Consider the following 144179-nt stretch of genomic DNA (forward strand, 5'->3'; position numbering starts at 1 on the left):
GAATAACAAATCATAAGCTAGCAACGCGGGGCTCACGAGTTCGCCTAATATGGTTCACCGGATGTCGAAGCACGGCTCTTGTTCAATGGATTTATGTCGACTGGTTTTGGTGCAAATTAACCGCACGTTTAAACGTAGGCGTGACTTAACAAATTTGTTACTTCACTATTATAAAGAAATTGATTCAAATTCTATCGTATTTTTAAACAATAACAACCTGTTACTGTCTCAATATTTTCATTTTCTGAAGTTTTACTAAATATTATAATGCATGCAATGGATAAATACCAGCGGGAGGCTGCCGGCTAGATTATGGGTACCACAACGGCGCCTATTTCTGCCGTGAAGCAGTAATGTGTAAGCATTATTATGTTTTGGTCTGAAGGGCGTCGTAGCTAGTGAAATTACTGGGCCAATGAGACTTAACACCTTGTCTCTAGGTGACGTGCGCAATTGTAGTGCTGCTCAGAAATTTTGGGTATTTCAAGAATCCTGAGCGGCATTGCATTGCAATGGGCATCAATTATCATCAGCTGAACGTCCTATTCGACTCGTCCCTTATTGTCATATAAAAATAACGAATTCCAATAGATTTATTTCTAAATAATAATTTTACATCAATACTATGGTAGTCAGCAAGTAGCAATTTAAATATATTTGAAATCCTAACATTTGTACGCAGTACAACTGTAATTATATCGAATTGCGACAGAGTACTCTGTCCAATTGCACTATTAAACGTATCATTAAACTCTCGATAAAGCCTCGTTGATAATTAATTACAAAAAACATCATTTCTGTGGCGATCTAGTTTCGATGTCGCAAGCAAGTGGGCGGCGTTGGAAGGCGCTCTCGCAGCGTAGGAGCGGCCAGCCTGTTACTCAGATGTTCACAAACCGACCGCACCAGTCATGTCATTTCGCAATCTCTCTACACATTTTAGAATATTGACGTTTCTAGGATATACATCATGAATGTATGCTATCAGAGTCGAAGTAGAGCAATATGTAAAAGTTGTTATGCACATATCAAATAGGTCCACGTTAATTGGTATAACGATGTTGCTCAGCTAAGCTTGATTTATGCATGTATTTTATTGCAGGGCACGACTGTAACAGCCCAATACCATGCTTTCCACCTCGATAGCTAAATAAAACATGAGCTCAATTCAGACTTGGCAATTGTTCAATTGTATTTTGAAATGAAATATTATTTAAGGTTTTATTTTGACGAATGGAGTTAATTTTTCTAATATAGAACGATCTAAGAATATCTTACACACAAATTCAATAATATCTTAATTGAAATCCAACCGGGTTAATTAGTAAATGGTTCACAACTTCCATACTCTCGATATCTGATAACCGTCAACAAACCCATCTGCGACATACATTTATTGAGATATTTATCAACTGGGGAAAAAACATTCAAGGTATCTTATGACCATTCCCAATATTCAGTCTATCTCCGGTTGTGGCCTACTTGAGATAAAAATCGTAACTATCATTGACTTTTCTGTCTCAATAAACTTATCAACGGTAGCTCACCTTATCCGTACACGCTGTTTGTCAATGGGAGGAGGTATAGCTTACCAGCGATAGAGGTTTGTATGTAAATTGCAACTCACGCGTCCCAATATAAGGCGATCAGAATCACTTATCTGGTACGTTGGGACAGCTTCAGATTATTGACAGCTAATTACTGACAGTAGAAGGTGGTAATTTATCTCTATCTGTATATAGTATATTGGGAACGGCCTTTAACCGTCATGGTAATATAATTATATAATAGAAATGATTTCGCGGAGACTTATACTCGGGTTACTGAAAGTCCAGGTACTCAACATAGCGAGCCAACTATATCCAGTTACATCATTTCCTTGGAATATTGCATCGCTCTATCACCAAATTATTTAAAACTCAGAGGTGGCTTAAGCTTTGTGAATGATAAAAAAACTCTAATTTATTTGAAAACCTAAAAACACTCTTCCTATTTCATATTTACGTTTTCACTTCTTTTGGCAGATTATAATTTGTAACTTAAATTCATGAACGATGCAGGACTCGAACCCCCGACTTCTCGGGTCCCGTCCGAGCGCTCTTACCAACTGAGCCAACCGTTCGACAAACTGAGACTTGAACAAGATATACTAAGATTTACGAACCATGCGTCACTCGAACGGTTGACTCTGTTGGTAGACTAATTTGTATAATTGGAAATTTCCGGAAAAACGTTCCAAGCCACAATAATGTCCAAATTGAGTTAAGAACGCAAAACTGGTCACGTGATTCATATTAACAGACTGACAAAAAATGGCAGCGCTACTGTCACTCTTTAAATGATATCCTGACTTAGTAACCATCCACATGTATGGAATACACTAATATTTATAAAACTTTAAACATGAATTCCTTAAAATGTGAAGTTTGTGCCTTGGAACGTTTTTCGGGAACTGCCTCCAATTAATCCCAGAAGTGAGGAATATCACTTTAAAAATAATAAATTGTTCTTTTGTCAGTGATGGTGTTCTGTTTGTTGCAGGTCGTTGGCGCGCGAGCCCAATGAGCGCGTGCGCTGCGGCCGCCATGCGCGAAAAGCACGCGGCGCCGCGCCGCCTCGCCTCCCCGCCATCCTCCCCTTACGAGACCCACGCCAGCCCCCTGGGCTCCCCGCGAGCTGACGAGCCGCTAGACCTCCGAGTCACCCACAAACGCCCGCAGAGAATAGAAGATGAAAACTGCAATCTGATCACGCCCTCACCGCCTCCACATCCGACCCACCCTGCTCATCCAGCGCATCCAGCACTTCTACAGTTCTGCAGGAGATTGCCGCTGGCACTACCCGCCTCGTTCGGGCGATACCCATTCTTACCCGCAGCAGCTGCGACTTTGCTTGCACCGGGGTCTCCCAGACCTCCACCTGTGCCTCCAAATCCTGGACTGAACAGGGCTCGCGATCGTTACACGTGCTCCTATTGTGGCAAAGCATTTCCACGAAGTGCGAACTTGACACGACATTTAAGGACCCATACAGGCGAGCAGCCATACCGGTGCAAATATTGTGAGCGATCGTTTTCAATATCGTCGAACTTACAACGGCATGTGAGGAATATTCATAATAAGGAGAGACCATTTCGATGCCGTCACTGTGACCGTTGTTTTGGACAGCAGACGAACTTGGACAGGCATTTGAAGAAACACGAAAGTGAAAATGGAGATGATACTCGTAGGAGGTCTCCGGAAGAGACATACTTTGAAGAGATTAGGTCATTTATGGGCCGAGTGGCACCAGCTCGGAGAACTGCTGCGGCAGCTGGTGCCAGTGCTGCAGATCATACTTGATAGTGACATGTTCAGCAACATAATTGCTAAGAAATCTCGATGGTGAGCTACTATCATTAGAGTATACATAAGACTATCTTTAAAACGTTGTGAACGATTAGACTAAGAACCATTTAAATCTCTGTTTCATAACTTATGAAGAAATGTGGTTTATTAGCGTAATTTAACCTAGCAGCATTTATTGTTTGCACAAATATACATAATTATTAAGGTAGTTATGTAATTCAATTTAATTTGACTAATTCTAATATTTGTTCATTGAGAAAAAAAAATCGATCCAATTTCTTTCATCTTGCTGAGCCTTATATTTGCAAACAAGAATCATAGTAATACTAATTAATGTTAATAATTGCTTCTGGATCAGTAACTAACTGATTATTTGCAGAATTTTGACATTGATCTAAATTCATTTCTAATAAATCAGATCAAATCAAATCAAAATCACCTTATGTAAGTCTCGAAAATGAACCTTATGAATGTAAAAAATATATTTTTCTCTCTAGAGAGACTTCACTAATACATTATACACTAATTGTATGTATTCTAACCTTTTCATGTAGCCTAATTTTAGGTACTATAGATCTGACTTCTTTTCAGTGTGTACATCTCCGATTGAACCGTTTAATATCAATGAACATTACAACTACTGACAATCAAATATGAATTCTTGTTGGAAAACACCAGCTATAATATTAAACTTAAACATCTGCTAACGTTATTTATAAATTATACTCAACAAGTTTGTAGAAGAAAAAGTATCTTAAATTTATTATCTACCAGCTATTAAAAGCTAATCTAGAAATGATACCTACTGATGTATTTTAGTGTAAATATCTTTACATTTAAGAAAATACTGCAAATAACGTATACGAAGTTTTATTATATAGATAGACATTAAAGGTTATGTCTTCCTTGATTTAAGAGTTGTTCCAAGTGTTCGATAAGTTAGACGTAGTTATAAATAGCTCATAAAATGTGTGAATGTAATGTAGTAATGTAATATTTTTGTAAATTTTGCTTTGTATGATGTTTTTATATTAGAAATTTAGTCTGAGAGAAAACGCCGGTTACCATAAACATTAGTTGTTGTTAATTGAAGATATTATAAATATTTTTTATTGAGTGTTAGAAAAGTATAATCTGATTGAAGTTTATCTGATGTTAGGTAAATTATTATTTTTGTTTAGACGTAACTGCAAGTAATATTAGGCCTGTTATGTTTCAACATATTATGAAATACCATGTTAATAAAAATTTTAATTGACTATAAAAAGATGTTTCGCTTAATCAACTTTAAAATTAAGTTGAATAAACTGTGATTTAAGTTAATTACTTGCTGAAATTGGCATATTGAAATGAAAATTGAAAACATGTCTTAGACGAAGTCTCTCAAAGAACTAATTTAATCGTTCCTTTAAGTATAGATAGATCTCTATTAAATGTTACGAGTGTGAAAAATTCTATTTTGTAAATGTCTGTAGGACTATTTATGTGGTATTAGTGGTACTATACTAGTAATAAACCACTCCAATATTAAAGAACACAACAAGCTCTAAGTGACCACTTTAAAATTTTTAACAACAATGAAAGTGTATTCATAAAATTGTAATTATTTCTAATTTTGTTAAGAATTTAAATTACTATTCTATGCTTCTATTGCGTGCTCTTTACATATTACTTTTTAATTTAAAATTCTCGATTCTTCATTTTCTTCAGTTCTTAGTGAGTTTATATTTTAATCACTTTTATTAATATCGTTAGTTCATGGTTGGAAAACATATATGCTTGTTGTGTGTCATGCTTTAAGTTTGATGTTGCGAACAGTGGTTGAAAATAAATCTATTAAATTAATAAAACATGTTCCTATGTTTTAGACTCATAAAAATTCACGCATATTTTTTAAATTATCTCTTCTAAATGGTTTACTATTTTCACGATAAAAGATATTCCTCTCTTCCTTTTAATTTATACCAAAATTTATGGATGATGTGGGATTCGAACGAGGGTCTCCCGGGCCACGTCCAAGCGTTCTTTCTAAATTTGGTACAAAATAAATCTGTTTATTTTATCCCAGATATCACTTACAAATAACAAACTGTTGGACTTTTTTTTTAACTGAGACAATGTGACGAGACAAGATGTTGACCTGATAGTGAGTGATACGCCCTGCCCATTAATGCAATCAAGATTCTATAAAAACCCAAAAACTAAACGTAACAGCTGGGATTACACTCGTCACTTTGAGTCATAAGATGTCAAATCTCAAAACCCCAATAGTTTCACTAGCTACGACACCCTAACACAATAATGCTTTGACATTATTTACAGAAAAAGATACCGCTCATCATACTACGTACTCATGTAGCTTTTGTCATTCTGTGCAAAGAAGCCTACTTCTAAAAGTGTTTGAAATTCCCAAATCTAAAATAAAAATCCAACCTATCTGTAATTATTATTTATTTTTCTCCACTGTACGTTGCATCCACTTTGAATACGAAGTACCTTTTTTAATCATATTTCCATTAGATAATATTATGATATATACAATGTTACCTTGTATCGGTTAAATGTGCTTGCCATCTATATGTCTGTTTAACAAATTTAATGGATTTAAATCTATTTGTACAACCTATGACTTTGTTTCTGTATAATATTTCTTTAGGCATATCGGTCTATAAAAGGATATTAAAATACAATAGAATAAAAATAAAAATATATACTTATTTTCTTTTACAATTTTGTTTATAAACATAAAACTTTATAATCAGCAATTTCTATTTTGATATTTGAAATTGATAGAACGCGTTACTCGCAACAAAAAATCTCATTAGTGTGAAAGTGACAGCTTTATCGGCAATACTGTTCCCTCTGTTCTGTTTACCTATATTCATCCACGTGTATATGTAAAAATTTAAAGTTATAATATTATATCGCTTCAATGAAATGAAATTTTTTCTGCAGCGCAAATGTATAGTATAGAAAGACATAGAGTTTTTGACGATTTAAATTCATTAAATTTTTATTTCCAATGTCAAAATATTACTTAGATATAAGACTATGCTTGCAAAAACTAGAAAATAGAAGTATACTGGGACCAAATTTAATTTCGAAGTTCTATGAGATGCTACTTAAATTATCAATAGGTTATTAAGTAATAGAGATTATAATTTCATTTTGTACTTTTGATAATAATATAAGTCGATCGAAGGTCACCAATTACCTTATCAAAATGAATTAAATAATATAAATCTTATATGAGAGTTTTTACTGCCCATCCCTTACTTTTTACAATAATCAGTTTTTATTTCTATCAGTCATCATATAATTTAACAAAGTGAACGTTTACACGTTCACGGAGAAGAAGTTTAGAAAGTTACAATGAGTAACAATTTTATTTGTCAGAAAATAGCAGATGACCAGACCAAACTTCAGTACTATACGATTTAAAGGGTCATTTTTATATGCTATTGATATGAAACGCGCTTCTTGGAGATACTCATTTAGTATTATCCTAGAGACACCACGCAAGGAAAATCATTCCACCATTTTGTTCCAGTTGCACGCGGCAGAAAATCTGTGTTGTGTCGTGCGAAGGTGGAATTCGCTGGCAGAAATGAGATCCAACTCTTTGGATTATTTTCCGTGAAAATAAGTACGACATACAATAGAGCGAAGTCTCTACGTAATACTAAGAGATTGACCATTCACAGAGCACTAGGTTCCCCACGATTTGAGCAGCTTGCGTTGCAGGCGGTCAAATAGCTAGCTGATACTGAGATGAGTTGACTAGAGATGAAGGAAAACTCCATAATGTTGAAGGAAGGGCCGGCTTGAACCAATTAACTCAAGGGTTAGTGTAACTAAGCCTTGAGTTAATTGGTATCTTCTAACTGCTTTTGCTGCATTCTTGTCCCCGTCAGTATCACTTTGCATCATTTGACTCTTTGGCACTGCTTAGAGATGTGGATTCTCTCGGCATCTTCGATCGCATATATTATCATGATGAGAAAGAAATTTATAAAATGGCGCAGCCACTGTGAGGAATCATCTTCTAATTTTCCTAATCAATACGAGGTACAACTGAAAATCGTTCAAACTTACTTTTGTAGCATTCTCCCACCTCAAATGCCGGCAACGTAACTCTCTGAACCATTGGTGTTTCCGATGTACACTAGGTGGTTTTTACGCTTCTTCAGGTAAATCAATTGTCCGTTTGATGATTGAGAAAAAACTGAATAGAAGGATTAACTCACACCAGTCGACGTAGAACCTGTTTTAGGGGTCGGCATTGCTCTTAAAATTCTTCTGATGCATGAGTGTGTTGCTGGGCTGTATAGGATAATGAATTTATTTATGCTTATTTTTTTTTGGTCTCGGTGTGGTAAGTGTTTTTCAATCTGGTAGTGCGTTTTTGTGTGAAGAAATTATCAACACTAAAAATATGGAACTTATACGGTATTACGGTCGCTTTATATTGGAACTCAGCCTCTTTCTTTTCGGTTACACAGGGGTGAGTCCAAAAAATTTTCTTGTTTGAGTCAGTTTATTAATATTGAACTTTCTTGATTGTAGGCAATGACCTTCTATACATACGTCATTATTTGTGGGTAATCTATAGCATTCTATCATTTATAAAATTATAATTATAAATAAGATTAATTATTAATGTTTTTTTGCCATTGTCATCGGAGTTTTAACCTCTAGCGCAAGTCAGTATAACGACTTTACCATATAGGCCGTCAAAATTCCATCTTAAATATCAAGATGGAAATGTAAATCTTGATATAAAAGAGTGGTAATGAGTTTCTTGCTACTTCTTCTCATTAGCTCAACCCTTTACGAAGTAGCGTTATATTAAATAAGATAAAAGTTGAGATTCACAAGTGTCATTTCCGTGACCTGTTTGAACAAAGTGATTTTGATTTGATTTGATTTGTTGACGGGCACGTCTATCGTAGTATCATATTACACTGCGCTTTCGGTCATTCTCTGAGGCGTTACGACTCAGATCATATTGATACTGTAAGGACAAGTAATATTGATTAACAGCACTATCTGCTCAATGCAGCAGATATCTTTTAACAGAATATATTCAAAAACTAAGGCGAAAACGTACAATCTTCACATACTTTTTTGAATAGTTGTTGATTCCGCAGTAAGAGATCCCCTCCAATTAAGCATATAAATATCAATGTTTTTTCTTAAGCTCAATACATTATTTAATGCCCAAGTATGTGCATATTCCAGACATTGCTATTGTTATTGAGATAAAGATCTCTGGTTGACAAACAAACACACATCGACTAACGGCCGTTCCCAATATTCAGTCTACGTATCGTTGACTTTTCTGTCCCAATAAAATTATCGACGGTGACTCACCTTATCCGTACACGCTCTCTGTCAATGAGACGACGTATAGCCTACCAGCGCTAGATGTTTGTATGGAATTGAGTTTCTTGCTACTTCTTCTCATTAGCTCAACCCTTTACGAAGTAGCAGTATATTCAATAAGAAAAATATTTTTATTTTTTTGACATTCATAAGTGTCATTTCCGTGACCTACGTGAATAAACTGATTTTGATTTGATTTCAAATTTCAATTCACACGTCCCAATATAAGGCGATAAGAACGACTTATCGGGTATATTATTCGGTACAGCTAATTACTGACAGTAGAAGCTAGTAATTTATCTCTATCTGTAGATAGTAGATTGGGAACGGTCGTTAATGAGTAGAGTTGACCCTATGCAGTAAAGTACTTAACCTTAAACAATCAGAATGAGGAACACAGGAAACTGTCCACGCCGACAGTAAATCGCTTAATACTAATTTCATCATAGCATAAACAGTATTAAATTTTAATTAAAAGCTGTCGCCATTTTGAAATCGAAGTTCATGCCGGGGGCCAGGTTCGTGCAGCCATACCGCCCTACCATCACCAGTTCAGCAATGCTATTATGTTTTATAGCTATTAATTTGCCAACGATACCGCCCAGGTATCTACTTGATATTAGCTACTATATCTGCTTTGATTATAAATTTACAAGCTGCATTCACGCCCTTTAAATTTAAATTCTAATGGTATGAAATGAATGCTATTCAGTTAATATCTGCACTTTGGTTTAACTTTCAACAATTGATATGCAAACTCATGAATTAGTAACATAATATTTTTATTGTTTTAGAACGCTTATTTTCTTGGTCGCCTGATGAAAAGTACATACGCAAAGGAGAGTCAATTTGGCAAAATCAAAATATTTAAATAAAACACTTGTTAAAGGATTAAAACGCGTGTAATTTCATTGTGTTTTTAACATTACTTTTTGCGTAAAAGTTGCATTTTTATTATTATTTTTAGTAATTACCACCTCCATGGTAAATGGCGATAAACTTATTAATGATAACTATGACAAAGACTACCTCGACTACTGCCAGCCCCCTGAAAACGTGCTCTGAAAAGGTTAGCTAAAGTAATAATAAAAATTTCACTTGTACCCAAAAACTAATGTAAAACCACAGTTATAATTACACGCATTTTAATCCATTAAAAAGTGTTCAATTAAATGTGTAACACTCGCGTTATTCAAAGAAAATACTTAATAAATTGATTGATTTCCGTGGGGTTACCAATCGACTAAGACGAAACTTCAAGCGGGTCTAGATTTAGTATTGTTCTATAACGTGCAGATCTCGTCACATATGGAATATTGCTCTTATCTCGGGTTTGGTGCACCTCAGTAGTCAGTACCAGCTAGCAGTATGGGCTCCTGTGATCACCTAATATCAAGTGATACAAACTATTGTTAGTCCCCCATTCTAAAAAAAGGTACATTATACGTCCTTCCTTCTCCTTGAAACCAAATGAGGCACACGAGATATTCGGTTTTTATGTCTCGGTTACAATCAGGTACAGTTAGTTATCAGGCCATTTTAAGGTGCGTGATAACTATAAAACGTATTACATGGCTGTAGTTGCATAGCTACACCGTTAGGTGTAGCTATGCATATATGATTGGATTTCAATTATAGCTTATGTTACATAAGCTATAATTGAAATCCAATCAATTCAGTCCAGCCGCTTCGGAGGTATACCGCATTTCAACTAATGCGACTAAAGCACGTATATAGGATAGCGTAAGTTATATTAATTTAAATTTTTATAAATATCTTACGAGGACCTTGCCACATCTGTGAAACCCGCAGACAAATAAACGAAAATTCTAAAATCTATAATTATAGTATGAGGTACCGTACCATTTTATTGCTGTAGTCTATTTAATCTTTAGATTTTTATTTTGTACTTCATTCAAATCCACAACACATTTTTTTTATGAAAATAAGCGACAAGACGAGCAGGACGTTCAGCTGATGGTAATTGATACACCCTGCCCATTACAATGCAGTGCCGCTCAGAATTCTTGAAAAACTCCAAAAATTCTGAATGTCACTACCACTGCGCTCATCACCTTGTAACATAAGATGTTAAGTCTCATTTGCCCAGAAATTTCACTAGCTACTAGTAGCTAGTAATGCTTACACATAACTGCTTCACAGCGGAAATAGGCGCCGTTGTAGTACCCATAATCTAGCTGGCATCCTGTGCAAAGGAGCCTCCTACTTGTACATAACTTATAGTCAGGGAATATAATACATAGGGATTTTACACCACAGAGGCAAAACATATTTCTTACATTACTTGATATAGATATAGCAAAGAAATGATATTGTATTATGTTAACTTCTGTGTATGTGTCTATATTTATTTAAAAAATATGCACTTACAAAATTTTTGCTATTTAGACTGTTTGAATTATCTAAGCCGTGTATGTCTTTTTGTCCATAATTATTTCAACAGCTTTCAGACAGACCCTGTATAATATTGTGGAAAATGTCTCCTGATATTTTATTCTTTAATATTATATTGAATTGTTCATGTTATTACAATTGATAAATGTATTGATTGGGATAATTAATGTAATAAACACATTACTTTAATGTTAAAAGTAAAATAGCGTAATAAAAATGGTTAGTTTATTGTGAATACCTGCGGACTGTATCACATTCAGGGCAATTCATTGAAACTGTTTAAATTCCATTATATATATTCACGATAGGCGAAGAAAGTTTGGTCCAAGTTAGAAGAAATGACTTTTTGTACTTTCATCTATTATTTAATAACTTTAGTAATATGTTAAAGTTTATATGCGCACGTGTGAAATCTACATGTAAGTAATATGGTAAATATTGCAAAAAATCTAAATTATCAGCGAAGTTAGGAAGAAAGTTGTATAAGAAATATAAGTTAAATTCCTGTTCCTATCTGTATTTACTTAAGAAATCAAGGCAAAAGCCCTTTTTTCGTCTCGTTTTTACTAAATCACTTTCTGATATATAAAATCTGTACTCTCTTGTATTTTACTCACTGTTTCTCCTTCGTTCGTTAGATTTCTTTCGCCTTCATTGTTAGATGTGTAACTTAGCTTTTAGGTCCCCAAATCATATTAATTCGATAATACTGTAGACAAATAACAGCATGCTGACTCATCAAAGTGGTTTTTGAGAGGAAAGAAGTTTCAGAAAATCGCTGAGTTGTGGAACATAAAACAATAATGTAGCGCGAGTGACATTTCGCATTTTTATGATTAGTAATAGGTAAATACCATAATCTAGGGAGATTATTACTGATTTTCGAAAGCTCGAATTCAATTACGAGTGATAGAGATTAATTATTGGCACAAAAAACCAATTTTCATTAGTATATAACTACTTATATTATTTTAGGGAGTGTTTAAAATAAATATGTAGTTATTTTGTTAAAATTATCATCAAAATAGATAATATCACAGTTTAACTCGACTACTCAAATTTTAACTGATTTTTTTTCGTTTTCTTTTTTTTTTCATTTATTGTTCTAAATATAAAAAAAAAAACAAACTACCACACAATTTACGCCATCCTCATGAACCTTCAGTGTTTATGACAGGGATAGGTCATTTATTCTAAACTTAAAATTAAGATATTTCAAAATTATTATTCTAAAATATCAAATTAAAGCAGAAAAAATAAAAAAGGATATAGTGAAGTGTTCTGCTTGATATCAACCTACAGTTAAATAAAATTTATTAACATGTTTGGTGTAAATTATAATTAAAATCGCTTGTAGCTTATAAGTTGGAGCTCGTGTTAGTTGTATAGCAGGGCGGGTGGGGCAGATTACACAACGATGACACGGCCGCTTGTTAGGCCGCGCGTGCCACGGTTGCGTTGTGTTATTTATTGCTTATTGAAAAACAACTATGACTCTTGCATCGTTATTACACTTTTGTGGTCGAACCCTTATTTTATCCGTAGCTATTTTAGAGTTCCATTACTAAATACATAAAACATTTTATTTAGATGATCTTATTTTTTGAATTGAATCTTATAAAATCCTAGAGGCTTTGCTTTCATTATCCAGACCAGATATCCAAAGGTTCACGCAATAAGTATAAGACCGAACTATGAGGAGAGGAGTGTAGGAAACTTATTAGGACCAAGGGTTATTCCAGCAGAAGCTCCTTGTACCCTTCTAAAAGAACTGAGCGAGAGATCTGCAGTATTTTTTATGAGAAAAAGTCACGAGCATGATGTTCAAATGATGGTAAGTGATACGCCCTGCCTAATGCAGTGCTGCTCAAGAATCTCGATTGCTACCCTGAAATTCTGAGAGACATCGAAATTTTGCTCGTCACTTCGATACACAAGCTGTCTTATTAATAAAAGCACTGTTAAGTTACTCCAAGTTTAAAATTACTTCTCACTGTCATGTAATTCTGAAGTAAGATAGCGACAAAAAGTTTTTAATTTGGAATAACTTTACTTCGCGTTTATTTATAGCACAGTATATGTTAAATCTTATAAGCCCAATAATTTCACTTTCGGCGCCCTTTAAACCGAAACACAATATGATGCCTACGACATTACTGCATTATAGCAGAAAAAAGCACCGCTGTGGTTGGATCCTGTGCATGAAGTCAATACAGATGTCTCATGGATGGATGATGATGGTTCATGGGTAGGGATTCAACAACGCACATTCCATATGATGGTGATTAATAAACATCCGTTAACATTAACAGAGTTACACTACAGTTTGCTGACGAGCTTGCAAGAATTGGTGCTAAATGCAATAAATTTCACCCTGAACCCTTCTGTGGTGTCCCTAGGAGTCTTGTTAAGTCAACCCTTGATAAATCATGTTCACAAGATTGCATCAATTCTGGAGCAATCGTCCTGGCTTAAATCATCATCATCGATCGGTTCTGTGCTGCCCTCATCCAACCTATTCCGGCGATCTTGACCCGATAGTCTATCCATCTTGTGGGGCGCCGATCAACACTGCGTCTTCCTGTACGTGGTCGCCACTCAAGGACTTGACTGCCAAGAGGCACTTGGGTTAAGTAGGGAAGTTACGCATTCTAACCAAGATACTAACTGCAGATTAAAACAATCACCTCTCAATCTTAGATCTAACACATTGCAGTGTGTGTAAATTCTGAAGAAGTGCAGATGAAACCCCGAACTCACATCCGCTCTGAAAGTGGTCTTTTAATATGTAATCATTTTGGGAAGTCTAATGCTTCAACCACTTGAGATATGTCAGCTGACAGCTCACTGTAAAATATAAAATAAGGTTAATGAAAAAAATCAATATCAGTTAGGTATAGTTGACAGTGGCTATTATTATAGATCACATTGGTCGCAGTGAAACAGGGCTGCGCTGACCTGTACTAAAGCCGCTTTACAAACCATAACCATATACATGAACACCCCTTTCATATAATAATTAACTAGCTAATACCCGCGACTTTAGTCCTTATAAAAACGTTGTTCCTTATGACTTTAATAACTTTTAAATAAACGAAGATATCGCAATATTGTTTCAGGTAAGGGCCAAGTATCTAAGGAATAAAACTAAGAAGACTTAATCTAAATATATTATCTTGTAGTTATTCCATGACGCGCGTACAACTGCGACGCGCATTTCAGGCCGACTTACAGTAATGTTTACACATTACTGCTTCACAGCAGAAATAGATGCCGTTATGCCATTACACCAGAGTATCATATACTCTGGTATAATCTTGCCGGCATCCTGTGCAAAGGAGCCTCCCACTGGTTTTCAATCATTCAAACATTTAAAAGTTTATGTGTGCCGCTATTGACGATAATTTACAGTGTAATGTAAGGGTTACCTGGTGTTAAGTGATCACCGCTGCCAAAATTCTCTTGCAACACCAGAGGAGTCACAGAAGCGTTGCTGGCCTTTAAAGACGGTGTACGCGCTTTCTTGAAGGTACCCATGTCGTATCGTCCCGGAAACACCGCACAAGCTCATTCCACATCTTTGTAGTACGTGGAAGAAAGCTTCTTGATAACCGCACTGTGGAGAACCGCCACACATCCAGATGGTTGGGATAGGATAACTTGTGGCGTGTCATGCGAAGGTTGAATTCGGCAGCAGGAATCAGGTGAAACAGCTCTTCGGAACACTCGCCGTGATAAATGCGGTTGAAGACACACAATGAGGCGACGTCTCTACGTAACGCCAAGTGATCCAGCCGTTGAAAGAGCACTGGGTCCCCGACAATTCGAGCTGCTTTGCGTTTCATGCGGTCAAATGGATCGAGCTGATACTGGGGTGTGCCAGACCAGAGATGACAGCAATACTCTATGTGTGGCCGGACCTGCGCTTTGTAGAGCGCTAGAATCTTGAAGTATTGCCCTGCTCTATTAATGACGCCCAGCTTCAGGACAAGGTTCAATTTACCCCATTCCGCGACCTTCTCAAGAGAGGAGTCGATAGAAGACACAAGTTTCTCCCGGCACTGGTCGACGATTTCCCGAGAGACCTGCATGGCCCGTGTATACGGCCGTATATATATATAATATACATATATACTATATATATGTATATATATAATATACATATATACTAATACTAAACTTTCTCTAAAAAATATAAAAAAATTAACAAAGCAATCTGTTTATGTGATTTGTTTTGTTTATTAAAAAAAATATATACAAGTAATTTCATTACTATTTTATACATTACTAGCTGACCCAGCAGACGTCGTACTGCCTCAATCGATAAAAAAAGACCTAAACTTTTGTCTAAAATAAACTTAAAACAAACAAAAGCAATCCTTTTTTATTAAAACAAATTAAAAAAAATGCTGGGTATGAATAAAATTTTTATTATTACTCTCGATTTTTCCTGAAATACCGGCTATTTGTAAGGTTTCAATTTGATATTGACAGACACACCCAGTTATGATACAGTCTGTTAATAAATTTAAAGCTTTCTGATAAACTATATTTTTTGTTTTATTTTGTGGTGTATTGTGTATAAAACTTAAGATTTATCAATCTACATAAAATTAATCTGATAGATAGTTAACAACTATAGTTAATCTACCAACTATAGTTGCCTAAAATTAAGTTTATATTTTACCTGAGAAAGTGAGAAAGATATAAAAATTCTAATTAGTTATTCATTTTAAACTATTATCTTAATTCGATTTCTGAACGACGGGGGACACTTCATAGGAAAAACGAAATTGTTGTTGTTTATTTAATTCCGACCATTTTCATATTTATTCACCTTTTAAACCTTCCCTGGACTTCCACAAATAATTCAAGACCAAAATTAGCCAAATCCAGGTGTTCTCGAGTTTTAGCGAGACTAACGAACAGCAATTCATTTTATATATATCACAATCGAACGGATCAACTAGTAATTACTTATCAATAATTAAAAGTTTACAAAAACATTTAATATAATACAACTCTCATGTACTACATTTTGATTTAAATAAAAATGAATTAAATATGGGCGGAACGCTGCGATTGATTTCGACTCGCACTTAGCCCGTACTTAAATAATAATAATAACGCAAAGGCGGCATACTTTACGCAAACGATTTTAGAAATTTCAGACATTTTTTCTCCTACGCATGTAACATTGCGTTTGTGAAAGTACGTCTTATATACAAATATAATAATGACTTGTCGCACGGCTTTCGGTCGCTTGGCAATTATAATTGACTTGTTCTGTTGCCATCTTGTTTCGATTTTATTTATGTTCAATACCTAATATGTTTTATGATAAAATGAATCTAGAAATAGTTGTAAACTTGCAGTGCGCGTTGGAGCTTTAGCTATCAATAATATTATATATTAACTAGCTGACTCGACAGACGTTGTTCTGTACATAATAAATAAAATACTGTTTTTATGTATTTGTCAGCAATTTTTCATAAGATCAAGAATTATTTCGTAACATATGCTCCTTGTTGTAATTATGAAATGGTTTCTCAGCAGACCTGTCAAACCGTGCGTCGATAAATTCTCTCACAGAAAATATGTCCATACAAAAGAAATATTGGAAATAAAAATAATTATGGGTCCCAAATCGAAATAAAAACTATCCGATAACTATGCGATAGGATTTGAGAGATATCTCAAGTTGGACTAAACTGTACTCCATGCAGTAATCCCCATTAAAATCCATTCATTAGTTTAGGAGTCCATCGCGGACAAACAACGTGTCACGTAATTTATAAATATTAAGATGAGTTTTTCAGACAATCTTATTATACCTAGATTGTTCTAAGTCAAAGTCAAATAAACTTAATTCAATTAGGTTATAAGCCCTTTTGAATCGTCACTATAAATATTCCTTTTATATTACTGAATCTACCATATGTTCGTTAAAAGTAGAGCTCATGAGAAGAACATACAAGAAACTCAAAGACCACTCTTTTCAATCAATAAAGTATTTTGCAATGGCTGTGATATACAAAACAAATAAGTTTGTAAGATGCTGTATCCAAAATTTTATCAGTTGTGTTCAAAGTTAAAGTGTTTTAAATATCAAATATTTCATAAAAAGTAATAAAGAAAAAACTGTATAAATATAAATTATTGGGTGCATCAATATTTAGAACTAGATTTCATTGTTTGTGTTAGGTTGCTTCGTGAACATGTTAGTAATGTTCACGAAAAACTCAATGTGAGGGGTGTAAATTGCAGACCCGAGACGAATTCGAGGGCCTCAATACACTTTGCAATTTGAAGTCTTTTTATAAGCGTTTTTAAACAAGATTAAGGCTGTCACATACTTTTTATGTAAACTGTTGCCAGCCAGTATCGTATTTAGTCAAAATATTCATTAAACAGGTGAAAAACACTTAATGGATTATTAATACAACTATTCCGCCCACGTATAAATAGTATAAATAATTTTTATAGCTTTTAAGTGAGCTTGTACATATGATAAGTCGATTCAATTTTTTTTTTTGTGAACATAAATAATAGTTATTGTTTTCGACTTTGGGATTGGGCACAAACAATATGTTATGTTTTTAAAGTGATAACCCTCACTTCTAGGATCAATACACAAATAAAATTTGAAAAACAAAATTTTATGAACGATACGGGATTCCAACCCACGACCTCCGGCGTTCCGTGCCGGTGCTCTAACCAACTGAGCTAACCGTCAAGTTAGCTGGACCACCGGTCAAATACAATTCTTACTACTTGGATGTAGTAATTATCCTAAGCGTGGTTCAGAAGGAAATATCTATTTACTTAAAATAGAAATTACCTTGTCATTGAATGAAATAATTTTAAACAATTTGTTATGTCTTTAAAGTGATAGCCCTTACTTCTGGGATTAAATCCGATCGGCGATTAAACCGATGGATCAGATCCTGTAGATGAAGCCACACCCTGAGAGTTGAAAGAAACATACAAGTTTTATAAACAATACGTCACTCGAACGGTTGGCTCAGTTGGAACGAGCGCTCGCACGAAACGCGCTAGATCGCGGGTTCGAGTCCCGTATCGTTCATAAAATGTTGTTTTCAAATGTTATTTGTGTATTAAATGATTTTCACAAAAAGAGCGAATAGTATGGAACGACGCACGCATCGTCTCAAATAGAGGCGACGATCGCGCCCCACCGGCGCGGTGCATCAAAGGCTGACGTCTTTTTTTGATTGCTTGTAGCATGAAAGTAAAAGTGATGGCTTCGTCAATTAAAAGAAAGAAAAAAAGAGAATCAATCCGTATTAGACAAAGAGCATAGGGCCTATGGAGGTGCTGCGCGGCACATCGATGCCTTGTCCCTAAAGCTGCAGCCCCTATAGGGCTTCAACTAAATGAAGCAAAGCCTCTATATTAACTTGTGCGTAGAAAAACAATATTAAAAATGAAAATTAGTTATACAAAAACAATCGACAGATATACCTGAGGAGTTCTGAGAAGAGCCTGCACTGCTGGAGGCATCCGCTAATCCCCTAGGAACTGCCTGATCAAGACGCTTAAAGTTTGGTGAAGGAATGCTGGTGTCCAGTGATTGATTGATTCAGGGCTAACCGAGGGTCACAGTTGGCATTAGATGCCAAATAATAGCTTTTTTTATTTTGACATTAAGGGACGAGACGAACAGGACGTTCAGCTCGTGGTAATTGATACGCCCTGCCCATTACAATGCAGTGCCGCTCAGGATTCTTGAGAAACCCAAAAATTCTGAGTGCCGCTCAGAATTTTTGGATTTCTCAAGAATCAATAATTGCGCTCGTCACCTTGAGACATAAGATGTTAATTTTCTTTTTGCCCAGTAATTACACTAGCTACGATGCCGTTCCAATCGAAACACAATAATGCTTACACATTACTGCTTCATGGCAGAAATATGCGCCGTTGATACCATTGCGCCATGACATTAGATCAGCCAATCAGATATTAGTGCGTCTGTTATCTATAGGTTTATCTCCCTACTTCCTACAGGAATTTATCTGCATTATCGTTTACTATAACAAAATATTACAAGACAAATAAAATTTGAAAACAAAATTTTATGAACGATGCGGGGCTCGAATCCACGACCTCTGGCGTTCCGTGCCAGTGCTCTGCCAACTGAGCTAACCGTTCGAGTGACGTATCGTCATAAAAATCTTGTATGCTTTGTTCAACTCTCAGGTTGTGGCTTCATCTACAGCATCTACATTACAGTTGATAACCTGCTCAACCCCAATTAGGAAATTGACTTGAGATGTCGCTCTTGTAAATCTAAACAATTTGTTATGATTTTTAAAGTGATAACCTGAGGGTTTTTTAATTTGTGTATTAATCCTAGAAGTGAGCTTCTAGGATTAATACACAAATTAAATTTAAAAACAAAATTTTATGAACGATGCGAGGCTCGAACCCACGACCTCTGGCGTTCCGTGCCAGTGCTCTCCCAACTGAGCTAACCGTTAGAGTGAAGTATCGTCATAAAATCTATGTATGTTTTCCCATCGTTAAGCCCCGGATCGTTCATAAAATTTTGTTTTAAAATTTTATTTGTGTATTTATCCTAGGGTTTATCACTTAAAAAACATAACAAATTGTTTAAAATATTACAACATAATAGACATTACAGTGCAAACCAGGTGCACAGTAGACTGTATTTACCAAAGCTCATCTAAGTATTGAAAATGTGAAAGTAATTTATTTGCTGCTGGTGTCCTCAAAATGATTGAATCTAGAACATAATAAGCGTGTAAGCGATCCATCATTTTGGTCGGCCCGCCGCCTAATTATTCGTGAGCAAGGTCGCTGTGGAGAAACACATAAATATACAGTACTTGTCTTATTTGAATACCTGTTGCCACTTATGTTAAGATTGGCTCTTGAGAATAATATTACGGTGTTTTTTATAATATAATACAGGTATATTAAGGCGTAAGTGCGTTACGACTTTCGTCACCATGAGATTTAGTCATGATTGATATATCAGCCTTTATGGTACCGGTGTATCGTCAACCTTATAACGTTGCTGAAGATAGAAATACCTTATGTAATACACTTAATGAGAAAGTGAATTCGTATAGATGTAAGGAAATGAGGGAACATCCATTTGTAACGTAATTTTTTTTTTTTTTTGGTTTAGCCATTGAATGTAATGGTGAAAATGATACTGGTTTGTGATTTTTAATATATAACTTAAGCTGTCAAAAAGACTTCAAATAGTTCTGCATTCTATTTGTGAATAAATATTTATTTTCAATTTAGGAGTACAAATTTGGAAACCGCGATTTGCTATATTGTATTAAGTTCTTTCGCGAAGTTGTCACGGGACAGTGGAACTGACATTAATCTGTGAACATAGCAGCGGTAGGCCGCTAGTTTATGTTGTACGGGGTGGCAAGATGAGGCGGGAATAGTCCTGTGCCAGATTTTGGCGAGACAACACGTCCTGAGGATGCCTCGTGTAGAGGCCAAACACGTGTCGAATTGTTAAAAACAAATATTGGCGGAATTAACACTAAAGAAAACTTAAATTAATAGTACAAATTTGCTAAAATTTTATTATTTTGTAGTTACTTGGGAGCCCTGTGCCCACAAATTGGACCCTCGTAGGCATCGCTGACAATCTTCCCTTGATGAACAATTTACTATTCTTCAACTCTTTACCATTGATCACTTGTCCCAATTTTAGAATATCAAATCAATTTAACCCTTTTTGTTTCGAAGTTGTTGCTAAGTACCTACATATTGAAATGGTAAATAGAGTAAATAAAAGTGATTCTCGTAGACTAATAAAAACAAACACTTGACTCAAAAAAAATTTTAACCTAAAAACAATCGACTTCAAGAAAATCTATTTCAAAACATTAAATAAATATGGACTATAATTGTACCTAGAATTAAATTAATTAGATTGTATTAAAAGTACCAAATTATTTGTTTTACTTTTAAGTGCATTATATTATATTTGTCGTTTTGGAATAGTTTTTTTATGTCAGTTGTTTTTTGTTAATATTTTTAATTTTTTAATTGTTAGTGGATGTGTAGTACACTAATTAATAATTTGTCTACTTAATTTTGAATGTACGTACGTGCATTGCAATTTTATTACAGACAGGAATTCTGCCACAGATTGCACCCTTTCTGTAAGTCGTTTAGGAGTTCCATTGATCATCATATTCGACTACGACAATTACTTGACCATACTGACGTTTCGGTAGGTGACCCAAATATCCGCATTAGATTAAAAAGATTCGGCCGAGTATTGTTAATTTGCTCATAAGAATTGAAGAGTTTTACTACTTTGTCATGGACCCTATAACCAAAACCCACCAAAACTCTCACCAAACCGTTGAAGAAGTTTCCAATTAGAAAAGAATCATCGAAATCGGTTGACGCGATGTGGACTTATCCGTCCATTTATCGCACACATACTTATAGTAAATTTAAGACTTTTGTGATTTTCTTATGGATGGTATTGTCAGATCTGGAAATTGGACCACACAGAAAGCACCAGCTATCAAATAAAAAAATAATTATCAAAATCTGTTCACCCAGTCGTAAGTTCTGAGGTAAGAAACGTTAAAAAAATATCAACGAATTGAGAACCTCCTTCCTTTTTGAAATTGGTTAAAAATTTAAGTAAGTAATAGAAAGCGAATTTGGTCATAAGAAACCAACCGCTGGACAGTAAGTTCGCAAGCAAAAGCAAAGCGCTAATAATGTATAAATGTAATTTTAACCAATTGGAACTTTATATCTTCTATACATATAAATAAATTTGGAGTGTCTGTTTGTAATATTGAAATAGCCGTTTTTACTACATGTATATGAATATATAAATACATACACCAAAATAAGTCTGTCTTTCTGTTTGTTCCGGCTAATCTCTGAAATTGGCCTGACCGATTTTGACGGGACTTTTATTGGCAGATCGCTGATGTAATAAGGAGTAACTAAGGCTACGTTTATCTGAGAAAAATTATTTTATTTTAGAAAAATAAAGTAATATTGCAATGTCCATGATACGGTCTAACTCTAAAAATAATTTATATGGCAAAACAACGTTTGCCGGGTCAGCTAGTTAGTTATAATAACAATATGTTTTTCAAGATAACATTGAATTTCCATTGTACCGTTATGTGTGTTTGTTTGTAACCGACTCATTTGGGCGCGATTTTGACCCACTTAAAACGGCCAGATTTCGTTCAAACTTGGTAGATTTATCGACGACCGATGATAATACATTAATTTGATAAAATTATTCAATTTTTCAATTTACAAAATAAGATTTTTGTTAACTTGTATAATTTTCATCTATCATCTATAAGGCAGGAATTGATGTTAATTTTAAATTTGCTTTCTATTTTGTAGTTCAGTTTTCTATAAAAGCGTTTTTTTTAGTTTTTTTAAATACTTCTTATATCATTTTATAAGTCTATGCTGTTTCAAAAATTCCTATTGATCACAGATCATAGATCTAAATACCGTCCCAAAATAAACCAACAAAAATATGTATGTACACTTTGACAGCCATAATCCGATCAATCAGCAATCGAATTAGTCACGAACAAATCAATATCAAATGATTTAACAATATCATTTGATCGGAAATATGTGAACGTTAAATTAATTGTTAATTTACTCTTCTCATTACGGACTACTCGATTATCGATATGTCGATATCTAGTGATGTACAAGAACGTGATGATTGCGTATTTAGATATAATTTATAACTCAATTTGGTGAATGCAAGTGCCCGTATATGTAGCTGATAGGTGATCTGGTTTATGTTTCAACCCACAACATATCGCTCAATTAATATATTAATTAATTCGTGTGATTCAATGAGAAATTTCCAATCAATCATTCGTTCTTAGACGCAATCGAGACAACTTTCTGTTTGACTTTCGTCTTCATTCGAGTATATATATTAGTGTCTTTAAATACTTATTACTAATTTGCTACTAATTCTCACGTCTGTACTGTTATAATCATTGAAATCTAAGAAGGTAGGTGACATGGATCAGCGGGAGGCTCCTTTGCAGAGGATGCCGGCTAGATTATGGGTACCATAACGGCGCCTATTTCTGCCGTGAAGCAGTAATGGGTAAATATTACTGTGTATAGGTCTGAAGGGCGCCGTAGCTAGTGAAATTCCTGGGCAAATGAGACTTAACATCTTAAGGTGACGAGCGGAAGGTGACATACCCGTGTCAATGTTTAAAAAATTATAATTGTCTCAACTTGACTGTTCTATCACAACTGTGCTTATAACGGCAAAACTAAATGAAATTAAAAAACAAACATATCGTAATGTATCATACTTGTTATTATTTATCAAACATAAGTTTATTTATTTTAAACTACAATAAAGTATTTCAATTCTTCTGTAAACGAAACAATTTTTTGAAATACACTTTTGTCAAGATATGCATGGATGGCCATACATACACGCAATGTTACAGCGGGGTTCCCACCTACAGCCAGTTGCTCACTAGGAAGAGAAATAATACCACTCCTACACTCATAGAATAAGTATTTATCATCATCATAATTTCAGCCATAAGACGTCCACTGCTGGACGAAGACCTGCCCCAAAGATCTCCATGACAATCGGTCCTGCGCTGCCCTTATCCAACGTATTCCGGTGATCTGTGCCAGTGGGAGGCACTTTTGCACAGGAAGCCGCCTAGATTATGGGTAGGTACAACAACGGCGCCTTTTTCTATCGTAAAGCAGTAATGTATAAACATTACTGTGATTCGGTCTGATGGGCGCCGTAGCCAGTGAAATTACTGGGCAAATGAGACTTAACAACTTATGTGACAAGGTGACGAGCGCAGCGTTTTTGGGGTCTTCAAGAATCCTGAATGGCATTGTATTGTAATGAGCAGCGCGTATCAATTACCATGAGCTGAACGTCCTGCTCGTCTCGTCCCTTATTGTCGTGAAGAAAAGATCTTGACCCGATTGTCGGTCTATCTTGTGGGAGGCCTACCAACACTGCGTTTTCCGGTACGTGGTCGCCATTCGAGGACTTCACTGCCCCAACGGCCATCTGTCCGTCGAGCTATGTCCCTGCCCACTGCTACTTCAGTTTCGCAAACATCTGGGCTATGTCATTAGCTTTGGTTCTCCTACGGATCTCCTCATTTCGATCTCGTGGTCGCGTCAATAAATATTCCGGTTACAGAGTTAAATCACTTCCTTTATACAGGATGTCCCAAAGTTATGGGACATGAAGGCAAAGTACCTTAAATATCGAAGATAGGCTATTTTAGTGAAAGGAGACATAATGTTATTTTTAAAAGTTAGTAATTCTGCATTCAAAGATTTTCTAAAAATTACTTGCCTCGTCTGGGAATCTAACCGACTTAAATGTAAAAAAAACACCCCTACTCTTATGATGCCATTCGAAAGAATGGCCAAAAACTAATAACTCTTCTTAAGTATCATAGTATTTTAAAAGAAAGTAGTCAATTAAGTGGGTATTTTTTTGTAAATTAATTAATTAAATGCTAAAAATGTGATCCCTCTTGTCTTACGCAAAACGCCAATCTTTTAATGAATCCGCTGCCTGTTGATTTTCTTATCATTTTATGGTGAATACTCGATATGATATGACACAATTCTGTTTGTAACTCGCCCACGTTCTCGTATCGCTTTTTGTATAGCGTATCCCCAAAAGAAAAAATCTAATGGTGTAAAGTCCGGGGATCTGGCCGGCCATCTAATCGGTCCATTCGTACCAATCCAAGTAGGAAAACATTCATTTTAAGTTGTTCCTTTCTATTAAAATACTATGTTACTTAAGAAGAGTTATTAGTTTTCGGCCATTCTTTAGCATCATAAAAGTAGGGGTGTTTTTTTTTACATTTAAGTCGGTTCGATTCCCAGACGAGGCAAGTAATTTTTAGAAAATCTTTGAATGCAGAAGTACTAACTTTTAAAAATAACATAAAGTCTTTTTTCAGTAAAATAGCCTATCTTCGATATTTAAGGTACTTTCCCTTCATGTGCCATAACTTTGGGACATCCTGTATAACTTGTACCTACGCAAACATTAAATTATATTCGAACAAACCCAATAATCCGTGAATTTGCAGAGATTTCTCCGCAAACCAGAAAAGTCGCCGTGTAAAAAAACGATTTAGAATTTTCTCATTTAAAAAAGATGCTACGTTTCAATAAACTGTTTATTTAAGTATCTTTTATTCGGAGATTACAATCAAAAACAAACACCGAGTAATATTTAATCTAAACATTAACATTTATACAAACAAAATATGCTGTATCCAGTACAGCACTCTTATAATTCGATACAATTCGCACAGATTGGTATACTTCCTCGATGATCGTTAAGTGTCATTTAAAAACAGTTACCACAAATCGAGATTCTTACGATGTAAGTGGTTCGATGCATCGGTAATGAGAAGGGTTCGATAATTGCATGACAAGAGAAATGATGACCGCCAGCAATGTATAAACGTAATGCGATACTTTATAGTTTACACTTTGTACTCAGATGTTGGCTTGCTATGGATCTTGAGCGGTGTGTGAAACATACGGGATTTTAAACGGAGTAAATAACATCTTTCTCCTGTTATGATGAACTATTGGAGGTAGAATATAGAAGCTTCAGTCCTACTTACATTTAAAGTCTTAGATAATTTCTACGTCTAGATAGAGCCTCAGCAACGCATGCGTTGAAATATTTGAGTCATTGATATTATTTTAAATAATCGTAAATTCCAAGCTGGTGTACAGAACCCCAAGCAAGTAATCTAGATGGCGTGACAGGTCGAGTCGTCGCCCGTCAGCCGTCGTATTATAAATTCAGACGCAATGGCTTTATTCCGCCCAGTTCTTGCATATAGTTACCAAGAATAAATATTGTAAATATGTAAATACTTGAAAAGTCAGAAAAACAAGAAGAAAACTTAGAGAAGAAATACTTACATATTGTTAGCATATATTTGTTATTTTATTATGTTATTTTTACAATATAAAGATAAGAATTCCTGATTCCACATATGGATGCAAGGTTTTCTAGGCGTTCTGATCCTTCCTTGTGTTATCATATCGGAGATGGTGATAGGCTTATTTATTTCTGCATTTTTTTTTCGATTTTGTCTTTTGTATACATTTTTCGTTATACTCTTAGAGCCACAGCGAAAAATCATACCTATAGCCGACCTACCTTTGACGACCTGTATAGCCGAGTGGTTAGCGATCCTATCTACTAAGCTAGAGGTCCCGGATTCGAATCCCGGTAGGTGCAAGCATTTATATGATGAATATGTATGTTTGTTTCGAGTCATGGATGTTTAAATGTATTAATGTATGTTTATATGAATTTATGTATGTTTAAGTAAGTATATTGTATTAAATATATCATTGTCTTGTAACCCATAACACAGGCTATATATGCTTAGCTTGGGGCAAGATAATTTGTGTAAAAAGTGTGTCAATATTATTATTATTATAGCCATATTAATTTTATAATCAATGGGTACAAAGCAGAATCAACCAGATTTAAATCAACGGCCACATCTGGTCGAGTTTTTCGTAATAACGATCATACCTCGATTTGCTCGCATACTTTTGGTGCTTCGAATTAATTTCAACTGCCACTGATAAAAATGGAATAAGATTTTGTGTCAAGAATGAATGCCAATACTCAGCAGCAAATAACAAAAATGCTAATAAGCTAAGATGTTTAACGTAGCGACGTGAAGTTAATAAGGAGTATTATTTTCACGGTTAACACAAATTTGTTATGTTTTTAAAGTGATAACCCTCAGTTCTAGGATTAATACACAAATAAAATTTGAAAAACAAAATTTTATGAACGATGCTACTGAAAGTTGAACAAAGCATTATTTTATGACGATACGGCACTCGAACGGTTAGCTTAGATGGTTAGAGCACTGACACGGAACGCCAGAGGTCGTGGGTTCGGGTCCCGTATCCTTCAAAAAATTTTGTTTTTCAAATTTTATTTTTGAAATTAATTTGGAATTTGACACACAGTCTGTCTGCAATAGCAAAGAAAGTTTTCATAACGGCAAAGATATAAAAGCTTCATTCTACTTTTAAGCTTTTAAATACTACTTTAATGATAAGGTACCTACTTAGTATATATTACTAGCTGACTCGACAGACGTTGTTCTGAACATAATAAATAAAATACTGTTTTTTTATGAATTGTCAATAATATTTCATAACATCAAGAATTATTTTATAAAATATGCTCCCTGTTGTTATAATGAAATTGTTTTACGGCAGAACTGTCAAACCGTGCGTCAATAAATTTTCTCATATAAAATTTGTCTATACAAAACAAATATTGAAAATAAAAATAATTATGGGTCCCAAATCGAAATAAAACTATCCTATCTCTCAAGTTGGACTAAACTGCACTCGATGTAGTAATCCCCATTAAAATCCGTTCATTAGTTTAGGAGTCCATCGCGGACAAACAACGTGACACGTAATTTATATATATTAAGATAATTATGAAGGTAATGATATCGTTTGATTTGATTCACGAGTTATTCCGAATTTTATAAGTGATATGAAATGTTACCTAAATATATTCTCATAATATGTATTTAGACCAGAAACCAAAAAAAATTACAGTAGGATTAAACCCATGATGTCAGCTTTTTTCAAAAAGTTTGGGGGCTTTTTGTTCGTTGAAATATCTACTTTCTAATGGTGTAAAAAAATATCATTTACATTTGTAAATGTTCGGAAAATTTAAGTCCAACAAAAGGCATTTCATAAAGAATTCACACCTGTTATTAAGTAGCAGCAAAGATATGGATTAGAAAATCAATAAAATTGAAAAAAAATGTTAATTTAACACTGAATCATTATCCTTTTTACATTTATAAATAGATTTGATTAATCGCAATCCATATTTTTGCTGCTACGAAACAACAGGTATGAATTCTTTATGAAATGCCTTTTGCTGGACTTAAATTTTCCGAACATTTACAATTGTAATTTATATTTTTTTTACACCATCAGAAAGTAGATATTTCAACGAACAAAAAGCCCCCAAACTTTTTGAAAAAAACTGACATTTTGACGTCAGAATTTTCGATTGAAAATTAGGGTGCTTTTTGATATTAAGGAAAAATAAGGCGAAAAAATAAATATTTTAAATCAAATAAATTACAGTGTATTTCGGCCATAATAAGGTAAGTTTTCACCAAATTTCGTAGATAAAAATTATTTTTTTTTGAAAAAGATATAAATAAAAAACCAAGAACTTAGTTTTTTGAAATTTTTCAACTAAATTTTGAGGTTATGTGAAAAAAGTGTAATTACAAAAGTTGTAGATCTCTTTATTACCTACAAAATTGCCAATTAACTTTTTGCCATAGGACTTGTAGTTTTGCCGGAAATCGAGATAAACCGTTTTTTACCCTAAAACCCCTTTTCCACTTCCCCACCTCAGATCGCCCGTAATTTATTTTTCCCTAAATTTTTGTTATATTCTCGTCTTTTTCCAATGGGTTTCATCCTACTATTATTTTGTTTCACTTTTTATCATTTACAAAGGCTTCGGCACTGGTCTAATTAGCCATCTAGCTATCTAGCTAACAAAAATGGTCAACTAACAAAAGTCCAAAAAAATATTTTACTAGTTCATAATCCATTCTTGGGCCATTTTTAAGACACTTCAATTATTTAGTGACAGATCTGCTTCGGACTATACAGTTTAACAGGTAACGGTAGCGATCGTTTTACAGGAAGATGCAACGAGTTTCAAGGTGCAAAGAGTCTCTTGCAACACTTCTTCTATCTCAGAGCGCCATTTGTTTCCGGAGCGGTAGAAGTATCTAGTATATTAGAAATGAGATCAAAAAGAATTCTAAAGGAATCAATTTTGAGAAAATAAATGCCTTTTTTGCCAACTTATGCCAAACTTCGACTTTCCAGTGTCACTAAGAATGAATATCAAAATGATTTATATTTCTATAGATTGTGGAGATATTTTAACGTTTGCGTTATTTTGATGAACCGCTGTTGTACAGGATGGCATCAAAAAGCGAGTTAGATCTCTTAATCCTAATATCGAATCTGAAATCTGAAGAACATAATAAGTAAAATACTTAAAAAGAAATTTAAAGAATACAAGAGAAAGCTGTTACCATTTCCATACAACGAACATATATGCTTCTGTTTAAAATGTAAATTTAAAATAAAAGAGTAACGCAGATTCCATAATAATGAGGTCCCACTAAAACACGAATGCTTTACATACCGCCTGATACCATAAGATTAATTAGTGAGATGTTTGCAATACGCGCAACTGAAACATGTCGACCCACACTTGTTTTAACATAAAAAGCCTTTCGGAAAGGCTTCTTTAAAAGAGTTCGTGCTTATTTTGAAATCGACCAGTTAATTTACAATCATTTTTCTCTGCAAATACTAAAATTTTGCTGTTATATAGATTATCTATACTAATATTATAAAGAGGAAAGATATGATTGTTTGTTTGTTTGTTGGTTTGCATTGAATAGGCTCTGCAGCTACTGAACTGATTTGAATAATTCTTTCACTGTTGGGAAGCTACATTATCCCCGGGTGTTATAGGCTATATTTAATTTTCAAAAAATTAGGGATCTCTACATAAAGTCCAGTAATGTAACCCAAGGTGTAAAAATACGTACGCCAACAAATGTAATAATAATATTGACACACTTTTACACAAATAATCTTGCCGTAAACTAGGCATAGCCTGTACTATAGTTACAAGACAACGATATATTTAATACAATATACTTACTTAAACATACATAAATACATATAAACATCTATGACTCGGGAACAAACATCTATATTCATCATATATACGATTTCACCTACTGGGATTCGAGCCCGGGACCTCTAGTAATCAGGGTCACTAACCGTTGGGCTATATGAGTCATCAATTAGTTAGTATTAAATTTTACATGTAACGACTATAATGTTGCCTTTTTCAGTATTATTTATATATATGATTTATTTTATTTAGCTCTTAATTATTATGTTTGTTTTCAAGATAATTTAAAAAAAAATAGTTTTACAAATCTAGTGGACTGAATAACTTTTAGTTAAATATATAAAGCAATCAAGATTTCTTTTAAATATAACCATGAATCTGATATTGTATTGGGTTGATTTACAATTTCTAAATTTATATCCCTTTTTTACCATTTATAGCTCAAAACAAAAAAATAGACATATAAATGTTATAAATAAATAAATATAAATTTTCCATTATATTAATGTACATTGTCTGGGAATTAATTTATTATATTAGGTATTAAGTTACTTAACACTCTTGTAACATAGATATTTTTGCTCTCTAACGATTATCTTTCCTAAAATGAGCTATCTAACTATGGCCCAGTAATACTTGCGTCAGTGTCAGCCATTAAGGCATTAGCGAAAACAAAAGAAAATCTATATAAACGCAAATTCAAAATGTTTACAAATAGATATTTTGCCTATGATTGGTTTATTCGGACGTCAAACGTTTCCCGCGTTTATTTGCAAAGCTGCTTGACATTTAGAAACTTCAGAATTATCATTGTATTGACAGTCCTGTCAGCAATATAGTGTAGAGGGGGTTGATAATTTAAACGCACTTAAAATTGAAATATATTTATTTTTAAATTTCCACTAATTATGATTATTATTATAATAACTGACTCAATACAATTTGGGCAGCGTTACTCCTTAGAATTCACAATAAGTAATGTTCACTGGAAAAAAAATCAAATTCCAAATTTCTATATTTGGTACTAAAATATATGTACAAAATTACTTATAATCTAAAAACTAATACGGATTGTGGGGGGAAAATCCAGGAAACTGGGAAAACCTGGCTATTTGCTATCTTGTTCACTCGAACTTAGCGCTCTGGTGTATATAGGACACGACCGTCCACCGTGACAATGCTACCAACTGTTAGTTGGCACTACTGTAGTGTCAACTAACTTACACGTATCAAGTTAACCAAAGATCTGAATATAATATGCTATTATAGTTATTTCTAGTTACAGTTGTGATTATTTAAAATAACATTACTAACAGAGTAAGTAGTTAAATAAATGCAATTATTAATTGGGACATCTTATGGTAGTTCATGACGTTGGTAACGCTTGTTAACACATCAAGCTCACACTAGTCATAATTTTGCATATTCTTAGTTCAAATATATTTCTAAGACTGAAAGAATTCCGAAGAGCTGTTTCACCTGATTCGCACTACACGCCACAAGTTAGGATATCATACCCACCATCTGGATATGTGGCGGTACTCCACAGTGTGTTTTTCAAGGAGCTTTCTCCCTCGTACTACAAAGCTATGGAATGAGCTTCCTTGTGTGGTTTTTCCCGGACGATACGACATGGGTACCTTCAAAAAAAGCGCGTACACCTTCCTTAAAGGCTGGGAACGCTCCAGTGATTGGTCTGGTTTTGCAAGAGAATGTGGGCGGCGGTGATCACTTAACACCAGGTGACCCGTACGCTCGTTTGTCCTCATTTTCCATAAAAAAAGACTATAAGAATGCATTGGGCAAGTGAGTCCGTCTCAGCTAGTAAATATATAAAACGATACCAATCAACATAGCGTCGTCTCGGTAGCACGTACAAAAAGTCACGTATATCTAAATCGGTCGAGTTGTCCGTTTTCACTCTCGATACAATGCCGCTATGTCGGCTCTCAGCTCTCTACAATCCAGTTGATACAGTTTTTCATCTAGCGGCTATCTGCGTGACACCGCGGACCGCATCACGCCGACATTGATTTCACTGTCTGCGGTTGGCTTCTACGTTTCAACTAACTAGTCATTTTAATTGCTAGCGTTCCATCGGTTTCCTTTTTAAGTTTTCCGTTGTTTGCCATTCGGCTATGGAACCCTTATGGATTCGTCATGTCTGTCTGTCTGTCCGTCCGTATGTAACAGCCACTTTTCTCCGAAACTGTAAGAACTGTACTGTTGAAACTTGTATGTATTCTGTGAACCGCATTAAGATTTTCACACAAATATAGAATTTTGGGGGTTTCCCGAAATTAGAACTGAAACTAATTTTTTTTTATCAAACCTATACGTGTAGAGTATCTATGAATAGGTCTTTAAAAGTGATATTGAGGTTTCTACTATATTTTTTTTTCTAAACTGAATAGTTGAAGCGAGAGACTCTTTCAAAATGGTAAAATGTTCTGTTCCGTGTGTGCACACACCCTTGTGGAGTTACAGCCTATCTTGTATTTAGCTGATAGTTCCTGTAAGTTATCCATTTGTTATAATTTTTTTTAATTCAATAAGGGACGAGACGAGCAGCTATTCAGCTAATGGTAATTGACACGACCTGCCCAATACAATGCTGTGCCGCTCAGGGTTCTTGAAAATCCCAAAAAAATTTCTGAGCGGCACTACAATTGCGCTCGTCCTTAAGACATAATATGTTAAGACTCGTTTGCCCAGTAATTTCACTAGCTACGTCGCCCTTCAGATCGAAAAAAAAAATACTTACGTATTACTGCTTCACGGCAGAAATAGGCGCCGTTGTGGTACCCATAATCTAGCCGGCATCCTGTGCAAAGGAGCCTCCCACTAAGTAATAATTATTTAAATGGTTGTTAAATAAATATTATATATAAATTTTACCAGTGGGAGGTTCCTTTGCACAGGATGCCGGCTAGATTATGGGTACCACAACGGCGCCTATTTCTGCCGTGAAGCAGTAATGTGTAAGCATTACTGTGTTTCGGTCTGGAGGACGCCGTAGCTAGTGAAATTACTGGGCAAATGAGACTGAACATCTTATGTCTCAAGGTGACGAGCGCAATTGTAGTGCCGCTCAGAATTTTTGAGTTTTTCAAGAATCCTGAGCGGCACTGCTTTGTAATGGGCAGGGCGTATGAATTAGCATCAGAAAAAAAATTACGAGGGAAGCAATGGCTATGGCGCTACATGTAGTAGTAAAAAACTATCCTGTCGATGGTTTTTTTTTCATGAGAATGTTGCTTTCCTATTGTTGATGTTGTTAAGTCATCAAAATTCACTCCAGACCCTGGTAAAGTATTTGCAATTTTTTATATTTAATTACCCACACAGTGATCAATGCTTCTACTATACTAATAACTCTTTTAATGTTTTTTTTCTTATTGACATTAATTTTATGGAAGTTGGTTACAGTTTCCGTCTTATATCTTTATAAATATATATTTCTTCTGTGCGTGTGTTTGTCACTGACCTCTGATTTTAATGAAATTTTCTGTGTGTCTTCTGGTGGATTTGAAAATAGTTTAAATTCACAACTGAACTACCTTCTAAATGGCTTGACCGATTTTGATGGTTTTTTTTTGTGCCAAGATTCTCAATTCAGTGTATATATAATTCTTCTGCCATGTGTATGTTAGTGAACTCAACCTCAACGGCTGGACAGATTTTGATGGATTTTTTGTGTGTTCCAGTGAATACGAGAATGGCTTTGATGTATATATTATATTTCTGCCAATAATACTGGCAGCATTTCCGGAGAATGTACAAAGTACTATCTTCGCGCCTCAACAAGGCTACTGGAAACCTAAGCGCTGGCAGCTATTTCGGTCAACGGATCAGCCTTGCTATCCAACGCGGAAATGCTGCCAGTATTCTTGGTACGCTTCCACGTAATGATAGTTTTAATTTTAGATTATTATAATATTGTAAATATAGTTATAAGATTTGTATTGTTTGAATGTGTATTTTAGTGAACTCAAACTAAATGGTCAATATATGTAGTTACAGCTTATTCAAAAAAGTTTAAAATTTTCGAATTAACGAAGTGTGTACTGTCCGGTCTGTCAGGTTTGATATATTTTCGTTGTTTGTTGCGACTGTCAGCGTTAATACTAAATTCCTTATCATCTACAAGCAGGGGCGTGCATTACTTTTCTAGCAAGGTAGGCACTTTAGATACAAGCGCCTCAGTTTATAATAAAATATTTAGTAGTAGTAAAATAAATAGTTTATTTAAGTCTCATTTGCCAAGTAATTTCACTAGCTAGGGTGCCCGTCAGACCGAAACACAGTAATGTTTACACATTACTAAATTATAATCTAGCTGGCTTTCTGTGCTAAGGAGCCTCCCACTGGTGAACGGAATGCACACCCCTGTCTACAACCCACATTTTTAAACTTTTAGCCAGTAAAGTCTACACAGACAAAATTATAGGCAGAAGCTAGTCTAAAACACAATTATTTTGAAATAATTTCTTTGTTTTTGAAGTAGTAACCCTCACTCTTGGGATTAATTACATAAATAAAATTTAAAAACAAAATTTTATGAATGAAACGGGACTCGAACCCGCGACCTCTCTTCCAAATGAGCCAACCTTTCGAGTGAAGTATCGTTGATAAAGTCTTAAAAAGTTAAAAACAAAGTTGAATAGTTTGTTTTCAGATTTTTTTTGTACAGTTATTTTTTAGTTTACTCTGAAAATGATGCATAATTTGGTATCGATTCGGGATGAGTGCACAAAATACAAGAAGTTAAAACTTGTTTAAGCGAAAAAAGTAAAACGAGATCAGTTTCGAACGGTCGCCGGCCGAACCTTCAATTAACTCCATTCGAAAGGAGTAAAGGTTACAATCTGTCTCACCATATATGCAGAAATCTTTATAATCACGATACATGATATAATTAATGTTATGCAGTTGTTGCTTTCAAATAATAATAAAGATATTATAAACATGCGGTTCTAGAGGCTTGTATAGTAGAAATAAGTGGTAGAAACTGGGTGGAAGAAAGAAAACTATAATCAAATGCAATGCCAACCTAGCGAAACTCTCTAAAAAATAAAAAGTAGTTAGAAAAAAACTAAAAAAACACGTTTTAAAAACAATAGAAAACAAACACGTGGCATCTTTTGTGGCGAGATTTTGGCGAGACAACACGTCCTGAGGATGCCCCGTGTAGACGCGAAACACGTGTGGAATTGTTTAAAAACAAATATTGTCGGAATTAACACTAAAGAAAACTTAAATCATTTGTATTATTATGGATTTCCGCAAGTAACGCCTACTACAATCAATTTTCTTAAGAAACATAAAATTTACATCAATTCTTGCCTTATAGACGAAATATGAACATTATATAAATTAACAAAAATATTTTTTTTTCAAATTGTAAAATAGAATAATTTTATCAAAATAATGTATTGTCATCGGTCCTCGATAAATCTACGAAGTTTGAACAAAATCTGGCCGTTTTAAGTGGGTCGTAATCGCGCCCAAATGAGTCGGTTACAAACAAACATACATACAGGTGAAGCTAATAAAAAGCAATTCACTCGATTGTATGAAAACCTGCAGTCATTGATAGATTGACAGGTGACAGCTATAATCTTGTAAAAAACGGAGATAGCCTACTACATCCACTAAGTTGATTAAGAAACCAACCGTTCGCTTTCAAACTTAGCCGAATTATACTTCGTTTCCAATCGCCATACTGTAATTACTATTATTTCAAACTAATGTCAAAGCACTGCACGTTTCATACTAAACTTAATTTTAATTTTTACTTACGCAGTCTCGCCTCTTATTACGTAGTATTTACATACTCTTTGTACAATGCACTGGAGGAGGCCTTCACCCAAGTGGGTTCAAAGTAATTATTAAATTAAAGTTAAAAATTAAATTCAACAAAACCATTATACAAAATAAATACACAAAAAAATTAACAAAAAAATGGCTTAAGTAATTAGTCAACGTGCATAAGCAATTTTTTGTTTTTTTATCAAAAAGGAAGACAAAACAGCGTAGTAATCACCTGATGTTAAGTAATCACCGCCGCTCACATTCTTTTGCAAAACCAGAGGAATTACATTAGCGTTGCGGGTCTATAGTTGACTAGACTTGAATTTGACGCTATAACAATAAATAATAAAAAACTATGACGGCAATTAAAAAAAAAAAAACTTTAAAGAAATTTATTGACAATCACGTTCACTGTAATATTTAAATTTTATATTCACTTTCCACACGGGTAAAGTGTGCAACCATATTACATAATATATTAAATCCACAAGTAATTGGTAAATTTAATATCAAGTCACATAAAACTTAATCTTTAACTGGAAAGAGTTGAGGCATTTTCTCACGCTGAAATATTTCTAGTAACAAATCGATACATTCCTTATATGTAAGACGGTATGATGCGAATTTATTGGGATCTCCTATGACTCTTAATTTGATAAAATGTTATTAGGTACCTAATAATTTGTTGTGTAACAATTCTTCATGTATAGCCGTTCAATCAGATGATATTTTTTCTATGTATAATTGCTTGAATATCTTTCTATATATTTAACGGAATCTTCAAAGATGTCTGTCGCGTACGTATGCTAATACCACTAGTCTACAAAGCCTTTTTTCCTATGACTCTCGACCGCTGAAGACTTATCAACTATTACGCAGTCTGCTTACAGCGCATAGTGCGATACTTTGGCCATGTTGCACGCAGAGGAGCAGATAACCTTGAAACTAATTAAGGGTAATTTCTCAACGGAGGTTATATCGAAGAGGGCTATTCGCTCTATTTATAACCTAGGTCTTAAAGAATCACTAAGAAAAAAATTTAAGAAATAAACATTTTCACTGTTGCGTGTCAATACATTCTTGATAATTTTCTATATGTTCATAAGCACATTGAGGAATTTGCTAGAAACTGTGAAAATCGTAATGTTAACACGAGAAACAAACATAAACTTGTTATGCCTACTAAGTCGAGTTAATAAGTCTTTTATTGGGCGATGTATATTCTTATATCTTATATCAAGTCCTCTCTCGAGAAGGTCGCGGAATGGGGTAAGTTGAACCTTGTCCAATTTAACTCCCAGAAGACCCAAGTTTGCGCGTTTACCACTAAAAAAACCCCATTTGCCGTATCACCGCTCTTCGAGAACACTTCCCTTAAAGGCTCGCCTAGTATCGGAATACTGGGTCTCGAAATCTCGAGCGATTGCCAATTCCGTAGCCACCTGGAGGGCAAAGCCAAATTGGCAACGAAGAAACTGGGCGTCATAAATAGAGCACGGCAATACTTCAAGCCGGCCCACATTCTAGCGCTCTACAAAGCGCAGGTCCGGCCTCACATGGAGTATTGCTGTCATCTCTGGTCTGGCGCACCCCAGTATCAGCTCGATCCATTTGACCGCATGCAACGCAGAACAGCTCGAATTGTCGGGGACCTAGCGCTCTGTGAACGGCTGGATCACTTGGCGTTGCGTAGAGACGTCGCTTCATTGTGTGTCTTCTACCGCATTTATTACGGGGAGTGTTCCGAAGAGCTGTTCAAACTGATTCCTGCCGCCGAACTTCACCTTCGCACGACACGCCACAAGTTACGATATCATCCTCACACAGTGCGGTTTTCAAGGAGCTTTCTTCCTCGTACTACGAAGCTGTGGAATGAGCTTCCTTGTGCGGTGTTTCCGGGACGATATGACATGGGTACCTTCAATAAAAGCGCGTACACCTTCCTTAAAGGCCGGCAACGCCCTTGTGATTGCTCTGGTGTTGCAAGAGAGTGTGGGCGGCGGTGATCACTTAACACCAGGTGACCCGTACGCTCGTTTGTCCTCCTATGACGTAAAAAAAAATACAATATGATCCCAGAAAATGTATAAAACAAATGTGTTACGAAATTTAAAAGAATTGTTAAAAACATTTGTGTGGAAAAGGTTACTATAGCATAAAAGATTTTCTAAATGATACCACAGACTGGGAATGAAGCGAACACTCTCAGATTCTCTAATTATAAATGTTTATTGTACGATATTACATTGTAATCCATATTATTCTTGCACCCGTTCTTCTCAGATCTGGGGCAGTCTGTTTTGAATGGATGGTAGTTTTGGACGTTTAAAAGTGATTTTGAATCCTATTTTGAATAAAAATATTTGAATTTTAATTGAAAAACAACAAATTGTATAAATAAGTCTTAGTAACAATGTTGATATCTGATTGAATCTTGTGATTAAGTAATACCTTAAATGTTTTATATACTTCTGTTGCGAATGCTGTTCCAGTTATATAATTAATTCAATAATTCTATGATGCATTTATCAGACTTATCTAATGATCCAACGGGGCAAAAAGTTTAAAACACGCCTGTTGATATCAGGATTGTTGTTGTATGAATAATTCATGGATCACTTGAGGCAACACGCCCGTCTATCCGCACACTTACACTAAATCACGTATCATTGAATTAGATAAATCACGAGAAAAATTGTTGCATTAAACACAGTTTGTTCTAATTAATTTTATGTTCGTTTGCTATAAATTTGTTAATTTGTACAACTAATCCCAGAAGTGAGTGAGTTTGAATCAATTTAAAACTGTCTGCTAGTGGGAAGCTCCTTTGTTTTGGGTACCACAACGGCGCCTATTTCTGGCGTAAAGTAATGTTTATATATTACTGCTTCATATTAAAGGGCACCGTGGCTAGTGAAATTACTGGGCAAATAAGACTTAACATCTTTTGTCTCTAGGAGACGAGCGCAATTTTATTAGTGTTTCTCAGAATTGTTGGGTGTTTCAATAACCTTGAGCTTCACTGCATTGTAATGGGCAGGGCGAATCTATTAAGATCAGCTGAACGTACTGCTCGTCTCAACCCTTATTTTCATAAAATAAATAAAAAAAAAATTCAAAGAGCGAGATCTCTGGTGAATTTCCTAATATGTAATTATTTTGGTTGAGCAGGTTAACAACTGTAAAGTAAATCCTGTAAATGAAGCCACAACCTGAGGGTTGAACAAGATATACGAACCGTCACCGAACCGCACACCTTCGTTAAAGGCCGGTAGCGCTCCTGCGATTCCTCTGGTGTTACAGGAGAATGTGGGTGGCGGTGATCACTGAACACCAGGCGACCCGCTCGTTTATCCTCCTTTTACATAAAAAATAACCAAAATGGGGGTTCCAGAACGTTCACCATGTTTACAAAAATGTTTCTTTAACGTAAGTATTTTTTAATGTACATCGTGTTTTATTGTATACTAGCTGATACCCGCGACTTCATCCGCGTACACGAATGACGAAGCACGTAGTACTTATTAAAAAAACTTACAAACTTAAGATTTTACGTTCATAAAAATTTTGTTTTCAAATTTTATTTGAGCTAAAATTAAGTTTATATTTTACCTGCTGAGAAAGTTGGAAGGATATAAAAATTCTAATTAGTTATTCATTTTAAACTATTCTTTCAATTTGGTTTCTGAACTGCGGGGGACACATGAAAAGAAAAACAAAATTGTTATTTTTATTTAATTCCGAGAATTTTCATATTTATTCACATTTTAAACCTTCTCTGGACTTCCACAGATAATTCAAGACCAAAATTAGCCAAATCGGTCCAGCCGTTCTCGAGTTTTAGCAGAACTAACGAACAGCAATTCATTTTTATATATATAGACTAGCATGGAAATAGTAAGACTAAACTCATATACATATATGTATCCAACCATCACAATAAATAATTTAAGGCAGAAAACATGCTTAAAACCTCTACCTTACTTACCAATATATCTATTCACTAAGAAATAAACTGGCCAATAAAAATAGCCACGGAGTTTCAAAGGTAAAAGAAGAAGGTATGTCGAAACGTTAAATTTTTAGGTTGTAACCTTTTTCTGCGATTTGAAACTTTAAAAAATTATCTTAGCACACGCTGAAATATAAACGGACCCACAACTTGTATGAGCACTCAGTCTCAGTACCCTAGATGTAAATTCTACCTCGTAAAGTATATAATAAAAATATATATATATAATTTACCCTTTGACATCCAGATAAGAATCCAGTACCAAATGATGGAGCTGATGGTCGAAAATGAAACCGGCAGTTGTGACAACAGCGAAGTTCGACGCTGATATTTACACTTACGTAGAAAACCAGTGGGAGGCTCCTTTACACAGGAAGCCGGCTAGATTATATACCACAACGGCAATAATGTGTAAGCATCATTGCGTTTCGGTCTGAAGGGCGCCGTAGCTAGTGAAATTACTGGGCAATGCGACACTTATGCCTCAAGATGACGAGCGCAATTGTAGTGCCACTCAGAATTTTTGGGTTTTTCAAGAATCCTGAGCGGCACTGCATTATAATGGGTAAGGCGTACCAATTACCGTCAGCTGAACATCATGCTCGTCTTGTCCCTAATTTTCATTAAAAAAAATAACTACACCTGATTCGAGAGAGGGGTAGGCAAAGATAACAGACCTCCATTTGCAATGCTTCTAATGTATACTCATTCTTCTGCAAGTGGAAGAAACTTTCATACAAGCTCTCTTATTCTTAATACTTTTGACCTTTTTTATGGAATAGGAGGAGAAACGAGTGTACGGGTCATCTGATCTTAAGTGATCACCGCCGCCTACAATCTCTTGCAACACCAGAGGTATCACAAGAGCGTTGTCGGCCCTTAAGGAAGGTGTACGCGCTTTTTTTTAAGGTACCCATGTCGTATCGTCCCGGAAACACCGCACAAGGAAGTTCATTCCACAGCTTTGTAGTACGTGGAAGAAAGCTCATTGAAAACCGCACTGTGGAGGACCGCCACACATCCAGATGGTGGGGATGATATCCTAACTTGTGGCGAGTCGTGCGAAGGTGGATTTCTTTTTTTATGAGAAAAAGTTACAGTTAAGCAAAAAGTTTACCTGATAGTCAGTGATACGCCTATAGCAATGCAGTGCCGCTCGGGATTCATGACTGAACGCAAATTCTGAGTGGTATCGCATTTGGGCTTGTGACTTTGAGTCATACGATAATTTTACAGCTACGGCGCCCTTCAAATCAAAACATTTTTTTTTTTTATGGAATAGGAGGACAAACGAGCGTACGGGTCACCTGGTGTTAAATGATCACCACCGCCCACATTCTCACAAGGAAGGTTAAGGTTAAGGTTTAGGTTAACTAAGGTTCACAATCACCCTAAAAAATTATCTGAAGCAAAACTCTGCCTAATATAGTTTTCGTTCAGTTGTGTTTCGAACGCGCTTTAAATACAACGCCACGCAATAACAACGTGGTAAGTGCAAGACTGTCCAAAAACAGCATATCTAAACTTAAAAAGGGTGAAGTGCTATATTTCAGATAAGTGTCCCCTTATTTTAAAGAAATTTTTGACGTTTTTAATCAATTTCTAAATAATTATTATTGAATATAATTATATTCAAATGCTATAACAAAATGTTCTTGCCTTGTGTTCGCGTCCATCTCTTTCGCACCATAAGCAAACTCTAAATCAAATTCTAATGCGCTTAAACAAAAGAATTTGAGCATTACTGCCACGATATAAGGTGTTGATTTGAATGAATGTTTTAATGCTATCTGTATAAGTTGATGTACGACGACGCTCGAACATTTTTTGTCGACCTTTTAATAGGAGATTGTGAGTCTAATTATTAATAGTACGTTAATTCGTTATCTATCTTTTCTTGGAGATTACTACTCATAAAGTTTATACTTCACTTCCAAACAGTCCTTTAATTCGTATTGCCTTAAATGTCAACATGATTTTACATTCGAACAACAGTAATTAAATAAATCAATCAAATAGTTTATTGTGAGTTTTTAGTTCAATTATAAAACGCCAATAAAAGCTTGTCAGAACACATAATGAAAATGTTATCTGATGATGTTGTCAACATAAACTTGTCGCTCTAAGACATCGGTTAACTTTCCTACAACAAAAACCATGAAAGCATTTTATTATGGCGATGAAAGTGGAAAATATCTTAGTTATTATTATTGTGAAAATTATTTATTGTAACATTCACTAGTAGAGACATAGAAGGAGAGACAGATACTGTAAATAAGAAAACGATCCGTTGTAAATACAGAAGCGAAATTTACGTTTAAATATGGATGAATAGTTCAGCTCTAAATTGTGTTAAGCTAATTTTGACGTGGTGGTTTACAGAAAATTGTCCAGATGATTAAAGATTTGTAAAAAAAATAATGAACAAGATTGAAAGGTTTTGTTTCCCTTAAAGAACCTACGTTGAAAAAAGGTAAAATCTGAGCCTACACCTGTATCTTACTTTCCTTTTTTCGGAGCTTACTTCTGCAGTAGGTAGGTACTTATGTGTTTCGATTTGAAGAGTGACGTACTCGCAATTACAACTGTTTCACTCTACAATTATATTTTTAAAGAATCCTGTGGAGTACTTTGAAAAGGAAAGTATTTGAAATTTCATTCAAAACAACTACCACTACACTACCTTCAAAAATAACGCACAGCTCCGCAAAAGACAGCAATACCTTTGAGACTAGCTGGCGGAATAACTTGCATGTTCTACTATTCCATGGAATTTTAACCTGATACCTGCCGCCGAATTCCACCTTCGCACGACACGCCACAAGTTATCATCCCCACCGTCTGGATGTGCGGCGGTCCTCCACAGTGCGGTTTTCAAGGAGCTTTCTTCCTCGTACTACTAAGCTGTGGAATGAGCTTCCTTCTGCGGTGTTTCCGAGACGATACGACATGGCTACCTTCAAAAAAAGCGCGTACACCTTCCTTAAAGGCCGGCAACGCTCTTGTGATTCCTCTGGTGTTGCAAGAGAATGTGGGCGGCGGTGATCACTTAACACCAGGTGACCCGTACGCTCGTTTGTCCTCCTATTCCATAAAAAAAAATATAAGATTATAACTAAAGACTTTTAGATTTTGAGTTATTTCTTAAGATGGGACATTTTGTAATTATTGTATGTTTTTTATGGCCCAGTTGTTATCTTATATACATATTCTTTGTTGAAAAATCGATCGTCCTTATTTATTGAATAAAATCAAATATAGCGTACTTAAATGCGAAATTGTTGGCATCAGTACAAATTCAAATATTTTTATTCAAAATAAGATGTGACATCACTTATTGAAAGTCTTAAACTACCACCCATTCCAAAACAAATGCCTCAGACCTGAGAAGAACGGGCGCAACAAACTCAATGGGCTTTATTTTCCATCAAAACATAATGTTTACAAAGTAATATTGTACAATTAATCTTATTATTTAATAGCCTGAGGGCGGTCGCTCCACTCCCAATCTGTGGTATCATTAAGAAAGTCATTTATGTTATAGTAACCTTTACCACTCAAACGTTTTTAAACAATTCTTTTGAATAACGTAATACTTTTGCTTTGAACATTTTCTGGGATATTGTTGTAAAAGCATATACATCGCCCCACAAAAGACTTACTACCTCGAATTAGCCGAGTAGTAGGCAGTATAAGTTTATCTGTTCCTGGTGTTAACATTATGGTTATGACAGTTTCTAGCAAATTCACTTATGTGCCTATGAACACTATCAAGAAGAGACATTATCAAGAATAAATATATTGAGAATTTTGCTCTCAATGATTCAAATTTCATCTTTCACACGCCAATCGTAACTTCATAAGAAATAATCGGGAAATTTATCTCATAATTATGGATTACAAACTACACTTTTGTGAAAACTTTACTTGCTTATTAGAAATATCTAAATTAATGTAAAAACTATGTAAAGTTAATAGGTGTTCGTTTTACAAATAAAAAAAATGTGTGAGTTTGCTTATTTATGCACGCAAGAAGTTATACTTCTTCGGCCTAACGAAGCAAAAATCATTAAAATGATTTATTCCTCGTGCTATTCTACGTTTTCAGAAAGAACAATTTTGTAAAAATCTTGCAAAGATGGTTTTCACATTTAATTATTAAATAATACATACGGTTTAAACCTGTCCTAATAATGAACGAAGAAACCAAAAAAAAAAATAACGAATGACGCAAATGTCAGAAAATTTTAGGAACCAACTTCACCCCGTTTATTTTTGTTTTACAATGATGCTCGCGAATCCTAAAATTTCACTCTTATAATTTTTTCATAAGGCGTATTAAAGAAGTATTACTTCAATAAAAAAAAAGTATAATATGGAAGGTTCAACTGAACACGCTCTAGGTCACGCAAGAACTTATTGCCTTTCCTTAATTGTTATCATCCACGACAATCGATGGTAATTGTTAACATAAATCTTGGACATTTTTGGTAACGGTTACTTAGTTACACGCAACTTACTTAAGTCTGTGGTGTAACATCGTGAATTCGAAGTTGGATAATTCTTAAAACGGTTTTAAGTCACGAAAGCTTTTGTGTTAAATTGCTTTATATCCGTGATAAAAAGTGGCTTCTTGTTAGCGAAATTGTTTTGTTATATTCTATTTTATTCTACAGTAGGCCTTTATTGGAAGTAGAATACTCTTAAAATATATTCAAGTTCATATTATCATGATGAAATCTGATAAGCTTCTTCTCTTTATGTCGATTTAACAGTTGGAGGCTCCTTTGCACAGGATTCCGGCTAGATTATGGGTACCACAACGACGCCTTTTCTGCCGTAAAGCAGTAATGTGTAAGCATTATTGTGTTTCGGTCTGAAGGGCGCCGTTGCTAGTTTAATTACTGGGCAATGCGACTTAACATCTTATGTCTTAAGATGACGAGCGCAATTGTAGTGCCGCTCAGAGTTTTTAGGTTTTTCTAGAATCCTGAGGGGCACTGAATGCGCGTAATGTTCAGGGCGTATCAATTACCATCAGCTAAACGTCCTGCTCGTCTCGTCTCTTACTGTCATAATAAAAGCACTTGGCGAAGGGAGAGTTATTTAATGTAGCTAACCCTAGATATTGTTGCACATCACTTTTATCATACAAATGACTTGTGATCGGATCTCAACCATTATGATGAACTTACAAGTACACACTTACAAACTATTTACATAAAAAGTAAACCCAATTAGAGACATAAAAGTAAAGTTATCTATATACATAGGTACCTTCAAAAACAGTGCGTTCACCTTACTTAAAAGCCGGCAATCCTGTGATTCCTCTGGTGTTGCAAAAGAATGTCGGCGGCGGTGATCACTTACCACCAGGCGACCCGTACGCTTATCCTCCTTTTACATAAAAAAGATAAATATAAAAGCAGACAAACTTAGTACCACAAAAAAGATCGGTGAAGATATCAAGAAGAGTGATAGATTTAATCATAAAATTTCGGTGAAGAATATATATACCTACTATTTATATCACGTTTAAATTGAAAAATTATGCTTTTTAAAAATCTATGTCAGGGGTGCTCAAGCTTGAACTGATCAAGGTGATCTACCTCAAAATTGTTAGACTACGATCGATCGGCTCTGAGAGGCTTCAAGTATGTGTGATGAAGGATTGTCGTCTAGGTAGAGTGTCACGATGACAAAGATATTAGTTTTGCGCACAATATGCATTTTTTTGTCAAGGTAAGTGTAGGTCTGCTCTTTAATTTCAATGAAAAAACTCATAATTTTTATTCAAAATTGCGAGTTTAATGGTTGTTACAAAACAAACGCGTTCTAAAGTTCTAAGCTTAACTAAAGAGTGACTTTGGATGTTGAAGCGTATGCCATGAGCATACTTTTCATAAGATGGTACGTAATACCGATTTTAGTTTATCATACCGGATTTTTTTCTCGAGATCGACTCAAAAAGCACTCGCGATCGACCTGTCGATCCCGATCGACCGTTTGAGCACCCTTGATCTATGATGACATTTCTACAATATATTTTGTTAAACGTTATTGTTGTTTGTTGTGACGTAACCATTATGCTGATCGTTGCTTCGTGCTGTCCAAACAGTTTTGCGGGACTATGTTAACTTTTAAGATTCTTTCTGCAAATGATTAATAGTATAAATAAATAAAATAAAATAATACTGTTCGCGATGAACAAAAGAAAGATTAATATCTTCTTTAAGACTTATATTTCGTCTGTCTTAACAGGATTAGTAATAATTAAGTTTCTTGTGTAGTTCAGGTGTCGTGTGTAAGTAGTTGAAGTAGAATGGAGTGAATGAATGAAGGTTGTATTTGACAGTTAGATGAAGGATGAAGTATGATTGACAGAGTAGGTAAACGAAGTAACATTTGAGTTATTTGGTGGGTTTAGGTGTATGGCTCGATATAATAATAAAATTTAATTTATAGCAGTCGACGTTAGGAAATATGGCGTCGACATCCTCCCGGCCGTTGAAAGCTCGAATTAACGACGCAAAAAAAGATGTTGTGACTTATCACCGGTAAGTTTATTTTATTGAATAATAATACATAACTGCTACTCCACTGATGTCACTTTTCAAATCGGGTTCTAAATTCAAAATACGCAGCTAAACCTGAAAAAGTGTTTACATTGCTGCGTACTGACTAATAATATTTTAAACAACTGGAGTAAACGCAGAAATGTATAGACATAGCAGTCGAAAATTATTATGGTGTCATATTTTGTCATTTGTGTATAGAATGTCATTGCACACAAAGAATATCATCAAAGAGCCATGCGTTCCTTTGTTTATCAGATGTATAAAATATAATGTGGTCTTGTCAGTAGGTCGGGAGTGCGCAGGCGCGTCACTATCATTTCACGCACGACGCCCGCTCGTGACTGGTGCCGAGCGATGCTGTACGCTCGGTACGCACATATTTATGCATTCAAACAAGCATCAATCATTCTAATGAGCTACAGCCAGGCAGATAGGGTCTACGTTGCGGACGCGAGGCCATCGCGTGAGGAACCGCACTAGTGTTGTACTGTATGTATCGATAGTTTTATGTTATGTTTTTGAACACTTTCATAGAAGTCTTTTGTAACTGTTCCGCATTTCTTTTATTTTAAATAATGAACGGCTCACAGAAAGATATCGGCCACGCCCCTATACATCATAATACGCCGCTGATCTTGTTTTTATTCAAGTTTGGAGAACTGTGGATTTACATATGTTCAATCCATTGCATTTGTGGACAGTGGTTGGTTGCTCAATCGAAATTTATAAATAAAACATGCTCACGTGGAAAAGTTCCCGGTGGTTATCTGGTCAGGAACCCGTTGCTTGAAGTTGATTGTACTCTTAAATGTATTTTATTAAATTAATAATAATAAGAACATTCTTGAACCAACTCCGGACTCTATTTTTTATAATTATATTTGTAATATTGTTTTTTTATAAGTATGTTATATATATAAATGTATAAAATAAGGTGAAATTATAATAAAGAGAATAATATTAATAAATCATTTATTTTCAGGCATTACCCATAGATATACAAACAATCTTAACTTAAATTAAATTACATAACATTGTTGAGTTTAACTAAATTACAGATAAAATTACAGTTAAAAATTTAATATATGTCATAATCACAATTAAAAGAAAATACTTAATTAATTTAATTTAATTCAGAAAAAAAAAATACATAATAATTGTTAGAAAAATGTCCTAAATTATGTTAGTATAATTATAACAGGCACATGAAACCACATAAATGCCTTTATAATTGGCGCATCATGCGAATTGCAATTGCTTGCAGATTGATTAATGCTATCAAACTAAAATAAACAGGACACTATCTTTAAGAAAAAAATGAATGATAATGATGTGGTATTGGTGTGATTGCAGTGAACTGCAATTCGGCGGCAGAAATCTTGAACAATGCACCCGTACTAGTTTTGTTTAACATATGAGAAAGCTTTGTTATCTATTCGATTACCTTATGTTTTAATTCACTTCGTCTCGATTTCCCTTAATATGTTGTTGGCATTAATTCATCGGTCAAGATGTAGGCTAATGTCTATAATCGGAATAGAGCAACCGACGCAAGACGTCTCTACGCAACGCAAAGTGATCCAGCCGTTCACATATTTATTTGAAAATGAATATTAATAAAATATCGATATCGATAATTGTAAAATAGAAACAGAGCGTCTCTTTAGCCACTACGGCGATATCAAACTAACAAGTTTACCAATGCTGGAAAGAAAGCTAACCGAAGCGTCCGACGCTATTCACAAATTGGCACGAGCAAGGCACGCGTTCTCTTTATATTCTAGAATGACATAAATATATATATAGATCTGTTCAAATATAACTCTTGTCGTACGTGCTTTGGATGTATTTTCAAATGTAAAATAAAATCACTTAAGCCTTTCAAAGGTAACATGTATGTATAGACATTGAATGGTCTAGTAGATAATTGAGAGCCATTAGTAGAAACAAAAGAATGGATTGGATCTATCGGTCCTGTAAATGAATGAATCATTCTGGAAAAACATTTCGATGAATGTTTTTTATAATTTTATAACGAGCAGCTGTCCGCGAACTGGATCTGATATTGATAGCAATTTCGAAGATTTAAAGTCTCTAGTATACTAGAAAAATAAAATATTCCCTTTAAGATGAACTTTCCAAAGGTGAACTGTGAGTATCCCGGCAAAATCTGTCCTATTTTATTAAAAAGTAAAGTATATTACAGGTAAGTACAGTAATTTTTTTTTAATTGTCTGGTGTAAATTCATATGATTGTAGTAATCTGTTGCTTTCGAATCATACGCAGACACTTATTTTTTATTACATGTATAGTTATAATTATGTTGATAGTTTTTTACTAATTCCAATATACAATCTTACAATTCTTATGACTCGCTGCGAAAGTTATGTATTTAGTACAAGTATTTGAGTACAAATAAAAAAAATATATATGAAACAAGATGAAATAATGACAAAACAAATTAAATCGATCATATAATAAAAAAGTTGTAAGGATTTTAATATTTCTGATTAGACAGAGATAGCGATAATAAAATGTGACGTCACGCCCTAGTTTTACCATAGTAGTTAGTAGTAGCCATACAAATTTATGTTTTGCGAGATAGGGACGGAAGAACTTTAATCCAAAAGTTTTAATGCTTGTAACTTTATGCAAATGATTTGAGTTTTCTTTAGTGTTAATTCCGCCAATATTTGTCTTTAAACAATTTTACACGTGTTTCGCCTCTACACGAGGCATTCTCAGGACGTGTTGTCTCGCCAAAATCTGGCACGAGACTGAATCAAATCAAAAGTGCCGGAAGCCGCTCTTTTATACCCTCTTCCCATGAAATGACGCGCTGTGATTGGTCGACTGTTGTGACGTATTACCCCCGGAAGAGATACGTAACAAAGGTGATGGGACTAAATTTGTTTGTTCATTCAACAATTTAAACATGTTATTTTTGTGTTTTATTATTTCTAATTGCTCTAACACATTTAAGCGAAATCCTTTTTCACATATAACTTTGTATTTCATTGTATGATTTTAATTTTATTTTCAATGTACATCATCATTTTTATCTTAGTTTACCGGTGAGAGACTTCCTTGCACAGGATACCGGCTAGATTATAGATACCACAGCGGCGCCTTTTTCTGCTGTGAAGCAGTAATGTGTCAAGCATTATTCCGGTCCAAAGGACGCCGTAGCATAAACTGTAGTGAAATTACTGGGCAAATGAGACATAACATCTTATGTCTCAAAGTGACGAGCGCAATTGTAGTGCAGCTCAGAATTTCTGGTATTTTCAAGAATCCTGAGCGGCACTGCATTGTAATGGGCAGGGCGTGTTAATTACCATCAGCTGAACTTCCTGCTCGTCTCGTGCCTTATTGTCATAAAAAAAAAGTATATAGTAAAATAATAAAGACAACCAGACAGGAAAAATTTTAAACGGGAAGGCTATACATACATTTCTGTAGGAAGTTGTCAATTATTTATACCAATTTGATGTGAAAAGAGTCAAAATTGTGGATATGTTCACATCAAAACTTACCGCTAATACTTTTGTAGTTTCAATTGAATCGGCTTCTATCATCTTTTTCAATTAATTACCAAGCTGAGTTATTTCTACACCGGACTCATATTTACAAATTACTCTCATTTTTAAAAAAGCTGAATGCAAAATCAATAAAATTTTAAATACAAAATTTTATGGATGGATCGGGACTCGAACCCATGACCTCCGGCGTTCCGTGCCGGTGCTCTAACCAACTGAGGTAACCGTTCGGGTAACGTATCGCTATAAAATCTTGTTTGCTTTGTTCAACTCTCAGGTTGTGGCTTCATCTACAGGATCTACTTTACAGTTGATAATCTGCTCTGAGAGTTGAATAAAGCATACAAGATTTCATACCGATACGTCACTCGATCGGTTAACTCAGTTGGTTAGAGCACCGGCACGGAACGCTGGAGGTCGTGGGTTCGAGTCCCGATCCATCCATAAAATTTTGTTTTTAAAATTTTATATGTGTATTGATCCTAGAAGTGAGGGTTATCACATTACAAACATAACAAATTGAAAAACAATGTAAATATCAAAAATCTAGAATATTCTAGTCATGAGAAAAAAGTTTCACTAACCACCACCAAATTACCAAATTTCTTGCCTCCCACAGCCACTTTGTGGAATCAACTACCAGCAGCTGTTACCTGTTGTTGTGGATGTCCATGGGCGGTTGCCTCACCTCTCCCCATCCCGTGAGCCTCTTGCCCGTTTGCCCCCTCTCATATAAAAAAAAAGTTTCACTAGGAACTCTAGCATTATGTAGGTTTTATTTTAGTTAAAAGTACGCTAAAACGGAAATTTCACACTTAAGCCCCTATTATAATCGACATTAGCACTAAAAACCGCTTCTGTATAATTAGAAACGAGAGACCCTCTCACCTATCTATTACACGTCTTAGATTCGAGAGTCCGTCAACATTCAATTAGGTGTAATCATGCCATCAGCTGGTGCACGGATCACGGCCAAGCCCCATAATGCCGCGGGCGAACTGCGCAAGTGTCTGCCGACCGTACGTTGCGTCGGACTCATTTTTCTACTGCAATTACTGTACAGACAACATATTAAATTGCTTATGTACTGACAACATATATTCATTCATGGATGATAAGATAAAGGCTCACTTTGTGTGAAATAAAGGGCCAACGGGTCCTTTGATGGCAAGATGTTACTGAAACAATTAACAAGTTCGTGTTTTTTTTTGGCATATATCAATACAATGGACAGTTCAAAAGTAGTTTTAAAATACAAACTATGTGATTACGTCAAGAACAAACACGCTTTTTTGTCGATGTGGTTTTATGTTAAATCTTTTTTTATGCGTGTTGAGTGATTTTTCGTAGATGATCAACTTTTGGGTTTGCAGTACCAATCGCGTAACCTGGGTTGCGTCACACATAAAAAATAATATCAATCTCTCATAGGCGGTTCTAAAGTAGAAATTTGTGTAAAATGTTTTTGTTTATTAATTCCTCTGATGTTGCAAAGACCAAGACCAACAGTCCACTCATACGCTCGTATCTGCTTTTATTCCAAAAAAATTATTAAACGATGCGATTTCATGCTACGACTTGATCAAAACAGGAACGGCACTGTCGGGTCCTAACTAAGGATGTTGAAATAATAGAAGCTAGTTTAGCTCTTCATTGAAACCAAACACCTAGTTTGTACGAGTAATGGTTGATTAGGACGATACTTAAGTTATTAAAATACACCTGACCCCTTTTTCGGATTACGGACGACATTCCAGTCGCCGACGGCGCCATTTTAGCGCTGTATGCCGACGACACGGCGTTCATTACCACCTCGCTGAATGCCCCGCATGCAGCGCTGAAGATGCAGCGAGCACTGGACGCACTTCCCACCTGGTTGAAGGACTGGAGACTAAAGGTCAACGTGGCGAAGACTCAGGCGATTTCCATCGGGCGGGCGCGCCTATTGCCGCCCCCGGTATCACTCATGGGCGAGACCGTCGAATGATCCCCGAAGGCCAAATACCTCGGCGTGACCATCGACAGGACCCCCTCGATGCGGCCCCATGTAAAGAACGTGGTCGCCCAGACGCGCACCGCACGGAATCTTCTCCGCTCGGTGCTGGCGTCCCACCTGCCTCTCCGTACGAAGTTGTGCGTATACAAGGCGTACGTTCGCACGCGACTCACCTACGCTGCCCCCGCCTGGTTTGCGCTGACAAGCGAGACGGGTCGCAAGTCGCTGCGAGCGCAGCAGTCGCTGGCGCTCCGCACCATCTCCGGAGCACCACGCTTCGTACGGAATCAGGTCATCTCCAGAGACCTGCGCATGGAGAGCCTGGACGACTTCGTTCGTCGCCTGAGCACCTCTGTGTTCACGCGCGCCGATGGAGCGCGATCCCAGCGTTTGCGTGGCATCGCCCCATACCATCGACGACCGCCGGACATAAGAGGACTACCACGTGACCTAGTCTCCTAGGACAAGACTGCTTCCTCGCCGCTGGCTGATGAGCACTCACCGGTACACTACCGGCGGGCTCGACCTCGCTGAGCGGCGGGCGCAAGCCAACCCTGGACCTACCACCCTGCCGCAGTCCGCAGATCGCTCGCGACACTACGCTCGATCGCACTGCAGCAGGATACCACCGGACATGACACCACGGACCAACCGGTCCCACCCAGTGCCCCGCCTGTAGTTGCAGGCGGCGTGTAAACTACTGAAAGGGGCCATCGCCCCGAACAGTTATCCCGAGGCCCGTAAGGACCCCTATTAAGTGTTGTAATTCCTTAGTTGGTGGGATATTTTGGGGATCAGCCTGTAATAAAACTTAAAACTGTCACAAATTAAAACATACAGACAATCTTACAGTTTCTGCTGACACGGGAATGCTTTGCTATATAAATTAAGTACCTCGTGCCCATTCAATTGTCATAATTTGTAATGAAATGTCATTGACTGAATTGATTTTATTGCGAATATACATATTTATATATTTACTAGCTGACCCAGCAAACGTTGTATTGCCGATATTAAAATCGCGATACAAAAGTAACTGTTGATCGTAGATGGGTGAAAATTTGAAGTTGTATGTATTTTTTAATGCTGACTCATAATCAAACAAATTTAAAAAAAAATGTCAAAAAAATAAAAAAATAAATTTGGCGTGGACCACCCTTAACATTTAGGGGAATGAAAAATAGATGTTGTCCGATTCTCAAACCTACCTGCACTCAAAATTTCATGAGAATCGGTCAAGCCGTTTCGAAGGAGTTTAACTACAAACACCGCGACTTATATTTCTTAGTAAAAAAAAAAACAGGTTTCGTATACCTTTCCGATTGCCTAGTCAGGAACATACAATATATTAAAACCTTCTCCGAAACCGCTGCTTCTTATGGCAAAGTATTATTCCGATCGGTTCAGTAGTTTTCGCAGTAGTTTCGCTGGGTCTCTATTTATAGTACAGAGTATAGATATAGGAAGTAGTAGACAAATATTTTCACAAATGATATTCAAAGGTATTGGTAAATATGCCATTAAAGCGTCAAGCCTTCAAAAGGTTTTCAATAATCAATTTGAATGTTCAATATAAGTTTATTGTAGTTGTACAATTTCTTATTGTGTACTATCCGATCTTATTGTACCAAGTAATTTATTCAAAAGGGGCGTGTCCTAACAATTGTCGTTTGTTAATGTTTTCAAGTGTCAACATCGTTGCTTTGAAGTATAACAATTTGAATGCCTATTACTCAATGTTTGGGGTGGAATTGGAATGTTCAACGTGACTTTAAACAAAATTTGCCTTTTATAATAGCTGACCCGGCAGACTTCATACTACCTCAACAAAAGGAATCCTTTTTTTTAGGTGTTATTACCCGTGTTAGTTACCTTAGAAATTTAGAAAGATAAAAATTCTAATTAGTTCATTTTAAACTATTATCTTTATTTGATTTCTGAACGACAGGGAACACTTCCGAGGAAAATCAAAATTGTTGTTTTAATTTAAATCCGAGAATTTTCATGTTTATCCAAACCTTTTAAACCTTCCCTGGACTTCTACAAATAATTCAAGACCAAAATTAGCCAAATCGGTCCAATCGTTCTCGAGTTTTAGCGAGACTAACGAACAGCAATTCATTTTTATATAAATAGATAAGTTGTTACACGGGATTCGAACACGGGACCTCTAGCTTACCGGACATGGTCACTAACCACTGGGCTATATGTAGCCAAAAGATAGATTAAAAGAATGATAAGGATAGTCTGACTACAGTCAGTGCGGAAAAAGAACCTTTGTAATAGTCAAAATACATTATCGGTTTTAGAAAATTTATTGAATTAGGCGTTACTTTGCGGAAATCCATAATTATACAAATGATTTAAGTTTTCTTTAGTGTTAATGCAGCCAATATTTACTTTTAAAACAATTCGACACGTGTTTCGCCTCTACACGAGGCATCCTCAGGACGTGTTGTCTCGCCAAAATCTGGCTCGAGACTGGCAGTCTCGTAGAAAGAAAACTTAAATCATTTGTATAATTATCGGTTTTTATACAGCCGCACCATCGGACGCGGTCTGGTAGCGGACCATTCTCGATAGTAAGTCGCATTGTCCAATTGGATCAATTGGCGTGAGGCGCCACCGGACCGTACGGTCCAATGGACCATGTGTTTAGTTTATAAGATTTGAGGGCGCAGTTTTGTTTATTTATTTTTCCATCAAAATTAGGGGCGAGACGAGCAGGCCCTACAGCTGATGGTACTTGATACGCCTTGCCCATTACAATGCAGTGCCGCTCAGGATTCTTGAAATACCCCAAAAATTCTGAGCGGCACTACAACTGCGCTCGTCACCTTGACACATAAAATGTTAAGTCTCATTACCGTATTTGTTATCTAAGCAGTTTATTGTTATACGCTTTATACTAGCTTCACCTGTATGTTTGTAACCGACTTCTTTGGGCGCGATTTCGACCCACTTTAAACGGCTAGATTTCGTTCAAACTTTGTAGATTTATCGAGGACCGATGACATTACACTAATTTGACTAAAAAATGAGAAAAAAAATAATAGTTTAAAAAAAATAAAAAGCACGCTTTATATAAAATTCAACTAAAAAATAGAAAATAAATTTAAATTTAAAATAGTGTAAAAAAAATACATATTATTGTAAATAAAAGCGTGGGGTGAAGAAGAATTATTATTTTAGTAATATCTTAAAAAGCACCCCACGCTGTTTTTACAATAAAATATATTTTTTTACACTATTTTCAATTTAAATTTATTTTCTATTTTTAGTTGAATTTTATATAAAGCGTGCTTTTTAGTTTTTTTTGACTATAATTTATTTTTAAGTGATACCCCTCACTTCTGGGAAAGATACAAATTAAATTTTTACCATAATTCTTGGTCGTTGCAGGACTCGAACCCGTGCCGGTTCTGAGTTCCGAGCGCTCTTACCAACTGAGCTAACCTTGTGAGTGACGCATCAACCGAAATTTCTTTTTTGACGCGTCACTCGGTCTTTTTCTGTATTTGTCGCGGTCTTGGGATATCGGCCGGACGCTCGGACTACGCGAGAGGCGCTGTTTCGAGTCCCGCATCTTTCATGTTTTTTGGTACAAATTTAATTCCTATTAGTTATGTTGACAACATTATATTGCGACTGTAACATCTTGATACTTCAAACATAATGATAGTTCCATTTCATGCCACAACTCTATCCTCACAGACTCTACATTCCGGATATTCGAGGAACGAAATCAAACGAACACAATTATTTTATTGAGAATTGCTGACCGCCATATTTGAAATTTTCATATTTCAATAAATATGGTATTTAATGTACAGCCAAATTAGTCTAGTGATGTATAAAGTAAAGAATTGCTGCCACTGAATGTGATGTCATGAATATTTATTTTATTTTTAGTGCAATTTTAACTAATTATACTATTTTCTCAAACACTAAGTTAGACTTTTTAAATTAATTCATATCTTAGCATTATAAACGATGAAAAAGTTATAGAAACAAAAATTTTATTTTACAAATTGTAGAGTGAGAGAAAAATAATAACCTGACTGTCTGAGTATCAATAAATGTCAACAATGAAAATATCAATTCAGATAACTTTATACATTTTGGCAAAAGAAAGATGGAAAATTAAGAAGAAGTGGAAAATCTGCACGCAAAATGGACCCACTAAATGGTTTAATTGAGATAATGGGAGCCCTTTCCAATCTATGAAAAAGTGATGCAACAAAAATACTTAAACGCTATGGCCTCATAGACCAAAAAGATAACAAATTAATGTAAATAATTAAAAAAAACACACACAATAGTTATTTAAAGAGCCAGGATGGCCTGCAGGCCCTTCACCAGGATTCATCTTCTTCCAATTATGTGGGTAGGTGAACACGGAAACAATAAAATAATGTCTTTGGATCACAACCGGCGTATTTTAATTAATTTCAAAGAAATCACAACGTAATAAGGCAATTAGAGATGACTACTACAGCAAATCAACTAAATTAAATCGTAATACAGCGCGATTGCGAAGATTTCGAGCGATTCATCACAAGTGTGTTGCGCGGGCGCCGACTTGTTCCAAAGTGAAGTCAAGATGTCCGCCCGCATTGCCATCGACAATGACGCTTCGCTAGGTTGACATTCACAGTTGTGTCAACCTGACGTTTGACGTAAACGCCGTCATATTTAAAACAGAAGATGCCTCAATACACAAACATTAACAAAGGCTACTACTACGTTAACAATTATAAACATAATATATGCAAGGATAACTTTAGATTTGAACAACAGGAAGCAGAGATACCGATGACAGAATCAACCAGCCACGATAAGTAGTAGCAATTTCCGAGCATGACCCTCTCAATTTCTTATTATAAATAATATATTCTAAACATATAATATAAGAATATATCTGATAGCGGAACGGCAAAAGTGTGCTTAAAGACAATGTAAGCACACTTTTCTCCTTAGTCGTGTGTCAATTGTCACTGTCGGAATCGAGTTCTAAATTCAACAAACGAAACCTGAACAGAATAAATGTTTTACATTGCTGCTTATCAACAAAGAATATTTTAAACAACTGGAGTAAATGTAGCAATGTATAGATATAGCAATAGTAATTTGTGGCATGTTCCATATTTCAGCTTATTTTTGTACGACGTGATTTGTCTATATGTATAGAACGTCATTGCATATAGCACTTAATGGGTATTGGTAATATGTAACCACTGACCTGTATAAATACCGCTGGACAGGCTGTTCCATATGTTAGACAGCAATTTTTTTGTGCCTATTTGAAGCGCGACTCGCGACCGTCCAGAGAACAAATTTTGACGTATAATACCAATGGCTGTGAGAGAAGCGTATGGTAACCCTGAAGTATTATTGCATTTTGAATTAATTTCGGTCGTTTTTCGTGTTATTTATACTTCAGGAATCAACGAAATATAGTACACATTTTTTTTTGCAAATAGTTTTCTTATCGATGTTTGGTTAGCTGGGGTTGTCATCACTAGTTTTAGTACCGCATACTCTCGCTATATGGCCAACAGCGCCAAAATGGCGAATATCAAACAGGCACAAAGGCACTTTGACAGCCACCAGTCCAGTGGTTTATATTAGAGACTAGAGGTCAGTGTATGTAACTGACAGACATGCTAACGTTAATGTTAAAACAACAACGTTATAACCGTTAAAAATAAGCCTGCTGGGATGATATGTTAAAGTAATATTTTCTCTCTATTTTCTTAAGTTTTTTCTAAATGTAATTATTGTATCGTACAATCACCATTACAATGTACATTTATAATGGAATGATCATCACACCACGGATCCCATTATCAACCTAGAACGGTAGTTTTGTCCCATCAACTGCTGATTTATAGTACACGTAAAAGCTCTCAGAGCCCCTGGGATGCTTATAATAGGCGATAAATTTTATTGTACGATTAAGAAGCGCCTCTGTTTAGCTCTGCAAACATCATATAATACTTTTATGAGGCTGTTCATGCAAAATTATCGGCAATTACATAGAAACCGTTATCATTTTGTGTTGTGTGGTGACTTGAAAAGTTGATGATTATATTAATAATAATTATATACAAAATTTATTGAAGTAGGCGTTACTTTGCGAAAATCCAAAATTATCCAAATGTTTTAAATTTACTTAAGTGTTAATTCAGTAAATATTTGTCTTTAAACAATTCGACACGTGTTTCGCCTCTACACGAGGCATCCTCGGGACATGTTGACCCGCCAAACTCTGGCACGAGACATCGCTTGTTCGGCTATACCTGCCGATTTAAGAAAATTTATTGAAGTAGGCGTTACTTTGCGGAAATCCAAAATTCAGACTTCTCTAAGATGTCACGTGCCAGAGTTTGGCGGGTCAACATGTCCCGAGGATGCCTCGTGTAGAGGCGAAACACGTGTCGAATTGTTTAAAGACAAATATTTACTGAATTAACACTTAAGTAAATTTAAAACATTTGGATAATTTTGGATTTTCGCAAAGTAACGCCTACTTCAATAAATTTTGTATATAATTATTATTAATATAATCATCAACTTTTCAAGTCACCACACAACACAAAATGATAACGGTTTCTATGTAATTGCCGATAATTTTGCATGAACAGCCTCATAAAAGTATTATATGATGTTTGCAGAGCTAAACAGAGGCGCTTCTTAATCGTACAATAAAATTTATCGCCTATTATAAGCATCCCAGGGGCTCTGAGAGCTTTTACGTGTACTATAAATCAGCAGTTGATGGGACAAAACTACCGTTCTAGGTTGATAATGGGATCCGTGGTGTGATGATCATTCCATTATAAATGTACATTGTAATGGTGATTGTACGATACAATAATTACATTTAGAAAAAACTTAAGAAAATAGAGAGAAAATATTACTTTAACATATCATCCCAGCAGGCTTATTTTTAACGGTTATAACGTTGTTGTTTTAACATTAACGTTAGCATGTCTGTCAGTTACATACACTGACCTCTAGTCTCTAATATAAACCACTGGACTGGTGGCTGTCAAAGTGCCTTTGTGCCTGTTTGATATTCGCCATTTTGGCGCTGTTGGCCATATAGCGAGAGTATGCGGTACTAAAACTAGTGATGACAACCCCAGCTAACCAAACATCGATAAGAAAACTATTTGCAAAAAAAAATGTGTACTATATTTCGTTGATTCCTGAAGTATAAATAACACGAAAAACGACCGAAATTAATTCAAAATGCAATAATACTTCAGGGTTACCATACGCTTCTCTCACAGCCATTGGTATTATACGTCAAAATTTGTTCTCTGGACGGTCGCGAGTCGCGCTTCAAATAGGCACAAAAAAATTGCTGTCTAACATATGGAACAGCCTGTCCAGCGGTATTTATACAGGTCAGTGGTTACATATTACCAATACCCATTAAGTGCTATATGCAATGACGTTCTATACATATAGACAAATCACGTCGTACAAAAATAAGCTGAAATATGGAACATGCCACAAATTACTATTGCTATATCTATACATTGCTACATTTACTCCAGTTGTTTAAAATATTCTTTGTTGATAAGCAGCAATGTAAAACATTTATTCTGTTCAGGTTTCGTTTGTTGAATTTAGAACTCGATTCCGACAGTGACAATTGACACACGACTAAGGAGAAAAGTGTGCTTACATTGTCTTTAAGCACACTTTTGCCGTTCCGCTATCAGATATATTCTTATATTATATGTTTAGAATATATTATTTATAATAAGAAATTGAGAGGGTCATGCTCGGAAATTGCTACTACTTATCGTGGCTGGTTGATTCTGTCATCGGTATCTCTGCTTCCTGTTGTTCAAATCTAAAGTTATCCTTGCATATATTATGTTTATAATTGTTAACGTAGTAGTAGCCTTTGTTAATGTTTGTGTATTGAGGCATCTTCTGTTTTAAATATGACGGCGTTTACGTCAAACGTCAGGTTGACACAACTGTGAATGTCAACCTAGCGAAGCGTCATTGTCGATGGCAATGCGGGCGGACATCTTGACTTCACTTTGGAACAAGTCGGCGCCCGCGCAACACACTTGTGATGAATCGCTCGAAATCTTCGCAATCGCGCTGTATTACGATTTAATTTAGTTGATTTGCTGTAGTAGTCATCTCTAATTGCCTTATTACGTTGTGATTTCTTTGAAATTAATTAAAATACGCCGGTTGTGATCCAAAGACATTATTTTATTGTTTCCGTGTTCACCTACCCACATAATTGGAAGAAGATGAATCCTGGTGAAGGGCCTGCAGGCCATCCTGGCTCTTTAAATAACTATTGTGTGTGTTTTTTTTAATTATTTACATTAATTTGTTATCTTTTTGGTCTATGAGGCCATAGCGTTTAAGTATTTTTGTTGCATCACTTTTTCATAGATTGGAAAGGGCTCCCATTATCTCAATTAAACCATTTAGTGGGTCCATTTTGCGTGCAGATTTTCCACTTCTTCTTAATTTTCCATCTTTCTTTTGCCAAAATGTATAAAGTTATCTGAATTGATATTTTCATTGTTGACATTTATTGATACTCAGACAGTCAGGTTATTATTTTTCTCTCACTCTACAATTTGTAAAATAAAATTTTTGTTTCTATAACTTTTTCATCGTTTATAATGCTAAGATATGAATTAATTTAAAAAGTCTAACTTAGTGTTTGAGAAAATAGTATAATTAGTTAAAATTGCACTAAAAATAAAATAAATATTCATGACATCACATTCAGTGGCAGCAATTCTTTACTTTATACATCACTAGACTAATTTGGCTGTACATTAAATACCATATTTATTGAAATATGAAAATTTCAAATATGGCGGTCAGCAATTCTCAATAAAATAATTTCGGCTATACCTGCCGATTTAAGAAAATTTATTGAAGTAGGCGTTACTTTGCGGAAATCCAAAATTCAGACTTCTCTAAGATGTCACGTGCCAGAGTTTGGCGAGTGTGTTTCCGTGGGTTTTTGGAGAGGAAAACCAAATAACTGAAATAAATAATAATCACTTTATTCATGTAGGTCAAGGGACTCTTATGAATGTCAAAAAAAATATTTTTTCTTATTGAATCTATGGCTACTTCCTAAAGAGTTGAGCTAATGAGAAGAAGTGGCAACAAACTCATTGCCAATCTTTTATGTCAAGATTTACATTCTCATCGTTATACAAATATTTACAATTACAATATAATAGTAAAGTGTTCACTTAGGTTCACTAAGGCTTACTCTTGTGTAGAATTACAGCGACCTTTCTAAAAGAAAATATGTTGCGGCTAATTTGAAAATGCCTGAAAGCCTAATTCGGATGTATCAATCCTTTTTACAGTCCATACAGACATTCATCAATGTACAAAATGTATATAAATAATCCAAATGTACAATCTCGTATATATATACTTATGTATTTATATTCTTCGTGCCTCAGAATAGTCTCGAACGATTTGGATGATTTATGATGAACGGTTTTTGAAGAGGAAAGACTTAATAACCTAAATAATTATCACTACTGAACACATTTCTATGGATTAGAGTATCAAACAATGTCAAAAAAAAATATTCCACAATTGTGACAAATTATGAAAAACTCACAAAAAATAATGAAATAATCACATTTCTGAATGTTCTTCATAAATGACCGTCCCCTTTTCCGATCCCCAAGTTACTTATGCCCCCACCTACATCGCCATTGAATTATTTATTTATTTTATTTTATTTCATTGAAGTTGTTTTGGCGCGTTAGGGAAAATTTATCAGTGTGAGCGTTTCGACGCGCGCGCATACCGTCACGCAAATTCGACACCTCGACGTTAGCTGGTCAACTAGACTGTTTGTATCATACTTCACCTACCAAGCCTCTTTTAACTTATATGTCTAATAGAAAAACACACAAACTTTATTTAACTATGCGCTATAATAATATTTTCATTGGATATATGTAATATTAAATATCTTAATTACTAAATTGTTCATTCGACATTAATAATATACCACGAGGAATAATTTTTTAAGGGATTTTCAAAGGCAAGAAAGAAATACAATACATTTCAGTACTGATACCGATAATTAAATCAAATCAAATCAAAATCAGTTTATTCACGTTGGTCACGGAAATGACACTTATGAATGTCAAAAAATTTTTTTTATTATTGAATCTACCGCTACTTCGTAAAGTGTCGAGCTTATGAGAAGAAGTAGTAAGAAACTCATTGCCACTCTTTTATATCAATATTTACATTTACATCGATTTACAAATCATTTCAATTACAATATAAAATGTAAAATGATGCAACAAACATACTCAAACGTCAAATAGTCAATGCCTTACACGAGTAAGTCAAAAAAGTAAATGTAAATTAATACAAAAGTTATTGAGTACAGTCGCTGCATCATCCACATACACCATAAATAAATAAAGGTATTCTGTGAGCATTTTATAAGCGATTATAAATAAATAAATATGTATATATCCATACATATATATGGATATGTAGAATGAGTATCTTGTCCTTAAATTAAGGCAGGATTTATGAAAAATAACAGCTAATTAACGATTTTTTATTATTCTGCATTGCCTGTTTTTTTTTGATTATGAATAACCAATACCTCCTACGAAATTAATAATATTGGCACACTATTACACAAATTAATTTGCCCCAAAATGGGCATAAACCTTGTGCTATGGGTTGCAAGACAATGGTTTATTTAATACCATATACCTACTTACTTAAACATACATAAATACAAATAAAATTCAACCTGTTGGGATTCGAACCCGGGACCTCTAGCTCAGTAGGCAGGGAAACTAACCACTGGGCTATATGGGTTGTCAATTAATTCAATTATCAATATCATTTTATATACCACATTTACCAATTCATTGAACCGCAGGATTAAATGAAAAGTTTTTAAAAATGTTCCGAACACGTTTGTCCGCATTTCAAATTCGGTCAATTTATATCGTGTTTCGCGTCAGAAGGCTGTGCCGGGGATGCTGACTTCCATCGGTTTAATGATGTCAAAATCGGAACATAATACCTTAAGCGGTGCGCGAGTTCGTTACTGTCTTCCATCGTCTTTGACATCTCACTGACTTCACACCCATTAACATAAGCAATTCGTAAAATAACAGTAATAAGTAATGTTCCCTCGTTACGATATTTAATAAGTCTATAGTAAGTAAGTGATAAAAACAATACATGTCTCATATAAGTATGTACTATGTAGTGGTAACCTTTTTTTTTTCGAAGAAGGGCAACGGACCGTACGTATATCCAGGTGATTTTTATGATAATAAGAAACGAGACGAGCAGGACGTTAAACTGTTGGTAATTTATACGCCCTGCCAGTGCCGCTCAGGATTCAAGGATTCTTGAAAAACCCAAAAATTCTAAACGGCACTACAATTGCGCTACTAATCACCTTGAGACATAAGATGTTAAGTCTCATTTGCCCAGTAATTTCACTAGCTACCGCGCCCTTCAGACCGAAACACAGTAATGTTTACACATTACTGCTTCACGGTAGAAATAGGCGCCGTTGTGGTACCCATAAACTAGCAAAATGTGTAAACTGTGCAAAGGAGCCTCCCACTGGTAACCTGATCACTTACGGCCGATTTCAATATCCAATCTCTGCTTTAAGATTTATTAAGAATCCATTATTGTAATGTTACCTGTCAATGTATTCCGAATCTACATTTCAATATTTTGTCAATCTTAATTTTGTAAAGAAAACACTTATCTGCCACATTAATATGTAACAGATAAGCGTTTATATTATCAAACCAGGACAAAACAATACGACATACCCATAGATGTATTAAAAACCGATTATTATAAAACCACGAATTGCAAATGAGTCAAACTGTCAGTGAACTATTTAAATTGGTCCAGTTGTTACGGTGATTTGTCGGCACAAACAATTACTATATATGCATATGTAAAATGAATGCATATCAGGCATTTCATTTTGAAACACTAAATTTGGACGTAATAAAAACACTTTAATTATTATTATGCGTATAGAAGTATAGAGTAGACCGAACTAATGTGTCGATCCTGAAACGGCTGGGCATTGTGACTAGGCTCTCTACCATCTGCTTGCGTAGGGTCCTAGAATACTTCGGCCAAATCGCCAGAAGGGATGAAGACAACCTGGAGAGACTGATGGTAACAGGGAAGGTGGAGGGACGAAGACCAAGAGGAAGGAGCCCCATGCGATGGACCGATCAGATTCGCTCTGCCCTTGAAACCACTGTCCACGACGGTTTACACTCTGCGTCCGACAGGGGCAAATGGCGGCAAATAATACGCAACAAAGTACTCTGTCGAAATGATCACGACCCTCAGCGCTGAGGAAACCGACGCGAGGAGGAGGAGAAGTATATAACCAACTAGCGCACAGATAGACGAATTTGGTTTATTTGTCTTGTTCATGCATAAATTAAGACAATTAAGTTGGCCATTTTAGCACACACACAAGGTAACGTTCCAGCATTATATTAAAACATTCGCGATTCCAAAATTTGACAGATTTTACGAAGTTGACACTCTCGCACTAAAAGCTATAACGCATATAAAAAGTCTTGCAACAATTGGTAAGGAGTTTTTTTTTTCGATTGCCGAAGATTGAGCGAGAGGTTTGACCTCGATGCGACCTCCAAATGAACTGTACAAAATTAATTCGTCCGTATTTAGAAGCGACGTAGTTTGAAAACGTGTTGGAGTATTTCAGAGGCGTATTAACTTGACCACCGTCACAAAATAATGACAGCCGAATAATAATACCTATTTGCTGTGAATTAATCTGTTTTTTATGATTTATAAGGCCGCTTCTTAGATAAGACGGACGAGTGACCTCGACGGGGACACTGTCAAGACTTGTGCAAGGATAATAAGCTCAAATATATTATGTAATTAATTGCGAGTGCTTATATGTTGACAAAGTGTTAACGTTTTCTTGGTTGTTATACTACTGTATTTATGTCAGTATAGTTCAGTTTTCGTGCCGGACAACTTAAATGTAGTTTATTGTGGCGGTGTCCGTTGAAGCGATAGCTGGTCTGGGTTGGTAGACCATAATTTCACCCTGCTGCATTTGCTTACATATTTATGAAATGTTTTCATTATACTTTTGCATTTTCGCAATCAATAAGGTTTCCCATGAATGTATGGATCGCCGTTTTGTTTTCAAATCTTTGATTCTGATGGTCAGAGGATGGATCACGTGTTTAAACTATACGAGTGGTGTCCGAGCAGTCATCCGAGTGCACTCGGTCCTAAGGTTCTTGGAAAATGAAAACCTCACTGTATAGAATGTAAACTTTGATAAGCCCGCTATATAATAGAACGATCTGAGACGTAGCTTACCGTGATAAGACCCCAATCACCGACTTTCTCACGTACCTTCAATTGGATGATTGTCCCACACTATATAATATTAAAAATTATTTTAACTTCAAACACACGAAATTGTCTTCGCATATTAAACGTCTGCCACAGTTGAATCAATAATTTTTTTTATGGAAAAGGAGGACAAACGAGCGTACGGGTCACCTAGTGTTAAGTGATCACCGCCACCCACATTCTCTTGCAACACCAGAAGAATCACAGGAGCGTAGCCGACCTTAAAGGTAGGTGTACGCGCTTTTTTTGAAGGTACTCATGTCGGATCGTCCCGGAAACGCCGCACATAGAAGCTCATTCCACAGCTTTGTAGTACGTGGAAGAAAGATCCTTAAAAATCGCACTGTGGAAGAACGCTACTCATCCAGATGGTGGGGATGATATCCTAATTTGTGGCGTGTCGTGCGAAGGTAGAATTCGGCGGCAGGAATCAGGTGAAATAGCTCTTCGGAACACTCCCCGTGATAAATGCGGTAAAAGACACACAATGAAGCGCTGTCTCTACGCAACGCCAAGTGATCCAGCCGTTCACAGAGCACTGGGTCCCGGACAATTCGAGCTGCAACCCGCAATTACTCTTCAAGCCAATACCGTTAACAGTATGGTACCTATAAATTGATTAATGCTGTAGGTTGTTTAAAACATAAAGGTACCAATCACACCTTTTCATTGCACAGCCGTTAAGGCCCTAAGGTACGCTATCCATAGATAAAGCTGCACACACGTCCGTTACAAGTACCTTTACCTTATAATTAGACGATATCAATTCGATGCGATAGCGTGGCGGTCCCTTGCGAAACTCGTCCAGTTTCTACGGGACCATATTGATTCCTGACCAATCTAAAAACAGCTCATACAACATTCATAACACGCAATTACATTCTCTACTTCAAAAGCATCAAAGACGATAGTCCTTTATACTCTACTTTCAATTACGCCATTTTAACACGTCCAACAGTATTCACCTTTATCGAAAAATAATCTCGGAAACTGGAATATAACTTTCATAATAACAACTCTAACATGCTTTTAATAAGGCTTATAATAGATGCATTAGCGGTGAGAGTTATGTCGTTTAAGCAGACTTATTGAATGAAGTATGAGTTGAATCAGGATGCTGTAACAGTCCGGACGCAGCTCTAATTACCACCGCCACTCAATATTGCAAAATGAAGCCTATTCTAACTCATACCCTTCGGCTATTTCACCTAGTCTATTGTTACGCGTATAATATTCTCCTATAATGAACTAGGTGTGCCACGCTGAGCTACTGTCGATTTATATGAAACAATACCCAACACAGCTTATCAAGATGACCAGCTGAAATAATTTCTAATTAATATACATTCTCCATCACTAAATACTTGTTATGAAAGTTTAATTACTACTCTAACGTAACACTATTACAATTTGACGACAATCTCGGTTGTATCAGAAATAAATTAATATTATGTCGATCAATCTCGAAAAGGTGATTGGTATAAATTAATTTAATCATGAATATTTTTAAATTAAACAACTGGTGAATGGCTTTGCTCGTGCTAATTTTAAGGGGGTTGCAAAATGCAACTATGTGGAACTTTAAATTGATCTAGATTATTTAATTTATATACATATTTATATTTAATTAATTTTTCGGAATTTTTGCCAAGGTATGCTATGTTAAGGCCTGACCTATTGATAAACCTTGTTTTGAAGACCTAACCCTGAAGACTTACAAACATTATTTAATTATGAAGCCATGATATATTTTTTTGATACAGATATGAATATGTACTTCCTGCACTGGACCTCCATATATACCTAAACTTCAACTGTGTCAAATATATTTTCAAATAAAATTAAAATATTTTCAAAAACTACCACCCATTCAAAATAAACTGCCTCAGACCCGAGAAAAACGGATCTAACCCTAGATTTCTCTATATCTACATTACATAGCTACAAAACGTTATCGAATGAATATCTTCTCGGTGAGTCACGTAAGTTCACGTTAAGTAAGTAAGCTCACGCTATAGGATAGGTACAGAAGACTGTGTAGTCAAATGCAGTGAAAATGCAGAACGACTTCCCATAAGACTGCAGCCTATCTATGCCTGGCTGAATTACACTAAAGAGAGCCAATTACTAATACGAAATAACTGGTCCTATCAGAGAGAAATGAAAAGTGAAAGACATTCAATGACGCTTCTCAAATGCTTTGATAAAAATTGCTTCAAATAAGTCGTTCTCTTTGAACAAATTCCAATTAAAAACCAAACACTGCACGCCTAACAAACACGTGCATTTCGTTGCGCGGTGTTTTAGAAAAACTTTTGGTCCAAAATAAGTTGCCACATTCTGAGTGAATTGAGGCATAAAAAGACATTATTTGCACACATTTATTTTCTCAAAATTAATTTCTTTAGAATTCTTACTGATGTCACTTATAGCACTACCACCGCTTCGGAATCGGAAAGATTTAAGTATATAATGCGATCATAGGCATATTTTGTATAATTTTCTTGATTCCAAGTGTAGGAGCGTTATCTAGATTTTAATAGTTTTAATAGGTATTTAAATAATAACAACGTATTTTTTTTTGTGGAATAGGAGGACAAACGAGCGTACGGTGCAACACCAGAGGAATCACAGAAGCGTTGCCGGCCTTTAAGGAAGGAGTATGCGCTTTTTTTGAAGGTACCTATGTCGTATCGTCGCGGACACACCGCATAAGGAAGCTCATTCTACAGCTTTGTAGTACGTGGAAGAAAGCTCCTTGAAAACCGCACTGTGGAGGACCGCCGCGGATCCAGATGGTGGGGATGATATCCTAACTTGTGGCGCGTCGTGCGAAGGCGGAATTTGGCGGCAGGAATCAGGTTTAACAGTTCTTCAGAACACTACCCGTGATAAATGCCGTAGAAGACACACGATGAAGCGACATCTCTACGCAACGCCAAGTGATTCAGCCGTTCACAGAGCACTGGGTCCCCGACGTACTTCAGTTATCTAACAGTAGACCCGAGCTAATTGACGCAACTGTCAGCTACTAAAATTATCATCAAAGTACTGTTCAGCTGAATCTTCACCCGTTTAACTAAGATACTTAACTTAAGTTGTCTAATTATGAATCAGTTTAGACATAAAGGTATGTCTATACTTAATCTCTTTGGTTCTTCTAAATGAATTAAGCCTAATTTAGGGTTGATACGATTTTTTTTTATAATTTATTATTTTCCCTCTCAGCACCGAGCGCTTTTTCCAACTGAGCCAACAGTCCTTGTTTACAGTTTACAGGATCTACTTTACAGTTGATAACCTGCTCAACCCCAATAATTGCAAATTAGATAATTGAAGTAAAATGTCGCTCTTTCAAATCTAAACAATTTATTATTTTTGAGCGATTTCCCTGACTTCTTCGTAATTATAAATATAAATTTGTATTTTGGGCGGAGTTTTTTCGTAGGTTTAGATCCCGTTTTATTCATAAATTTTGTAACAAATAGAAAATACTATGAATTGAATACAATTTGATACAACAATCAATTTAGAAACAAAGCAACACCAACAAACATTAAATACAAGAATACAGGTACAAAATACACGGGGCACAGAGTAAGATAAATTACAAAGCCTCTGTGTGCGTAGAAATAAGCGGTTGCTCTGACCGAAGTGATACAATAATGACAGGAAACTGAGCAGTGCTCGAGTAAAATTGATGTAGTATTCGTAATGCGCGTGGAAGGTCGAGCTCACTTCCTCCAAGCCAACACATATTGAGTACTCTAACATTCAACTTACGTGTAGTAGGTGCTAATTTTGCATATTAATATTATGTTGATACATATATTACTTTTATACGTTTCCTTTTATACGCCCTTGAGTAATCTTACTCGATATCTACTTGAATGAAACAATCAATACTGATTGCCTCTCGAGCATTGGTTACGGTATCAATCTTTGTTTCATTATTTTGTCTTATGTTTTATAACTTAAGCTTTGAGTAGGTTGGAGTTTTTCGGTTAGATCACTAAAAGGGAGATATTCTATTGAGTTTTTTTTTCATGACAATAAGGGACGAACATGACGTTCAGTTGATTGAAACGCCCTGCCCATTACAATGCAGTGGCGCTCAGGATTCTTGAAAACCCATAAATTTTGAGCGACAGTACAATTGCGCTACTCACCTTGAGACATTAGATGTTAAGTCTCATTTGCCCAGTAACTTCACTAGCTACGGCGCCCTTTAGACCGAAACACAATAATGTTTACACATTACTGTTTCACGGCAGAAATAGGCGACATTGTGGTACCGATAATCTAGCCGGCATCCTGTGCAAAGGAGCCTCGTAAAGAGTAACTAATATTTGGTAAAAGACAGAAGCTGCAAATTCTACGATTTTATTATCTTAAAGAAGAAGATTATTGATAGATATTGTATCAACATATTACATAGCTGCGTTATAGAAAATAAGAATTGCGCAAGTGTTTAAATGGTATTTAATTCTGCTTACCCCTCTCAAAGTTATTGAAATATACTTATATAATACTGAGAAGGCATGATGACCAGTGCACGGTGTTTTAATAATGAACGGCGCTTAGGGATTGAAGCCAATGGCAAATATCGTATATTTTTCACCTGAACTCAAATAAACATCCTTATTTTTCCCAAAACTTATATATATTAGATGGTAGGAATTTCGCACGGAACAAACATTGCACATGTTGTGAGTCAGTGACTAGAGTCTCAAATCAACTTATGGTAAATTCGAACTTATTTCTGACCTATTTAAAATTAAAGTGGCGTGTCAAATTAAACACCAAATTGCCCAAATCGCATGGCCTTCCAATTTTGTTTACGGCGACTTTAACAGTGCAAACACAGAGACACTTTAAAATGAACTTGATCATATTTCGTCATTACAAAATTGATACATATCAGCCGAATTAAATTGTATGAAACTAACTTCTCAGAAAACACTTTAAATTCGTAAAACGTAATTACAAATCAAACCATTTTATTTAACCAAACAATGATATGGTTATGTCTTAATCTGGACAAACATAATTTGGTCTTACTCCTTAAATTACACACAATTATGTCCAATCTTACTTCCGAGGTTCGTTATTGAATGAATTTGCGAATGAAATTTCCACGTATCGATAATTTATAACGAACGTGAATTTCTGGCGATGTTTCGCTTGCAGCATTTTGGCATAAAAATAAGCAAGTCATTGAATATTAAGTGATCACCGTTAATATGAATTTTAAATGTTTTAGAAAAATAAACTACAATGACAGGTAGGTTAAAACCCATTCATCAGGATATGTGCTAATATATAATCAATCTAAATGAAAACTACTAAAAAGCCTTATACAAAATATAACTACATCGTCCACGTAAACAATAACATAATCCACGTAAACATGAATGTTCATAAAAAAAATTCATAAAATAAAAACCACTGGACCAAAGAAGATTGAAACGCTTCCATACATTCCTGGGCCCAGGTGATAACAAGATGAAAGTAGCCATAGATAACATTTAAATAATCCATAATTGAAAATTTAGCAAGATTTGTCAATCTAGGAGCTGAGTAATCAAAGATATAAAAATGAGGTTATGTCTAGAACTATTTGTTGACAGCTGATCTATAGTAGGTATATTAACGACTGTAACGACATTTTCTTGCATTATAACACAATTGGTAATTACATGTAATATAGTATACCTAAATTAAATGATAGTTTTATTTGCTCAGATAAGAATAATATATACTCATTTGCTCATACATGAACTGTAAAATAGACTGCTAGAGACAACTTTCCTTGGAATTCAATTGGGTAGGTAGGTAGTTAACAAGTCGGTAAGAGAGTACAGAGAATACAACAAGAAACGAAGTGACAACGACGAAGATACGGAATGACCTGTCAGACTGTCATTGTCAAAGTGAAGTTAGCGTTGAGGAACAAGGATTTCACTAATATCGATTTTTTATGTAATTCGATCTATTGATCGATTTATTCATAATAAAATAATTGCTCAGTTCTGTTTTTTCCTGAGAAAATAACCTATGCACCTAAATAATGTTATTTAAATAAAACAACTGGTTATGAATGTTATTTTAATCGATCAAATATTCATTCGATTACATTATAATCGATTTTCTTTATTTTAATGTTTTTTCGGTTTGTAGATTGCAAAATGAGCTTGTTTTTTGTACTTCACATCAGAAAAATATACCCTTTTTTTTAAAGCATAATATTTCAACTTGTTAATTATCAGGCCCAAAAGTCCCATTCTCCATTATCCATTTTCGGGACTAAAGTATAATCACGTAAATAAATCTCATCGTACTCAATAAGGTGTAACCTCATGCTTTTTGAAGCAGGTTAATAAAATGTATAATTTTCTGCACCCCTAACATCAAAACAAGTTGCTGTGACACTTATATAATATTATGTTTAATTATTTATAATCGCGTTACAAATTCGGAAATAGAAATCGTAAACGAATTAGATAAATTCTAGGATATGCCTATATTGACGAAGGATGTATTAGAGTGGTTATTTATGAAGAGTATTTAACAGACATGAGAGTCATTAGTCAAGTTAATTTTAATATTTCAAATTGACATTTTTAGTAAACAATTTTTATTTTTCATATTTTAATAATATTATGATAGATAGAATTTTATGAATAATGTCGTTTTAATGTTGTATGTTTTCACTATAAACTTAGAGTAAGAATTCTAAAATATTATTTTTGCATGCCTACCCGGCAGATTGTTAGCACCTATGATTATAATGTAACACCAATCTACCCACTCAATCTATGCAAATAAATGACTTGATTTGATTTGGTACCCTAGAAATGGGAAAAGACAAAGAGGAGGTCAAATTAAAAGATGGGAGGACGATTTACCCACTGGATGGAGACGGTGAGCTTGAGATAGAGATAAGAGGAAGAAACTGGGGGAGGCCTATTTCGTAAGACAACCTGACCAATAAAGTGGTTACTGAACATTAATATAATTTTATTTATATTCAAAATTCAAATTTAAAAACTCTTTATTCATGTAGGTCACAGAAATGACACTTTCTTATTGAATTTACCGCTACTTCGTAAAGGGTTGAGCTAATGAGAAGAAGTAGCAAGAAACTCATTGCCACTCGTTTATATCAAGATTTACATTTTAATTGTTTTACAAATCATTTCAATTACAATATATTTATTTATTTACAAGTAGGTACAATAACAGATAACAAGATAAAGCTATCATCTAATAACAATTACAGCATATTTTTATGATCCTGAAATCCAATTAAAATTGTACACATCATTCGCCAAATACTAAAAAAAATAATAATAAGTGGATACAACAGAAAGTACATTATGACGAAATTTAAGTTGAACATTACATTAATATGCAAAGTGACGCAACAAAAATACTCAAATGTCAAAAACTGAAAGGCTTACACGGGTAAGTCAAAAAAAGAAAAAAAGGTAAATTAGTACTTACGAGCACAAGAGTTATTGAGTATAGTAGATGCATCAATCCACACATACCGTAAATAAATAGAGGCATTATTTCATAAAATAAAATATATAATAACCTTAACTTTAAAGGAAATAATAATAATATAAAACACATCAAGCAGACCTCCCTGTAACAAGATCATCCAGCCTAGATATAGATTTAAGAAAACATGTTTTATGTGTAGTATATAAGTTAAAATGTATGGTATAGCATACATTCACTATAGTGAAGATTTATTATTATTATTTTCATCAGCCGGAAAACGTCCACTGCTGGACTCCCCCAAAGGCCTCCCCCAAAAATTTCCATGACGATCGGTCCTGCCATCCAATCTACCTATCCAATAATAATTATTATTATTATAGGATATGCTTAAATAACTCCTACCACTTTGTTCCATTGATTTGAAATTTAAGTACGTTAAAAGTATCGACATACGAAAAACCTTCAAAATAATTAATTTAATAAATACAAAGGACCTATTGGGCTATTCGACTAATATCGTAAAGATAGAGTTTCATGCACCGTTTCTTCTCTCTCGGTGCGCCATTAGTTTCCGAAGCGGTGGTATTGTTTGAGCTGACATCAAAAAGAAGTCTGAAGGAATCAATTTTAAGAAAATAAATGCCTTTTAATGTGTGTTCAAAATTTCTCGATGTTTAGTTAGTAGTTATTGTTGGAAAGCGTTTTTCCTACATTTTTTAATTTTGTATTTATATCGAAGAATCATCACCACCTTTTCCATTTGTTGCGACACCGACCGAGTTTCATTGTTAGCTTATAGTATTAAAGAGTTTCACAAAATAGGGCAGAAACTTAGTAATGTAACTGAGTTATCCAAGAATCATCATCTTAAGAAAAATATGTGTGAACGAACTAGCTTGTCCTGAACTTCTCGAGCTTTTGCCATTCAATGTTCCTGCCAGGTCTTTACGCACGCACAGAACTTTCAACCTACCGACTCCTAGAACCCATATTGGGTTTCGCGCGCCTCTTCACAGAATGTGTTCATCGTTGGATTCTCACATTAATGTCGACTTGTTTTCGCACTTCTCTACTGCTGCATTTAAGACTAAGTTAAAACAACAATTACTGTCGTTACCTTAAACCTTGTATCTTTATTCATTATTATATCCCTGTCTGTGTCTTGATTTATATAATACTGTGTATTCGCCTAAATATTCTATTGTTTACTTATCTTATCGTTCTGTTGTCATGTCTGTAAAATTGTATTCTTTTGTGTTCTCAGTGAAACTATTCTAGGATATATCCAATATTGTAATTTGTATATTTATTTAACTTAATTTTGTACTATAGTGATGTATCTGTTTGTTTCCTTAATAAATAAATAAATCACCCAGAACACATATGAACTAAATTACAGACGAGAAAGAATCTCCATCAGAAGTTGAGAAGATGGAAAATATGTGAATCATCTACCTCCACAGTGCGGTTTTCAAGGAGCTTTACTCCACGTACTACAAAGCTGTGGAATGAACTTAATTGTGCGGTGTTTCCGGGATGTCCTTCAAAAAAAGCGCGTACACCGTCCTTAAAGGCCGTCAACGCTCCTGTGATTCCTCTGGTGTTGCAAGAGAACGTAGGTGACAGTGATGACTAAACACCAGGTGACCCGCGTTTCTCCTCCTTTTCCATAAAAAAAATCTGCAACCCTTTGTTCTATATACATGTATATCACTCCAAAGTAGTCTAATCATATTGTTAAATGCCTGTCTCTTTAAACAATTATGGGGTTATTCTGATGGATACACTTTAGATCATTTATAAGTCTAAATAGACTACACAGCTGTGAAGAGGTAGAAAAAAAATGAGGTTGACAGTTCACCTCTATTTTTAACACTAACACAATTTTACATACAAATCGCGAGTGTAAGGCGTAGCTTGTCACGCACACCAAAGTAATAAACATGGCCTGTTTTCATCTCTATCTATAATAGTCAAAAACGGTTTAAATATCTATCTATCATTTCGGTCGATGTTACCTGTTGACCTGTCAATTCTGGGGAGTCGAAACGAAATGAGTGTACCTACCAAATGGAGGACCGTACGCTCAAGTGTCACTAAAAACTTAAACTTTGCCCTGTCAAATGATTTGACGATATACATCGGTAAAAAAATCTAATATTAACCGGTTTAATCAACGAAACCAAATAACACAAACTCGTGGTTATAACAACAAAACCGAATAATATAAAGTTCTCAACATACTAAAACGTTAACCAGTTCGATTTTTTTTTCGGTTTCCATGCCATGTTTACCTGCTTGATAGCACTTAACTTAACGCTTAATAAATCACATATAAGGTGCGCTTTCGATCACAGGTTCCACTGCAAAACGATTGTCCAATAACGATCAGTAACAGTTAAAAAACATGATCCTTTTGTACAAGACTAGTGTTGTGTACAAATTACAACGTCTTACAATACAAAGTGCTTAAATTATCTAATATCTATTTTTTCGTATCTAATAATAGTTGCTGAATTTTAAATTTAGTTTTTTTTTTGTTTACAGTTATAAGTTTTTTATATTTTTGTGTAGGTAACTACTTTTTAAATTATTTTAGATAATAGGTAAACAAGGAAATTCTCTTATGTTAATAATTAATTGCATGTCGAGTTAGCCCGTAAATGGGGTAGGTATACGATGTTAAATATAAATAATTAATGTGTAAATATACCTTAAGGCAACACATTGTATTCAACGTGGGCTTCCTATTAAATAAAATAAAAAAAAAATTAGCCGTTATTAATATTTTTTAAAGAAACATTGGTGAGGTTTTTTTATTTATTACTTTTAAAATTAAGAATTGAATTTTGTCATCCTTCATTTAACTGATTTTCTAACTAATTACTATACATTTCTAGCTGACCCAGGAAACGTTGTATTGCCATATAAAGTAATGAAAAAAATTCAAAAGTTAAATTTTTTGGATTTAAAAAATGGATGAGGACTGATTCTCAGACGTACCAAATATATCGTACATAAAATTTATCGTCCATAAAAAATCATTATATTATTCGATTGCCATCTTGCAACTCTATTGCATATCTGCGGATGGAACAGAATAAATAATATTAAAATCGTGATGAAGTTGTACGTGTTTTTAATACTGAATCATGATAATTTTAAAATAAAAAAATGACAAAATACATATAAAGGGGTGGGTGATGTAAATGTATTAATTAAAATATTTTTTCATCCTAATCATACAACAAGAATCTGCATCAGTATCAACTCGTCTGACTCTGTCGCATTATATAATCAAGTACTCCTTTTATTTATAAAGCATTAGATTTTTTTATGAACAAAAGGGACGAGACGAGCATGACGTTCAGCTGATGGTAATTGATATGATATATCGCCCTGCCCATTACAATGTAGTGCCACGCAGGATACTTGAAAAACCCAAAAATTCTGAGCGGCGCAACATTTGCGCTCGTCACCTTGAGACATAAGATATTAAGTCTCATTTGCCCAGTAATTACACTAGCTACGGCGCCCTGACCCAGACCGAAACACAGTAATGTTTACACAGTACTATTACATCACTTCAGAAGTAGGCGCCGCTGTGGTAGTTACCCACAACCACCATGTGAAAGCCATACAGGAAAGTCCAGAAATGCTTAGAGAATTAAAGAGATGTATAGATATATTGAGTTAAGCAAAACTCAAACGATACGGTGATAGTTACTAAGCCGTGACGTCATTACTATAATTGTTTCAATTGACATGGCAGATTGCAGTATGTTATGTCATACTTTTATTTAACTGTGATATTAAAAGCGAAAATTTAAAGGGGTCACCAGTCTCCGCCCCTACGTATTGGCGATTTATGAAGGTAATACGAAATACAGAGCCTACACATTCAATGCCCAATTAAAAAGTGGTTTGCTTACTTAACAAAGTTTTCGCTTCAAAAACCAGACTTATTCGAAGACGTATTCCAAATTTATGTTAATAGTGCCCTCTCTTGTTCATTGTATAAAAGTTTTCATAAAGAAAATAGTTTTAAATCTTGCTCTCTACAGAATTCTTTAAGTGTGAGATTGACATATACATTGACTATTTAAAATATTTATTACTTGATTATGTAATACTGCAATCATGCGATTTGTAGTTCACAAAAAATATGTTTAGTTCCCAGCTATCGATAAATTTCATCGCGTCAGCGCAACACTACCCGCCGAAAACATAATTTATAACTACATTGAAGCAAGTCTCACCATACAACTTTGTCCAGTATTAATATTGGCGTCAGCGTCATTAAGAAATTCCTTTTATTGCGCCTTTAAATAAGTTCACCGATCGCCTTTATTACGGAGGCTACCATTTTCGATATTTCGCAATATAGTCCGTCTTTTCACGTGCTTAACGCATAAGCCGTGAACAAAGAGAATTCCTATCAAATTTTATGGCTTTTTGGAACATTTCTCTTCTTAATAATCTCTTAATCTGTCCACATGAATTATTTATAAGGTCCTTGTTTATAATGACGTAAAATTTTTCCTATAGTTGATGCAAAAATGTATTTTATCAAATCGAATAAATATAACATTTAATTCGTTCAAGACATTATGTGCGTACATAATGCAACTGCCCGAGACTCTTGATCTCACTCCAGATCTTTTTTTTTCTATGAAAATAAGGGACAAAACGAGCAGGACGTTCAGCTGATGGTAATTGATACGCCCTGCCCATTACAATGCCGTCCAGGATTCTTGTAAAACTCAAAAATTCTACGCTCGTCACCTTGAGACATAAGATGTTAAGTCTCATTTGCCCAATAATTTCACTAGCTGCGGCGCCCTTCAGACCGAAACACAGTAATGTTTACACATTACTGCTTCACGGCAGAAATAGGCGCCGTTGTGGTACCCATAATCTAGCCGGCATCCTGTGCAAAGGAGCCTCCCACTGGTAAAACCGGTGGCTTTCAATTTGCTAATAACAATTCGCCACCAGGTTTGCTATGCACGTCCAACTTTGCCTTTTCCGTTGGTGGGAGATGTTGAGATTTAAATGATTTAGCATTCCAAAAGTCCCCCGTGTGCCCAATCAATCCATCGTGTGGCAGAACGAACAACAGTCCCCGAGACTTCTGACTGCCGTAGGTTTATGGGGCCTTATTACCGCATACAACAACAGACCAATGGACTTATCCGTACTTTTACAAATAAAAATTTCGCAAGATCATCTCTTAAGATGCCATTAGGGATAAAATATCGATAGAAGATATTTCTATAAATATATATAGAAATGGACATAGGAATGGGAATGAATAACTATGGGCCTGATGAGAAAGCTCATGTTTGCCCTCTGGGCAATGGAGAGGGTTCTGCTTGGAGTTTCCTTATTTCTGATTCGATCTCGCAGGAGAACCAAAGTCACCGACATAGACGAAATGATTGTGAAACTGAAGTGGTAGGGCAGGACACATAGTTTGACATGCAGGTTGTCTGTGGCGCAGTACAGTCCTAGAATAACGAGCACGTACCGGAAGTCGCAGAGTTGATAAGTCTCCACAAGATGGACTCCCGATCTGATAAAGATCACCGGAATACGGTAACCTAGTATTAGATTCTATGAAAATGATCATTAATGAAACATCAAAGTTTGGTTAGCGCCCATGAAACAAAACTTAATCAAAACATTACATAGCAACATATTCTGGTAGCATTATCTTTTTTGTATCAATTTATTGCTATCTTCCTTGTATCAACTGCGAATTATGATGTATAATTATTGCCAGCGCTATCGACGAATCTTGTCCAACAACTTTACGCCCTTGAATCACAAATCAGTCACCTTGCGACACATTCCTGTCACAAAGTCCATCTCATTAAAAAAAAACCTTAAAACACGTCCGTAAAACACCAAGTTATGAATTTACTTATCATATTACCTTACCGGTCTGATTACACAAAATGTACGAAATTTTATGAATATGTATTTATTGTTAATGAAATCAAAACAAATTATGTAAGAGAATAAAATGCGTCGCTGCGCGCTTGAAAACATGTCCAAGGTTCAAACTTCGCGACAATTTATCAAAGCCGCAAATTAAGCGCACTTATGCGCGTGAGGTCAGACAATTTTACGTAAAGCTAAATCTGTGGGATCCAGCTTAAATCCAGTGGCATGCTGTAATTAATTAGGCCTCCCAAGTTAATAATTCGAGCAAAATAAAAGTTCTTAATGCTTTACCTTCCCACAGCGGCGGAGCGGCCGTGATGCGAGCGATTCGCGGAATTTGAACCAATTTACCGTTTGTAAAACATCGCTACATTTATGTGAGCTTTTATGGTGTAGTCTTGAGAACTATTCCGAGGTATATGCGTGCCTATGTACTGCTTTAGAGTAGCATAATCAAAAAATCAAATCAAAATGATATTTATTTATATTATTTAAAAACATTAACATAATTTGGGCTAGTGTCTTCCGGTATGTAATTAATGCATTGAAAGAGGCCACTCCTCCTCCATTACAATTCTCAATGTAGATGAACGAATTAACTAACGGCCATTTTCAATAACTTATCCTTAGTTTAAGTTACGGATACATTGCTGTCACCGCTTAATGACAAGATCTTATCTATCCATAGTTATGTCCAATATAGTTATAGTCCAATGATTTATGTCTATAGGTTACTGAAATGGAAGTAATCGTAAAACGATAGATTTGTCTACGTCTAGTAAGTTAAACTAAGGCTAGATAGGTTATTGAAAACGGCTGTTAGTCCAATGCTATCTGTCAATAGGTTATTGAAATGTAAGTAAGCGTAAAAGGATAGGTTTGTTTACCTCTAGTAAGTAAAACTAAGGATAGATAGGTTATTGAAAACGGCTGTAAAAAGATAATCGAACATCTTTGTTCGAAATCTTTGTTTTCATCACTACTTACCTAATTTATTGATTTAAAGTTATTAATTTAGGTGTAGGTAATAATAGATAGTATCCAGTAACATTGAGACGAAACATTCTGAAAATTTAATTAAAAATAAACTGTTTTATAATTCAAAGGAGGTTTATTGGAATAAGTTATACGCCTTTAGTGATACAGTTACTGCCGATGTGATTGTCTTCAAACTATATTTACATTTTACTTAGTAAAAGGTATCTTATAACTAATTACTAAGTAAAACCTCAATGACATCAAATTTAATATTTAGTCCCGATGCTACCCGGGCACGACAAGTGGTCCAAACAAGTAACGAAGTGAACAGGTCCGAAATGCAAAACGGAGTCAAGAAAGATAACAAAAATGAAATAATATTGATGAACTACTAATGAAATAAGTACAGTAACCAGCCAAAAATATATAAATCTAAGAAAACACTGTGAAACTTTATACGTTCTTGAGAATGCTCTACCCAAAGAAATCTAAATAAGAAGATAATTGAAATTCTATAATTGATTAGTGATTAGTGAATGATATTATTTTTGTAAAATCATTCGGGTCGATTTCCGTCAAAAGAATAAGAAATTTTAAAAAACTAAATATGCAGTTATTGGTTTCTTATAAATTGAGAGCATGACTCCTTTCACGACTTCCCTTAAACACTTGTAGTTTCCGACTTGTCGTCCTTCTCAAAAAACCACCCTATATATCTTAATATATATAAATTACGTGTCACGTTGTTTGTCCGCGATGAACTCCTAAAGAAATGAACGGATATTAATGGGGATAACTTCATGGAGTGCAGTTTAGTCCAACTTGAGAGATATGATAGTTTTTATTTCGATTTGGGACCCATAATTATTTTTATCTATAGAGATAAAAGATTTCCACGTATATAGTCACTCATCACGATATCTCTGGAACCATAAGGCGAAGAGACTTGAAATTTGGTAGAAATATTCCTTTCGCCGAGTAGAGATCAGCTAAGAACGGATTTAAAGAAATTCCATCTGCAAGAGTTTTTTTTTATAACAGAACAACGTCTGTCGGGTCCGCTAGTTTTGTATGGACATATGGACATATTTTCTATGAGAGAATTTAGTGACGCACAGTTTGACAGTTCTGCTGTGAAACAATTTCATTATAACAACAGGGAGCATATTTTACGAAATAATTCTTGATGTTTTGAAATATTATTGGCAAATTCCTATAAAACAGTATTTTTTATAGTAATTATTTACAGAACAACGTCTGTCGGGTCAGCTAGTAGGTACATATATATATTTGGAGAGGGTGGCTATTTGTCTTGCCCTAATGAGTCCTAGTAACACTTCGTCCAGAATTAGTATTTAGCCACTTATACTCATAGCTCGTCGGCAAGATCTGCCGCATTTACGAACCTACATAAGTCCCTCAATATGTGGGTCGAGGGACTTATGGAGCAAAGGTGTGCAAAATGACGACCGCATATTTTTATTTATTTATTGAAAAGACCAGCAGCATGATGTAATGCAAATGTTACAAATGAGTCTTATAATTTAGTGTTCATATAAAAGCCAGTTACAGATCTCTCTATATCAGGTTAGTTACTAAAAAAATTCACGTCCGCCGTTCTGATTATTACTAAACATAATATAATATTTTAGGAAATAAAATCAATAGAGGTTTTGTTTATAACAAATTTAAATACCACCTACTTAAAATTCACAAATAAGCTAACATCTAAATATCGCAATGACTAAATTTTTTTATATTCGATCAGAAATCGGGCAGAGTAACGCCCTAACTCGATTTTGGATGTCAAACTTTTGATACCTTGAGATTTTTTTTCTTTGGCAATGCACAGTATGTGCATTCGGCCATCACCTTGAGTTATATAATTGCAATTTTATCCCTATTTTTTTTTAATTTAATTTAGCCTATGTTACTCAATGTAGACTCTCTACTGGTGAAGGAAGTTTTGAAGTCGATCCAGGAGTTTTTGTATGAAACCATTACACACATACATACAAAAACACAAATGTTTCCTCTTTATTAACTGAATCGAAAAAGGAGGAGGTTATCAATTCGATCGGTATATTTTTTTATGTATGTACACCGATTACTCTGAGATTTATGATCCGATTTACGTAATTCTTCTTTTGTTTGATGCGAAATAGATGCCATTCGGTCCCGTAGTTTTCATTTTATGAACATTTATATGAAATGTAATAAAAGCATCTACACTCGCCACGCGTGACTTTGAGCGAGATAGCTACGTCTAGAACAAAACAACCCAAGCGGACAGACACGCGTGGCCAGACAACCTTAACAATTACAGTAAGTAAGCTGTAATATTATTATTAAGTTTTATTTTGTAACGGCTTGGCACTGACTTAAAACCTATTCTATTGATAGCACATATAAATAATAGTATTTTATTAATATTAAAGGTAAGGATGCTTGTTTTGCACGCCGTAAAGTAACGACGATGTGACGTCATCAACGTCAGATCCGGAGATAATAATGTAACCAGTAAGTACAAATTTTCATCAAGAGTCAACTCACTCTTTGATTTATTAAAATACAGACTATGAAACATTTTTAAAAATATAGTAATTATTCAATATCTGTCATTATTTGAACACTTAAATTTATCCATAGTTCTTCCATCACGGCTAATTGTATGTTTCCTTAAACGCTGAATTTGTATTTTAACATCATAATTACAATATTCTTCATATGGACGATACGGACGTCCATTGAGCAGTCTCTAAATGATAAATTACTTTTTCATGGCAGTGCACTTTTTACCAAGGAGTCCTGTCAAAATTGACATTTACATCATCTCCTGTCATTCGGAATGATCCGAGCAAATTGGACTAAGGTTCACATGACGATACAAGTTTTTAAGAAGAGTTAATGATTAATGTTGTATTAAAATATAAAATTTTAATATTAATAATCTATATAAACATAGTGAATGTATGTGTGTATGTTTGCTTTTCTTAGCCAGCTTTTTTTAAAGTGTTTGTTACTCTTACTTCTTTGTGTTTAAAATAAGACCAACATTGAGCCCCTACAGGAGTTAGAACTTAAACCGCCGTTGTTTTACGAATTAAGGTGGATTTTGATTGAAGTTAAGGTGAATTGAGATAAAAATAAATGTAGCTGCAGATTGGGGGGGTTTTAGAATTGACCCCCTATATGGGGTATAGTTTATAGTAACTACTCCTAAAGTTAAAGGCATAAAAGGCATTTATTTTCTCAAAATTGTTTGCTTTAGAATTCTTTTTGATGTCATTTCTTATACTACTAGATACTACTACCGCTTCGGAAACAAATGGCACTCTGAGAGAGAAGAAGCGGCGCAAGAAACTCTCCCAGCATTCTTTTTTTTGCGCTCTTTTCAATAAAAATATACAATATTGTACAGTCGCTATTAAATAATCACAATCTAGTCCCAGGCTGTCCGATCATTTAGATATTCAGCAGTGGAGTAATAGGATTTACGACAGAGCCATTTTTTTATAAAACATTTAAATTTATTTATAGATAATGCCTGAACAGTGGCTTTTTTTAGTTTTATTACTACATGCCGGGAATGTAGTAGGTCTTTGAAATGTTGAAATATGCGTACAAACATTGTTGATGTTCATCATTACTACATTAGAAATATTGACTTATGGCCCAGTGGTTAGTGACGCTGATTTAACAAGCTTGGGGATTGGGACTACTCTGGAACTAGATTTTGATCAGCTGAACCCATGGTATTGTACAATATTGCACTAGTTTATTTTAAAAATAGCTAAAAAAACAACTGTGAGAGATTCACTTTCAGAGCACCATTTGACTCCAAAGCAGTTATAAATAATATCGACTGAGAATCCTGAAAATCTCAATTTTGAGGAAATAAAAGCTCTTAATAAAGATTTTTGCCGCACTCCCATTTGCGTACATTTCAAAGAGGATGTGAATACTACGTAATAAGAGGCAGAACTGCCTTAGTAGGATTAAAAAAAGTAGTTTGTTATGAAACGTGCAGTCATTTGAGATAAGTTTGAAATAGTAATAATTACAGTATCACGATTCTCCACAAGTATAATCCGGCTAAGTTTGAAAGCGAACATTTGCTTATAACGTAGAGAATATCTCATTTTTTAACAAGATTATAGCTGTCACCTGGCAATCTGTCAATGACTGCACGTTTCATACAATCGAGTGAAATGCTTTTTTTTAGAGAGTGTCACTTGCCTGGTCTATTTCTTCGATAATGACCCGACTTAAGGAGCTTTCTCCCTCGTACTACTAAGCTATGGAATGAGCTTCCTTGTGCGGTGTTTCCGGGACAATACGACATGGGTACCTTCAAAACAAGCGCGTACACCTTCCTTAAAGGCCGGCAACGCTCTTGTGATTCCTCTGGTGTTGCAAGAGAATGTGGGCGGCGGTGATCACTTAACACCAGGTACGTTTGTCCTCCTATTCCATAAAAAAAAAATCCAAGGACTTTGGTCATTTTTAATGTTTAAAAGTTTTAGAATAACCCCATAATCTTCTCTGACTCTGATTTTTGCTCAATCTATGCTTTCAATAGGTACAGTATTATTGATATACGCCTTATACCAAACTATTTAAAATTCATTAGTGTTAATAAAATTAAACTTAAGTCAGTAAGTAATTTTAATATTTTAAAACTTTAAAACCCACATCGAAATCGCAATAATTTCTTTCTCCATTACATACACCTAATCTGGTCCAGTAAGAAGATTTAAATCGACATTGACAGCTTTAATTAAGGTCTGGTCGTCAACATCCGTTACAAAATATAAAACCCACACTGATTTTGATTGATGCCACCTCAAAACACACTTGTTTAAGGCTTTACTTAATCCTCTGCAAGGAGTCATCTCTGTCAAGATTTAAATCGGGCGCAGAGAGATTAAACTGACGAGCATGAATCGACTTTAACGGTTTGTGATAAGCGATAAGGAACCAAAATCGACAGATATTTATTCCATAATGAAAACTGAACCAATTAATGTATCTTTAAGATTCTTATTTATCGAAAAAGGTTAAATGAGGGCGAGTGATAAATTACCTGTAGAACTTTCTTCCGTTTGACATTGCAAAATACCTAGGTAGCACTGAAAATGTTTAGAAAATGAAAAACGGCTTAATGTAGAAAGTTACCAATACTTTTATTGTTTTTCGAAGTAATCTCCGCTCCTCTCTACACATCGTCGCATTCGATGGAACCACTGAGAAATGCAGAGGGCCCATTCTTCCTGAGGGGTATCTTCCATGGCATTTTTGTACGCTTTCACCGCATCTTCAGGGCTCATAAATCGAATAAATCGAATGTTATCTTTAGTTCTTGGAAATACAACAAGTCGCAGGGTGCCAGGTCAGGATTGTATGGCGGATGACTCATTATCTCGACACCTGCCATACCCAAATATACAATAGTCGGTTTTGCGGAGTGCGCTGAGGCATTGTCGTGGTGAAGGAGGATCCTGCTTCGAGGGCGCTGCTGTCGAATTTTTCCAAGACAACAGGCAAACAGCGATTGACACATCAGTCTGCAGTCATGCCATCTTCTAGCACAACTGTCGCGAAACGACCTTTCCGACCAAAGAATGAGGCAATCACCTTTTTTCCTTGACTTCTTCCTTTCTTTACCTTAGTTGGTGGATCCTCGAAATTAAACACCCACTGAGTTGATTGTCTTTTGGTTTCGGTTTGGCGACACCAGTCCATGCGAAGGTGTTTCTGGTCGTCGGTTAAAGTATTAGGAATCCATCTGGTACAAAGGTTCCTGTAACCTAAAAGTTTTTTGAACTTGACTCATATTCCTAGGCTTGCCCATATCTGCTGATAGGCACTCTCTTATCTTCGTCTATCATGCGTCGCACAGCACTGATGTTATCTCCAGTAGTCGATGTTTAAGGACGTCCCTCACGCGGATCATCCTTGAGATTGCTACGTCCACGCTTAAACTCGTCAAACCAATTGTAAATAATGCCTATGCAACTATAACTCTGACCACGATCCTCAGCCATGAGGGACCGATTCCAGAGACAGTGGTAATAATTTAAAGTGAAAACTCAATTAACAGCGTATCAATGATGTTATGGTTAGAACCGAACACATATTATCAAGTGAATTCCATGATCATTCGTTGATGATATGACCATACAAAAATGGGCAATCAGTAACTGATTTAATAAAATTTTAAATTGAAAAGTTTAAACAGTAGACAGTATTATAATTATGTCTGGACAGTTAAAGTAATAGTTACTTTACAGTAATAAGTTACTATAAGTAAGTTCACGATGGTACAAATGCTTGTATTTTAGGGTCCCATACCTATAAAAAAAACGAAACCCTCCAAAATCATTTTATTGTCCATCAGTCCATCTGTCTATATGAAGTATGAGATTATATAACGAGATACTCAATTCTACTATCTTGAAGCTGTGAAAAAATCAAACTCTTAAGTATATTTTGACACTCGCAAGACCTTTTCTTAGAACTATGAAATTTAGCGAGTAATACCGTCTAATACTATAAGTATAGGGAAAAGCTTGAATACTATATACATTTGTAATTAAATCATAAAAATCAGTGTCCATGTATGAAAGGGCTTCATTGGCACAAGCTTAGATACTAAATACGTCTAGATAGAGTCTCTTGCTATTAGATAACCGATAAAAACAGGCCTGGAATAATACTTTAGTGTGCGTAAATAACTCAAAACAGAGGTTAACTCTAAACTCAATTGATTTCGACGTTTTCACAGCTGTCATAGTCTATCTCGACGTATAAATGATCTAAGGGCACAAGCTTAAACAGAATTTAAACTTAACTTTTAGTTATTTGATGTACAGTTTTCGATTTATGACGAAGAATGAAAAAATAGTAGATTTTTAACCGAGGGTCGAAATAATCAATTCCGGGGGTATTTAGACGCCCGAGCGCAGCGGGGTCGGCTATAGTCCGAGAAGGAGTTGATACTTTTACCCGAGTTAAACACTCTTCTTTTCATTTCGAATATGAGGAAAATAAAACTAGTTGTTTATCTAAGCACAGATTAGTATCCCGCCAATTTATGTCGACTTTTTAAATTTCAAATATGGAACTTACCACGTAATTGTTGCGGTTTATTCCGCTCAAAGAACTTTGCGCTAAGTTCACACTGGCTGTTGAGAAAGTCACATGGCCGTATAATTTTTTTTAATTAGTTCTTTTTTACATAAAACTCTTCACAGCAGCTCTATTTTTAAAGTTCATTCCGGCCCTTAGGTGGGAAGTAATTTGTATGAGTTTTTCCTTCTCTATGGAGGGAAGCAGCATTTTCCACCCAATAATCAGTTCAAAACAACATTACTTTCCGAGTATGAGTAATGAAAAAAACTTTTCCTTTTTTATAAGTATAGGTAGGTATAGACCTACAAATTTTTCCATGGAAACCTGTGGGTGATTCCCCTGACCTGTCCGCTTTTCTTAATAATTTATGTTCTTCAATTATATGATTTGTATCAAAATAGCACGACAAACGCGCGCTGTTACAAGGAGGTCATGCGCGTATATTTGAAGAAAGCAAATCATATTGTTGATCATGGTTAGTCCTATACAAAGTAACTAGCTCTAAATTTGGCGCCTGTACTACGGGTGCTTGACAACGATATATTTAATAAAATATAACTAATTCAACGTACATAAATACGTATATAAATATCAATAATCATTATCATTATTTCAGCTGGAAGACGTCCACTGCTGGACAAAGGTGTTCCCAAAGATCGCCATGATGATGGGTCCTGCGCTGCCTTCATCCAACCTACTCCAGCTATCTTGTCCAGATCGTCGGTCCATCTTGTGGGGGCCCACCAACACTAAGTCTTCCGGTACGGTTCATATAAATCATACAAAATATTGCACCTACCGGGTTTCGAACCAGTGACCTCTAGCTTATTAAGTCAGGATCACTGGTCCATATCGGCTGTCCTATCCTAAATGGTCATTCTTCTTCGTCGTTACACTCTTGACAGAGCGATCGTGGTCATCACGAAGTGGAACTTTTTGGGGCAGATGTGATCCGCCCCACGAGACTTCGCCACTTTTCCCTGCTGGCCGACAGTCTTGTGCACTCATTCAATGGACCGCCCCCAGCGGACTTAATTTGGTCGGTCCAACGTATGGGTGACCGTCCCCGCCCTCTGGTGCCCTCCACTTTGCCCTGAACGACAAGGCGCTCAATGCATTCACTCTCGCGCCGGGAGACGTGTCCGAAGAACTTAAGAATGCGACTCTGTATTAACACCGAAAGGCGTTGTTTTATTCCAAGTTCTTGGAGAATGGAGACGTTGATGCGAAACTCGGTCCATGAAACTCCTATCATTCTCCTCCAGCACCACACAAATGGTCATAGAATGTACTTAATTAATAATGCAATCTAATTTACCATCAATGCAAAAAAAGTGCTGTATAAATCAATCAATGTATGCATGAAAATCTTGTTTTCAATTGCCATGTAATATTTCCACACAATGCACCTGAATGCGTGCATGCAATATGAAATGCAATATCGTGGAACTGTCAAATAAGCGACGCCGACGTCTACATGACGTTAAAGAGTTAGGATGTAGAAAGAATATAGTGAATCTATCTCGATTTGTCGACGAGGTCACCGGGAGCTGCGCCCGCGCCGATCTGTCGTGACTTCCAATTCACATGACACACGCTCGCTCTAACGACTTGTGTACAATAGGGCATAAATGAAAAATCGATCAATATGTTGCAAAATGGAAAGATCATATTTCTTGCGAGTTCAATTCATTATCATATTTATATAAATACTAGCTTTTACCCGCGCTTTTGCTTACGCACTTACACAATAATGATTACACATTACTGCTTCACGGCAGAACTGCCTGCTTTCTGTGCAAAGGAGCCTTTACTTTATGATATAGAATTATTATACGCGGATAAAGACTGGGGGCACAGTTAGCATGTTATAATAATATTTATATGAGCCAGTAAGGACCCACCTTTAGGTTTCTCCTATCCGTCACAATCGTGGATGACTCTTTCGCGAAATCACTTACACATTTCTGTGATAAACCACCCAAGACCTGAATAGACATTAGATGATTTCCGACTTTATGATAATGTCGAGAGAGTCGACAATGAATAATTATGGTACACAATGAGAATGATAACATGATTTAGAGGTCCATTTCTGTCAAGTATGCGCTCTGTAAATCTGTACGAAGTATGGAGGTACAAATTTTATTGGCTGGTATAAAGTTCGTTCGTTTGATTTGAAAACTGGTATTTATAGCTTACGACATTTCAACCGTTTAATATGTGCTTATAATTGATTTATTTGGAAGTGAATACGAAAAGGACAAACGGTAACCTGTAGGTATGTTGATCATAATTCCAAGTTATGATTTAATGATTGGGCTACTAGGTACAGTCATATAAGATTTGATTGGATTGTCGATAATCGGGCTCACTCGAATGTAGGTAGTGACTCCGCCAACATTTTTCTTTAACGTACTTTAACAATGCGCTGTTGATCTAGTTTTTAAATTAAAAACTTCTTCAGGTGGGTTGATTTATTACACAAATTTTTTGAGTATTGAATAGAGAGACATACCTGTCAAACGCTTATTCTGGTGAAGTGGGAGGCTCCTTTGCACAGAATGCCGGCTAGGTTATGGATACCACAAGGGCGCCTTTTTCTGCCGTGAAGCAGTATTTTTTTATGACAATGAGGGGCGAGCCGAACAAGACGTTCAGCTGATGGTAATCGATACGCCCTGCCCATTACAATGCAGTGCCGCTCAGGATTTTTGAAAAACCCAAAAATTCTGAGCGGCTCTACAATTGGGCTCGTCACCTTGAGACATAAGATATTAAGTCTCATTTGCCCTGTAATTACACTAGTGTATAGTGCCCTTCAGACAGAAACACAATAATGCTTACACATTACTGCTTCACGGCAGAAAAAGGCTCCGTACCCATAATCTAGCCGTCAGCCTGTGCAAAGAAATTTCCCATTGATAAATGCCCTTAGTCGCTTTTTATGACACCCTTGGGTCTAGGGCTTCACTATTCTTTTTATGCCCCGTGGAAGCACAAACAATTGTTTATTGAGAAGTAATGAAACCCACCCGTTTTTGAACAGATTGATAACTGGTCATAAACGTACGCACGTACGACAAGAAGTACTGTTACTAAATATAAATAAACTTTGAGTTGAAAAAAGTCTTGAGTTTTTATATTAGATGCTTATGAAAGCCGAAACAAATATTTATAAAACCATAAGCTCTTTAAAAAGCTACTTTTGAAAATAAAGTTACTGATCTATGAATGAATACTTTGAGGAAAAAAATGTTTTTAATGTCTGCCTCATCATACGATTTCCCTAAATCGGAACGTAACTTCATCACAATCGAATTAAACCGTCAATTTGTGTTACAAGAATATGAAATTTAACTTTTTGACATAAGGTCGCTTCGATCCTATTCCCGTAACAATACGAGAAGTTGATCCTAATTAATTGATAGTACCTACTGAACAAACTCGGGGCCAACGGCATGTCTTGAATAATAAACAAATACAAATTTGCCAATGTTACTTTTGTCAGTGCTAGGAATTGTGCAAGTCACATCAAAGCCGTCAGGCGTCCGCGTCGATCAGGAGCGGTCGCCAAGGCCTTGTTCATTCGTGCGAGACACAACGTGAATAGATTCAATTAGATACATATTTAAATCAGGCCACACTTTCGTCTTTATTTATTTACCTTCGCTAAAATGACCACTATAGCTTCGAAGTAAGAATGGTTCTACTAGAACCATTAGAAGAGTGGAAGATTGAAAGAAGAAGATAGATACCAGCGGAAGCATTTGAAAGAGAAGCTATCAATGATTTTAGATTATTAATATAATCAAGTTTATGAGTGCATTATATAAAATAAAAGATTATATTTTATTATTTTGATGTTTTATTTAAAACTCACGGTTATAGTATTAATATTCAATTATAGATTATAGAGCTACTACTAGGACGGTGTGTTCTCTTATTACAGGTAAATGCAAAAGTGACAGCTGTCATAGAGGTGGGGCTTGACACATAGGAAAATGACAGCTAGAGATGCGTTACGTTAATACACTTGGCTGAGACACAGATATCCTGTCTGCCTGATACATCTCACTTCTACGCGCGCGATAAATTGATCACTCGTTTATTCGTATAAACCGATTCTTGTGTACGTCTACCTATGTAGACGTATTCCTATGAAGAGATATCTGTTCTCGACTGTTCCTTGAGAGACAGCATATTTCCGTTCTCTGGCTTCGCGTAAACTGCAATAACCATACTCGAATCTACCCATGCCTGTATAGGTCCCATAACAGTAACGCAGAGACTGATCGGCTCCATTGAACACTTCCAAATGGCTATCCAGATTCCGTGTTGCTGCAGATACCCATCTCAAACATTCTTGGCGAATTCAACACCCGTCATGTGAAATACCTGGACTTGAGCACCATCGATCATGTGGGGAGATCTGTTCACCACTCCGCTTTGGTGGGAGATAATAGATCTTCACTGTTAGACCCTTGAGGTGGTCGGACTATTGCCTTATAGAGCACCATGCCAATCACACGCTTGAAACGGCTCGGCTTAAGGTGCGATATTTTTTTGCATCCTTACACTCTAAATTCCTTTTTTCATACCCGTGGAGGCAGGTTAGTATTTTTCTGGATGATTCAGATGCTACTGCTGCCTCTGTTGCTGATTTGGTACGATCAGGTGTGGAGATCTTCATACCGTTCTCTTTGGTGCCTAACGGGGCACGTCACAACCACGTTTTGTCCACTCTAGTAAAATAGTCTCTAGCCGAAAGCAGGAGTGTAGTATCTAAGAATAAAAACACCAGCGAACTTTCAAAACACCAGGTTACAGCGGAATGACGAATCACATCCCATCCTTATACATAAATTATATTTTCCATATTTTTTGGTTTCTTAGTTACTCCTTTGGGTTCTTGTAAGTGTGCATTTGTTAATACATACATTGAGTAGATGCAATATTCAAATCGATAAAACCGTTGACAGCAATTGATTTGATATATTACATACCTACTCACAGGTTAGCACACTGCTTCAAGACAGCTTAATTAAGTGTTCTATGCAAATAATTATCCTGTTATGATGATATTATGTGACGAGGTGTGTACTTTAGAGATCCATTCTTGTAGTTTATATTGAGTCATTTTTGGGAATTTTAGTTTCACCAAGCAAATTTACTTAAGCATATACTTATTTATACAATTTTCCTTTTTTCCATACATGGTTCTGTACGTTTCGATGTTGTAAAATGTTAATAAATATGGTTTATAAAGAAAATAATTTAATTGAATAAGTCTTAGTGCAAATCCTAGATTTAAGAAATAATGGTTCCCAAAAGTTTCAAATTCAATTCTTTAAGTATTACTATGGAATTCTAAACATTATTTTTAGTGATGCATTAAGAATTCAACTAACTTTATACTCAACCTATGTTTTTTGAGTAAAGAATTGTACACAAAACCTCCTTTACTTGTAAAATTATAAAAGTAGTGGCAATGAGATTTTAATTACGTGATGATGACTCATTTCGAGCAATCAATTTATGTTCAAACCACAAAGGACGAGGTGACCTCTCTCTTGCTGTATCCACAATGCTGTACTTCTTATAACATTTACTAGTTCCTTGCCCAATTACATGACATGTTTTTGTGACTTTTTTACAAAGAAATACAGCGTCTGTTTAAAAAATATACCTAATATTCAATATTATGTGGCGATACTTTCCGGAACTGTATTGTTACAGATCTATCTGCGAGACTTTTTTGCTATAATCTGCAGGTAAGTCATAATTACTCACATTATTCTTTTGAATTCAAATTTAAATATTTTATATAAAATAGGATATGATATATCACTTACACACACAGAATGGTTACGTATAGCCAAAGATAGAGACAAATGGAAAGCCTTAGAGGAGGCCTTTGTCGAAAGACAAGCTGTTGCAAGGTGAGAACAACCGAATGCCAACTATAGCACCTAGTTAAAGTTCATATTTTGTTACCTCTATTAAAATTTTAATATGTTTTGTTATTTAAATAAAACACTTTTAAATGATTAAAACGCGTGTAATTGTAACGGTTTTTCATTAGGAGTTTGCGTAAAAGTTACATTTTCATTTTAGTTAGGTTTACATAACTTTATTCTCATTAAGACCTATTGTCACTTACATGAGAAATTAATATTTTACAAATTAAAGTAGGTACTTAGTTAACCCGACGTTTCAAGACCTTTCCAGATTTCGTTATCAGGAGGACTGCAGATGAAGTGAGTCAAAGATAGTATTTGTCATAGTTGTCATTATGAAGTTTAGCGCCATTTATTTCCTCGGAGGTGGTATTTGCTGTACAAAGATAGTTTTTGGCAAAATTTACTGACAGTGTCCTATTCTTTCTTCTCTTCTCCTTGTAAAACCATTACAATTACACGCGTTTTAATCCTTTAAAAGTGTTTTATTTAAATGTGTAACACTCGCGTTAATCAAAGAAAATACTATATGTTTTGTTAGTTAAGTTAAAAATAACAGCAATAAACGCTTATTTTATTTTTATTTTATTAGGATATATCACTTATTTAAAATCAAAAACTACCACCCATTCGAAAAAGTATGCGTCAGACTTGAGAAGGACGGATGTAAGAAAATCAGCGGGCTTATTTTTTTTTTTTTTTTATGGAATAGGAGGACAAACGAGCGGACGGGTCACCTGGTGTTAAGTAATCACCGCCGCCCACATTCTCTTGCAACACCAGAGGAAGCACAAGAGCGTTGCCGGCCTTTAAGGAAGGTGTACGCGCTTTTTTTGAAGGTACCCATGTCGTTTCGTCCCGAAAACACCGCACAAGGAAGCTCATTCCACAGCTTTGTAGTACGTGGAAGAAAGCTCCTTGAAAACGGCACTGTGGAGTTACGATGTAATGTCGAATGATGATGTCGTATAATAAAATTTATAATTCAATATCCTGAGGGTGGTCGGTCAATCGCCAATCTGTGGTATATAATTAAGAAAGTCATTTATGTTAAAGTAACTTTTACCATCTAAAAATAATTTTAAACTTAGTAATACATTTGTTTTGAACATTTTCTGGGATCTTGTTCTAAAAGCAGTATACATCGTCCAACAAAAGACTTACTAACTCGACTTAACCGAGTAGTAGGCATGACAAATTTATGTTTGTTCCTCGTGTTGACATTAAAATTGTCACAGTTTCTAGCAAATTTGTTAGTGTGCTTATGCACATACAGAAAATTATCAAGTTCATAAATTTTTATCTTAATGATTCTCCAGGACCTAGGTTATGAATAGCGCGAATAACCCTCTTCTGCAAAAATGGTATAGGCTACACTGCCCCATGACAATATACCATAGGACATAACTAAAGTGAACGTTTATCTCCACCTGAGCGAGTCTATGTCGATGACACATCAGTGTGTTATATTTTTCTCTTAACTTAATTATTCCATAATCTGTCCTAGTTCTTGATTCGTATCAAAAGCTTTATTTTAAAACATAACAAAGATTAATTACTTAAGATTTATTATTTCAAGTTACTCTTAACGCAATCACAAATAAATTATGTCTCAACTACGTAATGAGTGCAAAAATAAGCAATTAGCATTTTAAGAAAACATTACAATTTATTGTTTTTCTCAGAAAAGTTGTAAGGATGTCAAATAAAACTGCCGAGGAGCTTGTAGAGCAATTAATCCAATGATACACAAGTATTATTATTAATGTACTCCTAAAGAGCTTCGTATTAAGGACAGACTATCGTCAATTGTGCAACTAAGAATACTGAAGTTCTTTGGTCACGTCTCTAGAAATGAGAACTCGATGGAGAGACTGGTAGTTCAGGGCCAGGTGGAAGGCAAGGGAGCACGTGGTCGATCGCTAACCCGCTGGATAGACGCCATCACAAAGGCTACTGAGTCCACCATAGTCCAGTGTACTCGCAACGCCTCTAACCATCAGAAATGGAAGCACATCGCCAGGAGATCTACCCTCAGAAAGGATGTTGACCCACCGAACACTCCACCACATACCTCGTCAGCGCAACCACGACCACTCTGACAAGAGTGTCCGACTAAGAAGACTCTGTTGGCTCAAATTTTCAACGAAAGTATTGCTGTCATCTCTGGTCTAGCACACCCCAGTATCAGCTCGATCCATTTGACCGCGTGCAACGCAGAGCAGCTCAAATTGTCGGGGACCCAGTGCTCTGTAAACGGCTGGATCACTTGGCGTTGCGTAGAGCCGTCGATTCATTGTGGGTCTTCTACCGCATCTATCATGGGGAGTGTTCCGAAGAGCTGTTTAACCTGATTCCTGCCGCCGAATTCCACCTTCGCACGACACTCCACAAGTTAGGATATCATCCCCACCATCTGGATGTGTGGCGGTCCTCCACAGTGCGGTTTTCAAGGAGCTTTCTTCCACGTACTACAAAGCTGTGGAATGAGCTTCCTTGTGCGGTGTTTCCGGCACGATACGACATGGCTACCTTCAAAAAAAGCGCGTACACCTTCCTTAAAGGCCAGCAACGCTCTTGTGATTCCTCTGGTGTTGCAAGAGAATGTAGGCGGCGGTGATCACTCAACACCAGGTGACCCGTACGCTCGTTTGTCCTCCTATTCCATAAAAAAAGTAGTTTTAAAGGCTTAAGAAATTATTCTACATACGTTTTATATTGAGGTCGTCGTCCAGTGAATATAACTACAGTCGCGAGCAAAAGTTTGGAATCGCTTACGTTGTCCTTCACTTAATCCGGGATAGCTTCTTAAATACTGGCTTGATTTTAATGAATTCGGTATCAGTTTAAAGTTAAGAGTTCAAACTTTAAAATGATGTAATTTTTATGATAATTATAAATTTATATAGAGCTAAGGTAGATCGAGCGGATTTTCAAGTAAGTGATTCCAAACATATATTATATAAGTATACTAGCTGACCCAGCAAACGTTGTATTGCCGATATTAAAATCGCGATACAAAAGTAACTGTTGATCGTAGATGGGTGAAAGTTTGAAGTTGTGTGTATTTTTTAATGTTGACTCATAATCAAACGAATTTAAAAAAAAATAAAAAAAATAAAGAAAATAAATGTGTGGACCACCCTGTACATTAAGGGGGATGAAAAATAGATGTTGTCCGATTCTCAGACCTACCCAATATGCACTCAAAATTTCATGAGAATCGGTCAAGCCGTTTCGGAGGAGTTCAAAGTTTAACACCATGACACGAGAATTTTATATATTAGAGAGATATATATATATATATACTTTATCTTATTATATTTGTAGCTGTTGTTAAATCCTTTTTTTTTTTCACCTCTTTTGTACGCGTATCTAACAGTATAAGATGTAAGTGCATTTTATAATGTATATAGGATAAATTTAGCCCACATTATGTTCATTTATTGCCTTATGTTGAGTTATAAATAAAATCTCCTTCACCTTTAGGTTGCCTGGAAGATATCACTGAATAGCGATAAGTTCGCCTTATTGTGCTAACATAACTGTTATATACAATTTGTTACTTTATGTATTTTAGTGCAATAAAGTATTTTCATTTATTCATTCATTAATTATTTTTATCAAATAAATAATTGAAAAAGCAAGACTCGTTCATATGCCGTACATGTGTCGATATTTTTTTTATTATAAATAATATCTTTATATATATAATTCTTGTGTGCGTGTGTATGTCACTGAACTCCTCCTAGACGGCTGGACCGATTCTAATGAAACTTTCTGTGTGTATTCAGGTGGATTCGAGAATGGTTTAGATTTACAATTGAACTACCTCCTAAACGGCTGGACCGATTTTGATGATATTTTTGTGTGTTCCAGTGAATTTGAGATTGGTGTATGTCTTCAGGTGGATTCGAAAATGGTTTAGATTCACAATTAAACTACCTCCTAAACGGCTGGACTGATTTTGATGACTTTTTTGTTTGTTTCAGTGAATTTGAGATTGGTTTAGATTCTCAATTCCGCCCATATTATATAATTCTCCTGCTCATGTGTATGTTAGTGAACTGCTCCTAACGGCTGGACCGATTTTTCAAATTTAAGACGTGTGTACAGGACAACGTCTGTTGGGTCCACTAGTGTTATTATATAAAGCCTTTAACAGCTTTTATTCAGCAATATAAAGACTAGGGTCAATAATTTCTGAAACCAAATATTATAAATTATATCGAAATGAGTGTAGATAAAAAATTTTATTGACATCAGATGTTACAATAAATCGTATATCACAATATTTAGTAGTAAATATTAATAAAATAGTATACAATAAAGTAAAAATACATACATAAGATTAAATATCATTCTCATAGACATCGTCATTTACCTACGATTTTGGCGTGATGCTCGTGAGTCCAATGCTCGAAGATAGATCAATTCATAAACCCGGATAACGATTTTTTTTTATGAAACTAAGGGACAAGGCGAGCAGGACGTTCAGATGATGGTAATTGAAACGCCCTACCCATTACAATGCAGTGCCACTCAGGATTCTTGAAAAACCCAAAAATTCTGAGTTGCACTACAATTGTGTTCGTCACCTTGAGACGTAACATTGCCCAGTAATTTCACTAGCTACGGCGCCCTTCAGACCGAAACACAGTAATGCATATTACTGTTGCACGGCATAAACAGGCACCGTTGTGGTACCTAATAATCTAGCCGGCTTCCTGTGCAAAGGAGCCTCCCACTGGTAAAACGATGAAAGGATAGTATTTTCTGACGCTCGCAACCTGTTCCAGAATCCCGCAACATGAGATCTGATGATCCCGAAGAAGTCGGTTATCCTGCCTACGACAAACATGTGGCAGTTTCATCAGGACACGATATGCAGCATTATATTGTATCCTGTTATTGGGATTCGAATCTCACAACCTGATTCTAAAGATGTCGACTAATATTCAACCAATGGGCTTGTCAAAGCTTGCTTGATACATACATATTTATCGTATCTTATTTAAATTAACATGTCAGGCTTATTAAAATCATTAAGGACATAAATATATCCAGTCATATTACTTTGAATTGCGAAGTATGTTTTGTAATGCAAGGTCAGAGAGGTAATACTGTGAATTTGCATCGTCATCATGTCCACATTGAGAGACGGACCTCCTTGCTTCTGACACCAGAGGCCTTACAAAGTAGAATTACTGATAATCATTAGCTTATTACTAACATAATATAATAATATCCGGACGACCGAGCCTTGCTCGGATTTTTAAGAATGTACAAAACTTGAACAAAAAAAAAAAAACTAATAGGACATCTGGATTCGAACCGGGGTCTTCTGCTTTCCGGATCACCCAATGTCCCATCTGAGCTATAATAGTCTTGTATATAGTGGCGAAATTTACCTTTGTATTCTAATGTTATTGTAGCTGTTTCTCATTCAAACATGGATAAAACCATTTTTTTTAAATTGAAACCTAGCTAGATCGATTTATCACCCCCGAAATCCCCTGCATACTTAATTTTATGAAAATCGTTGGAGCCGTTTCCGAGATTCAGATTATATATATATATATATATATATATATACAAGAATTGCTCGTTTAAAGATATAAGATATTCTTGATAATGTAATGTATGTTCATAGGCACATAAGTGAATTTGCTAGAAACTGTCATAACCATAATGTTAACACCAGGAACAGACATAAACTTAAAATGCCTACTACTCGACTAAGTCGAGTTAGTAAATCTTTTGTGGGTCGATGTATATACTTATACAACAAGATCCCAGAAAATGTTCAAAACAAAAGTATTACGATATTCAAAAGCATTGTTAAAAACGTTTGTGTGGTGAAGGTTACTATAACATAAATGACTTTCTTAATGATACCAAAGATTGGGAATGGAGCGACCACCCTCAAGCTATTAAATAATAATTTAATTGTACAATATTACTTTGTAAACATATTTTTTTGATGAAAAAAAAGCCTGCTGGGTTTGTTGCGCCTATTCTTCTCAGGTCTGAGGCATTCGTTTTGGAATGGGTGGCAGTTTTTGACTTTCAATAAGTGACGTCACATCCTACTTTGAATAAAAATATTTGAATTTGAATTCAAATACATTTAATAATAATCAATTGTAAGTATCAGTACCACAGTGACTTTCCTACATAATTGCATGGAAAGATTACACATCACGATATCTCCGGAACCACTAGAGCTAAAGACTTGAAATTTGATAGGAATATTCTTTTCACCGTGTAGAGGTCAGCTAAGAATTTCAGCGGATTTTCCAAAATTCCATCCGCAAGAGTTTTTTAGTAGTAATTTGATTTCGCTAGTAATTTGATATAAAAAAATTGTGAGTGTTTATGCTTAAATGTGATCTTCGAAACTCAATCCATCCTTTTTACCTGACTTTTTACCTTATTTAGTGAAACTTTGGCTTAGAGTGGCACCAGATAGAACCATTAATTAAGTGAAATGCATGAAAGTTCGTAATATAAGGCTCTTTTATTAAAATATGGGATGTTTGGTCAAAGAATGTAAGAAGAGATTTGAGAGTATGATGCCTGTTAGATCTATAAAATAAGATACCTAGTTTTATAATTCGGATTGTTTACTTTCTTTAGTACAGCATCTTTGTATTTTCTTTATGGAAAAAGGAGGACAAACGAGCGTACGGGTCACCTGTTGTTAAGCGATCACCCCCGCCCTCATTCTATTGCAACAACAGAGGTATCACAGGAGCGTTGCCGGCCATTTAGAAAAGTGTACGCGCCTGTCGTATCGTCCCGGAAACACCTCACAAGGAAGCTCATTCCACAGCTTTGTAGTACGTGGAAGAAAGCTCCTTGAATAGCGCATAGTGGAGAACCGCCACACATCCAGATGGTGAGGATGATATCCTTGTTGTGGTGGCGTGTTGTGTGAAGGTGGAATTCGGCGGCAGGAATCAGGTGAAACAACTCTTCGGAACACTCCCCGTGATAGATGCGGTAGAAGACGCACAATGAAGCGAAGGCTCTACGCAACGCCAAGTGATCCAGCCATTCGCAGAGCCCTGGGTCCTCAATAGGTCCCTCTATAAGATGATACTAAAGTTTAAGTTTGAAGCTAAGATGGTTAATACGTCTAGATACACCGAGACAGCTGTGATTACGTCGAAAAAATAGCGACTAAGTGTCAACCTCTATTTTCAGCAACGCACACATTGATATAGTGTTTGCTCTGCATAAGACAGCTGTTCGTGCTATATATCAGCTTGGTTATAGTCTCTCAAAGAAAAATTTTAATAAATAAATATTATGACTGTTCATTGTCAGTACATTTATGAAAATTTAATATACGTTCACAAAAATCGTCACCTTTTTGCTCTTAATAGTGATTTTCATTATTGTTATCACTAGAAATAAGGGATTGCTTGTAACTAATTCTAGTAGGCTTCATAAGATACATAATAGCTTTAAGGGTAAATGTATACACTTCTATAATAAAGTCCCAGCCACTGTTCAGGCATTATCTATAAATAAATTTAAATGTTTTTTAAAAAAATGGCTCTGTCGTTAATCCTATTACTCCACTGCTGAATATCTAAATGATCGGACAGCCTGGGACTAGATTGTGATTATTTTCTAGCGATAGAAATGACTGTACAATACTGTATACTTTTATTGAAAAGAGCGCAAAAAAAAGAATGCTGGGAGAGTTTCTTGCGCCGCTTCTTCTCTCTCAGAGCGCCATTTGTTTCCGAAGCGGTAGAAGTATCTAGTAGTTATTAGAAATGACATCAAAAAGAATTTTAAAGGAATCAATTTTGAGAAAATAAATGCTTTTTTATGCCTTTTTCATACTTAAACAATGTGACAAACATATCGCGGATATAAGAAGTAGCTTGTCACTCACACTAAAGTAATATATCTGGCCCTTTTTCAAGCGCGGCCTAACAGCAAGACTCTTTGTAGACGTTTTAACTATCTTATCAATTTATTTACGGTATGTGTGGATTGATGCATCTACTAAAATCAATAACTCTTGTGTGTATAAGTATTAAATATCCGGACGACCGAGCCTTGCTCGGATTTTTAAGAATGTACAAAACTTGAACAAAAAAAAAACTAATAGGACATCTGGATTCGAACCGGGTCTTCTGCTTTCCGGATCACCCAATGTCCCATCTGAGCTACTATAGTCTTGTATATAGTGTCGAAATTTACCTTTGTATTCTAAAGTTATTGTAGCTGTTTCTCATTAAAACGGATAAAACTACATTTTTTTAAATTGAAACCTAGCTAGATCGATTTATCGCCCCCGAAACCCCCTATATACTAAATTTTATGAAAATCGTTGGAGCCGATTTCGAGATTCCAATTATATATATACAAGAATTGCTCATTTAAAGATATAAGATATACCTTTTTTTTTCTTTTTTTGACTTACTAGTGTAAGCCTTTCAGTTTTTGACAATTGAGTATTTTTGTTGCGTCACTTTGCATATATTGTAATTGAAATGATTTGTAAAACAATTAAAATGTACATCTTGACTTAAAGGAGTGGCAATGAGTTTCTTGCTACTTCTTCTCATTAGCTCAACCCTTTACGAAGTAGCGGTAAATTCAATAAGAAACAATATATTTTTTTTTTGACATTCATAAGTGTCATTTCCGTGACCTACATGAATAAAGTGTTTTTGAATTCGAATTTGAATTAGGTTTAAATTTTAAAGCTCTTTGTAATTAAAATTTTTCATTGCAATCTGTATAATTCTTTAACGACCTGTCAGAGTGAGACTTAAATATTCTTCCGTACGTTCAAGGTTAATTTTCTGTCTCGCAAAAAGTGTATCACGGAAAATAAATGTCACCTCTATTTGAAGCGAATTGACACACAGCATTAGAGAATATAATTCTAAATGAAATTAAACATTTAGGCTTAGATAATTTATACGTCTAGATAGAGTAACTAGCTGTTAGACAACCGATAAAAACAGGCCAGGTTTTATAACTATAGTTTGAACAATATGTTATGTTTTTAAAGTGATAACCCTCACTTCTAGGATTAATACACAAATTAAATTTGAAAAACAAAATTTTATGAACGATGCGGGATTCGAACCCACAACTGAGCTAACCGGCTAAGAACGCCGGATAACGTCCATTTCTAGGATTAATACACAAATAAAATTTGAAAAACAAAATTTTATGAACGATGCGGGATTCGAACCCACGACCTCCGGCGTTCCGTGCCGGTGCTCTAACCATCTGAGCTCACCGTTCGAGTACCGCCTCGTTATAAAATTCTGTTTGCTTTGTTCAACTCTCAACTTCATCTACAGGATCTACTTTACAGTTGATAACCTGCTCAACCCCAATATTTGCATATTAGGAAATTGACTTGAGATGTCACTCTTGTAAATCTAAACAATATGTTATGTTTTTAAAGTGATAACCCTCACTTCTAGGAATAATACACAAATAAAATTTGAAAAACAAAATTTTATGAACGATGCGGGATTCGAACCCACGACCTCTGGCGTTCCGTGCCGGTTAGATCAGTTGAGGGTTCGAATACCGCATCGTTCATAAAATTTTGTTTTTCAAATTTTATTTGTGTACTATACTTTGCATGACAACAACAAGTTACGTCTCACACTCGCGATTTGTGTAACACTTTGTGTTAGTGTGCGTGCATTGCTTCAAAATAGAGTTAACTCTAAACGTATGACGTATAAATGATATAAGCATTTAGGTCCAAACTAATTGATCATAGCATGTGCAGAAAGAAGCTATTTTCACTTTTAAATTGTATTGTTAGTGTGAAAATATTACAATGGTTATTATATGGTGAGCGTGCAAAATGACATTATTTTTCCTACACCGTGAAGTAAGTCCGTGAAAAACGTTGCAACCCACAAACATCCCATTTTAAGGAATTCGTGTTTAAAGTTTAACAAATATTTGTGTATTCCATATATGTGGGTTGGGCTACTAAGTCATGATGTCATTTAAAGAGTGACAGTAGGGCTGCCATCTTTGGTCAGTCCGTTAATATGAATCACGTGACTAGTTTTGTGTTCTTAACTCAATTTCGACATGATTGTGGTTAGGAACGTTTTTCTGGAAGTACGACCAATTCTTCCTGTAGTATAGCGTGAAGTGGTATCTATTCAAGATAACTAAGTCAAGATATCTATTTAATAAAAAATTGCAGGTAACTATGGTAAGGACAATTTCGGACTTCAGAGGTTTGTATTCAAAATAGTTTTAACTTGTTATGTTGTGGCCAAATTGTCATGATTACTTGAGGACTTGCGTTGTTGCGAGACGTCGAGGCAAATTGGAGAAGAAAGAGAAGGGAGAAAAGAAGGGCAAAAAGTTACACGTACATATTTGTAAGCAAAGCGATTTGCAACAAATTTTGTCTCTACGATTTTTTTGTAGGACGTATAGTTTCCGAGATATCACGAAAAAGGTGTTTGCATCCCTTTTTCCAAGATCACGGCCGGGGCGCAAGGGCGGCAACCACACAAACTTGGGGTTAAGCTTCTATTGAGCCCCACACACGTCCCAAAAATAAAATTGCGTCCTCTAAAAATGCAATATTAGGTCCTAAAATTGTATCATTTCAATGGACTAAAATAGCGGAATGTAAAAGAGGTAATAAATGACAAAAAATGTCAGGTCTGAATGAAAACTCAACAAAACCCTTGTAGAATAAAAAATAAAACAGATCGGATGCAGCACTAAAAGCAGGCAAGAGAAGAAAAATATCTTCCGGATGAGGAAAACCATATTCAACTATCTACTGAAACGTATTACTAACACAGATTGGACATTTGTTTATGTAAAAAATGTATAAAACAATCGGTTTTACTGTCTTGGGCGCAAAAGCAAATGTAAGTAGATGAGGTTTAATTTCATTTTATATTTATTAATAAAAAAACTAGAGACTTAAAAAAAAACTATTCTAAAACATTTAAATATTATGTTTTATTTTTGTATTTTTCAGCTGTTCGTATTAAATTCCCAAATTTTTATTGTTAATGTTTTGAATAATTAATTAATGATTGATGTAAGATTAATAGCGTGTCTAATATTACTTACTTGAATAAATTTATTTATTTTTAAATATGCACTAAAAAGTCAAAATATAATTTCGTATTCTTCTACAACTAAACAATCAACTCATTAACAATTAGGTTTGCAAAGCGTGGTATATATTTACTATATACGAGTATATAAATATAGTAAGTTTAATAATCAGTCCACCGTTAGGTTGGTCTTCCAACTCTTCTTCCTAGTATTGGTCCATTCAATCTCGTCTTGATAAAAGTGTAATTCTTATTGAGGTAACTCAAGTGAATATTTTTTTTAATTGATTCAATAGGAGTCATGTACTTTTGTAATAGATAGACCAGACCACGAAATTGCAGTCAACATGAGATCATCATAATAAAGATGTTATGTCACTAAACATTTGCGATTCATATAGATATAAAATATTTATATTTCACCCTCCTCGTCGTTCTTGTAGTGTTATATTGTAAGTTAATAAAATAATCACTCTGTATAAAAAGCAACAATACTTTTAGTGTTATTGAGGGTATTCGTAAATTCTTTACTTTGTAATGTTGTTCATTTAATGTCTTAGCAGCTGAATGTTTATACTTTTGTCTTGTTATGTTTTTTTCTTGGTAATGAATATTTTTATGTTATTTTATTTTGTTTCCTTTTTCTTTTATAATTAATTAAGTATTACACGTTTAATTTAAATAATATTATGTATTCCGACGACCTTTTGTACGTAAAACTCGAATGAGTTTATGTATGTACAAGAATTTTGTTATTTATAATATGTAATTTGTTAATAAGTAATAATAATAAATAAATAAATAAATACAATTACTTTAACAATTCAAACCAATATCACCAAGTAGGTCTGCAGTTGCCGTAACCCAGCAATGACCCTGGGCGCCGGTACACAAGCACAGATACTTTTACCCAATCACACCATCGGCTCACAGTCTCCATTACAAATGTAATAGGAAAAAAATGTTGTTTCAATTTCACGCAGCCTAACCTTCGTGATCGCTTTTTGTCTATTATGATGACAAATTCAAGCTTCCTCCTGAGTAAAGCCTGTCTTCCACTGCATACAGGTGATGTTAGATTGTTTCAATAATATAAAATGGATACTCAACACATATTCATTTAAAATTGATGTAAAATCATAAGCTGATGCATTTGCCACTTCTTATAAAAAAAAGTGTGTGCCTGTAATCTTTTCGTGCGATTGAAGTTAGACTTAATAATAATTAACTTTAGGAAAAATTAACAGATACAAAAAATACATTATGATTATATACATTAATTAAAGCCATTTTACCAACTAAGCACTCATGTATTGCTGAAGAGCTAGGAGATTTGCGATAACTGACGATATAACATCATCTTTTGAGCAAAGTTGGCATTTCATTCTCTGCCTAGAATAAAAAAAATCTTTATTATGTTAACAAGTAAGATTTTATTTATTTTACAACGAATGATTATTGAATGATATTAAATAATAGAGTTATATTGATATTATTCATTAGAAAATAAACACTTGCACTTTTTACAGATCAAGTCATTGTCAGGTTCTTAATTTTCTCTTTATTCTTATTTATTGATGAAAGAGTAAAATGTTTCTGGAGTTTTCTATTGATTTGATAAAATAAAATGATTGAAAACAAGAAATTGTAGGTTAGATTATTAATTACCACATAATATCAATAGGATGTTGTTATTGAATATTAACAAATATGGCTGGATGGGCTCGCTGGTTCAAATAATGGACGTAAAACTTGCCGTAACGGAATTCCGGGTCCATTGCATTGTCGTCCAGTTACCTAGTAGTCGCGCCTAAACGCTTACTTCAGTAAGCTAGAAATACAATTTAAATACATAATAAAATGTGTTTTTGTGATTGACGTTGACGAGCAATCCATTAATGTCTATAAAGTATTTTATCATTTTTTAACTTGAATTATATTTTTATTTAAATTATATATCCTCATCTGTGAAATAACAGGCTTGTTTATTTACAAAGAGTCTATTTGTCGATGTTCAACTAATAATACAATAGATAACGTGTTTGTAAAAAAAATATCGCTTTTCTGCGACACTCATAATATAGTCTCGCTGCTATCACTGGACGACGACCTTACGAGTTAATTGTTCGAATGCTTTATATTGGAGTGTCAGGCCATCGTTTATTTGCTATTTCGCATATTCGTTCAGTCACCTTGCACTTTCGATTTTGCATTATGCGTGTTGAATGTTATTGATTGATTGTTACACGATTTGTAACGCTTTCAAACACTCCTCGATATTATAGCACAAAACAAAATGTCTGATATACATTTTTTCTGCATGAGACAGTTACCACATCGTAAAGTTCTCATTTGTTGTGGTTATATCGATATCAAATATTTTTTGTTGCATCAATCTACGTGTAATAATATTTTATAATATGAACAGTTAAAATTATATAATAGATACACAATATAAACGACCAATGGGGCTTTCATTCTGTATGCTTCGCTTGACAATCCCATTGAAAAGCAACCGTTCCAAAGTTCTCGTTCATCTGAATTATTCTTTTATCATTTCTCTTTGTGTTTCGTGCTCAAATGAGTGAGGTGGCCTCATTTTAGCTCGAAATTAGGTTTCCAAACTTTGCATGGATAGAACACTGTTTTGATATAAATAATAATAATAATAATATTGACACACTCTTACGCAAATCTTGCCCCAAACTAGGCTTAGTACTATGGGTACAAGACAACGATATATTTAATACAATATATAAGTACTTAGGTACTTAAACATACATAAATACAAACAAACATCCACGATTCGGAAACAAACATTCATATTCATCATATAAATGATTGCACCTACGTGAATTTTTTATTAAAAATTCCAATAAGTGAACGGAGCATTAAGTTTTTTAAAAGACAGAACACATCCATCTATTATTCTATAGGAAAATTCCACCATGTACCAATCTTTGGTTACACCTTAAGTCCGTAGTATATAAAGACTTAAAACGCTGTTATGATTTATCTAATGTTAATTGAGAGCTTCAGGGATAATTACTTACCTTCTATACAATTTGTTATGTTTTAAAATGATAACCTTCACTTCTGGGATTAATTACACAAAATTTTATGAACGATACGGGACTCAAACCCGTGGCCTCTCGCGTTCTGTGCGAGTTTTCTCGAACGTTTGGCTCAGTTTGAAAGAGCGCTCACACGGAACGCGAGAGGTCACGGGTTCGAGTTCCGCATCGTTCATAAAATTTTGTTTTCTAATTTTATTTGTGTACCTTTTAATTATTTAAAAAGAAAGTGTAATAAACAATCTTTCACTTGAACTCATCTAAATATATCAATTCGAATCAAAATTAATAAGTATTAATTAAGATATTTCAAAAAATCTACGAAATAAGCAATGTACATTAAACAATATCTCGACTTTAAAACCTGCTACTGAATTGGTTGACCCGATTTTAATTAAGATATTTAAAAATCTACGAAATAAGCAACATACATTGATCAATATCTCAATTTTAACACGTCTAAATGCATTAGTCGTCTTAATATTTTTTATAATGAATATTGAAATACTTCTTTTAAAAAAACAATATTTTACTCGTCAAAACTCATTAATCAACCGTCGCTATCAATTTGATGCTCATACATTGAGTAAGTTTTACAAGTATTCAAAAACAATACAGTACGGAATGAGCAATGATCAGGTTATTATTACAAGAGGTAGGTTTTAATAAACTGGGGCAAGGACATTAATATTGAACTATGGCAAATCAATTCAGACTTAAATTCCGCTGCTCAAAACTACACCTTTGACCTTTACCGATATCTATCTGTACTCAATTACGATAACAGTGTCTTAATTAATTAATACGGGCAAGAGCCAATGGTTTAATTAAGACGAGATGTTGCGCCTACGCTGCCCATACATTGAGCACAGGGGCGTGCATTGGTTTTCTTGCAAGGTAGGCACTGGGGATCTAACTAGTCGCAATTGAGCTTTCGAATTTGTAAAGATTGCATGTAGCGTAAAGAAAAAAAAATTATGAGTAGGTGTTCAATAGAAGTTTGGTTATAAAATAACGAAACCAAATTCACGGACGAGTAAAAAAAGAAGGACTCCGCGCCGTGATATTAGCAAGTGAAGCACCGTTATGCTAGTGTGTGTGCGGTTAACTAGTTACACAATTTTTTCTCCCTTAAATAATCATATATTTCCACAAACACTTAAATAGTGTCGTTTTTACACTTTTTCACAACGCACAACGGCATTTTTAAAATATTTTGTTGAGATGCAAACTGATCTGTCACAGACGATGACAATTCTCAAAATGGCCGCCTATCGGCCTGTAGTAGTGTAAGTGTGTGCGTGGGGCTATGTATTTACACGTTAATCGGCTTGTTTTGGTGCTACACTGTTATGTAAGGTGACACAGAGTCCTTGTTTTTTTACTAGTCCGTGACCAAATTAAACTAAATCAACTTTAACTCTATATTTATTTATATATATGATATGCACGCCCCTGATTCAGCAGTAAAAAATGAGTAGTAATGTAGGCTAGTTTCAAGATGGTTGTTCAACCCGAATGTATTTATTGTCGATAAAATACAGATTAATTATTTGATGTCACTTTTTTAAGTTATACTTCTTTAGACGCGTTATGAAAAAATGATGAGAGTGAAATTTTAAGATGTGCGCGCATCACTGTAACACAAAAGTAACAGGTTGAAGTTGGGTCCTAAAATTTTCTGACGTTTGCGTTATTGGTTATTTTTTTTTGTTTTCTTCATCCATTGTTAGTACAGGCAAAGGGTTCAAGCCCATACAACCGTATTCATTATTTAATAATTTATTGTCAAAGTCATCTTTGCAAGATTTTTACAAAATTGTTCTTTCTAAAAACGTAGAATAGCACGAGGAATGAATCATTTTAATGAGTTTTGCTTCGTTAGGCTAAAGAAGTATAACTTCTTGCGTGCATAAGTACACACACACTTTTTTTGAACATTTTACACTTAAGGTTACGATTACCATAACAACTAACCGTAGATACATGGTTTTGTTTGAAAGTACAGGTGTAACCTACCCACTTCATCACCCTTTAGTTCATCAGATTCATTTCACTTAAGCCAAATTGGATGGGTTTCATGATTCGATCTGTAAATACAATGGGTAAAATCTAAAACTATACCATTTCAAAAAAATTCAGATCGATTAATACTAGGCATTCTTACAAAAGATTATATTCCTATATAGACAGAGCCAACAGATTTATATACATAGTACATACAATTTTCGTGAAAAATATTCCATTTACGATTTACTGTACTCTTACTGTCTGTCTGTAAGTCACGTATTGTACTCAATAACTGTTTTCATTTTTTGATTAATTTACTATTATGAGTATTTGACGTTCGAGTATTTTTAATTGCAACACTTAACATAGATTGTATTCAAAATAATTTATCCAACGATGAACCTGTAAATGTTGACTTAAACGAGTGGATATGCGTTTCTTGCCGTTTCTTCTCATTAAAGCTCAACCTTTTTCGAAGTTGTTATAAATGGTAAAATAACAATAACTTTTGACATTCCTTTGACCTATTTGAATAAAGTAAATTGATTTGATTAGTTATAACCATACAAAACTAATTTATCACTTAAAATAATTACAATCATATCCGGTTGATTTAAGAACGTTTTATCTACATAACGTAAACACTTATAATTAACACTAATAACCATATTAATGTGGTTATATCCAGTACAAACTAGTTTACCAGTGGGAGACTCCTTTGCACAGGATGCCGGCTAGATTATGGGTACCACAACGTCGCCTATTTCTGCCGTGAAGCAGTGATGTGTAAGCATTACTGTATTTCGGTCTGAAGGGCGCCGTAGCTAGTGAAATTACTGGGCAAGTGAGACCTAACATCTTATGTCTCAAGGTGACTAGCGCAGTTGTAGTGCCGCTTACAATTAGGGTTTTTCAAGAATCCTTAGCATTGTAATGGGCAAGGCGTATCAATTACCATTTTTCTTTTATGGAATAGGAGGACAAACGAGCGTACGGGTCACCTGGTGTTAAGTGATCACCGCCGCCCACCCTCTCCTGCAACACCAGAGGAATCACAAGAGCGCTGCCGGCCTTTAAGGAAGGTGTTCGCGCTTTTCTTGAAGGTACCCATGTCGTATCGTCCCGGAAACACCGCACAAGGAAGCTCATTCCACAGCTTCGTGGTACGAGGAAGAAAGCTCCTTGAAAACCGCACTGTGGAGGACCGCCACACATCCAGATGGTGGGGATGATATCGTAACTTGTGGCGTGTCGTGCGAAGGTGAAATTCGGCGGCAGGAATCAGGTTGAACAGCTTTTCAGAACACTCCCCGTGATAAATGCGGTAGAAGACACACAATGAAGCGACGTCTCTACGCAACGCCAAGTGATCCAGCCGTTCACAGAGTACTGGATCCCCGACAATTCGAGCTGCTCTGCGTTGCACGCGGTCAAATGCATCGAGCTGATACTGGGGTGCGCCAGACTAGAGATGACAGCAATACTCCATGTGAAGCCGGACCTGCGCTTTATAGAGCGCTAGAATGTGGGCCGGCTTAACCATCAGCTGAACGTCCTATTGTTATTGATATTGTTTAAACGATGTAAGATGTATAAGTTTACAAGTGTGATGAAAAAATATTAAGTAGGTATCTATCTAGTCAGTGGCATAGTACCGTAGTTACTGACAAGACACGCGCGCCAATCACCATTACTTACAGTACAGAAGTAAAACCGAGGACATAGCATTAATAAAAAGCTTAAAAAGTAATTCGTCAATGTGTAACACGATCTAAATGTCAAGGGTACAGCAGTGACCCGTGCTTACGGTTTGTCTTACAAACATTAATTGTGGCCACTTGCCGTGCTCGTTAATGAGTGAATGTCTCAATTCACAAAATACAAGGTACTTATAAGGTAATAAGAAATTAAATGTGTTGAGAAAATTTTATATTATGTTTACATATACATATCTACATACACATGAAAACTTTTATTAAAAAAAGGGGTTAGTGCGTATTCACCGGCCAATGAAATGATACCTAGGTAACACTGAAAATGTTTAGAAAATGAATAACGTTTTGATGTAGAAAGTTGCCAATACTTTTATTGTTTTTCGAAGTAATCTCTGTTCCTCTCTACACATTTTTACTAACAGTAACTAAAAGCTCAAATCCTTTAAGTTTAGGGTAATCAAATCAAATCAAAATCACTTGATTCATGCAGATCAAGGAAATAACACTTATGAATGTTAAAAGTTTTTTTTTATTTATTATGCCTTTTAGGGTTGAGCTTTAATAAGAAGAAGAAGTGGCAAGAAACTTTTAAATCAACATTTACAGCTTCATCATCTTTTTAGAAATCATTTCAGTTAAACTTAAACACATTAAAACAATGTGGGAAGTCACGATATAAACTACATTTTTCACCTGGTTTGATCTGAGAAAAGGTGAATTCAGCACCTTACCGCCCTGGGTGATTATATTATTAATTAAATATTCTCAGCGTAACTAAACCGCAACCCTTTGCTGGATAATCCGACACTTCTGCTCGTCTCTACCAAGTAACAAGCATTAAAAATGTTTATTTGTTGCCGCTAATAGACCACAGAAATTACTCAACGGATTTTTAAGTTGATCTTACAATTAGTTCCTGTTGTATTTCAATCAGCTTCCAAATAAAAAGATATTTCAAATTACAGAATTATTTTGAAGTATCTTAAAATTTACATAAAGTCTCTTTGAATGAAACTATTTAACTAAAGTCTGTATTAATTAAAAAATAACTATTCATCGCGAAGATGATCTACTAATTATTCTTTTTTTTCATGTGAATTCATAACTGTAGCTGTAGTGTATGAGCACTGTGTTGAAATGATTTCTAAAACGATGAAAAGACTTCTTGTCATTAAAGTTGAATCTTTTCCAAAGTGGTAGTACATGTAAAAAAGAAATTAAAACTTTAGACATTCATAAGTGTCATATCCTTGATCTACATGAATAAAGTGATTTTGATTTGATTTGATTTAATAGTTTGTACGGGTCACCGTTGCAAATTTTGTGATTCAATTTCTACCGCAAATCAGGTGTGCACTTGTTCCGTGATATTCCATTTTATTGATTACCGATTTAATTATAGGCATAAGAGACAATCTATCTTAAGTCTCTGGGACGACGGGAGACGGGATGGGATGGGAGACGGACGCAGAGATATGTAACTGGGGGTTTTCGCATTTTGCTACGCCGGTTATTTTTATGGAGAGATGATTTCGCTTTGGTGGAGAAAACTCTCGTTCTGTTACATAAGTTGTATGGCAGTTATTCCATATGAAATATAGGCCACTAGTTAATGCAGCCTCATTGTGGTCATCATTCACCATCACTCTTAAAGAGAACTTGTCAGAAACCAAAACATAAGTGCTTGAGTAACAAAAGAAAAATCTCGAAAAAGATGTTTCCTCCTGTTATTTTTCGTTTGTAAAAAGAACACTAGTGTAATATAGAAGGTATTTACATACCTGCAACCAATGATAATATTATAATATCGCATAATTTACTTAAATAACGTTCTTAATACACGTTCTTCAATTATTTTTATACAATAAATGAATGAATAAAAAAAAATGATTTTATTTTATTTAACAACTAATATTTATTGGAATTTACTTAATTCTCGTCCATTGGTTGTGGTTCAGGTAGACATATGAGTTATAACAGGCTTATGGCCGTTGAAGCATGATATAAATGGGCTATTTGACCAATTAACATCAGACTTTATGTAAATTTCATAACAACATAACGTGTATGTAGATTTCTTAAATAAAATATAATAAAAATAATAATAATATTGACACACTTTTACACAAAGTATCTTACGCAAAATTAAGCATAGTCTGTGCTATGGGTGCAAGACAATACACTGCGATATATTTAATACAATATACTTACTTAAACAAACAAACATCATAAAATGGTTGCACCTACCGGAATTCGAACCCGGGATCTCTAGCTCAGTAGGCAAGGTCATTATCCACTGAGCTATACGTGTATGTAGATATTTAGTGAAAGTAATTGCTAGTCGTATTTAAGAGTCGGTTTATTTGTAGAGTTTACTGCAAGTTACCGGATCAGATAAGAATGATAGGGATCAATCCATCAAGTACTTTTATTGACGTTGTAACTTTTATAAGTTATTGAGACCGGAGTTAGCTCGCGAGACGTTTCGAGATAAAGATACCATGATACGGATGGAGAAAACAGACAGATTGCTACTGGATTTAAAAGGTTTTCGAAGATTGATCAGTGAAATTACAATTAGGCATTACGGAGTATTAAGTGATGCTTGTTCCAAGTTCTGTTCATTGATTACGTGTAGTTATATGCAGGTGGTTGGAAAATAGACCTTATTAAGTGCTGTAATATTGTTGTAATAACTGGGTCGGAAAAGCTTCGTCTATTTCGTACAAAAAGCAAGCAGACGAGTTTTATTAATTTAAATAAAAGACTTTTTAAAAGATTAAAATGTGTGTAATTAAAACTGTGTTTTTACGTTAATTTTTGCGTAAAAGTTACATTTTCATTATCACTGTCCCCCTGAAAACGTGATCGGGAAAGGTCATGAAACGTTGGGTTAACTGAAATAGTAATAAAAATTTAAGTTTTACGTAAAAACAAAGTTTAAAATACATGCGTTTTTATCCTTTAAATAGAATTTTATTTAAATATGTAACACTCTTTTTAATCAAAGAAAATACTAAGTTGTACTAAATTCTATTTCTAACGGGGTTTATCGGGCAGACAAAATGTTTAAATATTTTTATATTTATTCAATGCTCGTAAAATACTGGCAGTAACAATTAATGCACGTGTTGTGTCACAGCCTTTAAAAGCTGTCAATAAGGCTCTGAATAAATTATCTGCTTTCAGTTTGTCAAATTTATTTATGGACCACCCTTAACATTTAGGGGGATGAAAAATAGATGTTGTCCGATTCTCAGACCTACCCAATATGCACTCAAAATTTCATGAGAATCGGTCAAGACGTTTCGAAGGAGTTTAACTACAAACACCGCGACATGAGAATTTTATAAATTAGATTAAAAAAATATGTCATATCATTCAAATTCAAATAAACTTTATTCATTTAGGCTTAAACTACGCGCTTTTGAATCGCCACAAAAAATATTTCGTTAAATTACTGAGTTTACCATATGTTCGTAAATAGTTGAGATCGTGAGAAGAACATATAAGAAAATCAACAGCCACTCTTTTCAATCAAGTAGAGTATTTTATAATGGCTTTATTAACAATTAATTTTTTATATGAGACGTGTTTAAATAATATTAACTATTTCATAAAAAGTAATAAATAATTAACTGTATAAATATAAATGGTCGTATATTGGATGCATCAACCTTTTGAGCTTGAATTCATTGTTTGTGTGAGCATGCTTCGTGAATATGATGGTCGTGATTACTGTCACAATTATTAATTGCATCTTACAAATATTAACTATAAGAGGTCGACCTGGCATCAAAAGCAGCACCCGTTCACGAGTCGTTCCCCTCGCACATATTTAAGGGAAGGAGACGAACCGGCACACGACGCTGCCGCAAGCAATGCCATTCAGTTAACATGAAGAACCATGTTACAGCATACCTGCGCATGATAACTAAAAATTACAAAGTAATGCTCACCTTTTTAAATAAGGCGATTATACATAACTTTTTCAAACTTATGTCCAATCACTGTACGTTTCCCGCCTTTTATTACGTAGTATTTGCATCCTCTTTGTTCGTTACATCTGAACTCGTATGATTCTACGATTGATGCATCTTCTCCCACTTAACCGCTATTTGTTTAACGGCCGTTTTCAATAACCTATCTACCCTTAGTTTAACTTACGGTTACATTGCTGTCACCGTTTAATGACAAGATCTTATCAATCCATAGTTATGTCCAATGCAGCTATAGTCCAAAACTATCTGTCAATAGGTTATTGAAATGTAAGTAAGCGTAAAATGATAGATTTGTCTACGTCTAGTAAGTTAAACTAAGGATAGATAGGCTATTGAAAACGGCCGTAAATAAATAATGTGTGCCACCTTTGAAATTCCCATCTCATTAAGATTGAATATCGAAAAAATCTTGAAACCAAATAGCAGAAGCCGTTGCAGTAACCGCAAGAATCGTTTTGTAAGGTGACAAGCTAAGAATTAATTTATTGCGACCACCCACGTCCTTCATGAGGAAACCTTACTGAACCCACCGCCCTGCTAATTACTTTCGATGGCCTTGTGTTCACAAAACAAGTTCTGTGAATAATTAATGCTTGGCTTGCCAGATAATGCAACAAGAACATTTGCCCCAAAATTTTTGACCGCTACGGAACAGTTTTAGTATGTTAGATTAAGGATTGGTCTCCGCTGCGCTCCAACTAAATACCGCACTACCTAAGAACAATAGCTTCTTTATTAGGGAAACAAAAGTATAAAAATAATTGCGTATTTTTATACAATCTAATTAATTGATCTAATTCTAGTTACGATTATTGTTATTTTTGGAATCGGTGTCCTCCCACCCGCTCTGGTCTCATCACGACTCATGCACATCTCACCTATAACTATGTATGTAGTTACAAACCTATCCTATCTTGGCTGATACCGACTACAAAAATTACAATAATCGTAACTAGAATAAGATTATTTAATTAGACTGTATAAAAATACGCAATTATTTTTATACTTTTTAGTGCATATTATATTTTGTTTTTGAAGTCGGTTGTTTTTTTATTTTTATTTTTTGATTTTTAGTGAATTTGAAGTACATTAACCAACAATTTATCTAAATATGAGTAGATATACTAAAGGTGTTAAGCTATACTAAAGGTGTGAAATTCTGCCACAGAAATCACCCTTACTGTAAGTCGTTAAGGAGTTCCATTGATCATCATATTCGACTATGACAATTACTTGACCATAACTACGTTATGGTAGATCACTTAAGTATCCTAGTAGCATAAAAAAGAGTCGACCGAGTATTGTTAATTTGCTCCTAAGAATTACTTTGTCATGGATTCCGTAATCAGAACCTAACCAAACTCTCACCAAACTATCTTTGAAGTATATCCTTTCCAATAAAAAAATCATCGAAATCGGTTGGCGCGATATTGAGTTATTCGTAAATTTGTTGTCCACACACGTATAGCAAACTTAAGACTTTTATGGATTCATGAATTCCACTGTCAGATCTGGACACAGTGTAATAGACGCGTCGGTGTTGTGTGAAAGTTTCGTATAAGTGCGCGAGTTAGTAAGCCATGGAAGACGTAATTGACCAGGTTGTAAGAGGTATTGCCGCGGCGGATTTGGAAGATGACCAACTTCCGCGACTGAGGGTCCCACAGCTCAGAGAGGAGCTAAGGCGCCGGAACCTCCGTGTGACAGGTCGAAAACCAGAGTTGTTGGCGAGGCTAAGAGCTGCACTATTGGTGGAACGGGATCATGTAGCCGACGATGATGAAGAAAATATTGCAGACCTTGTAGACGACGAAGAAGAAGACGACTTTGAAGACGCTCGAGCTGTCAATGTTGAGGGACTCCCAGGCAGAAGAAACCGTGATGTACGTATTCGAAATCCTGTGAATGATGGCCGAGGACACCACGACGAAGACGACGACGATGGCGCAAATAGTGAGCGTACCAATCGTACTCCAGTGATTTGAAGACGTGAAGAATCACGAGTATTACTTACTTTTAAAGACGTTGAAGGTTCGTTAGAGAAATTCAGTGGGGATGACCACACAAACGTCCAGCAGTGGTTGGATGATTTTGAGTAAATGGCGGAGCTTTGCAAGTGGAACGAGATCCAAAAGATTGCATACGCCAAAAGGTTATTAGACGGATCAGCAAAAATGTTCGTGAGCTATGAAAAGTGCGCGAAAACATGGAAGAAGCTGAAAGAATCTTTGAAAGAAGAGTTCGAGGAAGCTGTCGATTGTTTGAAAATTCATCGAGAGCTGAATAAGAGAAAGAAGAAGAGTGAGGAAACTCTGCAGGAATATAAAATGTTGCAGATTCCATCACCAGCGAAGTTAAAGGTTCAAGATGTGATACAATACATAATAGAGGGTATTCCTGACGATGTCGTAAATAAAGCTGTGCTATATGGAGCTAAAGATTTTAAACAGCTGAAAGAGGAATTTGGACAGTACGAGAAAATGAAACAGGAGATGTCCAAATCAAAAGCACGACCACCAGAGAGGAAGCTGGAGAAGATAGGACGACCACAGAGCTTCAACCAAGGAAGAAAAGGAAGTCCAGGAGGTGCCGTTTCAACTTCAAGAAAGAAGACGAGTACCAAGTGTTACAACTGCGGAGGAGAAGACCACGTGAGTGTGATGTGTCCCGAAAAAGGAAAAGGGAAAAAGTGTTAAGTGCGGAGAATTTGGGCATATAGCCTCCGAGTGTCCACCGAAGTCGAAGGAAGTGTATTTAGTGTCGCGTCCTGCTAAGGAAAAATACCAGAAGGAAATCAAGATTAAAGACATTAAGATTTTAGCATTAGTAGACACTCGTAGCGATTTAACGGTAATGAGTATGAAAGAGTATAAAAATCTAGGATCACCACCTTTGTGTGACAAACAGGTATGTTTTAAAGGTTTGGGAGCTGAGATGACTGAGTCCTTAGGTATGTTTACTACCAGCATGATGGCAGAAAATTATAATTTTAATGTAGATTTTCATGTTGTACCCGACTCAATACTTAGACGTTCGGTTATACTAGGCACTGACTTTTTAGACCAGGTAGAACTTAGAGTTAGACGGGGCACAGTTACCCTTTTTAAATTAGACGCTGATGAAAGTACAGACGACGAGACAAAGCCTCACATTTATAAAATGAACACCATACACGAGACGAAAGAACTTGAACTATCACACATTAAGGAGGAGCATTATCGGGAAGAAATTAAAAAGATCGTTTTAAACTATAAACTTTATGCATTGGTCCAACGGTATTCCAAAGCTATATTAATTGTATTTTTAAAGATTTAATACGTGACGGAATTGTAGTAGTGTATATGGATGACATTATCATAAAAGCTAAAACTTCGGAAGAGCATTTGGAAAGAGTAAAGTTAGTGATTAAAGTCGCAGCTAAGTATGGGTTAGTCATAAAGTGGGAGAAATGTCAATTTTTTAAGACGACTGTTGATTATCTAGGGTATGTGATATGCCGAGGTACTGTTCGCCCGTCAGAGGCAAAGACATTAGCTGTACGAGATTTTCCCCGACCTACGACAGTAAAATCGGTTCAAAGCTTCTTGGGACTGACAGGGTATTTCCATAAATTTATACCTGGATATTCACTCATTGCCCGACCATTGACTGATTTACTGAAAAAAGACGTTAAATTTGTATTTGGTATGAGAGAAATAGAAGCTTTCGAGAAATTAAAAGCTGCATTAGTGTGTGAGCCTGTTTTAAAATTGTATCGTCATGGTGCAGAGACCGAGCTACAAACAGATGCATCTCGTTTAGGGTATGGTATGATATTAATGCAGAAAGATTGTAACGACGGCAAATATCATCCTGTATATTATGTGAGTGGCAAAACGACGGATGCTGAATCTCGATATAGTACTTACGAATTAGAAGTATTGACTATTTTAAAAGCGCTAGAGAAATAGCGTTCAATATTATAACCGATTGTCAAGCTTTTACTGCTACTGTAAGTAAAGAGAAAGTATGTTTACGGGTTGCGAGATGGGTAATTTTGCTTGCTGATTTTAATTATACAATAGAGCATAGACCAGGTAAAAATATGCCACATGTTGACGCACTGAGTAGACATTCCTTACCTGAAGTATTGTACGTTTGTGAGAATGACGATGGGTTGATTGCGCGATTAAGAAGTGCACAAGACAAAGATAAATGTCTTAAGCAAATTATAGATGCTGCATCACACAATGAAGCCAACGGATATTTGTTAAAAAAACAAATTATTGTACAAAAGTGTGAATGGTGAACCGTTAGTTGTACCGAAGAGTATGGAAGCGCAGGTAATCAAGAGAGCACACGAGAGAGGACATTTTGGCGATACTAAAACAGAAGCAATTGTGAAAAGGGACTTTTGGATTAAAGAGATGCGTCCAAAAGTTGAGCAGGTAGTCACAAATTGTGTCGACTGTATATTAGCCGAAAGGAAACAAGGTAAACAAGAGGGATTATTGCATCCTATTTATAAAGGTGATACTCCACTCGACATTTACCACATTGACCATGTTGGGCCAATGACTAATACCGCTAAGAGATACAAACACATATTTGTCGTTGTAGATGCTTTCAGTAAATTCGTGTGGCTGTATCCAACTAAATGATCCGCTGAAGTGCTTCATCGACTGCGTAGTCAGTCTAGTATTTTCGAAAATCCTCGAAGAATCATCTCGGATCGAGGTACGGCTTTCACATCAAGAGATTTTCAGGAATACTGTGAAAGTGAAAAGATTGAACATTCGCTAATAGTAACGGGTATTCCAAGAGGAAACTGACAAGTCGAAAGAGTTAATCGAACTCTTATTCCGCTTCTCACCAAGATGGCCGCTCCAATGCCGGAAAGCTGGTATAAGCACGTGGAAAATGTGCAGAAGTATCTCAACGCAACTCCAAGCCGCAGTACTGGACAAGCACCCTGCCAGTTGTTATTTGGAGTTAACATGCGGCTCAAGGACGACTGGAATTTGAAAGAACTGCTAGAGAAAGAGTGGACCACGCTGTTCGAAGAAGACCGAAAAGAACTCCGAGAAAGCAACAGAGAAGATACAAAAAATCCAAGAGGAAAATCGTCGAGGGTTTAATAAATATCGTAAACCAGCAAATGTTTATGAGGAAGGAGATTTAGTAGCTATCCATAGCACGCAGTTTGGGCCAGGCTTAAAGCTTAAAGGAAAGTTTTTGGGTTCCTATCGCATTACCAAATTGCTAAGGGGTGATGGCTACGTAGTTGAGAAAGTAGGCGAGCACGAAGGGCCTCAACATACATCCACAGCAGCCGATCACATAAAGCCATGGGGATTGGGTTCGGAGGAAAGCTACAAAACAACAGATGTGGAAACAGACGATGACAATTGAGGGCAATTGTCGATGCAGGATGGCCGAATGTGGAATGGTCATTTTTAGATTTAAGTTTTCTATTTTATTGTTTTATTGCACCTTTGTACTTAGCAGTAAGTATTGCTTTGAAAAGGTTGTAAATAAAGGGATTGAAAAAAATTCCCAAATAACAGTTGTTTAGTTAAGATATTTTAGAAAGCGTGGGAACGTAAGTATAGTTTTGTCTCGTGGCAAAAATTTACATTATAAGTACTGAGAGTGTAAGAACGAAGCATGACTGATGCGGGGGTGAGAACCCAGGTAGTAAGTAAGATATAATTGTATGGGACTCAAGCGGGCAGTTCCTACTTAACTTCGATGTACGACAGACCTCTGTCCTTTAACTCTGTCAATTTTTTCTAATAAATATACTCATATTAAATTAACCGCCCCGTGATTCCTTAATTATAACATCTTAATAAACATTTAGTATCCTATCCAATAAATTCCGATACTACATATATAACATAAGCGTATCGAAACGAAGAAGCGATAAACCAAATTAAATTTAATTACCGTTTAGCTAACCAATAAATACGATATCTCTAATAAATTTGTCAGCACCACTGTAGATAGTGCGAGAATGTGATTAGTTGGACAATGAGGCTCAGGTGACTTATTGCAATGATAGTCCATTAGTATTAGGGCTGTAGAATAATGGTGGCTTGATACCATCGCCTCTGATGGAAATGAAATCTACCGAAAGATGTACTTTAATTGTTCGTTCGTATTGTTGGCTTTATCGATTGAAGATAGCGTCGGTAGGCTGGAAGTATGGCCGCTTGGTGAACCGTAATTTACGAAATCAATAATTATATGCTGTTCTGTGTACATCACTTATTAATCTATTGTGGTTTTATAATGTTAAGATGTCTTTCCCCCGATATTTTGACGTAATTTTAAGCAATCACCCGCGAGCAACATATTTGAAAAATAGGTCATTTATATATCTAGATTTTTTATAACAGTTAGGGACGAGGCGAGCAGGACGTTCAGCTGATGAAAAAAAATATATTTACGCAAAAATCTAATGTAAAACATAGTTACAATTACACGCGTCTTAATCTTTTGAAACTGTTTTATTATAAAATTGAATCATAGTTAATTCTTATGCCATGTATATTTTAAACTAGTTAGACCACGTCTTTGTCCGCTGCCCTGCACTCAATAACGTCCCTCACTCGCACAAACCCGACACACAGCACACATGACATGACGCGGGGATCTACGTTGTGAGGCTTACAACTAAAGTTTCTTATCACTTCTTCCCATTACAGCTCAACTTTTCCGAAGTGGAGAAGACCTCCATAAATCTCATTTTGACCTAATTTAATAAGTGATAATTTTTTTTTCTCACATAATTCAAACCTCTTAGTATTAGGAACATTGTATTAACAATAATTATTTAATATGTAGAGCTATTAAAATTAATATAATAATAAATTAACTATTATTAGTTGATAAATTGAGAGCGCGTAAGAAATATAATCTGTCAGAAATAAAATCAACGACCGACAGTACGGCTTTCGCCATGGACGGTCGGCAGGTGATCTTCTGGTATACCTAACACATAGATGGGCGGCGGCTATTGAAAGCAAGGGGGAAGGCCTGGCAGTTAGCCTGGATATAGCGAAGGCCTTTGATCGTGTATGGCATAAGGCACTCCTCTCAAAACTTCCATCATTTGGGCTTCCCGAGAGCTTGTGCAAGTGGACCTCCAGCTTCCCTCACTGGGCGTAGCATACAGGTCATTGTCGACGCATATTGCTCGAACCCGAAGACCGTGAATGCTGGAGTGCCCCATGGCTGTGTGCTATCTCCTACGCTGTTTCTTCTGCATATCAATGATATGTTGGACACCTCCAACATGCATTGCTATGCAGATGACAGCACTGGTGATGCCGTATACACGGGCCATGCAGGTCTCTCTCGGGAAATCGTCGACCAGTGCCGGGAGAAACTTGTGTCTTCTATCGAGTCCTCTCTCGAGAAGGTCGCAGAATGGGGTAAATTGAACCTTGTCCAATTTAACCCCCAGAAGACTCAAGTTTGCGCGTTTACCACTAAAAAAACCCCATTTGTCGTATCACCGCTCTTCGAGTACACTTCTCTTAAAGCCGCGCCTAGTATCGGAATACTGGGTCTCGAAATCTCGAGCGATTGCCAATTCCGTGGCCATCTGGAGGGCAAAGCCAAATTGGCTTCGAATAAGCTGGGCGTCATCAATAGAGCACGGCAATACTTCAAGCCGGCCCACATTCTAGCGCTCTACAAAGCGCAGGTCCGGCCACACATGGAGTATTGCTGTCATCTCTGGTCTGGTGCACCCCAGTATCTGCTCAATCCATTTGACCGCGCGCAACGTAGAGCAGCTTGAATTGTCGGGGACTCAGTGCTCTGTGAACGGCTGGATCACTTGGCGTTGCGTAGAGACGTCGCTTCATTGTGTGTCTTCTACCGCATTTATCACGGGGAGTGTTCCGAAGAGCTGTTTAACCTGATTCCTGCCGCCGAATTTCACCTTCGCACGACACGCCACAAGGATTAGATTAGGATATCATCCCCACCATCTGGATGTGTGGCGGTCCTCCACAGTGCGGTTTTCAAGAAGCTTTCTCTCTCGTACTACAAAGCTGTGGAATGAGCTTCCTTGTGCGGTGCTTCCGGGACGATAGGACATGGGTACCTTCAAAAAAAGCGCGTACACCTTCCTTAAAGGCCGGCAACGCTCTTGTGATTCCTCTGGTGTTGCAAGAGAATGTGGGTGGCGGTGATCACTTAACACCAGGTGACCCGTACGCTCGTATGTCCTCCTATTCCATAAAAAAAAAAAACTATTTCTCTGTAACTATGCAGGATCTAATTTAAGCTATTCTCTCCCTTGAATATTACCAGGGAATATAAAAGTCATCGTGAAGTCGACATCTTCTTCTTCTTCATACGGGCGCTTTCCGCAACTCGACGTCATATGCACCTATTTTGCGTGCGAGGGTGGTAGAGGCTACTCCAACCAGCCAAGCTCCTCCAAGAAGTCACCCAACCTCTTAACGTCGCGGAAGACTTCCCGAAGAGCGCCTGGTGACCCGAGGTGATTCGCCCTGTAGTTTGCCACCTCACTGCATTCCAGCAGAACGTGAGCGGCTGTTTCCTCTGCCCCCAGGCAACTTCTGCATAGAGGGCTGTCCATGACACCTATATTAAAGAGATGCCTGTTGAAATTGCCGTGACCTGTGGCCGCACATAATATTAATCTTAGTCGACACCGATTAAGTTGTAAGATTTCCCTGGTAAAACGCAAGTCGGCGCAAGGTAAAGTCTGCTTTGGCTTGCCTGCACTCCTCAAGGCTATCCCAGTATTGTTCATGTAGTGCTTTTATCTTTTAATTTAAGTGGTTCCTGAACCAACTATGTGGCAGAGGCAGGAAAGGCTCTGGTCCAACCGGTTGGGTCTCAGAACCCCTTCTAGCTAGTTGGTCTGCCGCCTCGTTGCCCCTGACCCCACTGTGACCTTTGATCCACTGAAGTGTTAGGTTGTTGTTTTTACCAGCCACCTTATTTAATGCTGAGTGGCATTCAAGTAACAGGCTGAAATTGATTATCTTACCTTGAAGGGATTGTAATACCGATTTGCTATCAGAGAGTATTCTAATGGAGTGATCTTGAACCTCTCTGGCCAAGATAGTCTACACATGAATTTGTATTTCTGTTTGTGTTTGTGTTTTTCTAATAAAATAAATAAATAAAAAAAATAAAATTACATTTATGAAAATTTTATATAGGTACGTTCACAAAAATCGTCACCTTTTTGCTCTTCATAGTGATTTGCATTATTATAACACTAGAAACAAAGGATTGCTTATAACTAATTCTAGTAGGCTTCATAAGATATATAATAGTTTTAATGGTAAATGTATACACTTCTATAATAAAGTCCCAGCCACTGTCCAGGCATTATCTATAAATAAATTTAAATGTTTTATAAAAAATGGCTCTGTCGTAAATCCTATTACTCCACAGCTGAATATCTATGTAATCGGACAGCCTGGGACTAGATTATGATTGTTTTATAGCGATAGAAATTACTGTACAATATTGTATATTTTTATTGAAAATACCACAAAAAAAGAATGCTGGGAGAGTTTCTTGCGCCGCTTCTATTTCCGCCGCGCCATTTGTTTCCGAAGCGGTAGTAGGATCTAGTATATTAGAAATGACATCAAAAAGAATTCTTAAGGAATCAATTTTGAGAAAATTTTTGAGAAAAATAAATGCCTTTTATGCCTTTTAGGCGTTGGCCACAGATAAAATAGAATTGTGTCAAAAATGTGTGACGGTTATGGAATCTAAACGGAGCTCGCTAACACCGCGTTTATTTAACCGCAAAACTCAATTCGCTGCTAAACATGGAATGTGAAATTTTGATTATTGAAATGTAATAATGTCAGCAACGCAATTCGGAGGTTGCCATGTCTATGCTCTATTTACAATCGAATACCACGAATGTACGTGATATCGATAGTTTTTATACTTTGTTTATAGAAAATAAGATGTCTTGTTGCTAAACAAAATACAATATTTGTAATCGATAAAGTTTGATAAGATGTAATTTGAGTTATATTTCTTAGGAGACCAATGGACTTACAGTTCAGTTGTTCAAAGTATCCTCACATGAACTCTTTGCCTACTATAAGGTTCAAGTAGGTACTTATGCTTAGGTAAGCGTAATTTGTTGAACTTGTACTACGATTAAATTTGAAAAAAAATGAACGATACGGGAATCGAACCCGCGACCTCTCGCGTTCCGTGCTAGCGCTCTTTCCACTGAGCCAACCGTTTGAGTGATGTATCGTTGATAAATCTTGTATGTCTTGTTCAACTCTCAGGTTGTGGCATCACCTGCGGGTTCGGGTCCCGCATCGTTCATAAATTTTGTTTTCAAAAATTTGTGTAATCAATCCCAGAAGTGAGGGTTATCACTTCAAAAAAAATAACAAATGTTTGTACTAGGGTACTATGATATTGGCCTGGAAATGCCATCGAAGAAGTTCGTTCTACAACCGCTCGTGCATGAAGGCCACACATCATCGGTTTCTTCTCTCTCAGAGCGCCATTTGTTTCCGAAGCGTTGGTAGTTTAAAGTGACATCAAAAACAATTCTAAACGAATCAATTTTGTGAAAATAAATACCTTTTATGCCTTTTCATCCAGTTCGATGGCAGGAAGCTGGTTCATGATTCTTTCGATTAATACCAAATTGCAGTAGGGCCCCCATATTGAAGGATTGGCGAATAGGCTTAGTTCTGCAGCATATGCGGTTAAGAAAATCAGACGGTTAACTGACATAGATACGGCGAGATTTGTATACTTTAGTTATTTTCATAGTATTATGTCCTATGGTATATTGTTATGGGGCAGTGCGGCCGATATTAATACTATCTTTGTGCTGCAGAAGAGGCCTATTCGCGCGATTTATAACCTAGGTCCTAAAGAATCATTAAGAGAAAAATTTAAAGAAATAAACATTTTGACTGTTGCTTATCAATACATTTTTGATAATGTTGTATTTGTATGTTCATAAGCACATTGAGGAATTTTCTAGAAACTGTGACATTCATAATGTTAACACGAGGAACAAACATAAACTTGTTATGCCTACTACTCGGTTGGGTCGAGTTAGTAAGTCTTTTGTTGGGCGATGTATATGCTTCTACAATATGATCCCAGAAAATGTACAAAACAAATGTGTTACGAAATTTAAAAGAATTGTTTAAAAACGTTTGTGTGGGAAAGGTTATTATCGCATAAGCGATTTTCTTAATGACACCACGGACTGGGATTAAAGTGAACACCCACAGGCTCTTTAATTATAAATGTTTATTGTACGATATGACATTGTAATCCATACTTTATATAAAAAAAAGCCCGCTGAGTTTCTTGCGCCCATTCTTCTCAGGTCTGAGGCAGTCTCTTTTGAATGGGTGGTAGATTTTTACGTTCAATAAGTGATTATAAATCCTATTTTGAATAAAAATATTTGAATTTGAATTTGAAATTACCTTAGATGCGTAGGAAGACGCAAAATGACGTGAAGTCTCTTCACAACCAGGGTTCGAACCGTCCACAGATTACTCAATCTAATTGGAGTAGCTCAGCGTTGCTCGCGGTCAAAGATATGAATATACCAAATGCACCATCGTTTTGTAGAGTACTAGTCTATGGGCCAACGTAAAAAGTATTATTTTTATCCCAAGAAGAAGTGGAGGTTTGACCTTGCTATAAAACGTCTGGCTGCCCGAGCGAGAATGGGAAGGTTTGGGGCGGCATTTTTGTGTGTTGGGGCTGTAATAAGGATTTCCACAATCTTAGGCTATAGACTTAAAGAGTATGTAAGATATTTAGAAATGTTTTTTTGACAAAACTTTTCTATTATTTTCTATAAATCCCAAAAAACAACGTGTAAGTTTTCTGTTGAACCACCACTAATAATAGATAGAATTACTAACATTACAATGATATAATTCGCATTTACTCTTGGATGGAATTTGACAGGCGCCTATCGTCAGGACGCAGGTGTGGCCACAGTCATGAGTCATACAGCCAGACAGAATTCCATAGATAACCAACAACTCCTTTATACTCTATATCGAGCATTAGTATAATTCACGCTGCCCTTTACGACAGCGCGAGCGGTCACTAGATGTTGTCTACGGCCGTAATATATTTGATGCTTATTGTATTTGAACAATTATTGGATCTAATTCAGTACGCCATGGCTAGTCAATGCTTTAAATTTCTAATAGTATAAAGTAAAATCATTTGTTTGCGTTCTACTAATCATTTCCACGAAGCATTTATTTTATTTTTATGGAAAAAGGAGGACAAATGAGCGTACGTCTCACATGGTGTTAAGTGATCACCGCTCACATTCTCTTGCAACACCAGAGGAATCACAGGAGCGTTGCCAGCCTTTAAGGAAGATGTATGCGCTTTTTTTGGAGGTACCCATGTAGTATCGTCCCGGAAACACCGCACAAGGAAGCTCATTCCACAGCTTTGTAGTATGTGGAAGAAAGCTCCTTGAAAGGAACACAGTGGAGGACCGCCACACATTCAGAAGGTGGGTATGATATCCTAATTCATGGCGTGTCTTGCGAAGGTGGAATTCGGCGGCAAGAATCAGGTGAAACAGCTCTTCGGAACACTCCCAGTGATAAATGCGGTGGAGGACGCACAATGAAGCGACGTATCTATGCAACGCCAAGTGATCCAGCCGTTCACAGAGCACTGGATCCCCGAAAATTCGAGCTGCTCTGTGTTGCACTCGGTCAAATGGATCGGGCTGATACTGGGGTCTGCCAGAAGATGACAGCAATGCTCCATATGTAGCCGGACCTGCGCTTTGTAGAGCGCTAGATTGTGAGCCGGCTTGAAGTTTTGCCGTGCTCTATTTATGACGCCCAGCTTCTTCGAAGCCAATTTGGTTCTGCCCTCCAGATGACCACGGAATTGGCAATAGCTCGAGATTTCGAGACCCAGTATTCCGATACTAAAAGCGAGGCTTTAAGATAAGTGTTGTCGAAGAGCGGTGATACGACAAATGGGGTTTTTTTTTGTAGTAAACGCGCAATCTTGACTCTTCTGGGGGTGAAATTGGACAAGGTTGAATTTACTACATTCCGCGACCTTCTCGAGAGGGGACTCAATAGAAGACACAAGTTTCTCCCGGCACTGGTCGATGATTTCCCGAGGACCTGAATAGCCCATGTGTACGGCATCACCAGTGCTGTCGTCTGCATAGCAGTGTATGTTGGGGGTGTCTAACATATCATTGGTGTCAAACAGTGTCGGAGATAGCACACAGCCTTGAGGCACTCCAGCGTTCACGGGCCTCGGGTTCGAGCAATAACCATCGACAACGACTTATTTGCTGCCCAGTGAGGAAGTTGAAGGTCCACTTACATAAGCTCTCGGGAAGCCCAATTGATGGGAGTTTTGAAAGATGCACCTTGTGCCATACACGATCAAAGTTCTTCGCTATATCCAGGCTAATTGCCAGGCCTTCCGCCTTGCTTTCGGCTGCCGTTGCCCATCTATGTATTAGGTATACCAGAAGATCGCCTGCCGACCGACCGACCATCTATGTACTAAGATGTAGTGGTCATTTAATGGCCAATAAAACAGTAACCCCCTTATTCATAATGGTCCGCTAACTTTAAACAGCCACTTAGGAGTGTTTTTTCTCATTCTGACTTAGGTCAATAGAAGAAGACAGAGTGAGAATTAGCAATGCTTTAAGTTAGCAGACTATTATGAATAAGGGGATTAAAGTATGAGTTTTAGCTATTGTTCAGTTCAGTTCGAGTTAAGGACCTAATTTGAATTAAGCTACTTCATTAAAAAAGCTTATTCGAAGTGGTCTCCACTGGCTGCAATATAGTCAATTAAACGTTGAGGCCACTTATCAACAGAAGCACGCATTCTTTCCATGGGAAAATTCTTCACTGCCAATCGTTCGGACTGTTTTAGGGACTCCAAATTATCATTGCGCTTAGAGCAAGCCGTACTCTCTAAAACAGACCATAAATCAAAATCTATAATACTCTATAAGAACATCACTCAAATAAAACACAGATCTAGACTAAAATGATCCATTTTGACACCAGACAAATGAAGCTAATCTATTAAATACGCGCCATTTTAATCTAGATTCGTGTATATCAATGTTAATTGGACATTTTAATTGAGTTTCAGTTGCGTTGCTACTGTGTCATAATAATCATATTTTATCTGTATCACATAAAATACTAATTAATGTTCGGAACATTCAAGAAATATCTTTGACTTAAGATAATCGAAGTCTAAACTACAACACTTAACAAATTTTAACAGAATTATTAAACAGTTAAGTATCATCAAAATAATATCTACCTATTATGAGTCTTATATTTTTGTGCCGTTTGGTGCGTGGAGAATGTACAAAGTACTTTATACACGCCTCAATTGGGGCTACTGGAAACCCAAGCGCTGGCAGCTATTTCAGTCAACGGATCAGCCTAGCTATCCAACGCGGAAGTGCTGCTAGTATCCTTGGTCCACTTCCCCGTAATGATAGTTTAAATTTAATGTAATCATAGTGTTATAAATATAGTTATAATCATTGTTTTGGTTGAATAAATATATCTGCTTGGTATATTCATGCCTAATTTTTGTTCTGAACCGTTAATTAATCTCAAATCTTGTAATTATAATGGAGCTGCAAGAAAGTTTGAGTGATGCTTATAAGGCACATAGTTTACCAAGAGTTTGGACTTTAACACACAATAGATTCACAATAATGTAACATTATCCCGAAAAATGGCTTTCACATCATCCGATTTCTCTTATAAATGTAGTTTCCTTTAATGTCAGCAATGAAATAACGTCAGTGAGGCCCGGTTGCTTGAGCTAATTTAAATTCGATTCATAATCATTTCAGCCGGAAGACGTCCACTGCTGGACTTAGGTCTCTCCTAAGTTCGCCATGACATGGTCTTGCGCCGCCCTCATGCAACTTATTCCAGCGATCTTACCAAATCATCGGTCTATCTTGTGGGGTGCCTACCAACACTGCGCCTTCCTGTACGTGGTCGCCATTTGAGGAGTTTACTATCCAACGGCCATCTGTCCGTCGAGCTATGCGCCCTGCCTACTGCCACTTTCCTTTCGCACCATCTGGGCTATGTCAGTGACTTTGGTTCCCCTAGGGATCTCCTCATTTCTAATTCAATCTCGCAGGGAAACTCCGAGCATAGCCCTCTCTATTGCCCTCAGAGCGAACATGAGTCAAGTCTGAGCCAATTCAATTAATCATTAAAGATTTCTAAAACCAAACTCAATACGTGTAATCGGCGCTTCATGTCCTCAAAGTGTCAATGATTCGTCAAAATCGTCGATGATTCAAGCTACTCTTCATTGTATGGTCAAATGGAAGAGGCTGGTACTGGGGAGCCCCCACCCAGAGGCGAACACAGTGCTACATGCGGGATCGAATTTGCGCTTTACATAACTGCAGATGTTAGCTTGAAGAGAAGTACTGTCTCGCCTTACTGAGCAATCAAGCTGACATGACCAAAGGGTCAATTTGACCAATGACATTCTAGAACGTCATTGAATTTGACAGTAATTATAATCAGTCTACCAAGTTTATACGACAAAGATTGCCTCAGCTACTTAAGATATCGAATGCGGAAAACAAATCACATGCCTGCTTATCTATAAATAAAAAAACGAATAAACATGTATCACCTAGTGTAAAATTCCTCGATATTTCAATTCTCAAGTCGACCAAAATAGATTTGATATGGCGTCTATTCACAAACAACGTATAGTAATTAGTTCCTTTTCAAGACAACGAATGCGCTATTCAATGCCCCTTTAAATATAAGCACTAAATTAAATTTTAACCGTATTTGTTAACCCGGCCTGTTGTAAAATCTTAATTAACCTAAAATAAACGAAATCTTTATTGCGAAAAGAAATTTATTTGAGGTGCACAGTCATTGCAATGTAATTTAAAACGTCTGTCTTTGTCGGGACGCGGATGTCTAGATCCCTATCGATAAAATATTACGTTATAGTTGATCGTGTGTTACTTTTGTATTGTGATTGTTGTCTTATCAGTTCACGGCATAAACAATAAACCTTTAGTTATTAACATTTAAGCACAACTATGCACTGTTATTAGAAACGCGAAGCTTAAGCATCAGTAAATGTTTCATTACATCTGCCTACAATTAATTTCTTGACATCCAAGCTACGTAGATTGACCAAAAACACTGTACCAAAAAATATTACGTTCAATTTGGCACCGGTCGTTATTCAACCAATATATTTATTGTGTTTTCTCATTGTCTGTTGAATGTTTGCTATCATTTTAACAATAAATTACCACGCTGTTGATGGACACAAAGGTCGGAAAAAAGGTAAAAAGGCCGGCAACGCGGCAAGAAAATAATGTGGTATCACTTTCCATTACCTATAAGTAATAAAAACAATGAAACCTTTTTTCTGACAGAAAATCATCTGACCTTCAAGTACTATTCGTAAAAAGGCGATCAATTCAGTGAAGTAAGCGGGTTGATTTGAAAAGTTCTGTAGCAATAGATTTCATCTTCGGAAATGAATATAGGACCTAGCACCGCGTCACGGATTTTAAAAAATTACTAACGGCCGTTTTCAATAACCTATCTACCCTTAGTTTAACTTACGGATACATTGCTGTCACCGTTTTATGACAAGATCTTATCTATCCATAGTTATGTCCAAAATAGTTATCGTCCAATGATATCTGTCAATAGGTTATTGAAATGTAAGTAAGCGTAAAAGGATAGATTTATCTACCTCTAGTAAGTTAATCTAAGGATAGATAGGTTATTGAAAACGGCCGTTAGAGGTTGGAAGACGAGGCGTACTGTCATTATTTAAGCAATAATTTAATAATGAATAGGGTGGTAAACTTGAATTTTATTTTCTCACAAGAAATTTTTACCTTCAAGCTATAAATATTTTGAAAAGTAAATGTCCGAGTTTACACTCATAGCCCTATAGAAACTTCTTAATTAAGCAATACAATGTGGTCATTATCTGACTTCAGTGTGTGGAGGGGTGCTAGCTATCAGTGACTGAGTCACATTTTTGTGGAAATAAGTCAAAACATCCCCAGAGATGTGTCATATTCGGACAGATACGATTCTTGAGAAATTGGTTTGAAACAGCCATTCCCAATATTCAGTCCATCCCCGGTTGTGGCATACTTGAGATAGAAAATCGTAACTATCGTTGACTTTTCTGTTACAATAAACTTATCGACGGTAACTCACCTTAACCGTACACGCTATCTGTCAATGGGAGGACGTATAGCTTACCAGGGGAAGAATTTGTATGGAAATTGCAATTTACGCGTCCCAATATAAGGCGATAAGAATGACTTATCGGGTATATACGCGATATGTAGTATGAAAAGTTCTATAGCAATAGATTTTTTCTTCGGAAATGGTGCTATATTTTGCACCTAGAACCAGGTCCCCGGATTTTAAGAGATGATTTAGAGCTTGGAAGGCGAGGCGTATTGTCATAATTTAAGCAATAATTTAATTATGAGTAGGGTGTTATTTAAGAATACCTTATCTAATATCTTTAAATGAGCAATTCTTGTATTCTTCAGAATATATATATATATTCTGAATCTCGGAAACGGCTCCAACGATTTTAATAAAATTTAGTATACAGGTAGTTTCGGGGGCGAGAATTCGACCTAGCTAGGTTTCAATATTAAAAAATGTAATTTATCCATGTTTTATATATTATATACACAAGACTATAATAGCTCAGATGGGACATTGGGTGATCTGGAAAGCAGAAGACCCTGGTTTGAATCCAGATGTCCTATAGTATTATTTTTTTCAAGTTTTGTACATTCTTAAAAATCCGAGCAAGGCTCGGTCGTCCAGATATTTATTTACTTATAAGAAAATCTTATTTTCAAGCTACATTGGTGCTAGCTATCAGTGACTTAGTAACATTTTTGTGAAAATAAGTCAAAACATCCCCAGAGATGTGTCATATTCGGACAGACACGATACTTGAGAAATAGATTAAGCCTCTTAGCTACACCTTGTACCAAACATGGTCCTTTCAGCAGCGGATCGATCCACACAAATGTGTTAGGAAATTAAAGTTTCTGACTTCATCTTATTCTGATGGATTATGATTTGTGTTAAGTTTAAGATAGTATATCATATTCTTTATTTGTTGGAGAATTTAAAGCAATACATAAGATTAGCTATAAAGAAATTTCATACGGATAAATTGTAATTCTTCAATTATTGGTACCTGGCGTTAAATGCATGAGATAATTTTGATTTTATTTATGAGAAAAAGTGACGAAACAAGCATGTATTCACCTGATCGCTAGTAACTACGCCCTGTACATTACAAAGGAGTACCGCTCAGTGGTTAAGTCTTACTAGCCCATTAAAGTACACTATTGCTAACTACTAAAGCTTTCCTAATTGACACTGCAATAATAAATGTCTAATGCAATAGAATAAAATACCTTTCGCTCCTAACAGTACATATTCATAACAACAGAATATAGTCGTGTGTGGCTTCTATCGCACTTATTATCAAATTTCACTTTCGCAATACTATCGGTATGGATAGCATTCCTAAAAATGCGGTTATCAAACACATTATTCAACGAATGTAATCAACTTCGTTCGCGGTGTTACTAGGACCATTAAACTACTTGGGAACCTTAAAAAAATCGCTTGTGTTTAGAAAAATGAAAATTGTAACAGCAACACTCAAAAGATAGTAAAAATATAAATTAATTTCAGACATAAAAAAGAACTGGGTCTCTGTGTTCTCGATACGAGTAGGTGCTATTTTTGTACCGAGTTCCTGATTCATTAGTTCCTAAAGATAACTGTCAATTATGTCACCTTAATTTAAATTGGTCGAAAACATTACCTAATTGGGCGTTCTATTAAATAATGAGATTTAATTTAAATGTACGATAACAGACTGCATTTAGATAGTTAAATTACATTATGCGGATGACTTTATCATTCGATATATATTGACACGGGAGTGGGTCAGGGATTGGAAATAATACTCCGCTTATAGGAACGAGTCTTTATTTGCGTTCACTTTTTCTGAACTTGCACTTCGCCGGTCTGCCGCTGTTCCTCTTGTGGGCGGCGGTACCTTCAACGCGTCACACTGCACCGAACACTACTTCTCTTCTGTCTTCTTCTTCTTAGAACACTTCCACTTTTCACAACCTCTTCTTTTCTTCTTCTTCTTTACACTTTCGAGTCAGAACTAGAACTGCCGTAGGCCACGCTTAGTACGGCTTATATACCCCCGGATCCGTTCTATTTTCAAAATGATTCTCCCATTCCATCTTTAAATTTAAATTGTACTAGAAAATTCTTTTAACTATTTTTATCCTGTTTACACATTTTCCATCCCTTTTTTTTCTGTTCGATTTGATCCTGAACTTACTAGAAATTTCCTTTAACTTTACAAAACCCAAAAAAATCCATACGCTGGTAGGTGTATCGAACCCGGGTCTACAGCGTCTAAAGTAAACACTTTTCCGCTGAGCTACGAGTACATGATCGTCCCGATCATCGTTGCTTCCGTAGTACTTAGCCACCCGATCGACATGTACGATTTTCGGGGGACTTCGAGGGGTACGCTGGATCCTGAGAGTCACATCATTTATCCTTGTGATTACTTTATATGGTCCCTCCCAACTTGGTTGGAGCTTCGGAGACTTCCCCTTTCGCCTTACAGGATTGTGTAACCAAATCAGGGTTCCCTCTTCAAAACTAGGAATATTAGCTCTTCGATCGTAGCGGGTCTTCATCCGTTCACTTGCCTTAAGCCCAGTTGTTCTAATTTCCTCGTAGATGTCAACCATCTTTTTCCGTAACTCATCCACATATTCTGTTATACTTTTCGGAGTATCCGGTGGACAGCCTGAGAGTAAATCAGCTGGCAATTTCAATTCCCTTCCAAAATTGGCGTACGCAGGAGTCACCGTTGTTGTCTCGTGTATTGCGCTTCTATACGACATAAGAAACAGTGGAATGTACTCATCCCAGTTATCCTGATGTCTGTCCACTACTTTTGCCAGATGTCGCTCCAATGTTTGGTTAAACCTCTCCACCATCCCGTCCGACTGTGGATGATATGGCGTAGTTCTGGTCTTATGGATTCCCAAGATCTTGCAAACTTCTTGAAATACTTGTGCCTCGAAGTTCCGCGCTTGGTCACTGTGCAACTCCAAAGGCACACTGAATCTGCAGAAAACTTCATTCACCAGCTTCGTCGCAACGGTAACTGCTTCTTGATTCGGTAGAGCAAATGCTTCCGGCCACTTCGTGAAATAATCCATCACCACCATTATGTAACGGCTTCCAGCTTTGGTGACTGGAAACGGTCCGGCTATATCCAGAGCTACTCTCTCCCACGGAGCCCCAACATTATACAACTTCATAGCTCCTCTGCTCCGGGTTTGAGGTCCTTTGACAGCTGCACAACTCTTGCATTTACGGCACCAGTCTTCCACATCATTACGGCAATGCAACCAGTAAAATCGTTCTTTAATTTTTATGAGAGTTCTTCTTATTCCCAAATGCCCACCTGAAGAACCATCGTGATAAGCTCTCAGGATCTCGTTCACCTACGACCTACCTATAAGCTCTCAGGGAACGACCAGTTGCAGATGGCAATCCTTTCCTTGCGGGGTTTCCCATTTCCGGCAGAGCAACCCGTTATGCATCACCAAACTATTCCATTGTGCCCAGAGACTCTTGGTAGCCGTACTGTGTCTAGCCACTTCAGACCATTTTGGTTTAAGTGATCCACTTGCTAGCCAATGTAAAAGTGGTTGAAGATCCCTATCATTTTCCTGAGCTCTCCTCATTGCATCGTTGCTCCAGTTCCCATCGATCGAATCTGTTCTGATCAGTCGGATTATTGGATTTTCTTTCTCCTCCTGACGACTGCAATGTTTGCATTCCGTCGGACAAGGTCTTCGAGATAAAGCATCTACGTTTCCATGAGTTTTTCCTCCTCGATGTTCGATTTCAAAGTCATACTCTTGAAGTTGCTCAATCCATCTGGCCACTTGTCCTTCCGGATTCTTGAATTCTAGTAACCACTTCAAGGCGGCATGATCAGTCCTTACGAGGAATTTGCAACCCAACAAGTACTTTTTAAAATGTTGTAATGTCTTCACCACGGCCAGTAACTCCCTACGAGTAACACAGTAGTTTCTCTCCGGCTTCGATAAAGATTTGCTAAAGTATGCAATTACAACTTCTTGATCTCCCCTCTTCTGAGATAACACTCCACCAATTCCAGAATTGCTAGCATCAGTATCTACTATGAATCTTCTCTCCGTGTCAGGATATCCGAGGATAGGTGATTCACATAGTCGTTTCTTCAACTCTAAGAAAGCTTGTTCGCAGTCTTCATCCCAGGAAAAGGCTCTTTTCTCCCCCGTCAGTCGATGTAAGGGCTTAGCAACATCGGAAAACCCTTGCACAAAGCGTCGATAATAAGAGCATAGTCCAAGGAATGCTCTCACATGTGTCTTTTCTGTCGGCGTCGGCCAGTCCTTGACAGCACTTATCTTGGCAGGATCGGTCGCAACGCCTTGCTCCGAGTTAACGTGCCCCAAGTAATTCACCTGACGTTGAAAGAAGGAACATTTCTTTGGACTCAACTTCAAGTTGGCACCCTGCAGTTTTGCGAAGACTTTTTCGAGCTTCTTAAGATGATCTTCAAAACTTCGTCCCATAATGATTATGTCATGCAAGTAGACAAGGCAGGTTTCTCCCAACATACCTGCCAGCACATACTCCATCAACCTTTCGAAAGTAGCTGGGGCGTTGCATAATCCGAAGGGCATTGTTTTGAACTGCCATAATCCTTTTCCGGTTGAAAAAGCCGTCTTCTCCTTGTCTTTAGGGTCCAGATCAACTTGCCAGTAGCCACTTTTCAAATCCAGAATAGAGAACCACGTCATGCCACAAAGTGAATCTAAGGTGTCATCGATTCTTGGCAATGGATAACTGTCCTTCTTAGTAACATCATTCACACGCCGATAGTCCACACAAAATCTAGTTGATCCATCCTTCTTCTTCACCAGAACCACTGGAGAACACCATGGACTCGACGACGGTTCTATCACACCATTTTCTTTCATATCCCGAATCATGTTTTCCACTTCTTGTTCGCGTGCAAACGGAATACGTCTTGGTCTTTGCCGTATCGGAACAGTGTCTCCTGTGTCGATCTTGTGTTTCACCAAACCAGTTCTTCCGATGTCCCCGTCGTTCTTTGAGAAAATCCCGGAGTAGCGTAGCAGGAAATTTCTCGCTTTTATTAACTGTAGCTTGGTAAGATTGTCCTTGCAGCCATCCAGAAGTTTCTGTATGTTCACATCCTGGTTTGCAGCTTCGGTCTTCCTCCCTTCTTCACACTTTCTTAACCAAGCTATCTCCTCACAAGCTCCGATCACTGTTCCCTTCCTAATGATTTGCTTGTCCTCATGAGGATTAAACACGGGAACCATCGCAATCTGGGAGTTACCCACAACAGTCCTGGCTGGGATCCATGTCGTGTCCGATGTCTCTCTTTCTTTTATATTATAGCGCATTTACAAGGTCTTCCTCTGTCATCCCTTGGCAGGACTACCGGGACTAGGGTCTGCGATCTCGGATTTAAAGTAGTGTCTCTTAAGCACAACACTTTCCCAACAGTTCCGCCTTTTATTGGAATTTCTTCACTTCCATGCTTCAATACACCATGTTTCATGTCAATGGTACACTGATGATTTCGAAGAAAATCCAACCCAATGATGCAGTCATCTGTGATATCCGCGATAACCACTTTTTGCCAGTACAACATATCCCCGATTTTCATGGCCACGACCTTCTCTCCCTGGACTGGTATGCGTTGGCCGGTAGCTGTTGTGAGTATTAAGTTTACATTTTCTCGCATATGTCGTCTTCCGATGCTCTCTAGTCTTCTTTGGCTAACAACTGTACATGAGGCTCCCGTATCCAAAGTGAAACGGCAAGATTTTCCATTTATCATTCCTTCTATAACTAAAGTGTTTCCGTCACATGTCTGCTTAAGGAAGATCCTTGGGGCTTTGCTTCTACCGGCCAGCGCCCACCCCACTGCCCTGGCCTTTTCTAGTTTTCCTGCTGCTCCAGCGGTGATGTTGAGACCGCCGCATCCTTCCTACGTTGCGTTATGCTCTCACGCCTGGGGCAAGTGCTCGTAATGTGTCCTCGCTCCCCACAACCATAGCATACTGGGTTATATGCATGCCTTCGGCTGGAATCTGCTGGTACAATTTTGCGGAGTCCCAACGCCCGAGAATCGTGGCGAACCGCTTCCACTTCCAACGCATGTGCCACCGCTTTCTTCAAGCTGGTATGATGACTCAATCGTACGGCTGCTCTAACTTCGGCGTCCCGTATTCCATCGATGAAAACTTGGAGCAACATTTCTTCTATTGCAGCTGGCGACGACTGATATGCTTTACGCACTTGTTTCTCGGCTTCCACTGACCACTTCTGTAGAGTTTCGCTGGCCCTTTGACTGCGGTTCTTAAGTTGCGCCCGGTACACATGTTCGAGGTGTTTATCACCATAGCGTGCCTCCAACGCGTCAATAAGGTCTGTGTAGGTCACTTCCTCCTTCCCAGCGCCGAGTGCTTCCAATACGGAGAGTTGAGACTTGCCGTTGTAGGGAGGTACTTTTCAATTTCTGCTCGATGTGGTTCCGCAGGAAACTCCTGTGTTGGCTGAAGGACACACGACCCTCCCACTGAGCTGATTAATGGTAACTTCCATCTCTCCCATCTTCCGTTGAAAGTTCTCTTCAACTTTGTCCATCTTCTTTTCCACACTATCAATCCGGGCGATCTCTTTTTCCACAGCGTCAATACGGGTGGAGTTTTTCTGCACAACGGATAAAATGTCTTTGGAGAGGCCTTCATGCAGGCCTTGCAGCTGCTCCTCCTGTCGGCGTGCTTGTTCCTCCTGTTGGCGCGCTTGGTCCTCTTTCAAGCCCCGCAACTGCTCCTCTTGTCGGCGCGCTTGCTCCTCCTGTCGGCGCGCTTGTTCCTCTTGCAAGGCCCGCAGCTGCTCCTCCTGTCGGCGCGCTTGCTCTTGCATCATGGCGGCCATCTGCTGCATGAGCGCGCTGATGTCTACGGCCTGAGCCTGCGGTGCTGACACGGTCGCACTGAGTCCAGAGCCGGATGTTTCTGACTCGTCCTCTGCCGCGAAACTCTACAGAAGTGGTCCGTGGAAGCCGAGAAACAAGTGCGTAAAGCATATCAGTCGTCGCCAGCTGCAATAGAAGAAATGTTGCTCCACGTTTTCATCGATGGAATACAGGACGCCGAAGTTAGAGCAGCCGTACGATTGAGTCATCATACCAGCTTGAAGAAAGCGGTGGCACATGCGTTGGAAGTGGAAGCGGTTCGCCACGATTCTCGGGCGTTGGGACTCCGCAAAATTGTACCAGCAGATTCCAGCCGAAGGCAAGCATATAACCCAGTATGCTATGGTTGTGGGGAGCGAGGACACATTAGGAGCACGTGCCCCAGGCGTGAGAGCATAACGCAACGTAGGAAGGATGCGGCGGTCTCAACATCACCGCTGGAGCAGCAGGAAAACTAGAAAAGGCCAGGGCAGTGGGGTGGGCGCTGGCCGGTAGAAGCAAAGCCCCAAGGATCTTCCTTAAGCAGACATGTGACGGAAACACTTTAGTTATAGAAGGAATGATAAATGGAAAATCTTGCCGTTTCACTTTGGATACGGGAGCCTCACGTACAGTCGTTAGCCAAAGAAGACTAGAGAGCATCGGAAGATGACATATGCGAGAAAATGTAAACTTAATACTCACAACAGCTACCGGCCAACGCATACCAGTCCAGGGAGAGAAGGTCGTGGCCATGAAAATCGGGGATACGTTGTACTGGCAAAAAGTGGTAATCGCGGATATCACAGATGACTGCATCATTGGGTTGGATTTTCTTCGAAATCATCAGTGTACCATTGACATGAAACATGGTGTATTGAAGCATGGAAGTGAAGAAATTCCAATAAAAGGCGGAACTGTTGGGAAAGTGTTGTGCTTAAGAGACACTACTTTAAATCCGAGATCGCAGACCCTAGTCCCGGTAGTCCTGCCAAGGGATGACAGAGGAAGACCTTGTAAATGCGCTATAATATAAAAGAAAGAGAGACATCGGACACGACATGGATCCCAGCCAGGACTGTTGTGGGTAACTCCCAGATTGCGATGGTTCCCGTGTTTAATCCTCATGAGGACAAGCAAATCATTAGGAAGGGAACAGTGATCGGAGCTTGTGAGGAGATAGCTTGGTTAAGAAAGTGTGAAGAAGGGAGGAAGACCGAAGCTGCAAACCAGGATGTGAACATACAGAAACTTCTGGATGGCTGCAAGGACAATCTTACCAAGCTACAGTTAATAAAAGCGAGAAATTTCCTGCTACGCTACTCCGGGATTTTCTCAAAGAACGACGGGGACATCGGAAGAACTGGTTTGGTGAAACACAATATCGACACAGGAGACACTGTTCCGATACGGCAAAGACCAAGAAGTATTCCGTTTGCACGCGAACAAGAAGTGGAAGACATGATTCGGGATATGAAAGAAGATGGTGTGAAAGAACCGTTGTCGAGTCCTTGGTGTTCTCTAGTGGTTCTGGTGAAGAAGAAGGATGGATCAACTAGATTTTGTGTGGACTATCGGCGTCTGAATGATGTTACTAAGAAGAACAGTTATCCATTGCCAAGAATCGATGACACCTTAGATTCACTTTGTGGCATGACGTGGTTCTCTACTCTGGATTTGAAAAGTGGCTACTGGCAAGTTGATCTGGACCCTAAAGACAAGGAGAAGACGGCTTTTTCAATCGGAAAAGGATTATGGCAGTTCAAAACAATGCCCTTCGGATGCAACGCCCCAGCTACTTTCGAAAGGTTGATGGAGTATGTGCTGGCAGGTATGTTGGGAGAAACCTGCCTTGTCTACTTGCATGACATAATCATTATGGGACGAAGTTTTGAAGATCATCTTAAGAAGCTCGAAAATGTCTTCGCAAAACTGCAGGGTGCCAGCTTGAAGTTGAGTCCAAAGAAATGTTCCTTCTTTCAACGTCAGGTGAATTACTTGGGGCACGTTATCTCGGAGCAAGGCGTTGCGACGGATCCTGCCAAGACAAGGGCTGTCAAGGACTGGCCGACGCCGACAGAAAAGACACATGTGAGAGCATTCCTTGGACTATGCTCTTATTATCGACGCTTTGTGCAAGGGTTTTCCGATGTTGCTAAGCCCTTACATCGACTGACGGAGGAGAAAAGAGCCTTTTCCTGGGATGAAGACTGCGAAAAAGCTTTCTTAGAGTTGAAGAAACGACTATGTGAATCACCTATCCTCGGATATCCTGACACGGAGAGAAGATTCATAGTAGATACTGATGCTAGCAATTCTGGAATTGGTAGAGTGTTATCTCAGAAGAGGTGAGATCAAGAAGTTGTAATTGCATACTTTAGCAAATCTTTATCGAAGCCGGAGAGAAACTACTGTGTAACTCGTAGCGAGTTACTTGCCGTGGTGAAGACATTACAACATTTTAAAAAGTACTTGTTGGGTCGCAAATTCCTCGTAAGGACTGATCATGCCGCCTTGAAGTGGTTACTAGAATTCAAAAATCCGGAAGGACAAGTGGCCAGATGCATTGAGCAACTTCAAGAGTATGACTTTGAAATCGAACATCGAGGAGGAAAAACTCATGGAAACGCAGATGCTTTATCTCGAAGACCTTGTCCGATGGAATGCAAACATTGCATTCGTCAGGAGGAGAAAGAAAATCCAATAATCCGACTGATCAGAACAGATTCGATCGATGGGAACTGGAGCAACGATGCAATGAGGAGAGCTCAGGAAAATGATAAGGATCTTCAACCACTTTTACATTGGCTAGCAAGTGGATCACTTAAACCAAAATGGCCTGAAGTGGCTAGACACAGTACGGCTACCAAGAGTCTCTGGGCACAATGGAATAGTTTGGTGATGCATGACGGGTTGCTCTGCCGGAAATGGGAAACCCCGCAAGGAAAGGATTGCCATCTGCAACTGGTCGTTCCCTGAGAGCTTATAGGTAGGTCGTAGGTGAACGAGATCCTGAGAGCTTATCACGATGGTTCTTCAGGTGGGCATTTGGGAATAAGAAGAACTCTCATAAAAATTAAAGAACGATTTTACTGGTTGCATTGCCGTGATGATGTGGAAGACTGGTGCCGTAAATGCAAGAGTTGTGCAGCTGTCAAAGGACCTCAAACCCGGAGCAGAGGAGCTATGAAGTTGTATAATGTTGGGGCTCCGTGGGAGAGAGTAGCTCTGGATATAGCCGGACCGTTTCCAGTCACCAAAGCTGGAAGCCGTTACATAATGGTGGTGATGGATTATTTCACGAAGTGGCCGCAATTATTTGCTCTACCGAATCAAGAAGCAGTTACCGTTGCGACGAAGCTGCTGAATGAAGTTTTCTGCAGATTCGGTGTGCCTTTGGAGTTGCACAGTGACCAAGGGCGGAACTTCGAGGCACAAGTATTTCAAGAAGTTTGCAAGATCTTGGGAATCCATAAGACCAGAACTACGCCATATCATCCACAGTCGGACGGGATGGTGGAGAGGTTTAACCAAACATTGGAGCGACATCTGGCAAAAGTAGTGGACAGACATCAGGATAACTGGGATGAGTACATTCCACTGTTTCTTATGTCGTATAGAAGCGCAATACACGAGACAACAACGGTGACACCTGCGTACGCCAATTTTGGAAGGGAATTGAAATTGCCAGCTGATTTACTCTCAGGCTGTCCACCGGATACTCCGAAAAGTATAACAGAATATGTGGATGAGTTACGGAAAAAGATGGTTGACATCTACGAGGAAATTAGAACAACTGGGCTTAAGGCAAGTGAACGGATGAAGACCCGCTACGATCGAAGAGCTAATATTCCTAGTTTTGAAGAGGGAACCCTGATTTGGTTACACAATCCTGTAAGGCGAAAGGGGAAGTCTCCGAAGCTCCAACCAAGTTGGGAGGGACCATATAAAGTAATCACAAGGATAAATGATGTGACTCTCAGGATCCAGCGTACCCCTCGAAGTCCCCCGAAAATCGCACATGTCGATCGGGTGGCTAAGTACTACGGAAGTAACGATGATCGGGACGATCATGTCTTGGGAGGGGGCAGTGTTGCGTAGCAACCCTTCGAAGTATATGACGAGAGTTGTCAAACTTCAAGAAATTGTTAATTTCAACTGCTCCGTCAGCAATACTCGTAGCTCAGCGGAAAAGTGTTTACTTTAGACGCTGTAGACCCGGGTTCGATACACCTACCAGTGTATGGATTTTTTTGGGTTTTGTAAAGTTAAAGGAAATTTCTAGTAAGTTCAGGATCAAATCGAACAGAAAAAAAGGGATGGAAAATGTGTAAGCAGGATAAAAATAGTTAAAAGAATTTTCTAGTACAATTTAAATTTAAAGATGGAATGGGAGAATCATTTTGAAAATATAACGGATCCGGGGGTATATAAGCCGTACTAAGCGTGGCCTACGGCAGTTCTAGTTCTGACTCGAAAGTGTAAAGAAGAAGAAGAAGAAAAGAAGAAGTAGTGAAAAGTGGAAGTGTTCTAAGAAGAAGAAGACAGAAGAGAAGTAGTGTTCGGTGCAGTGTGACGCGTTGAAGGTACCGCCGCCCACAAGAGGAACAGCGGCAGACCGGCGAAGTGCAAGTTCAGAAAAAGTGAACGCAAATAAAGACTCGTTCCTATAAGCGGAGTATTATTTCCAATCCCTGACCCACTCCCGTGTCAATCATGTTCATGAATTTGATAAGATCTTTAAACTTGATCATGTTTATTGCTTTAAAAAGCTTTTAAATCTATCAAAAATAAGATGACGAATTAAGAATAAGATTTGAGTCATATCTTCTCTCAGAGTCTCAAAATGCTCTTGCCATATTTTGTGATTTATCTAAGGTTTTTGATTGTGTTGAACATTGGCTAGATAATTTTCATCATTATGTTACGTTAAATGGGAGTTCCACAGGGTTCGATTTTGGGACCTTTATTATATAGATATTCCTGATTCAAATTGTGTTGTTTGATCACTCATGTTTAAAATACACAATTTTTAACACAATCTGACGATGTAGACAATGCTTTTACAAAAGTTGTACTTTAAATCATTAGCTTGAAGCTAATAACTTAACGGTAGAAAACGATGTGTATTAAATACGATTTACCTTTTGTTAAGTAAATGACAAACAATGTACAGCTTAAGAACGAGAAACTACGTATAGC

At 36.4% G+C, this 144179-nt stretch overlaps 1 protein-coding gene across 1 annotated transcript; it reads left to right on the plus strand.

Annotated features, from left to right (window-relative positions):
• Positions 1–2561: 2561 nt before the first annotated feature.
• Positions 2562–6594, plus strand: LOC126977520 (transcription factor hamlet-like). The gene has a single exon (XM_050826375.1). It carries the CDS (start codon positions 2562–2564, stop codon positions 3339–3341), a length of 780 nt encoding a protein of 259 aa, XP_050682332.1. The 3' UTR covers positions 3342–6594.
• The last annotated feature ends 137585 nt before the right edge of the window (positions 6595–144179 follow it).

This window comes from Leptidea sinapis, chromosome 45 (genome assembly GCF_905404315.1).
Source record: "Leptidea sinapis chromosome 45, ilLepSina1.1, whole genome shotgun sequence".
Taxonomy (NCBI): domain Eukaryota; kingdom Metazoa; phylum Arthropoda; class Insecta; order Lepidoptera; family Pieridae; genus Leptidea; species Leptidea sinapis.

Excerpts from the sequence above, each read along its gene's own strand:
- LOC126977520 (XM_050826375.1), top strand. The coding sequence starts at position 2,562 with ATGAGCGCGTGCGCTGCGGCCGCCATGCGCGAAAAGCACGCGGCGCCG.